Consider the following 144,179-nt stretch of genomic DNA (forward strand, 5'->3'; position numbering starts at 1 on the left):
GTATCATTGTGAGCAGATTGACTTGTCTCGGTAACGGGATACTTTAAACCCAACCTTTTAAATTGGGGTTGGCTGAAGCTCGGGTATAACTCTACTGGTTGCACAGGTATAACTTTACTGACTGCTCGAGTATAACTCTACTGGTTGCACAGGTATAACTCTACTGACTGCTCGAGTATAACTCTACTGGTTGCACAGGTATAACTCTACTCGTTGCTCAGGTATAACTCTCCTGATTGTTCAGGTTTGACTCTACTGATTGCTCAGGTATAACTCTACTGACTGCTCGGGTATAACTCTACTGATTGCTCAGGTATAACTCTACTGACTGCTCGGGTACAACTCTACTGATTGCACAGGTATAACTTTACTGGTTGCTCAGGTATAACTCTACTGATTGCACAGGTATAACCCTACTGGTTGCTCAGGTATAACTCTACTGGTTGCTCAGGTATAATTCTACTGGTTGCTCAGGTATAACTCTACTGATTGCTCAGGTATAACTCTACTGATTGCTTAGGTATAACTCTACTGATTGCTCAGGTATAACTCTACTGATTGCTCAGGTATAACTCTACTGGTTGCTCAGGTATAACTCTACCCATTGCTCAGGTATAACTCTACTCATTGCTCAGGTATAACTCTACTGGTTGCTCAGGTATAACTCTACTGATTGCTCAGGTATAACTTTACTGACTGCTCAGGTATAACTCTACTGATTGCTCAGGTATAACTTTACTGACTGCATGAATAAGACAGCGATTATCCAAGATCGACATAGTTACTTTTTTATTATTTTCCTGAGTATTAGGGTACAGAGATTTTGAAAAATATGATTTGGGAATGATGCTTTAGTTTTGGCAGTCAAATGCATCAAAGCAGTTTTGGTGCTGCCATAATTATCTCCTGATGCACAACTCTATTCAGTGTTTATTTTGTGTAAAGTTAAGTTGCAGATAAAAGACCTGCGATGCTGGAACTTTTAGTGGAAGCTTTTTGGCTCAAAAGTGTTTGAAATGAGCTCTAAATATAGGCCTAGTTACAGTCTCTGTATTACATATGATATATCTATGGTTGTATTAAACAAGTTAACTCTATCTTTCTTACAGCCATCTGACTACACCTATGAAGTTGTGGAAAAGAATCTGACTTGTGTAGGCAGGTAGGAGCACTATGCGCCTGACAATCGCATTATGGAAAGCCTAATAGCACTTTTTGGTTGAATTTTCTCTAGTTGTCAGTTATGAGTCTCACACCTTACATTTTAATTACAGCATTATGTCTTACGCAAGGTTCATTCAGGCAATCCCGAGCGTATGTCCTTGTTAGTTTTCGGATCTGGATGAAGATAAGCAGAGATAAGGCATACACATGGTCACTAGAGACATTGTCACGTTATCCGCATGCTTCCAGTCATAGTATAGGGAATAGAAAGATATCCCCAGTGCCCTCCGCTGAAAGCTTATGCCTGACTGCTGGTAAATATAGCCCATAACACAATTCATTATGTAATTCTCGACTAGAGACTTCTGATTAGAGAACTATCTAAATTATACTTCTACACTTTTATGAGATTGCAAAAGGAGTGAAACCTTTTTGAGTAAGGCGATGATTTGATTTGTTGTTTGATTTTTGTCAAAGCTAATGCAGAGATAGCCAGTAGCCAGGCTGCTGTTGTACAACTAATTTAATGATGCAACACCAAAATGTTGGATACTGTCCAGAGCCGCGCTGCCAAAAACAGACTGATGTAATTCTTGCTTGATACCAAGATACTATCTAAGAGAAAAATTCGCTACTTTATATACCAGAATTGGTTTAAATCCCTTACACGCGAGTAAAATATAAAATAGCCCTAGTTTATAGTAAAATATTGTTTGGTACGCAACAAACTGCTGCTATTCCTTGTTCGTTTAACTTTTTAATACTGCCTCTCTTTTTGAATATAATTTTCAGTTCCTGACTTAATTATCCACTGTGATATCAATCCCCGACTGAGTCTCAATCTAGACTCTAGAGGCAATAAAAGAAGGCAATTAGATACTAGTGCTATTATAGGGCGATTGTAATACTGCTACAGGTGCTTTATGTGTCCAGTCTCACTGATAGGGCCTAGCTTACTGTGTCTCAACTAAGATACATTGATTCCTACAACTAGCTTCTGTTCACATAATGCTCCTCATCTATATAGGGAATAGAAAGCTATTTATTATTAGCTGGCTGTCTCTCTCGTACTAGCTCCCATAATGCTTCTGCTGGCTGCCTCTCTCTTACCAGCTCCCATAATGTTCTTGCTGTACTCCGCCTGGCTTACGCATATCCGATAACCACAAGAAGATAGCTAAATAACTTTAAATGTGCATATTCACATTGTATTGAGATTATTTCCTCTCTATAGAATATTAATAAATAATTCAACAATTTATAAATAAATATTATTTACCAAAAGAACAAAAAGTAGAAATCTATACGTAGCCAGTCCGACTCTCATCAAGGGCTGCTCTGTAAATGTCAGATGTTTTAAACCTCGGATATGAGTCCCTCAGCATCAGGTTGTATATATGATCATTTGCATTGTTGAACATATCCTTGTCAGGGTTTATCATGCGCTCTTGTATTTCGTCTCTCAAGACTGAATCTAAGCTCACTTCCCGCGGTGACCACGTGGATATATAGTCATCATAAATATTTCTCGCTTTGTCAAATATTTCCTGATCATCTGTCAATTGCTTCAGCTCCTCGCAGGCTTCATAAAATAATATATTTTCCTGACTGTATTCTTTTTTGAGAAAGCTTCTGAATACGGCCCTGCCATCTACAAAAAGCACTTCTGATATTACAACTCAGTATTTTTTTCACAGACTTACAACAAAGTAAGATGCTCAGATAATACTAAATGATATCATTTCATATACTCTGCTTATTTTGGATAACCAAAGGAAAGAATAAAAACTTTAGGCTCAAATTTGAAGATTAATGAATAAATAGTAGTCCATCTGGGCCACTTGATATTAACATTTATAGCACAAGTAGAAGAGGTTTAACAACCACAATAACTAATCACAGATTAACAAAAAAAAACATAAGGCACTAGATGCTGTCTAAATCAAGCTTCAACCGGATTTTGCTACATGTTTTAATAAATAAAATATTTTTGTGTACTTTCGATAACTCAACTATTTGACCCTGCGCAAGGAGGTCAAGTTGATAACAAGAAGCGTGTTCTGCGCATATAGATCCTTCTCTATTATGGAACTTGTTTTACTACTGAAGAGACCTTCACCTTATAACTAGACTTCAGCAGTTTGATGCCTGAGCACTTTATAACTAGACTTCAGCAGTTTGATGCCTGAGCACTTTATAACTAGACTTCAGCAGTTTGATGCCTGAGCACTTTATAACTAGACTTCAGCAGTTTGATGCCTGAGCACTTTATAACTAGACTTCAGCAGTTTGATGCCTGAGCACTTTATAACTAGACTTCAGCAGTTTGATGCCTGAGCACTTTATAACTAGACTTCAGCAGTTTGATGCCTGAGCACTTTATAACTAGACTTCAGCAGTTTGATGCCTGAGCACTTTATAACTAGACTTCAGCAGTTTGATGCCTGAGCACTTTATAACTAGACTTCAGCAGTTTGATGCCTGAGCACTTTATAACTAGACTTCAGCAGTTTGATGCCTGAGCACTTTATAACTAGACTTCAGCAGTTTGATGCCTGAGCACTTTATAACTAGACTTCAGCAGTTTGATGCCTGAGCCCTTTACAACTAGACTTCAGCAGCTTGATGCCTGAGCATGATTAAACTTTAGCCCAGATGACAAGTGAGTAACTTTAGAACTATGGGAGTTGCAACAGATGGTGCCCCGCAGAAATGAGAGGCATGTGAAAGCGGCTACATGTCATGTCTGCATACACGATTATTCATCACACATGAAGAAATGCTGACCTAGGTTTGTTGACAGCCTGCTTTTCGTTGCAACTAGCTAAGAGCAAGATGAAATGCAAGGGTACACTTGGGGCGATTGCCAGGGCACTATAAATATCACTAAGGCTGCATTTTAAACGCTGCTGTGCTGACTAACTACAGCCTCACGCCTTATTCTCTGTTTGCTGTCGATCGGAAAGCAGCTAATCTGTTAACCCCTCAACTACCAGTAGAAAAGTTTTCAGATTTGATTATAGCTGCAGGCAGCACTAGTGATAATACTATTAGCATTTTACTATATGACCTAAGCTGCTGCCAGTAGAAGTCAGACCCAGCCAACCCTTTGCATTGCCAGCCCTAACCGCACATATTCATCACTGCTAACCAAAGGGTCCTAAAGCACTGAAATATTAATCAGCTAGCACAGCCATTTTAACATAAAAAAATTATTTGTTAATGTAATTTTTTTAAATAAATATTTTATAATAACAATTAAAAAAATTTATTTTTATTATAATTTTTTTGATAATTTTCTTATGGTGTTCTGCCACGTTCTTTACAAATTCATTTAAGATCTTGCTTACCTTTACTCTCTATGAGGGCTTTAAATGACTTTCCCCAGCTTAGTACCTCCTCTCGGTCAAGTCTGCAAAGAAAGATTTGTAAAATTACTCAACGAAAAGAAGAACGAAATTTCTACCTAGCTTGAAAAGCAAAGGTTTAACAAGCTGGCGATGTTAAACACAAATAACAACTGCATTACATAATCTTATGATATTTGAGGTAATGTGTTTATAAGAAAACATTCTTTAATTAATACTGACTTGGCAATGCGCCTCACATTCCTTGCCCATAAGTAAACAATGCTTATAGATATATGAACGCAATTTTTTACGTTTTTGGCATGCCTTCATTATTTCAGGGCAATTCTTCACAACCGCGCCTCTATCCTTGAAAAGCCATTCTGCTGCTCTAACTAGTCAATTCCCATCCTAACATCAGCCGCATTAAGAATCGATATTTATTTGAATTGTGCCTTTTAAAGGAGAGAATTCATAATCATTACCTATAGAGCATGCGGTGTCAAACAAGGGACTCGATATGTAGCAGCTGCACTCAGGAATTCTATGCTTATACTTTTCACAGCTATCTGCCCGTGCAAATACCGCAGGCCAATTCTCAACTGCCCGTTCAAGGCTCTCCCAAAACGAGAGAGCAAATATTTATTGACTATCAGTAATACAAGCTGATAGACTAGCAAAAGAATTAGAAAACACCCCTAATGCAGACCTTAAATACATATGTTCTGATTCTTGTTCAACTTCTGCAGCTCCACACAACCAGCTTTATTTGCAATAGCAGGTAGAAGCCCTAATGTCTGGTCTGCAGGTAGCTGCCTTGGAGCCTTGCAAGAATCAATGCTATAGTTATATGAATATATATGTATACAATATGTACATACAATATATATTGAATATATACATACAATTTATATATACCTGTATATATGTTTTTGCTAGAGTTATATGAATTTAGAAGTTTTTAACAGCCATATTTTCTTTTGGCTGTCTACCAAGGTGGTACTTAGATAAGGAAAGTGAAGAAAGAGACCGAGAGACGAGGCCTACCTTGTTCTGTGCATTAGGCTATCAGGTTTGCTGTTTCCTTTAGCCGATCTGCGCTTCTCTTCGTCTCCCCCCTTACTGACGGGTGGTGCAAAGCACAGCAGAAACTCAGCTCTTATTGTCATCTTTTTACATATGCTGCCGCTCCACATGTGGTAATCAATACGGTAATTTGCTTGTTCAAATAGTTTGCAGCAATTTCCTTTTCTCCACGCTGATTATAGAAGCTACTTTGATCTGGTACTGAGTTCTTGATGTATAGAAGACTCCTCTGAAGTGAAACTTGAGGTGACGTCGTTGATACTGATGCGATGGATTGAATTACAAGAAAAATCGTACTTCGCTCAACTCTGGAACTTTGTGACTAACCTATAGACTGGCTTACAAGAGCTTTATACGTTCGCTGGCAGGCGATAGCGGATTGACATCAAATCAACCAATAGCCTTGCAGATAGGAGAAGTTAGCGCATAATGAGCTTGAACCTGTAAGACCGTTCCCTAATCAATAATACGTGGTGCTGATAGCGGCGCTGTTTTGGGTACAGAAAAAATGCGGATAGTGGTTGCATTTTCATAAAATTTTAAAGTAGAAAAGTTGAGAGAGACTTCCGAAAAGAGGTCTAGCTCCCAAAAATGATGACGATGAGAGCAAAGGGTATGGCTGAACATTTAGTTAAATAAACCAGGGAAAAACGAAGCTGTCTGCGAAATTGCAACCAATCAAAGTTTTTGCGCTAGCAACTTGATAAACTGCCAAAAAGCAAAAGCATTTAAAGTTTTTTGCATTGGAAGAAAAAAATTAAGCTCCAGGGCTGGATGGATAAACTAATCTGGGCTGGATGGATAAACTAAAAGCATGTACTAGATCTGGTGTTACCAAATTGGGTGAGAGGTTAAAAAATCAGCCCACAGTGCTCGCTCTTCTGCCATACTACAGCAGAGATGAACGCAATCAAAAACCTCCAAGTATAGTTGCTTAGCTTTTCTACCACCGCATGCCAGTCTAGTTAGCCATCTCAAAGTGAAGACAATTCCAAGAATACCGGTGAGAATCCTTTACCGGTGAGCTGCAAATTACTAAATAAACTAAACTGAATTTATCTACAATTTAACAGTTTGATGTAGCGTTTTTTAAAGCTGACTGTTTAATGAAAAGTTTGTAAATATGAAATGAGGGAAACAAAACATCAAATAAAGTTCAAGAGAATCACGAAGTATATCTGTCATTGTTGATTGGGCTGTCCAATATTTCTGTACTAACTTATACGGTATTTACGATTTGGGAGGTCAAATAGGCGATATGAAATCTTATAAATATCAAAAATGACTTTATAACGGTAGCAAACAAAATCTCATTGAGATAGAAGCTATGAATTTTTAGTTGTTGTTCAGACAGAACTGAATGACAACTCAACCCATGCTAGATAGCTACTATCACCTGCTGTCAAATACTCAAATCAAGTTAATTACAGCTGGCTTGTTAATACTAATCAATTTGAACACAGTACATTTTGCTCCTTTGTTTTTCTCTTCATTCAAGTAAACATGTGCTGACCTTTAATGTCTGATATTTTTTATTTTTGTTTTCAAAATTGCGTAACAGTCCTATCAAGTTCGGCAGCAACCTGCCAGGTTAAGAACAGCCTGATTATCATTATTCCTTGTGTCTGCCTACAAAACAGGGTAGGCCTGGGGTTTAAGGTGTATCTAAAGTACTTCCATGAGAGGCATAACTACCAGAGTGGAGTAGCAACTACTAAAGTTGAGTAGCAACTACTAAAGTTGAGTAGTAACTACTAGAGTTGAGTAGTAACTACTACAATTGAGTATTAATAACTAGAGTTGAGTAGTAACTACTAAAGTTGAGTAGTAACTATTAGAGTTGAGTAGTAACTACTAGAGTTGAGTAGTAACTACTAAAGTTGAGTAGTAACTATTAGAGTTGAGTAGTAACTACTAGAGTTGAGTAGTAACTACTAGAGTTGAGTAGTAACTATTATAGTTGAGTAGTAACTACTAGAGTTGAGTAGTAATTACTAGAGTTGAGTAGTAACTATTAGAGTTGAGTAGTAACTACTAGAGTTGAGTAGTAAGTATTACACATGAGTAGTAACTACTAGAGTTGAGTAGTAACTATTAGAGTTGAGTAGTAACTACTAGAGTTGAGTAGTAACTATTAGAGTTGAGTAGTAACTACTAGAGTTGGGTAGTGATTAGTTAGCAGTATTGAAGCGCGAAACACTCATTCTCTATTAATAGTTGTTCTTCCACATCTTCTCTATATACGAATTTAATTGTTATTCCTTTTTAAATACTTCAACTACAAGCTACTTAGACTTGAATTACGCAAAACTTTGTGAAATTTGCAAAAGACTGCCTTTTACAAAATTCATTAAATTTAAACATTTTGCTGATAATAATCTTCAGACAATCAGCATTGCAGCTTTCAAATGACTATACTTTTCATTTTAATGTGTTATCCTATGACCTTTTACTAGTATGAATTCTTTGGATGAGTATTATATAGATTATATTTTTATTTTATTTGTAGTGCTTGCTACTATTAAATATTCTGTATCGATGGGCACTAGTTAATGACAAAAAAGACTAATGACTCATGAAAAAAGACGACAATTGAAAGTAGGCAGATATCGACTTTATTTACACCGGTTGATGCTGTTTAAAGTAAATTACACCACGAGGCAAAAACAAAAGCAAAACATAGCAAAGTAAATTACGTGAATTGCTATAATTTAAATTGGCAAGATGTTGGCGTCTGGTATAAGGTGTAGGGTTTTTTATGAGGAAGTAGGAATCTAATGAATGGTCAGGCAGATTGGAGATACCTTGGTGGAACATTTTGCGATTTCTCAAAACAAACTGAATAAGTACAAAAGAGCTGCTTGTAAATGAATAAATGTGAGCCTCATGCTCTGTAGAACTGAGGAAATGTGTGTTATAATCCGAATTTCAGAGGTAAACGTTTATTATATGTGCATATCAATGAATGTTTGTTTAGAGGTACTGTTCATATCATTTCATTAATGGACAAACCAGGAGATGATATAACATTAGGAATCTTATTGGACAGTATCCTACATAAAGATTCTACGACTAATATTTATAGGTTGAGTTTAAAAAGGTTTCTAGGTTGAGTTTAAAAAGTGTACATCAACTTCGCATCATGACTACGTTATGCTAAAAATAGCGTTAGCCTTAGATCAGACTTTCCTTAAACTAGACCTTAGGCCGCTAGCATACCCCTGTAAGCTGCTTATGATTATGGAATGGCATTTATACATAATTCATTGTTGACCGCCTCCAGTGGGAATCACTGTGGCTAACAGTTCATACCTACAACTACAATGTAAGTGTGCTGCCAGTCAACCAATCAGATTTGATTACTTCCTTATTGCGTACTCCTCGTGCCCTATCCTTTACAGGTAATAACTTGTTGTTTGGTTTGGGTATTTGATGTTGTATGATGCCTCTTCGTAGAAAGTGTTTATGATTTCATCACAGGCATGTGTACAAAAGATATTTTTAATCTTTACACTCAGAATATAGCCTAGATTCTGTTCTCTGGGTGCAGGTAGTGGGTTCACATTGTACAGGCTATAATATATTCAGGATTTTCAAACATATTAGACAGATTGGTGTATTTGTGATAGAGCTTCAGTTAACTTGTCTCATAATTGTGTTAGCAACTCATTATCCCTCGTTAGTAAGTGAATAAAAATTAAAATAACCATTTTAAGGGCCGTCGGTTATGTTACTGGCCTCCAAAAACAAGCCTAAACTATACTATTTTAATCATATCTTCTGCAAGAGCAGCTCAAATCAATATTTTGGTGTTTATTTCTCAGTATTTTTCCTTCTTTTGTTTGTTTTTCATGCTGCCAATAAATTGCAGAGTTGTGTTTTTACACAGACGAATATTTCTATACTGAAGCAACTGCTGCTTATATATGAACATGTTTCAATATGAACACACTGGATGTTACTCTCAACTGTTTCTAACAATGTTTTAGGAAAAGGAATGTTAATGTTAAATTTCTCTAAAAATTAGATGAAAATAACGATAGACAATATTCTTGTCTAAAAGACAATGTAAAATGTGCAACTTTGAACAGCAAAAAGCGTGTCAGCTGCCTTTAAATATGAAAACAGCAACAGCAAGTTGCTTCTGCAAATCAATACTTTTTGTCTATCATGTTGGCCTTTTTCTCTGTAGATAATATTCTATTACATTCTACTAGATAACTTGTTAGAAATGGATTTGAGCTTTTTACCATTGATATTTTGACAGGGAGCAATTTGTTGACAAGCCAGTACTCTGTAGGTAATTGGATATTTGATCTTGTTTTTGTTCATGATGAGAACCCAAATCCTGTTTGCAGCAAATTGCTGTTTGCTCTATCGATTATTTACCTGCGCAAGCTGTGTAATTAGCTATACGTATTTCCTCAGACACGCAAAACAACTTTTTATACATTATAAACATATTGAGGATTTGTCTGCGCGTTACTTTTAGTTCTGACCATCGAGTTCAGTTTCTCTGTGTGTCTACAGGCTATAATCTTGATCCCTATGGAAGCTATTTGAACTTTCAAAAGATATGAAAGTGGCGGAGACATTTAAGGCTTTCTAGCATTGAGAGCATTAGGGAAATATGCGAAAAGCCTCTTTCAGTCGTGAACAGATAAGACATTTCTGTCCTATAAATTGCCACCAAAAGGAAAAAGTGAAAAAAGGGATAAATAAGAATAGCTATATTTTAGGGTAATCAGTTAGCTCACGATCTATGATTCAGGTTGTCAAGCGTTAAAAAAATATTGCATGTATTTGCTTGCTGCGGATCAATACGATACACACGTATGTACTGTAACAGCGTCATTAGATGCAGGAAGCTATTGGTACTAGACATTACAAAATGTAAGCAAATGAATAATTGGCTGATTATGTGGAGTTGTAAGATGGAGGAGATGGACCATTACTATAAACAACTAATTTTGCCTTTAGGTTTGTATCGATACATAGCAACTGACTGCCTGCCAACAAGCGAGGTGGGTGTACGAGGCTGCTCTTGTTGACTCATCCTATCCGAGAACCTCTCTTCATCGTGTCACGAAGTGTTTCACGCGCACGAGACTCCTAGACCGACAGCTGAGCATCACCGGTTGTCTTTATCTCTGCTAATTGCTATGCACGCTGGCTGTTTGTAAATAGAATGTTTTTAGTCTTATGTTGTTTGAGTTGCTGGGCAACGGACTGCTCGGTGGGCACCTCTATTGCTGTCTTGTGCTGATTCTTACAACATTTACTTATCCATATGCAGATACAAACTAAAAAGGTCTAATAAAACAGGCTGTCATAGAAATACACCACGGAGAGTTGATTGGAATCTTCCCAACTGATTTCATAATGCTGAAGAGAAGATAGGCATACAACTACATAACCCTTGTCCTTCTCCCCCTAGCCATCTCACTCACCTTCTCTGTCATACCTCCTCTCCTAGCCTCTTGACCCTCTTAAAAACTTACAGACTCCTACAGTTACAGTTACTATTACGTAACCAGGGATCTTACTCCATCGCGTTCACATTCCATATTTCCACCCTTTTCAGTGAAAAGTTATTATTATCATTAACAGTATTTATTTAAATGTTTTTGAAAATTATTGTCAAGGGTATTTTTCTCTATAGTATTATTTTTGAAGCGCTGAAATCAGAGTGAAAACTTTTGGAGATCCGTTTTCTTAATAATTATAATATAATATATAACTGCTGGTCTACTGAACTACTCTATTAGTTCTCAGCAAGTAGTTACTAAGCTGGACTTTCAAATTCCTTTGAATTTGATACCTATTTGCTGACATCTAGGTGCAAGTTTGATATTTTACAATTCAGGTTTGCTACCTTGTTTGGCTATTGGATGTCTGACACACAGCTGTCTTCAATCAACTTTTGACAGTTTCTACCGTTTGTGGAATGGTACAAACTTTTTATACAAACATGAAGTATTTTTACATTGCTAACTAATATATGAAATACCAGTTCATAACTTTACATTTGATAATCTAGCAACTAGCAAGGTGTTGTTCAATAATCAACATAGAGAAATTTCCAGAACTTTCTATCTAATTGTTTTATCTTGAACTCAAGTAATCCAGACTTCCTGTTTTTGACAGCTCCACGCACATTCTCTTAAACAGTAAAGAGATTGAGAGGGTGCAATACTGTGAGATCATATTTTATTGTTAGATGAGTGTAAAAACCACACTACAATCGCCTCACCCTTCGTTTATGTTTGAGCCTGTTCTGCTCAAGTTTCTTACCACTTGTATTTGATTTACTAGGAGCTTGATATTAAAACCTAAATTTAATCTTTTTAACAAATATCTTGGATCAACTTAATTGTTAATCACTAAAGTTTTTATAAAAAATCCTATAATTGTGACACTAAAAACTTTCAAGAAGTCAGCAAGTTTTACAAATTTGCAAAATACAAATTTTACTCACACCTAGAAAATTTCAATCACAACTAGTACAACTGCCTTTTAAGACTACTTCAATGTCTTGCTTCTTCTTGACTCACGCTACAGGTCTTGTGAACTTTAATGAAATAATATATACTGTTGTCACATGAGCTGCAGTGTAAAACATGACCAATCCTGGCTGAATGAGTAGATAACTCAAGGTAGATAACTCCAAAATATGAGTGAGCCCCTTTTCTCTCATGTCTCACCTGAGCAATCTATAGTCAGCAAATACAAATGTTGTAAATGTCTAACTAAAAAAAAACAGTTTGTACACATCAACCTCTGCTGAGGCATCATACGCTCAACTGAGAATGTGTATGCCTGGTTGCAACAAAGTTATGACAAGCACTGCCGCTGAATTAGGCTATTGCTTCATTCTTGCTTTCATTTGCCTCTAATCCTCGTACACAGAATAAATTATAATTTGCCTACACTCAATGTCTGACATCAATGCAGTCATTCACCCTCCCTAGACTAGCTAGCCAGGTCATGTTAGTGGATGTGTTAAGGGGGGAGGAGCACCAAGGCCCCCCCTATAGTGCATGTCACAGGGCTGCCTAGAACTTAGCTTAAAGATAAACATGATGAAATGTGCGAGTATTCAAGTGAATCAGTTGGCAGATAGCGTCTAGGGTGCTCAACAAGACGCTGCTGTGTGGACTGTGCTCTAGGTAAAACCACCTCTTCAGTGCTTCATCAAGGAATTAGTTTACACCTTGCAGCGTCTATAAACAAGCGTGCTGAGAGCAAAAGGTCAAGTTTGATTTTGTACTAGTCAGAGAGGTGTTTAAGTGTTTCATAGAATATCGCTCTTTAGAGAAAGTCTCCATATATCCAAACAATAAACTGCATCAACATCTGTAAGGGTGCAAGATGGGTGAGCTTGCAGCAGACGACTACGATAACAACAATGCTTGTTGATATTCCACATGTAGTGTTTTGATGCCAATGAGCGATTGGCCTGTTTTGAATAGGTTTTTCTTAGGAAACCTTCCTGATCTTGAGTAGGCGTGTTGAACTTTGACAAGAGTGAACTGTATTATAATCAGTTTCCAGTTGAGCAACCCGTAGTACTAATCCTGATGTTGTATGAAGTTCTTGACTGACAAGTTGTTAGAGTTGTGAACTAGTTGAATGTTTACTTTATTAATGCAAAAAAATTCCGTAATTCTGCATTCATCTAAAACAAAAAACTGTCTTTTCTAAGGCGGATGACTTAACTGATGTTAGCCACTAGCAATCTCTAAATGTTTTCAATATTTTTATATATTTATGTTTCCAATGTTTCCAATACCCACAGCGAGGCAAGAATTAATGTGTTCAAATATAACATTAAAATTAAACTGTAGTAGTGACCTTTCGGTGGCCAGGATAGCCAGAACTAAATACTTGTAAGGTTGGTGAGGATTGGCTGGGAAATGGGGAGTCGAAGGTTGGTGGTGGGGGCAACAACTCCAAATCAATAGAATACCCGTTGTCAATTTCTATAGACTCTGTTTTAGAAGAGTCTGGAGTGTTAGCTAGGGTGAAGGGAAGGGGCCTAGCTTCAGTGTGAACTTCACAAGTCTCGTGTGTGTATACACTGCCATCCAAATTGGGAGTTATCTGTTTGTGCTGGTCTTTGGGATGCCTAGCACTGCGCTCAAGGCTCAGACCTCCGTTACGATACCCATTGCAGTCGCTGAGTACACTATTTGCTGATTGGCTGTTTATCATCCTCGTATAATTGGCTGAACAGCTTGTGGTGAGATCTTTATCATCTGTTGCATGATGACTACACTGAGGGAGGTTTTTGCACTGCCCTCCTCCGTTACTCTGTTTATTTTCTGGGTCAGAACTATTTTTTCTGCTTCCTAGATCTTTCAATATTGATGCATGTGGTTTTACGCGTTGGCGGCTAGCATGTCTTTTCTTGTAGGCTCTTTTATAACTGTAAAAAGAGCAATCCACAAAAACCTTCTTGATGGTTGCATAAAAATTAGCTAAATATATTGTAGTATCTTTCCTTGACCTTTACAAATGTTTATTAATGCAGTAGGATAGTTATCTGGGATCTACATGTAGTACGTACATTTTTAAATTTATCTTTTTCTTTCAACATATTCGGTACAAATCAATACTTGTCACAAAACTTTACAAAATGTTTTAAAACTCATGATAGGTGTAGCAAGCATGTTTCCGGTTCACTAGTCAGACCAATAACCAAGCTGCTTTCCATCAATTATGTAGCTCATGATGGCACAACTCCACCTCAACTTTATGAGTATTACACAATTTTTTTAACGCTCGTATAAATGTAACAGCACAATCATAAATACAAATTTTGCTTATTTTTATGCCAACTAACTTGTAATGTACATGATCATCTTGACCAATAAGAACAGCTTTACTTGACCTACTAGAAGAACAGCTTTACTTGACCTACTATAAGAACAACTTTACTAAACCAATAAGACCAGCTTTGCTTGGCCACTAAGAACAACTTTACTAAACTAATGAGAACAGCTTTACTTGACCAATAAGAACAGCTTTACTTGACCAATAAGAACAGATTTACTTGACCAATAAGAACAGCTTCAATTGACCAATAAGAACAGCTTTACTTGACCAATAAGAACAGCTTTACTTGACCAATAAGAACAGCTTTACTAAACCAATGAGAACAGCTCTACTTGACCAATAAGAACAGCTTTACTTGACCTACTATAAAAACAACTTTACTAAACCAATGAGAACAGCTCTACTTGACCAATAAGAACAACTTTACTTGACCAATAAGAACAGATTTACTTGACCAACAAGAACAGATTTACTTGACCAATAAGAACAGTTTTGCTAATATTCAGTTATGAGAAGAGCAGTAATTGCAAAATAGATACAGTAAATGCTCACCTAGAAATGAAGAGATAAACAGCTAGAACCCCGGTGATGTTTATGAGAGCAAAAGAAGCCATTAGCACGTAGAAAGAGGAGCTATAGCTATACCGGAATATTGGTACCTCTCCTTCACTCATCGGGTTCTGGTGGAGGGATTCCCCGGTAACTAGCCCCATAAATATGATGGTGCCAGCGAGTAGACTCAGGCCTAGAATAAAATCGTTATTGTTGGAGAGGTTGAAATCAGCCCCCATAAAATTACATCTTGAACTAGAAGATGAAAGAAACTACTGAAACGGCAAACACCTGAAACTTAACGGGTTAGTGCAAAAAGTTGAGAAACTTGAAAATTTGTAACCATTTGTGACAAAACTTCTCTTTTAGTAGATCTAGTTTTAAGCCATAAATAAATTTGGTTTAGTTTACAGAGATAACACGACTCCTAGTACGTTTTTTTTATCTACATCTAACATCAGAAGCAGTGCTAGAAGCAAAAACTAGACCAGTAATTGCCCTTTCACTTTCACCGCCGTTCCTCACAAACTAAAGCTATAATACCCTTCATCTTCTACAGATTAGCCTTTGCTCTCACTGTCCAACAGAATTGCTTGAATACCAGCTTTTGATATTCACGGCCTCTTTGACTACTAACTAGGCAAATCAAACTAAAGATTTTAGTTCCAAATATTCATTGCTAGCATCATGGCATACATACGTAGATAATGTTGTTTACAGATGGACTGTTGCTAACACGGCATGACCTGAAGAAAAGCATTGCCAGATCCTTTATCTTACTCAATTTACCCTGCTATGTGATGATAGGCAAACTTTATGGCCTTCATGCGAAGCCTCACACGGACAATAAATAAAGGTTTTTATTGGCACTTTTGTGATATTGCATCATAATTTTCTTAGACGTTGCAAGTCAATTGAGCAAACATAGTGCAGTGGCTATGATAAGTACTTGCGTCATGCATCCAACCCCTCCTTCATGACCTAACCTCCCCTGTCACGCTGCTCAAACCTATCATCATGCTTCTCAACTCCTCCGTCTTGCCCTCAAAACCCTCACAATAACTAATTAAACTGGCTCTATAATTTACATGTCTGTTCTACATGGCATATTTAAAGTGTAGAATTTTCCACTCTTCATTTCCATATTAGACAAATCCCATCACAAATGTTAAACTAAATGTTGCAAAACAAAATAAAATGAATTATATTTGTTATATATTCACAGCCATGCTTTAAAATTCAGTTTTTTTGGCAAGTCTCAATTCTTGCTATCCTACCACCACGCAGTTTTAATCCATAACATAAGGCACCATAAAGACCAAAGGGACATGTAACTAAACACCCGACCTTTAATACTTCATGACATGAAGCAAGAGTATAACGCTTTTTTGTGGATCATGACTGAATGAAAGTTCATCTTTGTATTTGACATTAAAATTAGTCTTACATGCGGTAACTCCTATCTTCCTCGCTAGCAAATTATTAGCACACAACATTTTGCCTATGTGCTACAAGGGTGCTGTATTTACAAAAGGGCTGCCATAAGACATCTATTTAGTGACAATATTAACTTGACAACCACTTCTAATACCCCGCAAAAAATGTTAAGCTTGCCCAGTCTAATATATTTTAAAGTGATAACCAGAACTTCAAATTACTAAAAAGCACACAACTCCCACAAAACCACCCAACTTGTCAGATTATGTACTAAGATAAAATTATTGAAAGCGCTTCATTGTACAATATTGACCCGTGTCAGAGAGTTCATAGTCCAGCAAGCAAGGAAACTGAGCTGTAGACTGAGCTCAGCGTTGACATTTGCAAAAATAGTAATCTAAGCTGCTATTGGACCTCACCAGAGATGACGTAGAACGTTCCGGTGAAGAACATCAAGCAAGATTTGTTCGGATATCGCCTATCAGCCATGAGGGTTGAGTGGCCAATCACCTGCGAGCAGAGGCCGAAGATAAGGATCATGAAGGCATATTCGATCATTGGATGTTCTGCAAAGTATGGCACCACATTTACACTAGCAACAAGGATAAAAAAGCAAGTCATTACTTTGGTATATTAAATGGTGGATTTGGTAGGAATTGCTGGAAGCTAAATGACTATCCAGCTACTTATCAAAAAAAACTAGCAGGCTCTGTGAAGGATACGTCTATAGCACTCTTGGTTTGATGACAAGCTATTATGTTGTTTTTAGTTGAATATTTATGAAGGCTTGTTGGACAAATACAGACGAAAAGCGAATGTTAACCAAGTTAGGAAGAAGAGAGCGAATTACTAAAATATGAAACTTTGGTGAACCATGCCCTTACAATTCGAACAACAATACAAAATATTGGTCCGAGAAAGTAGAGCCTTGGATAAACACTATAAAAAGGTGCCTGTTTTTATATTTTAGTAATATCATCTATTGATAAAAGGAGAGAAACCGAGTGAGCTATTTCAGAAACAACTGGACTCAGTCAAAAGAAAACCCCATCCAGCGACCTAGAGAAGAAGCAAAGGTTTGCCTGATTATTAGACCTAAAATATTAAAAGTAATCGCCTCCTCAGTGGCATCAGGAGGCAGGTACTCCACAGTTTTTCTCCAAAAGAGCTTATCACATTTGATGTCCAGCCTTGTGGGCTCAGCTGTGCCATTCTCATCTGAAATACAACAGGCACTCTAAAGGAGGCATCACTAGGTCTCTGGCTTTGCTCCCTGGGCCCGTGCAGCTTGGAAACATAACATTGTGTTTTGTGTCTTGTATAGTACAATAACCAAGGCTATTTTAAAACTATGAAATATTGCAAAGTAGTGGCCTGCATTGTTTTAAAATACATGTATGTAGGAGAAGTCTTGGAAAATGCAACAAATGCAAAATTCTTTATAGCAACTGAAAAAATATGTCTTTCCTTTCTGATACTAATAACCTCTACCTAAAAAGATTTGTCATGGTCAGATGATTCAGTATATTTCACATGATCATGAGAAGGAGTAAATGTCCAGAGATCGCCGACTAAATATACCACGGTTATGTAAATGAATATGCTAACTTTGGTTAGTTAGCTGAGGATATTGACCCTGATCATGTGACTGAGGATGTTTATCATGACCATGTGACGGAGGATATTTACCCTGACCATGTGACTGAGGATATTTACCCTGATCATGTGACTAAGGATATTTACCCTGATCATGTGACTAAGGATATTTACCCTGATCATGTGACTGAGGATATTTACCCTGATCATGTGACTGAGGATATTTACCCTGATCATGGGACTGAAGATATTTACCCTGATCATGTGACTAAGGATATTTACCCTGATCATGTGACTGAGGATGTTTATCCTGATCATTTGACTGAGGATATTTACCCTGATCATGTGACTGAGGATATTTACCCTGATCATGTGACTGAGGATATTTACCCTGATCATGTGACTAAGGATATTTACCCTGATCATGTGACTGAGGATGTTTATCCTGATCATGTGACTGAGAATACTTACCCTGATCATGTGACTGAAAATATTTACCCTGATCATGCGACTGAGGATATTTACCCTGATCATGTGACTAAGGATATTTACCCTGATCATGTGACTGAGGATATTTACCCTGATCATGTGACTAAGGATATTTACCCTGATCATGTGACTAAGAATATTTACCTTGATCATGGGACTGAAGATATTTACCCTGATCATGGGACTGAAGTTTTTAAGCTAGCTGCATGCTCTTTTAATAATTAAACCTGGAGTAGGCCATGCTTGTCACAGTAAGAGGTCAAGGGTAAAACAATACAGTAATTATTCCTCTTCTCTTATTTTAACAGCTCTACGGGTTTCCTTAGCAGCATCTTACTCTACATCTCCTACAGCTCCTGCATCTCCTACATCTCCTGCATCTCCTACATCTCTTACATCTCCTACATCTCCTGCATCTCCTACATCTCCTGCATCTCCTACATCTCCTGCATCTCCTGCATCTCCTACATCTCCTACATCTCCTACATCTCCTGCATCTCCTACATCTCCTGCATCTCCTACATCTCCTGCATCTCCTACATCTCCTGCATCTCCTACATCTCCTGCATCTCCTGCATCTCCTACAGCTTCTACATCTCCTGCATCTCCTACATCTTCTACAGCTCCCACATCTCCTACAGCTCTTACATCTCCTACATCTCCTGCATCTCCTACAGCTCCTACAGCTCCTACAGCTCCTACATCTCCTGCATCTCCTACATCTCCTGCATCTTCTACACCTCCTGCATCTCTTACATCTCCTACATCTCCTGCATCTCCTACATCTCCTACAGCTCCTACATCTCCTACATCTCCTACATCTCCTGCATCTCCTACATCTCCTGCACCTCCTACAGCTCCTACATTTCCTGCATCTCCTAGATCTTCTACAGCTCCTACATCTCCTACATCTCTTACATCTCCAACAGCTCCAGCATCTCCTACATCTCCTGCATCTCCTACATCTCCTACAGATCCTGCATCTCCTACAGCTAACATAATTTATATTAGATTGTTCAACTCTTTGGGGTGTAGTTACTGGCTACCGAAGAAAAGTCATCAAGATTCAGCCACAACTATGCATTATTGCGTGGAACTTGAAACCAAAGACCTCAAGAGACCCTATTAGAGCGATGCTGATGCTGGGTCGAAGAAACTCATTGGTCTAATTAGCTGACAGAAGAAATAACAAGAGGATCTGTAATCACATTACCCTGTATAAAAGTTAGAGTAAAAAACTATTTTTGAAGGTAATCGAGATTTTATATTAGATAATATCCCACTTAATGCACGGCTTATAAGAGCAATGCAATGGTAATTGTAATATGTTCCTCAGTTATAACACTTTTGATTTATTATTCTTTATAAACAAACAACGGCTGACCAACATTTTATCATAAGATAATCTGGGGGCCATTTACATTTCATAGTATTTATTTTGCTCTAAGCGAGTTTATAATTCATAGATATTCACCAAGCAATATCATTATAACATAAAGTAAACACAAGGTGATTACATTACATGTTTCTATCTGAGATGAATCAAAAGTACCATTAGAGTAAACAGCAGAAGGAAGCTGTGATTATGAAAGCCACCGGAGGTTTCTTATTCATTTACTCTTGGATACTACTCTTGGATAGAGTGATAAACTCTAGTAATTGTAAGGGACTTAAAGAGATTCCGAAGGTTTTACTACAAATCAAAAACAACTGACCTGTCCATTGCCGACAAGACCTCCATAAACCAAAATTTGTAGACATATAAACCTCGTCACTTTGGGAAGCTTCCTTGGTGCGCTTCTCAATACAAGAAACAAGGTGATCGCTGGACAGGGCGATTACAAGGAAAATTGTAGAGAGTGCTGCTCCAACCACAATGAACATAGACAGCAAAGCCTTTTTTCTTTCCAAGCAGTAATTCATTTTACTAGAGCTCCGCTGTAAGTAAACACCAGTATTACTATATAGAGAAACAATAACCTTATCAATCATCTCAAATTGCACGGACAAGTTCACGCTTATCCATCTGCAGCCATTAAACAGTTTTCAAACTCTGTTCTCAGCAAGATCAAGTTGTAAAGGGGGTACAACTCCTGTTGTCCTCTTGGCTTTTAGTAAGACACAACACTGCCATAAAATAAGCAAACAATGAGAGCCAAGTGAATGTGTACCCACTAAGTACTCACTTCTGTGGAAATCCTTGCCAAACCTCAGCCAAGCCTATGCCATAAGCTCACGACAACAGCACTCAGTGCATAATTGTCGTAGAATAATCCCTGACAGCAGCATGAGTGATGGCAGCATAGTATGCCATCCTTTAATTTGATTAGAGCAAGGATTTGCATAATGTCCAACAGCATGCTCGACTGCAATTATGAATAGTTGCTGTCTGTTCTATTCTTGATCACAGCAAATTAGTGGTGACGGACCAACCACTAGCTGACAGAACAATGCTGCTTTTAGAATGATGTTCATTCAGCATGAGAGATAGCAACCAGATTAGCTAAAGTCAGGCTGTTGTGCCTATACTATTGTATGAATGACCAATATTAGTAGTTTATCTACCATGGTTGCTTACCACTAAGGGACAGACAACTCTTCCAAAGCAGCTTTAACTTCATTTAAAAAGACTTGTGTTGCGCAACCCTACATGTCGGTGTTATGAATCACAACCTTACTGTTGGCTACTTTGCAAATTAGGAAGAATTTTATAAGAAGCAGAATACAGAGTAACAAGTTATTGTCACTAGTACATTTACTTGAGAATAAAATAGCTGGCTTATAAAGCTTCAGGTTACAGAGACAAGCAAGTGTCAGTCTTATGTGCTGCCGATGGAGGAGTTTGATCTATTGTATTGTACATAAAAGGCAACATTGTCAAATAACATAGCACCCTGCACAGAAGATGCTGTGTACACAGGACATACTATTGTACACCCGATATACATGTAGCCTTGTAGACTGCAGAGCACTGTACACAGAACAAGCATGGTACACATGACATAACATTGTATATAGGACATAGCATTGTACACAGGATATTTAGGGACCAGGTTAACAAATTGTTAAAAGATTTATTAAGCGTACTGGCCATAGAATGACATACATGAGGTATAATATATAATCAATAGACTACAATATCGACCGTATAATGCACAAACTGAGAGATGGAGTTATATCAACAGGCAGAACCTGCGAAAGAAAGGAGACTGCTGATGGTAGGTTTGAAAAAGACTTAGAGTTGAGCAAGTCTTGTATATATATACACATTTGTGAGCAGCTATAGCCTAATTCTTATAACGGTTTCGGGTGGCTTCAACAGTCAGCTGGAGGTCATCTGGATAGAGTCTGGCAGCAGCAGAGTTCATCAAGTAATGAGTTTTTTCATAAGACACAAAGTATTTTCCGATGGAAGGGTGAGTAATAGCCTCAGGTGAATCACGTACCTTGAGGTTCTCTGTAACAAGGCAGCAAGTGATGGAAAGAAACACAGCTATTGCATGGATAGCTCTCTTTTAGATTTCTGATAGGAAGCTTGTAGCAATAGAGAAGCCCTTTGCGTTGCTTATAAGCACCTCACTCTACTTCTATTCATATACAGTAGACGCTTCTACAGCATATATAATCTGTTCCTAGAAGGTTTACATTAGAGGGATTTTACGTTATACAATCTAAGTAAGTTGCCTAATCCATTCCAAGATCATTCCAAACACACCATTTTGGCCATACAGGAAAAACTGTTGAACGGTTACTCGTATCAGCTCATCATAAAATAAAACTATAAGCATTACGAGTTAAATTCCTTTCTGATTGTTCAATGTAAAGGAAGAACCCTCAGATTATTGAAGGGCTCCAAATAAAATTTCATGAAAACTTTACTTGAATGATTGGCAAATCAAACTTTGAGCGAAATCTAGTTGAGAATTGGCTGGTGTACCTATCAGACGGGCCAATGAAAATACATCTGGTAACAACTAACTCACTACATGGCACTCACAGCGCATACACTATGTTTCCACGATGCGCATCATGCGAATTTGGATTTGAGTGCAAGTTGCGTTACCATGTGAATTAAGTGTTTCTATGGGCATTTGTAGGATGCGGATTGATTCCGGCGCCTTATTGAAAAATGGCAAGGAATCATATGCTAAAAGTTAATAATTAGCGACTCACGTGGTAGCCATACTTGCCAAGTAGTTGAGAAAAAAAAGGGGGAGATTGACGGTAAATGTAGTAGTTGAATCTGAAGCCTAGATTTCTTTGTGGAGTTTTTTTTTCTTCGTTATTACCTACATAGGAGGGCCTTCTACGATTTTATTCAATGTTCAGGTACTCTACTATCAATGTGAGGTCATGGTCGTTTGCCAATGATATGTCACAGCTCCATGTATAATCTTTGTTTATTGATGAAAAACCGTAGAGCAAATCGTTAGACATCAATGTTGCTAAATCTAAATAGCCCTGGTTTTATGGCAAGCATACAGTTTAATAACGATCTGTTTCATTGTTGCTAACTTTGTATGATGATGCAAGCTCGCAACTAGTAAACAAAGAGGAAACGACAAGTAAAAAAATTAAACCACTACTTTTATTGAAAAAGCTGGAGGAAAACGGGAAATTTTTGAAAAAGGGAAACTGACTTAAAAAACTGGAGGGTCCCGGCCAAACCGGGAGACTTGGCAAGTATGTGAAGCGACGCAACTATGTGAAACTCGATCGAGGAGGGTCAAATGGAAGTATTGAAAATGTTTAAAATTGAATAGCTGGGTCGGTATTTTAATGCGCATCATTTGAAGGTGCTGTTTCCATTATTCACAAGCATGACATTATGCTGTTTCCATGATGCGGTCAACTTATGGATTGGCTCAAATTTGCGCATCATGCGCGCCATAGAAACATAGTGGTAGAGACCCTTTTATCACTAAAACTAAGCCATTAGACCAACAGTTGAGCCATCAGCTCTATGCCTCTATGCCTGAGCCTCATGCTATGTAATGAATGAATAAACAAAGACCATGAGTTGTGCAGGAATTCTGATGTGAACCTTGAGCATACCTTGAGCTGCATATCTGCTGGTTCCATCAGATACAAGCACATTATAAAATGGCTGGTGTGGACCATATGCTAACTGGTCTACACCCATCATAGTGATCCAGCTCTGACTAGCCTCGCACTTCTCTGTCCAACCATAAATCACGCAATGGTAGCCATACCTAAAGCAGCGTATGTACAGTGGCACGCATTAGCATGTGCATTGGTACTAGGATTAACATGGAATATAATAGGTAATATATGAGGAACAATGCAGCCAATACGATGGCACAATATAACATATCATAGGGTAGAAGAGAATAATAACTTCTACCATATAGTATTAGCCTATGAGTGGCGGCTAGCAATGCTTGTCATGGGTAGACACATGACCAACACAGGAGGTAGCCACACCTGCCATGAGGTGTCCTGTGACCAACATAGGAGGTAGCCACATCTGTCATGAAGAGTCACGTGACAAACACAGGAGATAGCCACACCTGTCATGAGGAGTCACATGACCAACATTGGAGGTAGCCACACTTGTTGTGAGGAGTCACATGACAAACACAGGAGATAGCCACACCTGTCATGAGGAGTCACATGACCAACACAGGAGGTAGTTCCACCTGTCATGAGGAGTCATGACCAACATAGGAGGTAGCCACACTTGTTGTGAGGAGTCCCATGACCAACATTGGAGGTAGCCACACTTGTTGTGAGGAGTCACATGACTAACACAGGAGGTAGCAACACTGGTTGTGCGGAGTCACATGACCAACATAAGAGGTAGCCACACTTGTTGTGCGGAGTCACATGACCAACATAGGATGTAGCCCACACTTGTCGTGAGGAGCTACATGACCAACATAGTAGGTAGCCACACTGGTTTTGATAAGTCACATGACTAACACAGGAGATAGCCAAGCAGGTAAGTTTACAATGAACATTCAGTACTATTTATCAGCACAGCACTGATTCCACAGCTAGTTTATCGATAAATGTGGTAAACTTATGGAGTCTAATAAACGACTGAATTATAATTCAGAATAGTTTATTGGTAAAATAATAATTCACGTAGATAATCAGCATATGCCCTTACATTATAGCTTCATAGAAATCTATCTAGGGGCCAGCTAAAGTAATGACAGGTGCTCAAGGACTGACCAGTTTTGTTACCAGTACAACTACTCAAACACAGCTCTCCTGAGCCTTAGAAACACAGCTCTCCTGAGCCTTAGAAACACAGCTCTCCTGAGCCTTAGAAACACAGCTCTCCTGAGCCTTAGAAACACAGCTCTCCTGAGCCTTAGAAACACAGCTCTCCTGAGCCTTAGAAACACAGCTCTCCTGAGCCTTAGAAACACAGCTCTCCTGAGCCTTAGAAACACAGCTCTCCTGAGCCTTAGAAACACAGCTCTCCTGAGCCTTAGAAACACAGCTCTCCTGAGCCTTAGAAACACAGCTCTCCTGAGCCTTAGAAACACAGCTCTCCTGAGCCTTAGAAACACAGCTCTCCTGAGCCTTAGAAACACAGTCCTCCTGAGCCTTAGAAACACAGTCCTCCTGAGTCCTAGCCTTAGAAAAACAGGACTTATGAGTATGATGGCAAGTCTAAACAAATCTTGGCATGGTAATTCTTGCAGTAAGTTTCAAATCAATAAACTTATTCAATGAGAACTTCGAGCATACCGGAACTTTTTCATCTCTACCAATAGTTGAATACAGTTACACATCTGATTCAGGATTGCCTTGAAAACACATCAAGCATGACAAACAATGCGCTAGAATCGGCAAAATAAGTTACAGGAGTTGTATTTTGAGACAAAGAACTCACAGCAAGAACACGATCACGGGGAATAGTTATGCATTAACATAGTACAAGTGTGATGCGCCGGTGAAGAAGACGAGAACGTAGTAGATGTATAAGAACCATGCTTTAATATCTAGTGTTGCTGTCACTATGGTTACGAGCTATCACAATATTTCAATCACAAAGCTCTATTATTAGTGGTTTCTTATTTAATAGTTAATGACATATATTAGGTAAATAAATGACAAAGTGGTGACAGTGCCCTGTCAGATCTGAAACGTTCAAGTGATGACAGTGCCCTGTCAGACCTAAAACGTTCAAGTGGTGACAGTGCCCTGTCAGACCAAAAACCTTCAGGTGGTGACAGTGCCCAGCCAAACCTAAAACCTTCAAGTGGTGACAGTGCCCAGTCAAACCTAAAACCTTCAAGTGGTGACAGCGCCTTGTCAGACCTGAAACCTTCAAGTGGTGACAATGCATTGTCAGACCTAAAACTTTCAAGTGGTGACAGTGCCCAGCCAAACCTAAAACCTTCAAGTGGTGACAGTGCCCAGTCAAACCTAAAACCTTCAAGTGGTGACAGCGCCTTGTCAGACCTGAAACCTTCAAGTGGTGACAGTGCATTGTCAGACCTAAAACTTTCAAGTGGTGACAGTGCCCTGTCAAACTTAAAACCTGCAGGTGGTGACGGTGCCTTGTCAGATGTGAAAGCGAAAAGTATTAGCTACAAGGAAGAACTGACTGATTCAGATACGTACAGACGATGAGTCATGATCAATCCTATGGAATAGCAAACTCTTGCATTTAGTTCAGGCGTCCGCTGTTTTATCTACAAAATTAGTAAACTCATACTAGCCCTCTAAGATGCTAAGCATACAAGCAAGTATTCTAAGGTACAGTATTTCTGTCAAGTTAATTTTAGACCTCAAAAAAGGTGGCAGGAGGTGCATTGATGCAAAATCTAGAGCGGAATATTCTTTTATAGAGAACATGAATCGAATCGTAAGATGAAACATTTACATAGCACATTGCGTTGAGTAACAAGCAGCTTTATTGACTAGCGTGTCAAGCAAACAGACAAGGATTTTGGAAAAGTTGCTTAATCAATGACTAATTCTCTGTCTCTTGATAACGTACAGTATATGTTGGTGATGGTGCGTAAGCAACTTGATATGCAGGTGACTTGACATGAGTAAGCAACTCTCAAATAATTTTCACTTAGTTTAAACAAGAATTGTCAAATAGTCCCGAGTACAACTGTCTGATGGGTTTGTTTGCTGAAGAGATATGACTGTGAAGAAATCAGATATCAATTAAATTTCCCAAAAAATCAAGAATGCCTAATATGACTGAATTCAGCTGAATGATGCTACCTACCTGGAGGTCAGCAGGAGGTTTAAGTTCATCTTCTTTTGTGATTTCTGAGAACCGATGCAACAACAAAGTGTACCCTGCTCCCTTCCTCACTACCTCCATCATGATTGCCTTAGCCTAAAACAGTTTCACACTATTACAAGCTTCAGTCTATGTGTTGACAAATTAATGGTGTTAATTCTATCAAATCTGTGTATTCCTTAAAACATAACTGTCACGAACAACTTTTATCGTATTTACTAGGTAAATCAGACACGCTGATTCCGATTTTGTACTCAAAATAAAGATTAGTCCACTAACCTTCAAAGTCATTTAGGCTTTTTTAAAGTGTTTCAATATCCGTTTCGAAAACAACACAATCGGCATTACAAGCTCCGCCCATAAATATGTGACGAAACTTAGCTTTTTCAGAAACGGAAGTTAGGAATGTTTAGTCCGATTTAGAATAATAGAGATGAGTGTCTTAAAACCCATTATTATCTAAATCCAGCCTGTAAAATAATTTCAGTTTTTTATGAAAGGGATATAAACTATTTAAAATTGCTCGCAGCTTGTTACATGACGTTTAAATGGGCTGGACGCCGAGAAAAATGAGTTCAAAAAGCGCGGTTTTATCACAAGCTAGCGTTGATATCGCGCTTTTTAAATATGCAATGCTAAATAGCTTATCTACCTTTCAGAAAAGACTGAAATTATTTTTAAGGCTGAATTTAGTTATTAATGGATTTTAAAACACCCATCTTTATTATTCTAAATCGGTCTAAACATACCTACGTAACTTCTGTTCCTAAAAAGCTAGGTTACGTCACGTATTTATGGGCGGAGCTTGTTATGCCGATCGTGTTGTTTTCGAGACCGATATTAAAACGCTATAAAAAATCCTTCATTACACTGAAAGTTAGTGGCCTAATCTTTATTTTGATTAAGAAATCGGAATCAGCGTGTCTGATTTACCTAGTAAATACAATAAAAGTTGTTCGTGGCAGTTATGGTTTAAGTATATTATATCTAATCTGAACATAATCAAGTTCGACTATATTTAACCTGAATATAATTAGATTCTATTATATCAAATCTGATAATGTATAATTATGTAAATCTGAAGATGCATTCTATATATTAATAAATCCCACTTTGTCAATGTGTGTCTGTCTGTTAGTCCACGTAAATGCTCGACCAAACTTCACATGCAAGTGCTCCGCACCGTCCGCCAAGCTGCCAAAATATTGTTTCAAAACTCCACCTGGTTCCAAAAAAAAACTTCTTCAACACCCACCTACAGGCTGTGTGATTCCTTCAACACCCACCTACAGGCTATGTGATTCCTTCAACACCCACCTACAGGCTATGTGATTCACTCAACACCCACCTACAGGCTATGTGATCCACTCAACACCCACCTACAGGCTATGTGATCCACTCAACACCCACCTACAGGCTATGTGATTCACTCAACACCCACCTACAGGCTATGTGATCCACAATGAAAGACATCCACGACAACGCAAGGCTTACTGCCAGGTCTAACCAATCTGAATACGCATGGATTACTCAGATGAAGTTTTACACATAGAAGTGTTTTACTAAAGTAGCTCAAATCTATTTATGTGAAAAATATTTAGTATTCATGTTAAAAAATGTTTAATTAGAGCATTACTAATTAAAGACAGAACATGCGTCGGTTATAACGCAACTCAAAAAACACATAAAAATGTGCGAATTTGATTGCTATAAGATTAGTAGGGTTGCACGATAGCTCGATAGTCGACTACGATAGTCGGTAGTTGTCTTTGCGATATGAATATGTTGCCTATTTTTCGCCTATCAAAACATCCGAAACTTATATATCGTCATCAAATAATAAAAAGAATATAACCCGATAGTTTTGCAGATAGTTTTTGTTGTTTCTTCCGCAGATTTTTTTTCTGCAGCTTTTCCTTTTCCCATCGCTTCCCACAACCCTCGATCTTTTCATAATAATAATACAATAGTTTTTCCAGGTGCCAAGTCACGCGATAACTATCGGTGAACTCTGTTTGCTCATTGACCATTCAATAGCTATCGATATCGGTGGGACAACTCCAACGATAGTCGATCACACCTTTCCCAACTACAAATGCTATCCCTAAAGATTAGCTGTTATGGTTTGAGCCGTGCAATCCCTAGATTAGAGCATGCATTTAGTTTGAACAATATAATAGGGAGGACCTCAGCTCATACAGACCATCAGTTAGCCTATCTCACCTCCTCTATGTTAATAAGATTCTCCAGGTAAACATGCATCAGTCGCAGCGCAAGTGACCGTTGGTGGGGATCCAAATAGAATTTTGTCTCAATGATGGTGAGGGACGTGTGATGGCCCACCGCCAGTGACACATACAGGCTCATCACCTATTGGTTATGGACAGACAAGTGAAGAAAGTGGTAATATTGTAACTTGAAAAGAAGAATGTGTTATTAAACTACAGGAGTGAATGGTTAGACTTACCTCCATAAGGTCTAAAGAGCCTCGTACATCAGATTCAAGTATTCTGTAGCGAATAGTCAATTCAGAATCTATGAAACCCTGAGCCTTCTTACCTTTGGCACTGCAAAATCATGACCTCAGCACCATATCTCATAAGGGGCTAACCTATGATGACACTAAACCCAGCCATACCAAAAAACTTAGTCCGCTTTATATCATGGTAATAAAATGTTTCTATTTTCAATATTTCTTTTACCTATCGAAGACTAAGTCTTCTGGTCTTGACTACTAACAAGAATGATAAACTAAGTAAAGGAGGCGCACAACTTCCTTTCCACAAGTATTCATGAGGATTTGATATTTTAATACGCGGGTTAGTTGCTATTGACTCAATGATTGTCAGAGATTATCTTACGCTTCATACATGTAATTTAAAAATAATACTATCTAAAATAAACACCAAGTTCTTCTATAATAAAACAAAATAGTTTTAAATAAAAACTGTTTTAAAGATGCTATTAACCTATTTTGATGTGAAATCTGTAAACATTGTCTCATTCAGCAGTTTTTTACATGCAATCACAGAAGTTGAGCCTAATTGAAATACTGTGTAACTCTCCTTGTATTGTAACATGATAAACTGTACTTGAATGTTTCGTCAACGAACAATCAGTCTCAACAAGTTAGCTAGCCGATCATGTATGCTACTCCAACGTGACATTGCTAATAAAAATACTAGTGTGTGTTCCTAAATTGTTCAAGCAATCGCAATATACTTTCGGAATAACTATTACTTATTATCGCTTGTAAAAACAAGCGGTAATAACTAGCAATAACAACAGCATGTAATGATGTAGTGGAACAAATGAGAGATTTAGTCACAAATGACAAACTCCTTTCATATGTTGCAACCAAATCCTTTCTTACAAAATTTAGAAGCGTATCGATAGTAATATTTTTTAGAAATTATCAAATGAGATGGAAATGGGAGGTCTAAATCTGCCTTGACAAAAAATTATGATACATCCCAAGCGTGTCATACTTTTTAAAACTTTACAAGGTCGTTAGAAGGTAATTAATAGAAACTATTTAGCTTTATTTTACAGCATAGCTGAGAAACCCTGCTATCACTTGTAAGCAATTGTTCTAAGGTTGGCATGGTGCCAGTTCGTCGATCGGCTGCCATGAATATTGCATGACAAGATTAATGTATGTTCAAAGTTGGCTCATTGATACTGTAGATGTTTCCAGGTTGTTGTCAAATTGTTGTTAATCACATTTTATCAAGTTACACAACGACTAATAATCAACACGGTTTAATAAGACCTCTATAAAAGGTCCATAACATGGTGTAACATATTTCACATCAACATGGTTCAATAAGACCTCTATAAAGGTCCATAGCACGGTGTAACATATTTCACATCAACATGGTTCAATAAGACCTCTATAAAGGTCCATAACACGGTGTAACATATTTCACATCAACATGGTTCAATAAGACCTCTATAAAGGTCCATAACACGGTGTAACATATTTCACATCAACACGGTTCAATAAGACCTCTATAAAGGTCCATAACACGGTGTAACATATTTCACATCAACATGGTTCAATAAGACCTCTATAAAGGTCCATAACATAGTGTAACATATTTCACATCAACACGGTTCAATAAGACCTCTACAAAGGTCCATAACACGGTGTAACATATTTCACATCAACATGGTTCAATAAGACCTCTATAAAGGTCCATAACACGGTAACATATTTCACATTAACACGGTTCAATAAGACCTCTATAAAGGTCCATAACACAGTGTAACACATTTCACATCAACATGGTTCAATAAGACCTCTATAAAGGTCCATAACACGGTGTAACATATTTCACATCAACATGGTTCAATAAGACCTCTATAAAGGTCTATAACATGGTGTAACATATTTCACATTAACACGGGTCTAAAAGACCTCTATAAAGGTCCATAACACGGTGTAACATATTTCACATCAACACGGTTCAATAAGACCTCTATAAAGGTCCATAACACGGTGTAACATATTTCACATCAACATGGTTCAATATGACCTCTATAAAGGTCTATAACATGGTGTAACATATTTCACATTAACACGGTTCAATAAGACCTCTATAAAGGTCCATAACACGGTGTAACATATTTCACATCAACATGGTTCAATAAGACCTCTATAAAAGTCTATAACATGGTGTAACATATTTCACATTAACACGGTTCAATAAGACCTCTATAAAGGTCCATAACACGGTGTAACATATTTCATATTAACACTGATCGGAAACGCCTCTAACTGAACGGCATTGGTAGACTTTCAGCGATACATCTCCCCAACCTCCCTTTGCTACATTGTATTGCTGATAGTGTGACAAACAAGGTGTTAATGCTTTTATAGCACATCATTATTATTATTTCCTTCGAGATAGCAGCAACTCAAGTGAAAGCTGGTCAAGTGTTGTTGACATCAGTATAGGCAGACCAGACATGGGATGTTTGAAATTAGTTAGTTTTAGGCCGTAAGCTATAACAACCAGTCATATGTAACTAGTCACTACAGAAGCAGTAACTATATAACTAGTAACTACATGTATATAACTAGTAACTATATAACTAGTAACTATATAACTAGTAACTATATAGCTAGTAACTAAAATTGAGTAAAAATGAAAGTAAAAGTTAAGTTTAAAACAACTTTATTACTAATAGTTTCATATTGCCATGCAATAATCATCAGATAAAATTGTTAGCACTGAAAACGACTTATATATAGATGGAAATAAAAGCGTAGGTCTTAAAATACCTAAATACACCACTGATACGTAGGATTAAAATTAGCAAGCAACACGATTTAAAGCCTCAACAATGCAGAAGTTTAAAAGTTAAGTCTTAAAATTGCTTAAAAGGAATTTGCCAGCATGTCTACATGTTGAAACTAGTTCGCAGCGTTTGTTTAAGGTAGCAATGTTAGGATTGTATATAATATAAAATTTCTCATACAGACATAGGTTGCATCTGCCTGTGGTCTTGTTGTATGATGTAGCTCTTTTGACTATGCTCCACTTGATGTTATATTCTATGCCTTGGTCTTTTAAGGTCCATATGTGCTTACTGAGCTCGGTGCTTGATCTTTTCTCTACATTTCTAAAGGTTGTCATATGATTGTAATAGCGTTGTTTGAATGTGGTGTCAGTCAATCCTATGTAATGTTCGTCCGCAGATTGATCATTGGTGGTGACTGTCGCCTTATATATAATTGACTTGCTCAGGCACTTTCCTTGTAGTGGGCAGCCACTCTTATGTCGGCAGTTGCATTCTCTTGGTTCTGTAGTTATAGGGGTCTCATTGTGATGCTGCAGCAATCTGGTATTATGAGCGCTAATGATACTGCTCACATTGTTCATACAGCTGTAGCTTAATTTCACAAAGTTTCTATTGAAGATCTTACGAAGAGCGTGTGATTTAGGGAACTCTGTGTCCAGGATATTAAAGAAAATCTTACCGATGTTATTGGCTACATTTTTGCTGAATGGCGGGTTGTACCATAGTATCGGTCTTCGTCTGGTATTCTTGTCTCTGTTTTGCACATTGTTTATCGGGGCAGGCTGAAACACAAGCTTGTGTTTGTGTCCGCTTAGATTGAGTGCCTGCTGGTATATGTCAGTTTCGGTGGTAAATGTGGAGTTGTCTGATGACAGGCTGCTCAGTCTCCTATTTATACCTAGTGGTATGTTGTTTATTACTCCAAGTGGATGATTGGACTTGGCGTGTACATACTGTGGATGTGTATTTGGCTTGTGGTAAATTCTGTGTATACCGGTCGTCAGGTTTAGGTTTACATCTAAGAAGTTGGCCACCTTTTTGTTCGCCGATACAGTTATGCGTAGTCCGTTCTTGTGGAAGATAGAGCAGAGTTTTTTCTTGATTTTCTCAGCTTCTCTTGGGGTCTTGTTGGTTATTCCTAGGCCGTCATCTCGATATAAACCGAAAGTGTTGCCTATCTCATCTTGGATCTGCTTGAGTATATAGGCTCCAACCAGCTCACAGCATTCCGCCCCATCATAGCTTCCCATAGTAATGTCAAATAACTCATTGCAGGTTTTCTTTTGCCATGGTGTATTTTGGCTGAACAGCAATGACTTTTTGGCGTGCATAATAGTGTTTATCTCATCTTCTGATATTTGCGTAACGGAGGATGCAACTGCCGACATAAGAGTGGCTGCCCACTACAAGGAAAGTGCCTGAGCAAGTCAATTATATATAAGGCGACAGTCACCACCAATGATCAATCTGCGGACGAACATTACATAGGATTGACTGACACCACATTCAAACAACGCTATTACAATCATATGACAACCTTTAGAAATGTAGAGAAAAGATCAAGCACCGAGCTCAGTAAGCACATATGGACCTTAAAAGACCAAGGCATAGAATATAACATCAAGTGGAGCATAGTCAAAAGAGCTACATCATACAACAAGACCACAGGCAGATGCAACCTATGTCTGTATGAGAAATTTTATATTATATACAATCCTAACATTGCTACCTTAAACAAACGCTGCGAACTAGTTTCAACATGTAGACATGCTGGCAAATTCCTTTTAAGCAATTTTAAGACTTAACTTTTAAACTTCTGCATTGTTGAGGCTTTAAATCGTGTTGCTTGCTAATTTTAATCCTACGTATCAGTGGTGTATTTAGGTATTTTAAGACCTACGCTTTTATTTCCATCTATATATAAGTCGTTTTCAGTGCTAACAATTTTATCTGATGATTATTGCATGGCAATATGAAACTATTAGTAATAAAGTTGTTTTAAACTTAACTTTTACTTTCATTTTTACTCAATTTTACATCGCTCTATTTTAATATTGAGCACTTTCATGCAAGAGACTGTTCATACTGCATCTACTGTATAGCTAGTAACTATATAACTAGTAACTATATAACTATATGAGTAGTCTTGTTTGCATTTCCCTGAAATATTTAGCACGTTGACTGAAAGTAAATACCAGTCACTAACCTATCGAAGCCAAAGAAGCTGAGTGATGGAGTTATGATCTCATTGTGTACATACGAGCATCCCGCATGAAATGTAAAAGGGACTCCAAGCCTTTCCGCTGCACATGCAAGAGCAAAGCAGGCGACTGCACTAGATAGCAGCCCTGTCTCAGACAGTAGGCAGCTTTCTAAGGTACCTGACATAGCTGTGTTAGAAAGGTACTTCTCCTTTACATAGGACGTAAGCTCCTCAACTATAAAAGAGCTCTCTCGAGGGGTCCAACTTTCTGAAGTGAATCCTATTATAAATTAAAAACCATAGGTGTAAGTTCATAGAAAGGAGTAAAGAATAAGCTCAGTATGTATGATAATGCTCTGGAGTCATGGGTCAAACAACCATAAGGTAGGTATGTCGACTACAGGGTAAACCTGCCAACCATAAGATAGGCATGTCCACTGCAGGGTAAGCATATCAACAAGGGGATTTATAGGTCAATCACCAGGTAAACTCTAAAAGCCTTAGTTGGGCCATCAAGGCCTTAGTTAGCCTCAACCTTAGTTATACAAAGGGAGATGTAGAAGGCTAGCACCCCTTACCGCCTACTAAAGAATTCAGTCTATCAGCAAGCGACCTGTCGGTAGTCCCAACTCTGCTAATGATCTTCCTCACCAAGCGAGTGAGAAATGTGCCAACTATATCGGATCGGTAGTCCTGATCAGCCTCGAGGAATTGCGCCACAAAGCGAAGACCTGCGCGTCACAGAAGTATAAGTGAGTCTAGTTCCTCTAATTGTCAAAAATAAGTTTGAATAACGAAACCAGGTGAACACAGTGAACAATTTTAGTTATAGGACAAGCTGAACAAAAAGAAAAATGAGATAGAGGAAGAGTACCATCTTCAAGATGAATGGAGCCTTTGGCCTTACGGATAGCTGTCAGTGTCTCCCACCTTCTTCGTAACCACTCTGAGTGTAGTCTCTGGAGGAGTCGAAGTGCATAATACTGGTAACTCATGAGTGGTTTTCTATCAACAGACACTAATATTAAAGCACAAACCCACTTACAAAAGACTAAAAGATTTTCATATTCTAACCAAATGTTCATTTTCAATTGTCCAACGGAGTTGAGAGGTGCTAAACTACAATACAATGATCCATGGTACTTACTGCCTCGGTGAGGAGAAATGAAAGAGTGAGTCGATGATACACTCAGTTGTGTAATCACTTCCATAGAGGGGCAGCTGCTGGAAGGCTGCCTCAACTATACACTTTGGAGTCTCTTCCTTATGTATGAGAATATGCATGATGTCCTCGACAACACCTTTAATCTTCTCTTCCCAGGATTCCCTCAGTACGTACAAGGCCCTCCAGTTCTTTACGCGCCTATGTTCTTCTGCTACTATACAGTAGGGCCATCTAATCAAAAACAAAAACAAATGCATACAGCGATACTATTTCAAAAAAGTAAGCATTAGCCATCTTTTCGCCGAAAGCAATAGCATAAATAATGTTTCCGTAGGACTACATTAGTAATGGGGCGTGTTAGCAGATTTAACAGGCACCCACGAGTCACCACTAGCTAAAGAGTGTCACGCTAAAAGCCAGGCTAGCTCAAGATAAAGGTCCTAATGCTCAACAAATATTAATAATGCTCAACTATAATAGCTAACTAAACATAATAATAATCTAAAAACAACAGTCGTGGCCAAATGTATTAGCACGCCTCATCATTTTGTGATCTATTAGGTTTTTGCTCTTTTACCGCCACTCTTTACCACCCAGAGCAGACAATATACATATCAAATGATCCTTTAAAACAAAAACTATCCCAGCAGTCTCTGGGGGTATTTAAAATCGGAGTTTTGTTACAGCAAAATTTGGACTCAATATCCGAGGCAAATTCTTCCAAAAAAAATGGTTTTATTGTTATAAGTTTTAATCTCATTAGAAATATTTGATTCTCAGCTTTCTAATGATGTGCAATATGCATGACTTAAATAGATTATGCGGTCAGTAAATTTAATCCAAAGTCCTATTTTTGCTAAATAGACTAAGCGACAAAGGCAGAGGTGTTAATACCTCTACCCCTTGTAAGGCAGGGGTGTTAATACTTTTGGTCACAAATGGAAATAATAGCAAAAGTACAGCTGCGATACGAGAGGCTTTACCTCAGCAGGAATTTGCTTCTCCATATCTTGTCAGTACCATGCAGTGTAGAATAGAGGGCCTCGCTGCAGCTCTGCAGATTTAACACATCTGAATACGATAGAGTCTGCTTGTATGCTATCAGTTCTACGAGCTCAGCCGGTAAGTCATGTAGCGACATACAAAAGGTCATCTGTAATGAATATAAACTGAACTTGTAAGGTGAAACTAGCAAACAAGAGGAGATACTACAACCTCGGCACATGAAAAGTGGTCAAATTAAATAAATAATGTAGCAAGCGTCTGCAGCCCCCTCAAAATAATGACAAAAGTTGAAGCTATTTATAAACCAAAATGACCATGTAATGGAGGTGCCCCATGACTTGGAATCATGAAATCAAATAATGCAAGTCATATGATTTAGATTATATGTATATCTCCCCGTAAGGAGTTGTCAGAAGTAATCAATAACATCAAACTTATGAGGCATAATAAAAAAAATATGCATTAACACAGAAACTCATAATATATTCGTGTATATCAATGTTGCGCATACACGTCAAGTAGAATTCTACTTCGTTTTTAAACGCACTGAATGTCATCTATATTCTGTATATAAATATCCTTATTCGTCTGCCATCTGTCCAGTTACATCAATTAAAATCTAGGAATGAAAAATTTACTTCGTACTGGATTTGAACTCGGAACCTCCAGGACTGCAAACAGGCATGCTAAACCACTACGCTATGCTGTTCTTGTCATGCTATGGAATAATTGTGTACATGCTTATGCGGCTCTTGAAAAAATACTATTGGCCAGCTTGACGTTACACATAACGTCATTACGCCTAACGTCGAGTTGGCTTCACGGCTCTTACTATAGTAAAGATTTAGACTAGCTTATGTTACTAGCTTAAGTTACTCAAATTAATTGGGTAATTATTTTATTACCCGGGCAACGTAGAGCATTCAGACAGTCAAGTCATATAGAGGAAACAATCAAAATGGAGTATAATAAAAAGACAAAACGTCGAAGAGACAGGTAGTTTGGACCAGTGGTATCATTCATTTTGTAACCATACTTACAAATGTAGTGTCTCAGTTAATAGGTTATATATGAACTGGTACTTTAGTGTAGAAACAAAAACCTTAATATGTATTGAGAATGCAATGAGATCTAGTAATACTTAGCATGTTATTTTATTTAGCATGCACTTATACCTTAGGCATAAGATTTTGGAAATGTTTTAATCACAAGAGAAAGTTCTGAAGTGTTGATATTCACCTTGTACAATACCTTTCTCAGTTAATAAGAGAACTTCAAAGCACCAGATCGACCATGTGCAACAGCACAGTGAGAGATCATTGCAATCCTAAAACATTGAAGCGAATAAACAGCAAATGGAAACTAATTCGGCAAATTTTCAATTTCCAAATCGAAAACTATGAGCTAAGCTAGTAACTGCAGCCTTTATGAATGATTATATAAATCTGTCCGATGAGAAAAAGGCATACAAATCGCACCACAGAAATAGAGAAGATCATCAGACGTATGCTGCCTTTAAATCTTGTGTGCAAAAAAGGTTTGAAATTCACGCTAAAGTAAACTGCATAAGAACAAAATGTGATTATGTGATTGTTGCTAAAACTGCATTATGTGTTGAGAGAATACTGTCATGCTAATGAAATTATCTTTAACAAGCGGACATACTCAGCATTGACCGGGTGGAAGATACAACTTGAATTTTTTTGTATTAGTAACTTTCAAACAAATACAACAAACAAATGAAAAAAACAAACCATATATATAAGACAAACATATCGAACAAATTTTTTTACTGATCAACATTTGTTAATAAATTGAAAATTTGAAAGTAACATTAAAATGATCAGATCTTTGATATTTCTTTTTTTTTGGTATTTTCTTTGACACTTTGTTCGACTGAATAGTTAAAAATCTCATATTTTGTGGCTTTTAATTTTTCAACCATGAGTTTTTGAAAGAGTTATTACATACATGTCGTATAGGTGAACACAATATCATCAATGACCATTGATTGTTTAACCCTGTTTTACAGGCAGAAAGCCAGTTTTTCGATACATTTTATTTGGAACTTCGCCAGAAATGTAAATTTGGTTCCGGTGAACAAGATCTTATTTGTGGTTATATTGTTCTTGGAATACATCAAGATAGTGCAAGGAAAAAGCTGATATCATTTGGTAATGACCCAACACTTGAGGAGGTTGTTAAAATATGTGGGTCATAAGAGCTGGAGTGTAAAGCTATGAAAGACCAACTGCATCATCCTCTGCAAGCGGCCCTAAACCAGTGGAAGTCGTCCCTAAGACCAACTAAACCTCAGGATGCGCAGCAGGCAATGGCTAATCTTCCTAAATCAAAGGACCCTGAGAGTATTGTGGCAGATCATGGCACCCAAGAACTCAGCGCCCAGCCAAAAGTGACCAATGCAAAAATTGTAACAAAATCAGCCATTGGGTGAAGGTATTCCATTCACCAAAGCAGAGATTATACAATAACAACATTTATTCCACTGATTAATGTGAGGAAGATCTCAACTTGTACAATAGCCTATTCTGTGATGATCTGAAGACTGACAGTGTTCCTAGCCTGCCTGAGTAGACTACTACTGTTAAGCTGAATGCATAGCCAATCAAGTTTAAACTGGATTCAGATGCTGATGTCACAATAATGAACTGAATAGAGCTCATAGTGCAGATGGTCGCCTTACTTCCAACCGAACATCAACCCAAGGGCCTTTCAAACCACTTGGTCGAATGCGCAGGAACATTCACAGCAGTTCTTAAACATAGCAATCTCTCACATCAGGAGACAATATATGTCATCCATAATGCAGATGCCAACCTTCTCGTTGAGAAGCATGTAAGGGCCTGCAAGGCTGTAATGTGACTCCAGTGGATGCCATGGGTTCTGAAATTGAAAAAGTATCCTGCACTGTTCATTGATCATGGATTTGCAAATCATCCCATGTATGACATCAGACACAGAGAAAACACCTAGTCCTTATGCATCTACACCGCTTGCTTGGTCCCTTAACCTCTACTGCCAAAAGTTAAGGAAAGCCAAGGAAATGATAGATATAAGAGTCAACTTCTCTGTAAAAAGGGTACGTAGTGGTGTAGCTATAAGGTACCAGTTTCATACCAATGGGCTTGTATGCATCTGCGTGGACCTACCTAATACACCTGAATAAAGCTGTAGACATGAGATATATTCAGCATGTGTTGATGACAGCTTGGCGAAGCTTGGTCAGTGCAAAATATTTTCTTGACCTGATGCCAATTCAAGGTACTATCAGATAAGCATGACTAAACACTAATTTTACCTCACCACATTTTTCACCCGATCAGGAAGATCTCACTTCAATTGTCTGCCATTTGGCATTTATGCAGCCCTGGAAGTATTTCAGTAGCACAAGAGTAGTCTGATATCAAGGGCATCATTGTGCATATGAATGACCTTTCGGTCCATGCCCCCAATCAAGAGCAGCATGACCTTTGACTCAAGAAAATGTTAGGCCACATCCTAAAATCCGGCATGGTTCTTCACAAGAAAAAATTTCTTTTCAGTTAAACATCAGTAAAGTTCTTGGGGCATGCAGTCGATGGATTCACCGCTGACAAGGCTAGAGCACTCATTGACTTCCCAGAGCCTCAAAACCGATTTGACATTTGGTGTCCAAATGTTATGCTCAACCAACTCATCAAGTTCATCTGAAGTTCTGCAGCAATGACAGCTCAAACATGCCATCTTTTCTGTGAAAAACAAGAATGGTTGAAGGGTGAACGAAAATGCCAAGCTTTTGCAGAACTCAAGGATATACATCAGATACGGTACTTGCCTCATATGACTCATTAAAAACTAACCTTGCAACAGATGCCTACAACACAGGACCTGGTGCAGCACTGTTTTAGCTGAAAACTGACAGAACGCATTGCCCCGTAAGCTTAACTTCACATAAAAACAGCAATGTCCATTCATTCATCAGTGAACATAGTCAGAGTCGGTATGCTGATCCAATACTCACGAAATTATGAGATTATGGAATTTTGTAACAATAGTTGGCCTGCTTACAGATCGGACCACCTATCGATGATCGCATATTATAATTTTCAGGCTCACCTTACTGTAAATTTTAATATACTACTCTACCACAACATGCTTGTTATACCTATATCCATGCAATTAGAGATGCTCAATGTATGGTAATAAATCAGGCAACAGCACGATGATAAGTATAGCGGCCAGGCATGAGCTCAGACAGAGACCATTGTATGACAGCGTTATGTGTGTCAATAGCTACTGATTATGCCAAAGGAAACACCAGCTCCGAGCTTATTACCAGAGCAACATTGGAAGAGAGTAATGAAGTAAACCCTGCCATGAAGTTTTTTGAGCTGACCAACAAAGCAAACCTTCTTATTGTGAACTAATTCAGTTGATAAATTTAAGCGCATGAGATAATCAAAAATCAGTCATCTGCCCGCACCACACCCATCCTCAACAGTTTGTCATGAAGTTCTTTGAGATGACCAACAAAACAAACCTTATTGTGAACATCCATCCTCGACAGTTTTTGCAATATATGGGAATCTAGATTACATTGAATATGATAACGGTCCACAAACTGCAACCTAAGTGTTCCAACAGTATGCCCAGCAGAACAGCTTTACTCATACAAGATCTTCCCAGCACTATGCTACATCAAATGGCGAGGCAGAGCAAGCAGTTGGCAAAATAAAATGGTCATTAGTCAAAACCAATAGCTTAAATATAACTTTATAAAACTACGATTTTACAGTGAGAAAAATATATACTTCAACAATATATGTGAATATATGTAATTCTGAGTGTGCGCATACAAAAAATAACATGCAAGAGACTGTTGGTAATCTTTGCTCTCTTGTGTCATTTGGCCTCGTATATCATTTCGTCTCTGGCTGGCTCCGCCTCATCAGTTCCTCAGTCCTGTGTGGGCCTCAGCAACCGTCTCTTGGCTGACAGGGTCCTCAGCGGCAATTGTGCCTCCTGCCAAGCCTCGATCGTGTTGTCGGCTGTGGGATTGGTTAGGCAGCCAGTCCTAGTCTCGGTGGTTTTTTGCCACACTCTCCCTCAGTGGAGGCCCTGAGGGCTGTTCACTCAGCGCCAGAAGGAAAGAGCAGTTGAGACCAGAGCCGGTGCTGTCGCACTTCAAACTCCAGGCTCTGGACTTCCATTTCTGCAAATGCCCGATGCTCTCCAGAGAGCTTCCAGGCCTGTATCAGGTTAGCAGTTTGGAGAGCTAACTCCTGCCAATGGCAGCCATCCTCAAGCAGCTGGTGTGCCTGCTAGTGCTGTCAGCGATAGAGAGGCTCAATAGCTGTCAATCCTCCCAGTATATGAACCAATTGTGCAACAAGGAACTCGGTCCATATCGAGGCCTCCTCGGCTCGGTTCTTGGGCCGAGTAGGTGGGTTGTCAGGCTGCTCCTTAGTCGTCCTTTTCTTTGGAGGTAAGCTAGCAGCATGTGACTCGAGTGCCCCATGTTGGCTCGGCTGTATAGAGGCAACCTGTGATCGCCGAGTCGATTGTGGCAACTTGGCTTAGGTTTGTCTCCTTTAGGCACATGCCTGTCCACACTGACCGACTTGACTACCAGCTCTCGAAGGGGGATAGTCAGTGTTGGGGCACACAGCTTCATAGAGAGGTTGCTTGGCATTACTGTGGCCTGCAAAAATGGAAGTCACTTGGCTTTGTCTGCTAGATAATCAACATTCTCACATTCAACATCCCAGTGTGCTCTCCAGTGTAAAATCACCTAGCCACGGGAAACATGTGGCCAACGGGAGAGACACACGTAGATGGCAAAATGATTGTAGGACATGCTGTCTATTTCTCTGGGCGCTAGTGGTGATGCCCCACAAGTGCCGGGCTCCCGCATCACTTCAGCCACCGTCATCCAGATGGTGTTTCTGACATACTGCTCTGCCTAAACTGTTCTTTTTTTAGTCGACTCGACAGACAGCTTCAATATCGTTACTTGTAGCTCCGGGCTGGTGCTTCTGTTGAGACCGATTTCCCAACAAGCTCGATCTCAGATAAACAAGAGACCCAGTCCGGCTAGGGCAACTTGGCTCTTTCGACCTCTTCTATCCAATCAAGTCGTTTAAGTATCTCGAGGGGTGCTTCACTTGGCTCACTCAGTGGATTGTTCAGAATTTTCTTGAAGTAATGATTCGAGCAGGCTTCGACTGGTCGCTTGAAGGCAGAGTGCCAACCAGGTACGACTCGACACAAGAGAGTAAAGCAGATTCGCCCTGAGGCAGCCTGGCCAAAACACCCTCATAGTTTGCTGGGGGCTCCACTCCTTCGTCTAATTCTGAGTGCTCATGTTCTTACACACGAAATGCTTATCAAAATGTAGCAGGCCCGCCAAGCGCTCTTTCTCCTCTGTCTCCAATGGCTCTAACGAGCTCAGCGTATCCGCAAGAGTGTTTGCTGTCTCACTTGGTTGAGCCATGTCGACAAGTTTGTTAGAAGGCAGATCAGTGTCTGTAGAGTGGATATCGGTATATCTCCGAAAAAGTATTTGCTCACTGTAGGGTGCAGAAGCAAATGGCTCTGGCTTTCTAATCTTCCAAGATTGCTGCCTTTCCTCGGCCTCTGTATTCCTACGCGAGGGTCATTCGGAATGGGTTGTCACTGTCGACAGCGATCTGGTTGCTGAGTGATCCGAGTAGATTGAGATTTGGGGCAAAGAGCACCAGGTGCCTTTTACCCCGAGCTCGAGGGCCGGACCGGTTTTGGACTCAATGGTCGGACTGATTCTCCTAGAATATTGCATATAGCTCTTCTAACTACCTACAGAGTTCCTTTAGCTGAGCCTCGAGTTCTTGGCAAAACTCCGGGTCCTTGGTATCTTAAGCGCTGTGTTTTGCCAGCTCCAATTCTACTCTCAACTCAGCTTGAGCTTCTTGGCCACTTGCATATTAGGGCCTCTACAAGGTTTAATGGTAGCTGGCACTTGTTCTAGCTCTTTCGAGCAGACATGAAAGGATTTAAGCTGACTTTCACTTGGCACAAAATATTTCCCCTGGCCTACCCTATCAGGTAAGTATGGCTGGGCTTGGCTTTAATGAACTGTACGGCCACACAAAGTTTGCCTGAAGCTTCCAGTTATTTCCTCACTTCCACCTTTTATTTAGGAGTCAAACCCAGTCTTCTGGGAGTATAGTGAGGGCTACTCTCAGTCTTCTTGCCAAATGGCCAACTATTCTTCTCTGAGGGCTGCATGCACCTCATCCAGCTTCATCAGCGCCTCCACCACATATTTGTGTGAGGGCTGGGCCTTCATGGATGGTGAGCTGAACTCTAGCTGGTCAGGCCGGCAACAGATTGGCTGTCTTTCTGGTAACCGAATGAGGTGTACCCCAGTACACTCTCTGAGGAAGCAACCTGTCTCACTCTTCCTGACATCAGATCAGCAGCAGTGCTTGCAGGGAGTGGCCCAGTTGACTGTTGTTGCATTTTACTATACCTCTGCCTCAAGGGTAGTAGAAAGCCATGTGAGTTTTTTTCGCTCGCCAGAGCTGGCACAGCTAGAACATTAGCTGATTTTCAAAATGTGCCCCCCTGGTTGATGTGGATTTGCTCCAGCAGGCCCATACAACTGAATAATCACTCATCCATGGCATTATCCACAACTGGGCATGGCCTCCGGAAGAGCCAGGACAACCTGCCATCTTGTGAAGAGGTCTGGTAATACCAAGATCTACTTGGTTTCTTCTTGTTGTTTCCCACATCGGTCTCACAAGGCCTACAACCGCCTTCTGCCAGGAGCATCCTCCATAGAGCTTCTGCTTGCTGCTAGCTGTCTTCGTACCTTCATGCTTTGCCTATTGACAGACTTCAAAGCTCCTGATCAGTCTCCTCACTGTGACTGTCATTCCTGGCCCATATCAGGTCAGTCGCAGTTAGCTGATCATTTTACTGGAGCAAGGGTATGAGTCTGACAAAATGTTGCCTTTTTTATGGGTGGTAGACAAATCACGCATCCCCAAGGTTGGCCATAAAGGGGCGTCCGAGCCTCCAGTATCCCAAGTCGCAGCCTGAGGAATGGCCAAATCCTGTGTAGTAGCCGGAGTTCCTGACCTCCCAACTCTAGCTGGTCCTAAGTCAATTCCTCTGCTCAAGTGATGGGGTGGTACATGGTGGCCACCAGTCCCTAGTCAGCATCCAGGCCAGCTCCTCGTCGGCATCCCTTTGAGTCATCACCCAAATCGTGTCGCAGAATCCCAGGGTGGCTTCGGCCAATTCTGAGCCAGCTCTGCCGGCTGACATGGTGGCAGCAAATGGGCCCATATGAACAACCACCTCAAATGCGGTCTTAGCGAACCCTGACACGACTGTTGGGTTTCTCTCGAGTCTGCCAGGCAAGGGCATGGTTGGTCATCATGGGAAGGAGTTGGTCATCCATCTCTCAGCTCGATGAGCTCCCATTGCAGACAGTCTTCGCAGGTCTGCCTGCTGAGCCCATCGGTATTTCCATGATAGAGTATGGCTCAGCGTTTCAGAGTACACTAAAACTCGGCTAAGAATTTTAGCCACCTGGATGCCTGGTTTCAGGGTTTCTCCCTCCTGCATAATCATTGAAGAGAGCCGTGGTCTGTGCAGAGAAAGAACTGTCATTTCATTAATAAAGATAGGGCCAGAAATGCTGCACGGCCTTTACCATAGCCAACAGCTCTCTCCAGATAACACAAAAGCTCCTCTCTGCTGGTGCCAGGGAATTGCTGAAGAAACCGATAACCCTCTCAGTCCCATCATGCACTTGTGAGAGCACGGACCCTACTCCAAAGCCGCTGACATTCGTATCTAGGATATAGTGTACGACTGGCTTGGATCAGAGTAACCTAGGAGAGGTGCCGAGGATAGGTGCTCCTTCAGTTTCTTAAAGGCTGTCTGCTCCTCCTCGCCTCATGTCCATTTCTAACCTTTCTATTTCAACTGATGCAGAGGCTGTGCTATGATAGCGAAGCTCAGGATATACTGACGGTAGTAGTCTAACGTACCCATTAGGCCTTGTAGCTCCCTGAGCCCGCTGAGGGTCAGCCATTTTTGGACTGCCCCCATTTTCTCTGGGTCAATAGATACGCCTTCAGGGCTAACCCTATAGCCTAAGTAACGCACCAGTGACTGGAGTAGCTCACACTTGGAGGGTTTTAGCTTCAGCCCGGCTCCCTTCATTTGCTAGAACACTTCCTCCAACCGGTGCAGGTGCGTGTTGAAGTCAGCCGCAATGACGAGTATTTCTTTGAAGTACAGCAACACCGTCTTCTAATGCAAGCCGTGTAGCATTTGTTCCATTACTCTCTGGAAGGTGGCCGGTGAGACCAAAAGACAGGACTTTTCACTTCCATAAACCGGAGCGGGTAGCAAACGTCGACTTCTCCTGTGCATTGTTGTTGAAGGATACTTGCCAGTAGCCACTGACCAGGACTAGTGTGCTGCGTCCTTGCTGCCAGACAGTCCATCAAAGCTGTCGTCAATTTGAAGAAAAGAGTAGGCGTCCTGCTCGGTGATGGCATTTAACCATCAGCATTCGACGCAGAAACTCCATTAGCCATCCTGTTTCTTGACCAATACCAGTAGGGAACTCCAAGCACCTCCAGGCAGCTTGATGAGCCTCTTGCTCAGCTGGTCCTAGACTTGATGCTTGGCCCCACCTCGTTCTCCGATCCCAGCCAATGTGGACGCTGCCACATGGGCCAGTCTCCTTTTTCAGTAGAATAGAATGCTCCACCTCGGAGGTCCTTCCAACATCCTCGTCGCCGATGCCCTAGCTTTGTGCAGTTCCTTCGAGCTGCCACAAACAGCTCCTTTAGGTGGGCTGGGACCCCTGCCTTCGACGTTTTGCACTCTGAGATGCGACACCCCAGCTGAAGATGGGTGGTTCGTCATTCACTTGGTGGTCCTCTACTCCTCTGTGCATGTTGATTGTGATGCCAGCTCAGAGGTGTAGAGCTTGGTCTATGAGGTTTAAGCATCGTGTGACTACACTTCCCTTTGGCCTAAGCCGGTTTAAGCTCGCAGCTAATGAGCCTGCTGGAGCAGCCTCTTGAATTGTCCTCTGAGTCTGAAAGAGGGTGTGAGGTAAGCCAGCCGTGCCGCTTTTGAGGTAAGCATCTGACTACGTGCTGGCCGGGATCCTTCAAACTCAGTTTCAAAGGATAACCTCGAAGAACAACACTCTTGGAGCAGGTTCCTTGGAGCATGCCGAGTCGACCGTTAAGATGGGCTTCCGACAATGCACCGGCCGAGGTCCTTCTGGCTGATCCCGAACACACTCCTGGCAAAATAGCCTGGTGTGGTTCAATTCAGTTCAGAGCATGCTTCCATGTCTGTTCTGTCGTCCAGGTATTCGGGTTCCAGCTCCTCCAGAGCCATATAGTAATTTTGGAGAAGTACGGCCAGAGTTTCCTTCACCGCCATCTCGGCAGTGTGGTAGTGGCAGACCTCCCCCGTTTCAGCTCTCCATTACCCTTTGAGCTCTTTCGGGCTGTAGCCCCTCCTGGCAGAATGTCTTCGACCATGGGTCAGAGCGCCTTTTGCCAAGGTGGGACCGTCTCAGAGCTTTTGTGCAACCAGTAGTTGGCCCTGCTGTTGCCACCCTTCACCATTTCCCTGGTTTTATGGCTTTCCACTGAAACAATCCTTGCAAACGTGTCTCCAGCCTCCACCCCCAGCATTGCAAGAGTTTCTTCTCTGTGGCCTCCCTAAGCTATTCCTCCTGCTGTGGTTGCTAAACCTCAGTTCAGCCATTTCTCTCTGCCACCTCTTCCTACTTGACATCTCCCGATCCAGAGTTTTGAGGGGCTTCAAAGCGATAAGCCAGGGCCCGGTCTCCCAACACCATCTTCTCAAGTACCTCGGCAAGATGGTTGATACCTCTATCCGCGCTTCGAGGATGTCTGCCGTTTATCTAATGCCCACCCCTTACTAGAGTACCTCGCAGATCGGTGAAGGCGGACTGCCCTCAAGGCAGTTGCAGCTCTCTATGAACAAGAGGTGGTCTCGCCTCGAAGCACTCGTTTCTCTGGTGCTCTCCCCTATTATCACTAGGATAGCCTCGACTCAAGCATGAGGTTTGCCACTTTTTGTGGAGTCAGGCGTTAAGATCCTGACTGATCCGCGATCCCACTGCTGTGTAAAGGAAACTGCCGTGTTCCCTTTACTGCTCCATAAAAATAAAAGCCACTGAGTGCAAGGGAATAAGCTAAATATATGTTCTAAAAATAGATATGAATACATATTATTCAGGGTGTGTACATGCAAATAATAGCATGCACGAGTCAGCCAGCGATCTCTGCTCTCTCATCTCATCTGGCCTCCTTATATATCATCTTGTCTTTTACTGGCTCTGCCCCACCGGCCTCTCGGTCTTGTGTCTGCCTTCGCAACTTTCTATCAACCAACCGCATCTTCTGTGACGACCGTGTGTCCTGCCGAGTTGGGCTCAGCCTGGCCGTGTCGTCGACCCTGAGGTCCGCTAGGCAGCCGGTCCTGGGGTCAGCTAGGCAGCTGGCCTTGGACAAGGTGATTTTCAGCCACACCAGTTCATACAGTTTTCGTTCGTTCTAGTTATCCTTTTTCTCATTTAAGACGGGGAACTGGGAGTAATATGAATTTTCTGTTATTGTGATTTGTCAGACTTATGTTTAGACACGTTTATAATCTGTGTGAAGTGTTTGGTAAAAAGTTGTGTTATTTTACTTGTTACTCGTGTGAGAATATCAGACGATACTTCTGCCTTATACATCATGACCAATAATTAATTACAACGAACTGTCTCAAGATATCGCAAAAGCAATCGAGCACTTCGTCTTTTTGCACCTTCACACGAAAATCTCTGAGGCTAGCTACCCTTGTCCGAGTCGAGACATGGCGATGCGTTTTAGCTTCACCGGTTTGCCTTCTTGTTCGCTGTTTTCACTTCACTGAAACTCCTTTCGTACATTTAACATCTCACCGTTCTTTAGGTATTTTCAGAGTCCTTAACTTTAATAAGGGTAAATGCAAATTGTCCATACAAAATAACATGAAAGAAAATAGTTGTAATGAAATATCAAGAAAATTTTAGGAATACGAATAACTACAGCTTGGCAGTGTAGAGATAGTTTTGCGGTTCAAAAATCTGCAATTGCGGTGCTAAACGATTTATAGCTTACAAGGTACTTCAAAACACTGCAAGCCATGCAACACTGCAAGCAACTAAGTCTATGTAGACTTAGTTTCGCAAGTTTGTAGTTAATATCTGGGAAGTTATGCCGCAGCTCAGCTGCGAAGCGCTGCGCGTTCCAAACCACAACATCAACATTTTGATGCGCAATCCCATTTCGATCTATTCTCACTTTTACCTATTTGGCTGGGTAAAATGCAGTTCCTATTCGAAACAGTTCCTATTCCTATTACTTGACTTTTATTGAAAACATTTGAACTAGATCTAGATACGTACATGATGGCCCTTTTTTTCCTCGGGGATCGAGGTCTTAGGGTTCGATTGACCAAGACAAGAAAAGTCCGTATCCCCAAACCACCCTTACACAATTTGTTACGCTCATAGATAACAATACGAAAGCTACGAACCAGTTCACTGCACTTTTCAAGTGATTTTATGTAGCCACTTTGTACTAGCCATGTTGGCACACTGTAAATTTGCATAGGTTAACTAAAGGAATTGACTTATTGCTAAAAAGTCTTAACGACATATGTTTGTGCGTATACTTACGGGGTTACCACAGCTTATTAGTCGTTACTTCATGGTGTAATCTGGTGTATAAAGATAGCAATAATGTGTTCAAACAATTCCTCGTGTATAGGTTTTGCGCGTTGCTATTAGGGACGTATTTTTGCGGTAACTAATATCGTTGAAATGATGACTCATTCATTTCTGGGTTGTCTGGCTACAGCGCTGCACAAATTTTATTCTATCGACTCCTTTTTTAGATACTCTGCTCAAGATTTTTATTATAGATTTGTTCTATTGAGTTTGAAAACAACAACTAGTGGCTAGTCAACGGTGTGGCAAATATACCTGTAAATTTGGAGAGAGTGTTGGTAACTATGTTTTGATTATTTTAGCAGACGTTGAACTTGATGTAAATAAATCATGTCTCGAAACATGACACAAAACAGTAAAGCCATTTTGTAAATTATCCTGTTATAACTGGTAACATGCAATACCAATTTGTAAAATTCACATGGTTGCAAGCTTTTGCTCAGGTCTCTAGCTCTCTCAGTTTATTTACTCAAACGATATCATAGACTGTCATATTGAATTTTACCATCATTCTTTTAGGCTAGGACTGTAATTCGTGTTATTAACCTTGACTCGCCATTTTATGAAAAGCACTTGTAGTTACGATTTCTAGCAAGTGAGCAACATGACTGAGCATTTGTATTAGAATCCCTCTTCTGAACTCATACAGTATAAATATATAGGAGAAAGAAAAAAAAGTTATGAAATCGCACAAAGAGAACTCAGAGGGAAGGTATTACATCACAGTTACTCAAAAAAAAGAAGCATTTAAAAAGACTTACATAACATATTTAACATTCTATAACACATGCACAAACGAGAATAACCTAATAAGTTCATACAAGAGTAAGACAACAATAATAAGACAAAAGACACAATTACAATTTGACTCATACACTCAATGAGACACTTACAACGATAAGACAAAAGACACAATTATAACATGACACGTGCACTCAATTATAAATACACATAACTACAGAACTGACGTATTTGTATCTAGTTGACTTGCCGTTTTTTATTCAGTTAGTAAATCTGTTTTGCTGCATACAGCTTTTATGAGTAGACAGATACTAACAATATGAGCTGACTCAGTGATCAATCTATGGACTTGTACGTAGTGAGGAGAGTCTTAGGCTGATAACCTCAGCATATCCTTTTATTACAATCTAATGATATGGTATAATTGGCATTTATAGGTCTTTTGCATGACGCACAAGGATACTCTCTAAAAAGCAATGTCGAATGTTGGGGATGTTGAGCAGTACAATCCGTCTAACAGAATTAAGGGCTTGAGTGAGCAGGCCAGCTCCGTACGTGTGGACAGCAGAATTCCAGCTAAGCGATATTTCCGAACAAGTCTTGAGATGACTAGAATGGCCAAAGTTTACTATGCGGAAGATAACTTGGAGTCTGCTTTTGTTCTGTACCAAAAGTATTTGAGCCTTCTGTTAGAACATCTTCCTCGCCACCCTGAGTATAACTCAACAGAATTGCATGATTTAAGAAAGACTGCTAAGAAGGTACACTCAGGAGTAGCTATATAGCAGTAGGCATATGTTTATACTTCAGTGTAGCTGCTCAACCGATAACTATGCATTGCTTTGTTGTAGTTTTGCAAGGAGGCTATAAGTTCTGCAGAAGAGATCAAGACGAAGCTTAAAGCTAACTATGAAGTCGAGTATCGAGATAAACAGCTTGCCGAGGTAAGCTAAACTTTAGAGTTGTGCATCTGAGCTATCAAACTTGATGTAAATCATGTGGCAGTCGTAAAGGTCATAGTGCTACTTTTTGTGGCTAAATTATATGACAAATTTTGATGTAATATTTAGTCACTCAGACTGCAAAAACTGCGAGAGGAAGAGGAGCGACGGGCAGAAGAAGAGCGTGTGCGGGGGGCGGAAGCAGCTGCTCGTCAAGCAGAGGAAATCGAAGCAAGAAAGAAGCAGGTGAGTTGGAATCGCTTGTTCACCGGTACACTAGTTTAGTTGTTGAGATGAAATTCGTAACAGTCTAGAATGTTCTGCATCATAACAGAATAGTGATTGTACAAAATTGGCCTAGTGTGGTTTATTAAGTACAGTCGAATAAAGCACGGAAAGGTATTCTGTTCTGATATTTGTTTTGTATTTCAGACTGTCGTATTCTGGATCAAATACTCTTATAGATATTCATTGTATTTCATTTAATTCTATATTTTATAAATTTGACAATACATAGTACTTGTAATTACATGTGGCTACATATCAGGCATTAACATACCAAATAAATTAATACTAAAGTTTGATTTGTGTGTCAAAACCTTTGCATGTTTTAGCAAATATTCCTGTAAGAATGCAATGTAATATATTTTGTTAGATTTACTCCAGAGCCCAAAATCAAATGAACATATATAGCATAGAAACAAATACAATATGGAAAACTGTATAAAAACTGAATTTGAAAACTTAACCCACTCAAACCGTTATTCTTTATAATTAGTAAAGTCATTATTCTCATGGACGGGACTCAAACTCATGAATTCTGTTGAGCATACAGACATTCTACAAACACTATACAGACACTCTACAGACACTATACAGACACTATACAGACATTCTACAGACACTCTACAGACACTATACAGACACTCTACAGACACTCTACAGACACTCTACAAACACTCTACAGGCACTCTACAGACACTATACAGATACTATACAGACACTATACATACACTATACAGACTCTATACAGACTCTATACAGACACTATATAGACACTATACAGACACTATACAGACACTATACAGAAATTCTGAGATTGATACATGATGAGATTGATACAATAAACTCTGGACTAAACAAAATAAAAAGCTGGTGTAATCAAAATAAACTTACATTAAATATTGATAAAACAAATTATATTGCAATAAAAAACCCACAAAACAAATTTTCGCTAGCTGGAAATTTAAAAATGAATCATTTATCTATTTCTGGGACAAACAACATAACATTCCTCGGTATAACTATAGATCAAACACTAAATTGGTCCGCTCATATAACTAATTTAAGACAACAACTTCACAAACGCTTAGGTTTAATTTACCTAGCTTCTAGCTAACTTCCTACTACTACCCTCATATTACTATACAACAGTTTGATAAACAGTAAAATAATATACTGTATTGAGGCATGGGGGAATGCACCTGTTACATACATAAATAAAATACTTACCATACAGAAAAGATTACTTAGAATCATTTATCATAAACCTCCCACATATTCTTCTGCTTCACTGTTTAAACTTAGTAACATTTTACCTATTCATCAACTTTATACTTTACGCATTTGTATTCTAGCACATAATAAATTCTACAACTGTCCTTCATCACATTCAGCTTACCCTACTAGACATTCATTACTATCTCTTTCACTCCCGTCTTCTTCTACTACGTATGGACATAGACAAGTCTTATATCAGATGGCCCGGGCTTGGAACCTATTGCCTGGCAGTCTACGCTTGATTGCCAATGCTCACAAATTTAAAGTGGCTTTGAAACAACATCTGCTTGGATTACTGGAATAGCTTAGGTCTATTGACTATTAGCTGCTTTGTCTGCTGACTTGGGTTAGGCGCCATGATTAGCTCTGTTATTGCGCATGTGGACCCTCATTTTCTACAAATCTCTTATCTTTTATATGTTGTATGTTAAAATAATGAAAATAAATACATACATACATTCTACAGACACTCTACAGACACTCTACAGGCACTCTACAGACACTATACAGACACTCTACAGGCACTCTACAGGCACTCTACAGACACTATACAGACACTCTACAGGCACTTTACAGACACTATACAGACTACAGACATTATACAGACACTAGATAGACACTCTGCAGACACTATACAGACACTATACAGACACTCTACAGACACTATACAGATACTTTACATACACTATACAGACATTCTACAGACACTCTACAAAAACTCTACAGACAGTATACAGACACTCTGAAAACTGAGCTAATCACATCATTTTATGAATTTGCAGACAAATCTTCACTATAATGAGAGCTATAATAAATGTTACTATAATATTACTAGAATGTTCCGTAACGTTAAAATTTTTTCGCTTTAAGAAGATTGATGAGAGCAGGCTGTCAGAGCTCCATGCATTACCAATGGCTTATTTAATGTTGAAAAGAAGGCCCTTTTCAAGCAATGCCATACTCATATAGAAATCTTAAAACTTTTGTTGACCGTATAGATGCTCCACAATTTATCCCAGTAAAAATCTAAGAATGCGCATGCATTAAAGACAATTGTTTTCTTCTTTAATGTGTTCATGGATTGTGGTCACGAATGTAGTATAGCAATTTACGCTTAAAATGACGCTTAAAAACATTACACCAATTGTTGAAAAATTTGTATATTAAAGCGAATGTAATTTGATGTTTGGCTGTCTGCGCGGCCCTATTGTAGCAACAGAAACGCAAGAGTAGACAACTTAAAGCTATCTTAATTATTGCTTATTTTCATGAACTATTTTGTAGAATGTTTGTGTTATTCAATGAGTAAAAAGGCAAGGGAGGCAACTTTGTAGAAAAAGAATGATGAAATCACTGAGAGTTCATGAGATTTTTTAAACTGGCTGCCTCCTTTTAAGAATATTAAAAAACCTAAAGACAGTGCCAGCGAGAACTAGTTTTGTGTCAACTGGATCAAGATTGGACTGCTGCGCCTATTTTTGATGGCTCTTATAATACTATTAATATAAAAATTTCTCTGCCAAATTCAAGGCCAGTTTTGCTGTTTCTTGATCGCATGTATTCAACAGTTGTCATGTCACTGCAGATGTGTGTAAAATGACATAGGGTGTGGTTCACATTCTACAGATGATGGAAGCTGAGGACAGGAAATATGCCATGTATGTTGAACAAGAAATGAGAAAAGAATCAAATCGAGTAGAACCCACTGCACCACCTGTAGCACCTGCTGCAGGTGGTACGGCACCTGCGGCAGTTGTGCCATTACCCACACATACAGAGTTGTCTCAGCCTGCAGTTCCCAGAAACGCGGTGAAGGTCTTACCTCAGCCCGCTTCTCTTCCTATTAATCCTCCTTCGTATGGAGACGTTCTCAATGAGCTCTCTCCTAGCAAACCGTAAGGATCTTTGGCTGTGTATTTATCTTTGCTAGGGTCTGTATGGAGCTGATCTACATTTGTTTACACATACAGTAGATTTATTGTATGTTTTGTATGCTTGTAAATGGGGACATGTATGCTGCTCAATGTCCTACAGGGTTCCATCAATTGATCGTTCAACGAAGCCAGCAACTCATTTTACTCAAACAGACAGCGATGCGTCATTCAGCACTAACAAATACGGGTTGAAGACCGTGACAGTACCTGTATCCATCCCACAGCGGTTCACTCAGCTCGCTCAACCTAACACTACAAAGAACATGGAAACATGCGGGCTGCTTTTCGGCAAGCTGGTATGCATCATCTCCGCATGTCACCGTAATGGAGAGTAAAAGCTGTTTTGATTGGCTCAGCATATTCATTAACTTCCTTGGGTGCTACATACATATGTACATTTCTTGGGTGCTACATACACATGTACATTCCTTGGGTACTACATACACATGTGCATTCCTGAGGTGCGACATACACATGCACATTCCTTGAGTGCTACATATACATGTACATTCCTTGGGTGCTACATACACATGCACATTCCTTGAGTGCTACATACACATGTACATTCCTTAGGTGCTACATACACATGCACATTCCTTGAGTGCTACATACACATGTACATTTTTTCGGTGCTACATACACATGTACATTCCTTGGGTGCTACATACACATGCACATTCCTGGAGTGCTACATACACATGCACATTCCTTGAGTGCTACATACACATGTACATTCCTTGAGTGCTACATACACATGTACATTCCTTTGGTGCTACATACACATGTACATTCCTTGAGTGCTACATACACTTGTACATTCCTTGGGTGCTACATACAGATGTACATTCCTGGAGTGCTACATACACATGTACATTTTTTCGGTGCTACGTACACATGTACATTCCTTAGGTGCTACATACACATGTACATTCTTTAGGTGCTACATACACATGTACATTCCGTAGGTGCTACATACAGATGTACATTCCTGGAGTGCTACATACACATGTACATTCCTTAGGTGCTACATACAGATGTACATTCCTGGAGTGCTACATACACATGTACATTCCTTAGATGCTACATACACATGTACATTCCTGCTGTTCATTTTGATAGAGAACAGAGGATTTTTAAAACTCTAGATACTCGAGGGTACATCTACCTTCAACTAACACCCACATAGATATTTTCAAAATATTTTTATGTTACCTCGTGCCATATAGCTCTGTATTGTGATATGCTCTATTCTCATAAGATAAGCAGAGCTTGGCAAGAGGTTGGAGTTGTTCTTTCATTAAGTAATACTTTCACAGGATAGTAATAAGCATTATAAAGCATCCTATCCTCATCATTTTTAGTCTTACCAAACAGTTACTAGCGATGCATGCTGAAGGTCACAAGGCATGACTTGTTGTCGCGGCCCTGACAGGGGGCGCCTAGTAGCATTGTATGTCTAGCCCGGGCACATTCTATTGCTAGAAGATTTTGTCAGGGCCTTCACAGGGGGCCTACTAACATTGTATGTTTAGCCTAGGCACATTCTATTGCTAGAAGATGTTGTCAGGGCCCTTACAGGGGGCCTACTAACATTGTATGTCTAGCCTGGGCACATTCTATTGCTAGGAGAGGAGTGAGTTCCATATTACGCATGTTGTCATCCCGAAACAAAAAGGCGCCCCTGACTCATGCACCATGCTAAATGAGGAAGAGATTTTTCAGTTCCATGATGAGCATGAGCTCATTCAGCTAGGCTGGATCCATGTAAGCCCCGCCTTTTTCTTTTCTTATAATTATCTTCTCCTGTTCCTTTTGTTCTTACTCACACTTGATGTAAACATTTATTTATAATTTATTGGAATTTGTGTCTCAAAACCTGCATCTTTGCAGACACATCCTACCCAGACAGCCTTTCTTTCTAGCGTTGACCTGCACACCCACGTCGGTTATCAGATAATGATGCCAGAAGCCATAGCAATTGTGGTTGCGCCAAAGTTTAATGAGTAAGTATAGGTTTATATATCGCTCACGGCTCAGTTATTTTGGAATAGTTGTGAGTTTCATTTGACAAAACATTTCGACTGTGTCAGGAGAAGAAATTGCCATGAATGCAAACATGTAAACATGTTGTTGTCTCATTTCTAAAGCTCTTGTCTCATCTTTAGAGCTCTTGCAGGCTCGGTATTTTTCAACTTACTCCAGAACACGGGCTAGACTATATCAGCAAGTGTGCAATTCCTGGTTTTCATCCTCATCCTAAAGAGCCACCACTCTTCCAGGTAAGTCCTCATCCTACAATCGATTGTCGACTCATGATCACCCTCACATACAATTTTTTACGCACGTCGTAAAAATTTAGTAAATATTTGACTCGATGGGTATGTCCGGGGTATGTAATTTCTGACATCTGACATTTCCTAAAACATTTAACTTTTGTGAATCATGTAATATGATCATATAATGTAATCACATACAATATGTATGAATCATGTAATATGATCATATAATGTAATCACATACAATATGTATGAATCATGTAATATGATCATATAATGTAATCACATACAATATGTATGAATCATGTAATATGATCATATAATGTAATCACATACAATATGTATGAAGCTCTCCTTCTCCTAATTAAGTTCTACAGTATTCAAATAATATTACCTAATGTAATAATTATTATGTATTATAATGTTTATTATTATAATTATTATAAGATTATATAATAATATTATATGTTCAAATAGTATAAAATTATATTATAAAAGTCATGGATGTCGGGACTAGTGTCAGTAGTGTAAGAAAAGGAAAGCAGTGTTTTTCTTAGAATTAATATATTCGTAGTAATATAAAATATGAACAGACATATTTTGTTTGTTTAATTCTCTTGCATCATTTGGTTGATATCATTGAGAAGGAGAAGTAATCATATCAGATATCATGGAGAAGTAATGTGAGAAAATGTGTAGATTCTAATTATGATAACTAAAAATAACATGTAAAAATATCAACGATAAAAATCTACCCATATATACCCTAGCTATTAATCCAGGTTAATTGAAAGTTCACAAAGCCTGAAAGTTATAATAACTCCATATCTCTCTACCACCAGCTCTACATAAACCCTGTCCATATCTCTCTACCACCAGCTCTACATAAACCCCGTCCATATCTCTCTACCACTTGCTCTACATAAATCATGTCCATATCTCTCTACCACCTGCTGTACATAAACCCTATCCATATCTCTCAACCACCTGCTCTACATAAACCCTGTCCATATCTCTCTACCACCTGCTCTACATAAACCCTGTCCATATCTCTCTACCACCTGCTCTACATAAACCCTGTCCATATCTCTCTACCACCTGTTCTACATAAACCCTGTCCATATCTCTCTACCACCTGCTCCACATAAACCCTGTCCATATCTCTCTACCACCTGCTCTACATAAACCCTGTCCATATCTCTCTACCACCTGTTCTACATAAACCCTGTCCATATCTCTCTACCACCTGCTCCACATAAACCCTGTCCATATCTCTCTACCACCAGCTCTACATAAACCCTGTCCATATCTCTCTACCACCTGCTCTACATAAACCCTATCCATATCTCTCTACCACCAGCTCTACATAAACCCCGTCCATATCTCTCTACCACCAGCTTTACATAAACCCTATCCATATCTCTCTACCACCTGCTCTACATAAACCCTGTCCATATCTCTCTACCACCAGCTCTACATAAACCCTGTCCATATCTCTCTACCACCTGCTCTACATAAACCCTGTCCATATCTCTCTACCACCTGCTCTACATAAACCATGTCCATATCTCTCTACCACCAGCTCTACATAAACCCTGTCCATATCTCTCTACCACCTGCTGTACATAAACCCTGTCCATATCTCTCTACCACCTGCTGTACATAAACCCTGTCCATATCTCTCTACCACCTGCTCTACATAAACCCTGTCCATATCTCTCTACCACCTGCTCTACATAAACCCTGTCCATATCTCTCTACCACCTGCTCTACATAAACCATGTCCATATCTCTCTACCACCAGCTCTACATAAACCCTGTCCATATCTCTCTACCACCAGCTCTACATAAACCCTGTCCATATCTCTCTACCACCTGCTCTACATAAACCATGTCCATATCTCTCTACCACCAGCTCTACATAAACCCTGTCCATATCTCTCTACCACCTGCTGTACATAAACCCTGTCCATATCTCTCTACCACCTGCTGTACATAAACCCTGTCCATATCTCTCTACCACCTGCTCTACATAAACCCTATCCATATCTCTCTACCACCTGTTCTACATAAACCCTGTCCATATCTCTCTACCACCAGCTCTACATAAACCCTATCCATATCTCTCTACCACCAGCTCTACATAAACCCCGTCCATATCTCTCTACCACCAGCTCTACATAAACCCCGTCCATATCTCTCTACCACCTGCTCTACATAAACCCTGTCCATATCTCTCTACCACCTGCTCTACATAAACCCTGTCCATATCTCTCTACCACCAGCTCTACATAAACCCTATCCATATCTCTCTACCACCAGCTCTACATAAACCCTGTCCATATCTCTCTACCACCAGCTCTACATAAACCCTGTCCATATCTCTCTACCACCAGCTCTACATAAACCCCGTCCATATCTCTCTACCACCAGCTCTACATAAACCCCGTCCATATCTCTCTACCACCTGCTCTACATAAACCCTGTCCATATCTCTCTACCACCTGCTCTACATAAACCCTGTCCATATCTCTCTACCACCTGCTCTACATAAACCCTGTCCATATCTCTCTACCACCTGCTCTACATAAACCCTGTCCATATCTCTCTACCACCTGTTCTACATAAACCCTGTCCATATCTCTCTACCACCAGCTCTACATAAACCCTGTCCATATCTCTCTACCACCAGCTCTACATAAACCCTGTCCATATCTCTCTACCACCTGCTCTACATAAACCCTATCCATATCTCTCTACCACCAGCTCTACATAAACCCCGTCCATATCTCTCTACCACCAGCTTTACATAAACCCTATCCATATCTCTCTACCACCTGCTCTACATAAACCCTGTCCATATCTCTCTACCACCTGCTCTACATAAACCCCGTCCATATCTCTCTACCACCTGCTGTACATAAACCCTGTCCATATCTCTCTACCACCTGCTCTACATAAACCCCGTCCATATCTCTCTACCACCTGCTGTACATAAACCCTGTCCATATCTCTCTACCACCTGCTCTACATAAACCATGTTCATATCTCTCTACCACCTGTTCTACATAAACCCTGTCCATATCTCTCTACCACCTGCTCTACATAAATCATGTCCATATCTCTCTACCACCTGCTCTACATAAACCATGTCCATATCTCTCTACCACCAGCTTTACATAAACCCTATCCATATCTCTCTACCACCTGCTCTACATAAACCCTATCCATATCTCTCTACCACCTGCTCTACATAAACCCTGTTCATATCTCTCTACCACCTGCTCTACATAAACCCTGTCCATATCTCTCTACCACCTGCTCTACATAAACCCTGTCCATATCTCTCTACCACCTGCTCTACATAAACCCTGTCCATATCTCTCTACCACCTGCTCTACATAAACCCTATCCATATCTCTCTACCACCTGCTCTACATAAACCCTGTCCATATCTCTCTACCACCTGCTCTACATAAACCCTGTCCATATCTCTCTACCACCTGCTCTACATAAACCCTATCCATATCTCTCTACCACCTGCTCTACATAAACCCTGTCCATATCTCTCTACCACCTGCTCTACATAAACCCTGTCCATATCTCTCTACCACCAGCTCCACATAAACCCTATCCATATCTCTCTACCACCTGCTCTACATAAACCCTATCCATATCTCTCTACCACCTGCTCTACATAAACCCTGTTCATATCTCTCTACCACCTGCTCTACATAAACCCTGTCCATATCTCTCTACCACCTGCTCTACATAAACCCTGTCCATATCTCTCTACCACCTGCTCTACATAAACCCTATCCATATCTCTCTACCACCTGCTCTACATAAACCCTGTCCATATCTCTCTACCACCTGCTCTACATAAACCCTGTCCATATCTCTCTACCACCAGCTCCACATAAACCCTATCCATATCTCTCTACCACCTGCTCTACATAAACCCTGTCCATATCTCTCTACCACCTGCTCTACATAAACCCTGTCCATATCTCTCTACCACCTGCTCTACATAAACCCTGTCCATATCTCTCTACCACCAGCTCCACATAAACCCTATCCATATCTCTCTACCACCTGCTCTACATAAACCCTGTCCATATCTCTCTACCACCTGCTCTACATAAACCCTGTCCATATCTCTCTACCACCTGCTCTACATAAACCCTGTCCATATCTCTCTACCACCAGCTCTACATAAACCCTGTCCATATCTCTCTACCACCTGCTCTACATAAACCCTGTCCATATCTCTCTACCACCTGCTCTACATAAACCATGTCCATATCTCTCTACCACCAGCTTTACATAAACCCTATCCATATCTCTCTACCACCAGCTCTACATAAACCCTGTCCATATCTCTCTACCACCAGCTCTACATAAACCCCGTCCATATCTCTCTACCACTTGCTCTACATAAATCATGTCCATATCTCTCTACCACCTGCTGTACATAAACCCTATCCATATCTCTCAACCACCTGCTCTACATAAACCCTGTCCATATCTCTCTACCACCTGCTCTACATAAACCCTGTCCATATCTCTCTACCACCTGCTCTACATAAACCCCGTCCATATCTCTCTACCACCAGCTTTACATAAACCCTATCCATATCTCTCTACCACCAGCTCTACATAAACCCTGTCCATATCTCTCTACCACCAGCTCTACATAAACCCTGTCCATATCTCTCTACCACCAGCTCTACATAAACCCTGTCCATATCTCTCTACCACCAGCTCTACATAAACCCTGTCCATATCTCTCTACCACCAGCTCTACATAAACCCTGTCCATATCTCTCTACCACCTGCTCTACATAAACCCTGTCCATATCTCTCTACCACCTGCTCTACATAAACCCTGTCCATATCTCTCTACCACCAGCTTTACATAAACCCTGTCCATATCTCTCTACCACCTGCTCTACATAAACCCTGTCCATATCTCTCTACCACCAGCTCTACATAAACCCTGTCCATATCTCTCTACCACCTGCTCTACATAAACCCTGTCCATATCTCTCTACCACCTGCTCTACATAAACCCTATCCATATCTCTCTACCACCTGCTCTACATAAACCCTGTCCATATCTCTCTACCACCTGCTGTACATAAACCATGTCCATATCTCTCTACCACCTGCTCTACATAAACCCTGTCCATATCTCTCTACCACCTGCTCTACATAAACCCTGTCCATATCTCTCTACCACCAGCTCTACATAAACCCTGTCCATATCTCTCTACCACCTGCTCTACATAAACCCTGTCCATATCTCTCTACCACCTGCTCTACATAAACCCTGTCCATATCTCTCTACCACCTGCTCTACATAAACCCTGTCCATATCTCTCTACCACCAGCTCTACATAAACCCTGTCCATATCTCTCTACCACCTGCTCTACATAAACCCCGTCCATATCTCTCTACCACCAGCTCTACATAAACCCTGTCCATATCTCTCTACCACCTGTTCTACATAAACCCCATCCATATCTCTCTACCACCAGCTCTACATAAACCCTGTCCATATCTCTCTACCACCAGCTCTACATAAACCCTGTCCATATCTCTCTACCACCAGCTCTACATAAACCCTGTCCATATCTCTCTACCACCTGCTCTACATAAACCCCGTCCATATCTCTCTACCACCAGCTCTACATACACCCTGTCCATATCTCTCTACCACCAGCTCTACATAAACCCTGTCCATATCTCTCTACCACCTGTTCTACATAAACCCCGTCCATATCTCTCTACCACCTGCTCTACATAAACCCTGTCCATATCTCTCTACCACCTGCTCTACATAAACCCTGTCCATATCTCTCTACCACCTGCTCTACATACACCCTGTCCATATCTCTCTACCACCAGCTCTACATAAACCCTGTCCATATCTCTCTACCACCTGCTCTACATAAACCCTGTCCATATCTCTCTACCACCAGCTTTACATAAACCCTATCCATATCTCTCTACCACCTGCTCTACATAAACCCTGTCCATATCTCTCTACCACCAGCTCTACATAAACCCTGTCCATATCTCTCTACCACCTGCTCTACATAAACCCTGTCCATATCTCTCTACCACCAGCTCTACATAAACCCTGTCCATATCTCTCTACCACCAGCTCTACATAAACCCTGTCCATATCTCTCTACCACCTGCTCTACATAAACCCTGTCCATATCTCTCTACCACCAGCTTTACATAAACCCTATCCATATCTCTCTACCACCTGCTCTACATAAACCCTGTCCATATCTCTCTACCACCTGCTCTACATAAACCCTGTCCATATCTCTCTACCACCTGCTCTACATAAACCCTGTCCATATCTCTCTACCACCAGCTCTACATAAACCCTGTCCATATCTCTCTACCACCTGCTCTACATAAACCCTGTCCATATCTCTCTACCACCTGCTCTACATAAACCCTGTCCATATCTCTCTACCACCAGCTCTACATAAACCCTGTCCATATCTCTCTACCACCAGCTCTACATAAACCCTGTCCATATCTCTCTACCACCTGCTCTACATAAACCATGTCCATATCTCTCAACCACCTGCTCTACATAAACCCTATCCATATCTCTCTACCACCTGCTCTACATAAACCCTGTCCATATCTCTCTACCACCTGTTCTACATAAACCCTGTCCATATCTCTCTACCACCTGCTGTACATAAACCCTGTCCATATCTCTCTACCACCTGCTCTACATAAACCCTGTCCATATCTCTCTACCACCTGCTGTACATAAACCATGTCCATATCTCTCTACCACCTGCTCTACATAAACCCTATCCATATCTCTCTACCACCTGCTCTACATAAACCCTGTCCATATCTCTCTACCACCTGCTCTACATACACCCTGTCCATATCTCTCTACCACCAGCTTTACATAAACCCTGTCCATATCTCTCTACCACCTGTTCTACATAAACCCTGTCCATATCTCTCTACCACCAGCTTTACATAAACCATGTCCATATCTCTCTACCACCAGCTCTACATAAACCCTGTCCATATCTCTCTACCACCTGCTCTACATAAACCATGTCCATATCTCTCTACCACCTGCTCTACATAAACCCCGTCCATATCTCTCTACCACCTGCTGTACATAAACCCTGTCCATATCTCTCTACCACCTGCTCTACATAAACCCTGTCCATATCTCTCTACCACCTGTTCTACATAAACCCTGTCCATATCTCTCTACCACCTGCTCTACATAAACCCTGTCCATATCTCTCTACCACCAGCTCTACATAAACCCTGTCCATATCTCTCTACCACCTGCTCTACATAAACCCCGTCCATATCTCTCTACCACCTGCTGTACATAAACCATGTCCATATCTCTCTACCACCAGCTCTACATAAACCCTGTCCATATCTCTCTACCACCTGTTCTACATAAACCATGTCCATATCTCTCTACCACCTGCTCTACATAAACCCCGTCCATATCTCTCTACCACCTGCTGTACATAAACCCTGTCCATATCTCTCTACCACCTGCTCTACATAAACCCCGTCCATATCTCTCTACCACCTGCTCTACATAAACCCCGTCCATATCTCTCTACCACCTGCTGTACATAAACCCTGTCCATATCTCTCTACCACCTGCTCTACATAAACCCCGTCCATATCTCTCTACCACCTGCTGTACATAAACCATGTCCATATCTCTCTACCACCAGCTCTACATAAACCCTGTCCATATCTCTCTACCACCTGTTCTACATAAACCCTGTCCATATCTCTCTACCACCTGCTCTACATAAACCCTGTCCATATCTCTCTACCACCAGCTCTACATAAACCCTGTCCATATCTCTCTACCACCTGCTCTACATAAACCCCGTCCATATCTCTCTACCACCTGCTGTACATAAACCATGTCCATATCTCTCTACCACCAGCTCTACATAAACCCTGTCCATATCTCTCTACCACCTGCTCTACATAAACCCTGTTCATATCTCTCTACCACCAGCTCTACATAAACCCTGTCCATATCTCTCTACCACCTGTTCTACATAAACCATGTCCATATCTCTCTACCACCTGCTCTACATAAACCCCGTCCATATCTCTCTACCACCTGCTGTACATAAACCCTGTCCATATCTCTCTACCACCTGCTCTACATAAACCCCGTCCATATCTCTCTACCACCTGCTGTACATAAACCATGTCCATATCTCTCTACCACCAGCTCTACATAAACCCTGTCCATATCTCTCTACCACCTGTTCTACATAAACCATGTCCATATCTCTCTACCACCTGCTCTACATAAACCCTGTCCATATCTCTCTACCACCAGCTCTACATAAACCCTGTCCATATCTCTCTACCACCTGCTCTACATAAACCATGTCCATATCTCTCTACCACCTGCTCTACATAAACCCTGTCCATATCTCTCTACCACCAGCTCTACATAAACCCTGTCCATATCTCTCTACCACCTGCTCTACATAAACCCTGTCCATATCTCTCTACCACCTGCTCTACATAAACCCTGTCCATATCTCTCTACCACCTGCTCTACATAAACCCTGTCCATATCTCTCTACCACCAGCTCTACATAAACCCTGTCCATATCTCTCTACCACCTGCTCTACATAAACCCTGTCCATATCTCTCTACCACCTGTTCTACATAAACCCTGTCCATATCTCTCTACCACCTGCTCTACATAAACCCTGTCCATATCTCTCTACCACCAGCTCTACATAAACCCTGTCCATATCTCTCTACCACCTGCTCTACATAAACCCCGTCCATATCTCTCTACCACCTGCTGTACATAAACCATGTCCATATCTCTCTACCACCAGCTCTACATAAACCCTGTCCATATCTCTCTACCACCTGCTCTACATAAACCCTGTTCATATCTCTCTACCACCTGCTCTACATAAACCCCGTCCATATCTCTCTACCACCTGCTGTACATAAACCATGTCCATATCTCTCTACCACCAGCTCTACATAAACCCTGTCCATATCTCTCTACCACCTGTTCTACATAAACCCTGTCCATATCTCTCTACCACCTGCTGTACATAAACCCTGTCAATATCTCTCTACCACCTGCTCTACATAAACCCTGTCCATATCTCTCTACCACCAGCTCTACATAAACCCTGTCCATATCTCTCTACCACCTGCTCTACATAAACCCTGTCCATATCTCTCTACCACCTGTTCTACATAAACCCTGTCCATATCTCTCTACCACCTGCTCTACATAAACCCTGTCCATATCTCTCTACCACCTGTTCTACATAAACCCTGTCCATATCTCTCTACCACCTGCTCTACATAAACCCTGTCCATATCTCTCTACCACCTGCTCTACATAAACCCTGTCCATATCTCTCTACCACCTGCTCCACATAAACCCTGTCCATATCTCTCTACCACCAGCTCTACATAAACCCTGTCCATATCTCTCTACCACCTGCTCTACATAAACCCCGTCCATATCTCTCTACCACCTGCTCTACATAAACCCTGTCCATATCTCTCTACCACCTGCTCTACATAAACCCCGTCCATATCTCTCTACCACCTGCTGTACATAAACCCTGTCCATATCTCTCTACCACCTGCTCTACATAAACCCTGTCCATATCTCTCTACCACCTGTTCTACATAAACCCTGTCCATATCTCTCTACCACCTGCTCTACATAAACCCTGTCCATATCTCTCTACCACCAGCTCTACATAAACCCTGTCCATATCTCTCTACCACCTGCTCTACATAAACCCCGTCCATATCTCTCTACCACCTGCTGTACATAAACCATGTCCATATCTCTCTACCACCAGCTCTACATAAACCCTGTCCATATCTCTCTACCACCTGCTCTACATAAACCATGTCCATATCTCTCTACCACCTGCTCTACATAAACCCCGTCCATATCTCTCTACCACCTGCTCTACATAAACCCTGTCCATATCTCTCTACCACCTGCTCTACATAAACCCTATCCATATCTCTCTACCACCTGCTGTACATAAACCCTGTCCATATCTCTCTGCCACCAGCTCTGCATAAACCCTGTCCATATCTCTCTACCACCTGCTCTACATAAACCCTGTCCATATCTCTCTACCACTTGCTCTACATAAACCCTGTCCATATCTCTCTACCACCTGCTCTACATAAACCCTGTCCATATCTCTCTACCACCTGCTCTACATAAACCCTGTCCATATCTCTCTACCACCTGTTCTACATAAACCCTGTCCATATCTCTCTACCACCAGCTCTACATAAACCCTGTCCATATCTCTCTACCACCTGCTCTACATAAACCCCGTCCATATCTCTCTACCACCAGCTCTACATAAACCCTGTCCATATCTCTCTACCACCTGCTCTACATAAACCCTGTCCATATCTCTCTACCACCTGCTCTACATAGACCCTGTCTATATCTCTCTACCACCTGCTCTACATAAATCATGTCCATATCTCTCTACCACCTGCTCTACATACACCCTGTCCATATCTCTCTACCACCAGCTTTACATAAACCCTGTCCATATCTCTCTACCACCTGCTCTACATAAACCCTGTCCATATCTCTCTACCACCTGCTCTACATAAATCATGTCCATATCTCTCTACCACCTGCTCTACATACACCCTGTCCATATCTCTCTACCACCAGCTTTACATAAACCCTGTCCATATCTCTCTACCACCTGTTCTACATAAACCCTGTTCATATCTCTCTACCACCAGCTCTACATAAACCCTGTCCATATCTCTTTACCACCTGCTCTACATAAACCCTGTCCATATCTCTCTACCACCAGCTCTACATAAACCCTGTCCATATCTCTCTACCACCTGCTGTACATAAACCCTGTCCATATCTCTCTACCACCAGCTCTACATAAACCCTGTCCATATCTCTCTACCACCTGCTCTACATAAACCCTATCCATATCTCTCTACCACTTGCTCTACATAAACCCTGTTCATATCTCTCTACCACCAGCTCTACATAAACCCTGTCCATATCTCTCTACCCCCTGCTCTACATAAACCCTGTCCATATCTCTCTACCACCTGCTGTACATAAACCCTGTCCATATCTCTCTACCACCAGCTCTACATAAACCCTGTCCATATCTCTCTACCACCAGCTCTACATAAACCCTGTCCATATCTCTCTACCACCTGCTGTACATAAACCCTGTCCATATCTCTCTACCACCAGCTCTACATAAACCCTGTCCATATCTCTCTACCACCAGCTCTACATAAACTCTGTCCATATCTCTCTACCACCAGCTCTACATAAACCCTGTCCATATCTCTCTACCACCTGCTCTACATAAACCCTGTCCATATCTCTCTACCACTTGCTCTACATAAACTCTGTCCATATCTCTCTACCACCTGCTCTACATAAACCCTGTCCATATCTCTCTACCACCTGCTCTACATAAATCATGTCCATATCTCTCTACCACCTGCTCTACATAAACCCTGTCCATATCTCTCTACCACCAGCTCTACATAAACTCTGTCCATATCTCTCTACCACCAGCTCTACATAAACCCTGTCCATATCTCTCTACCACCTGCTCTACATAAACCCTGTCCATATCTCTCTACCACTTGCTCTACATAAACTCTGTCCATATCTCTCTACCACCTGCTCTACATAAACCCTGTCCATATCTCTCTACCACCTGCTCTACATAAATCATGTCCATATCTCTCTACCACCTGCTCTACATAAACCCTGTCCATATCTCTCTACCACCTGCTCTACATAAATCATGTCCATATCTCTCTACCACCTGCTCTACATAAACCCTGTCCATATCTCTCTACCACCTGCTCTACATAAATCATGTCCATATCTCTCTACCACCTGCTCTACATAAACCATGTCCATATCTCTCTACCACCTGCTCTACATAAACCCCGTCCATATCTCTCTACCACCTGCTGTACATAAACCCTGTCCATATCTCTCTACCACCTGCTGTACATAAACCCTGTCCATATCTCTCTACCACCTGCTCTACATAAACCCTGTCCATATCTCTCTACCACCTGCTGTACATAAACCCTGTCCATATCTCTCTACCACCTGCTCTACATAAACCCTGTCCATATCTCTCTACCACCTGCTCTACATAAACCCCGTCCATATCTCTCTACCACCTGCTCTACATAAACCCTGTCCATATCTCTCTACCACCTGCTCTACATAAACCCTGTCCATATCTCTCTACCACCTGCTCTACATAAACCCCGTCCATATCTCTCTACCACCTGCTCTACATAAACCCCGTCCATATCTCTCTACCACCTGCTGTACATAAACCCTGTCCATATCTCTCTACCACCTGCTCTACATAAACCCTGTCCATATCTCTCTACCACCTGCTCCACATAAACCCTGTCCATATCTCTCTACCACCTGCTCTACATAAACCCTGTCCATATCTCTCTACCACCAGCTCTACATAAACCCTGTCCATATCTCTCTGCCACCAGCTCTACATAAACCATGTTCATATCTCTCTACCACCTGTTCTACATAAACCCTGTCCATATCTCTCTACCACCTGCTCTACATAAACCCCGTCCATATCTCTCTACCACCTGCTGTACATAAACCCTGTCCATATCTCTCTACCACCTGCTGTACATAAACCATGTCCATATCTCTCTACCACCTGCTCTACATAAACCCCGTCCATATCTCTCTACCACCTGCTGTACATAAACCCTGTCCATATCTCTCTACCACCTGCTGTACATAAACCCTGTCCATATCTCTCTACCACCTGCTCTACATAAACCATGTCCATATCTCTCTACCACCTGCTCTACATAAACCCCGTCCATATCTCTCTACCACCTGCTGTACATAAACCCTATCCATATCTCTCTACCACCTGCTCTACATAAACCATGTCCATATCTCTCTACCACCTGCTCTACATAAACCCCGTCCATATCTCTCTACCACCTGCTGTACATAAACCCTGTCCATATCTCTCTACCACCTGCTGTACATAAACCCTGTCCATATCTCTCTACCACCTGCTCTACATAAACCCTGTCCATATCTCTCTACCACCTGCTGTACATAAACCCTGTCCATATCTCTCTACCACCTGCTCTACATAAACCCTGTCCATATCTCTCTACCACCTGCTCTACATACACCCTGTCCATATCTCTCTACCACCAGCTTTACATAAACCCTATCCATATCTCTCTACCACCAGCTCTACATAAACCCTGTCCATATCTCTCTACCACCTGCTCTACATAAACCCTGTCCATATCTCTCTACCACCTGCTCTACATAAACCCTGTCCATATCTCTCTACCACCTGCTCTACATAAACCCTGTCCATATCTCTCTACCACCTGTTCTACATAAACCCTGTCCATATCTCTCTACCACCTGCTCTACATAAACCCTATCCATATCTCTCTACCACCAGCTCTACATAAACCCTGTCCATATCTCTCTACCACCTGCTCTACATAAACCCCGTCCATATCTCTCTACCACCAGCTCTACATAAACCCTGTCCATATCTCTCTACCACCTGCTCTACATAAACCATGTCCATATCTCTCTGCCACCAGCTCTACATAAACCATGTCCATATCTCTCTACCACCTGCTCTACATAAACCCTGTCCATATCTCTCTACCACCTGCTCTACATAAACCCTGTCCATATCTCTCTACCACCTGCTCTACATAAACCATGTTCATATCTCTCAACCACCTGCTCTACATAAACCCTGTCTATCTTCATTCTCACCAAGACTACATTTCAGGCCTCTCTTTAACTTATGTTGAAGCGCCAATAAAAACCTCTTATCTATTACTATATTAGTTGTCTTTCTTACATGTAATTTATTTAATCATATATACAAATAGCTGAAGTATTTAAAATTACATATTTTATCTGTGAGACAAGTTAAACTAGAGACAGTTAATTCTCATGGGATTATTATTATTATTGACTCCAACGTGACAGTTTGGACAAACTAAGAAAATCTTGGAATCCATTAGCGTTGTACGTCGCAGTTTGACTATATTTATAAATGACACTCCTTCTATAAGCATCACTCCATGTATACATGAAGTTTAATGAAGTTTTTAATAAAGTTTCTCTCTTAATAAAACCTCTAATTGAATGCCGTGGCACTCTATTTTTCAACCCTTCTTCTATATATTGGTGGTCAATTGGAGGTGGTGTTCAAATAGAGGCTGACGCTGTATTTTTCAAATGGCTCGTCAGAATTTTGGGAAGATAATTTTAGCCCTTTTATGCGCGAAGCGAATGTCCCTCATATTCCGCCTTCTTTTTTCGGCGGAACGATATTAAATCTTTTGGATGCAATACATCTGCTAACTTACCTCAAACTTGGCAAAGATCTCCTAATAAATATGGATTGAGAAATCGAGAAATGTCTCTACCAGTTGATATCTGGTAGAGTTAATATCATTGTAGGTTAATTGCTTGCAATTAGCCTACAATGATATTATAGCCTGTGTCCTACATTGCAATTTGTTGGAACTTGCAAATTTTATTTCATTCTAAATTTGAAGATATATTTTTATTTTATATCTTTGTTTAACAATGGTGAATAAAAGCTCATAGCACTCATTGATATATTTGCTACAGTTTGCAGCCAAAACTGGCTTTTTATGTGCAATAGAATAAGAGTTACGAGAGTCGATTCATTGTAAAATCAGATTACTGCAATGATGCTATCAAATAATATGCTATAAATCTGCAAATTTACAACTTATTTAATGATAATCCCACGACCAAACGAGCGGGAGCGAAGTTTGAGAGTTTTTATGATAAATGCATGTGCACACCTTACGAAAATTATTCATCAACAATGAGACTAACCCTTGTTTTGAAATCTCATCAACAAATTTAACCATCGTTTTGTAGAGTTGTTAAAGTATAATAACGATACAAAACACATATAAGCCTATTTAAATATGTTACCAAGTCTTTGTAAACCGTCGGCGTTATCTTAAAACTTACCCATCTGAACGGATTATACACAAGTAGACAAATTAATTTGGCTGAAATTCTTCACAAAACGTTTGACAAGCTTAGTTTAATAAAAGTTAAGACCGGAAATTGAAACGCCGAGCGACAGAGAATAGAACGATTAAGTCGTGCGCATTTCACCAGTCTATAGCTTTGTCGAATTGCCGAAGGTTTCTGTAATTAACGTAGGAGTACTGAAATCATTTCATTACGTAGTATAGATTTTCTAAAAATCTATATAAATATCACAACTTCTTGATATTGCTAGCTATGACGTTTTGAAATGTAAACAAAATTGTGCATTGGTTTTATATTACTATATTGATAATATTGGTTATTCTAATAATATCAGTGCATTTTACTTCTAATACTGGCCAGTATTGCATTTCTCCTATTGCAGGGGGAGAGATATAAACATAATCTTTTCTTTTCATTATTGCTATTTGTTGTATATAATAACACCCAGTACATTACAGTTACCATTGCAGTTATCCTATTGCACTGCAGTGCCATTTGACTGCTAATATTGCATTTCTCAACCATCAGTACCCTTTCTTTTTTTCCAATATCTCTTTGGTCGTGAGCTGTATGACAGTGGAATTTCTAGTCTATTAAATGATACAAATATATATTCATGAACAAGTGACATAAACGAATCATACTTATATTACATGCAGAAACAAAAATTAACGCTTCTGAAACAAGACTATTTGCATTGTTTGCTCGATTAGTTGCTTTTTCTGATTGTTGCTTTCAATTAAACAAACATCTTCTGGTTGTTCAATACCTTCCACGATGTCTTTTGACCTCAACTCTTTTTCTGCACTGTTGAACTAATTGGTATTAGCGTTCAAATAATTTTTGGCAGAGCAAAACTTTACGCGTTGCATTTAGCACAAATGCAATGCATGAAAGTTTTGCTCGATAAACGTAGCCTTTGGCCCAAAACTAATCATTCATCTACTATCGTAAATGTAAACCGTTTGTTATATGTTTGTACTTTGAAGTATCAAAACCACGGTGAACAAATAACTACTATTAGCTTGAGACAGTTATTGATTATTTCTATGGTGCTGCGTTCAAAGTTTTAACTGAAAAAAAAACCAAAAAGCTTTAGAGTTGGACAGCGAGAGAATTGATCGTTGTTGATGTAAACAAATCATTATTAATACGATTTTGTGGACACTTTTCTACTGATCAGATATTATGGGCTCATAAAGATCAAAGATTGTCAAATTCGCAGTTAAATGGAGGTGATGTTCAAATAGAGGTGGCGTTCAATTAAAGGTTTTATGGTATAGTTTATTTCTTACAAACTTTTCATCGGAGTTGGTGGAGAGACAAAAGTTTTCAGCAAAGTTCTTTCGTAACGTACTATGACTGAGACTATGTTGAACATAGTCTCAGTTGGCATTGCTTGAACAACTAATGGCTGCAATAAATTTTACCAAGCGTCACTAACTCCTAACATGATTGTCTATATCTACTTCCTAGGCAACGCTGTTATAATGTCTAATGCCTATCATTTGTCATTGTTGTGTCCATTTTAGCTTTATCTACTCCTGATATAGCCCTATAAAACATCAGCTTTGTTTCTAATTCTAGTATTACGATAATTTTTTCTGCAGATTTATTTTGACTGATTAGCTTCTCTTAGTAATTGAAGTATATAAGCGCAATTTTCTGGTTATTCTATAAATCTTTTTGATACGTATTATGTGATTGGCTGGTGTGATAGCTTTGTCCTATTGGTCGAACACAGGCAGATGAACACAACGACACGCGACCGTCATGTTATTGTTTGGACAACCCGCAGTCTTATTCCTCTTATTCCGCAGCTCTTTCTATACCCGAGTAACTTACTTCTAATCAGAGCCTCTCAGTGTTTTGTACTTTGTATGACTCATATATTTTCTAAGGAAACATCCAAACCACTTAGAGCCTGTGTTTGTTGTCTAAGCGGAGCCTAGTTAAAGTGCATTTATATACAGAACTAGCTGTCTTTGCTTTATACGTTTATCGTACCTCATTGATAGTAACTGTCGACAAGTAGGCGTCCTTTGCTCAATGACATTTGTACACGGAAGAAATGGTGGAATTATTACCACTCTGACTTAGAATTCTTTTCTGCAAATTGCCTGACCACATACTACTGAAAAATTAATTTTAACTTTACATGCAGCTGGTCTGAATGTAACTGACTGGTTTTATGATATTATTATTATTTCCATCAGAAATAACTTTTTTTGGTGATCCATTACTTGTTATAAAAAACAAAACAATTTTCAGACGCTTTTATTGTATAATTACATGTACCTTGTGTAGGTATTCTTGTCGCTTTCAATAGTTGGAAGCGACAATTTCTGCTCCCAAGTGGTCGTATTCTATAAGAGTATTGATTTTACAAGAGTAGATATGGCATTGATCTTTGCACCGATGCATTATTAACCACAAGTTTCACTAAGTGTATCAGTGTGCTGCAGTATTACATAGTTAGGTGTATCAGTGTGCTATAGTATTACATAGCTAGGTGTATCGGTGTGCTGTGGTATTACATAGCTAAGTGTATCGGTGTTGCAGTATTACATAGCTAAGTGGATCAGTGTGCTGTGGTATTACATAGCCAAGTGTATCGGTGTGCTGTCGTATTACATAGCTAAGTGTATCAGTGTGCTGTCGTATTACATAGCTAAGTGTATCGGTGTGCTGTGGTATTACATAGCCAAGTGTATCGGTGTGCTGTAGTATTACATAGCTAAGTGTATCAGTGTGCTGTAGTATTACATAGCCAAGTGTATCGGTGTGCTGTCGTATTACATAGCTAAGTGTATCAGTGTGCTGTCGTATTACATAGCTAAGTGTATCGGTGTGCTGCAGTATTACATAGTTAGGTGTATCAGTGTGCTGTAGTATTACATAGCCAAGTGTATCGGTGTGCTGTGGTATTACATAGCTAAGTGTATCAGTGTGCTGTCGTGTTACATAGCTAAGTGTATCAGTGTGCTGTGGTATTACATAGCCAAGTGTATCGGTGTGCTGTCGTATTACATAGCTAAGTGTATCAGTGTGCTGTCGTATTACATAGCTAAGTGTATCGGTGTGCTGTGGTATTACATAGCCAAGTGTATCGGTGTGCTGTAGTATTACATAGCTAAGTGTATCAGTGTGCTGTAGTATTACATAGCTAAGTGTATCGGTGTGCTGTAATATTACATAGCTAAGTGTATCAGTGTGCTGTGGTATTACATAGCCAAGTGTATCAGTGTGATGTAGTATTACATAGCTAGGTGTATCAGTGTGCTGCAGTATTACATAGCTAAGTGTATCGGTGTGCTGTAGTATTACATAGCTAAGTGTATCAGTGCGCTGTAGTATTACATAGCTAAGTGGATTGGTGTGCTGTAGTATTACATAGCCCAAGTGTATCAGTGTGCTGTAGTATTACATGGCTAAGTGTATCAGTGTGCCGTAGTATTACATAGCTAAGTGTATCGGTGTGCTGTAGTATTACATAGCCAAGTGTATCGGTGTGCTGTGGTATTACATAGCCAAGTGTATCAGTGCGCTGTGGTATTACATAGCCAAGTGTATCAGTGTGCTGTAGTATTACATAGCTAAGTGTATCAGTGCGCTGTGGTATTACATAGCCAAGTGTATCAGTGTGCTGTAGTATTACATAGCTAAGTGTATCAGTGCGCTGTGGTATTACATAGCTAAGTGTATCAGTGCACTGTGGTATTACATAGCCAAGTGTATCAGTGTGCTGTAGTATTACATAGCTAAGTGTATCAGTGCGCTGTAGTATTACATAGCTAAGTGTATCAGTGTGCTGTAGTATTACATAGCTAAGTGTATCAGTGTGCTGTAGTATTACATAGCTAAGTGTATCAGTGCGCTGTGGTATTACATAGCCAAGTGTATCAGTGTGCTGTAGTATTACATAGCTAAGTGTATCAGTGCGCTGTGGTATTACATAGCTAAGTGTATCGGTGTGCTGTAGTATTACATAGCTAAGTGTATCAGTGCGCTGTGGTATTACATAGCCAAGTGTATCAGTGTGCTGTAGTATTACATAGCCAAGTGTATCAGTGTGCTGTAGTATTACATAGCTAAGTGTATCAGTGCGCTGTAGTATTACATAGCTAAGTGTATCAGTGTGCTGTAGTATTACATAGCTAAGTGTATCAGTGTGCTGTAGTATTACATAGCTAAGTGTATCAGTGCGCTGTGGTATTACATAGCCAAGTGTATCAGTGTGCTGTAGTATTACATAGCTAAGTGTATCAGTGTGCTGTGGTATTACATAGCTAAGTGTATCAGTGCACTGTGGTATTACATAGCCAAGTGTATCAGTGTGCTGTAGTATTACATAGCTAAGTGTATCAGTGCGCTGTAGTATTACATAGCTAAGTGTATCAGTGTGCTGTAGTATTACATAGCTAAGTGTATCAGTGTGCTGTAGTATTACATAGCTATGTAATACCACAGCACACTGATACACTTAGCTATGTAATACTACAGCACACTGATACACTTAGCTATGTAATACCACAGCACACTGATACACTTAGCTATGTAATACTACAGCACACTGATACACTTAGCTATGTAATACTACAGCACACTGATACACTTAGCTATGTAATACCACAGCGCACTGATACACTTAGCTATGTAATACTACAGCGCACTGATACACTTAGCTATGTAATACTACAGCACACTGATACACTTGGCTATGTAATACCACAGTGCACTGATACACTTAGCTATGTAATACCACAGCGCACTGATACACTTAGCTAAGTGTATCGGTGTGCTGTAGTATTACATGGCTAAGAAGGTATTTGTTAGTAAGTTTGGCATTTCATGATGTAAATGCCCTTTTTGCTAACACTACTATGAGACGTGTTTTGGTGTAATTAGTCATAGCTTACCATAATAATTTTTTAATAAGCAAATTTTCTATCTATGCTTAGTCCCAGAATATTACCATGTCTGCGATAGCCATGGTGCACAGTATACTAAACCTTGTAGAAATGTGACCATGTCACGATGGAGCCATCACGTTTACCCGTCTTTGTTGACCTCCGGTGACAGCCTAACCTCAAGATAGTACTACTATACTTGGCGTTATAACAAGTAATTAAGAATGGAAGGTTTGGAACAATTCCTGACTCGCTGTAGGCCAATAGTGGTGCTTCTCTATTCTTATTCGTTTGGCCGTTTTTTAACTTTGCTAGTAACACTATAGTTTTGTAAGTTATTTTTGGTTGAAGTCACTAACATAGCTGCTCTACAACTATATTTTATATTAAACCAAAGCTGTAGTAAGCTTGACTGAACATTGTCTAGCTCCATATTGATTCTCTCTACCCATAACAGCTGTAGTTTGTATCAATCCGACAGTAAGGTCTCAGTGGAAGGTTTAGGGACATGTAATGAGTGTAGAGCGGGTCATATATCATCTGTATTCCTCTGGATACAAAAATAGTGCATCACGCAGTAAGTGTACAGAGAAAAGAGAGACACTTGTGAGCTGGAGAGATATGCTGTAGATAGCATCAGATTATCTATAGTCACACTAGAAATTAAAGATGCACAAGGAAAGGCTATTTTAAAACTCGTCATATAAAATAGGGTTCAAATTGCTAATGCTTAGAATTTTTGAGATGGAGTTATTTTAGGCTACCTCTATAGAACAGTAGCGAAGATAAAAAAAAGCTAAGACAAGGGTTAGAACTTGTTAGTTGACGACAGAAGATGTGCACATGTTGTTCAGGCCACAGACGCCATCACCTCTGTAGGCTCTGTAGTATCCCTTCTCTCCCCAGCTTGGTCCCCAGCTGTTCTTGATTATCCAATAGGGGGTGTTATTTTCTGTAATATCAAACAGATAAAGCTGGTAAAGAGGGACTAGCGGAAAAAGCTAGCATAATTTAGTAGACATATAACAGAAACAATGTTAGCCTGTGAGTAGGGAATAAATTGGAGGCAACTCATCCATGAAAGGCAAGGATCTCATGTGATTAGCTGACTCATTCATGAACGTTAGTGTTATGGTAAATAACAGCTGCTGAAAGGACTGCGGTTTGGCAATGTGCCAGAAGTTAGTTACAAAACACTTCAAACACTCTTTCAACTCTTTAGACTAGCTTATAGAGGATATGTATGGGAATGCAATGCTATCCCTAGTTGACTGACTCTGTTACATTAAATAGGGAGGCATTTTCTGGAGCAATACAGTGTTTTAAATTAGGGCTTTAGGCCGAATATGGCTAGTTAGGTAGAAGAGTAGTGTGATGTGGGCACATACCAGTTCCATAGCCAACAATGAGCACACCATGGTCAAGCTTGTCGGGGTTGCAGAAGATCTTCCAAGGATGAGAGATCCCACCAGTGTATAACTACAACCATGTGAATATTTGAAGCGATTTCTGGTGGCACCAGGTTATCAGTTTTTATAAACGTGTATGAGCCATGTCTAGGAAAGGTTAGACAAAAGATATCATGTGCCATGATTGGCGAGATTATGTAGGAAAAATCCTTGTTTTTTAACCAATATAGCTGGTGATTAAATTCACATTTTTACAAATAATTTTCAGTGGATATAGAATTTTGCAAGCCATGATAAAAAAATTCAGTGTAATATCTATATCTGGAATTGTTTCTTGGCAGACACAGCGCAAGTTTACAGATTGTCACATGATGTCAAGGACAAGGGTCAACAAAATATAAAATAGAGATAATCCAATTTTCATTTCAATGAGTAACTCACTTGCATGACATTGGCATTAATTCCAATCGAAATAGGACCATTCTTTGCGAGCCACTGGGCCATTTCTCCCTCATCCTTGCTGATAGCCACTGAGCTATTGATATAAACAGCAGGTGAGCTTTTCAGCTTGCATTTCTCATCCACTCCATCATATGGATAGTCTTTCTCTGTCTCCAGTCCTGCAGGTGAATGTGTCATAGTTGGATGTCGTGTAGCTAGGTGTGTGACTCATATGATGGTTAATATATATTACTAAATGAGCATATCACTTGCGGGACAAGGAGTGAACATAATCAGCTGCCAGTACCGCATGTCACTAGTAACACATATAACTCCTACAAGGGCGAGTAGGTATACTGTACTCTACTCATATTATGCAAACAGGGCCATTCTTTGCAAGCCTCCATCCTTGCTGATGAAACAGAAGAGTGAATATTACTGGTTCGTGTTTGTTGCTCATACGATAGCGAATACATGTTATTGGATTAAATAATACAAGTGTTGGAGTGAATAATGACATGCAGAGGAATAAAATATAGTGAAAAGCCGAGGATATTCTATCCATTTATAACTACCCACCTCCCAGCTTCATAATCTGTTTGTATGCATCAGATGGTAGACCACCTTCACAGCCCTGGTCTACCTTGTCACATGACACCAACTCTGCAATAGATTCGATATACATGCAAGTAGGTGGAAAGCAATACAACCTCATAAGAGCAGAGTGCTACAGGTGGTGATACCCAGGCACGCTGCCATCAAGAGCCTCCATGACATCTATAAACATAAGATTGTGTGAACCAATCTCTGCTTTTAGGGCGTATCCAGAGCATGGGAGTGAGAGCAAGCACGAGCGCTGATAAGTAAAGTGTGTTTGACTGGAGTGTTTGACTGCACGCCTGCCTTCCCTAGACATACATGTCATAATGAATAACCAAACATCATTTCAGCGATATGGTATCTGAGCGACTAAAAGATAACGAAAAGGATGGGGCGGAGTAGTGACCTTTGGCGTTGGTATCATTTTCTATTAGCTGAGGTCAGGGTACATGTTACATGTGCATTCCAGCACATTACTACAAGCCAGCATATTACTACAAGCCACTCCTGTGCAATGTAGAAGTGATTTCCAGCATTCACCCCATGTTTGAGACAGTAACCTGCTGCAAGACATTCCTGAATAAGTGACTTGTAGTAAGTAGTTAATATTGCAGACCAAACTCATTTCACCTTTTACACAAAAGAGCCAAGTCAACATAGTTGAATTTGTGATGTACCTTGTTCTGACAGAGAGACCAGTTGATTCTTCTTGAGGAACCACTGACCCTCGATATTGCCTGTTGTAGAGAATGCCCAGCACGAGCCGCACTGTCCCTAAAAAATATGTCTTATTTTTTTAACCATTTTTTACATGGCCTGCTGATACGGCCAGAGTACAACACCATCTGTATGGCAATGTGTGAGATCGGCTAAATGATTAACAGAATTGTCGGAGTTGTTTGCACTTGAAGGAGGACTAGAAATTAAGAATAGTTAGACTTAGCTTACACCTGTCCTTTGAACAGCCAGCCAACATACGAGTTCATCAAGCTCTCTAACAATAAATATCAGTTTAAATTGGATGTGATGCATAAGTTATACAAAACTTTGACAGTAATAACCTTTTATCTATGTCAAAGATAAATTAAGATTAGCCTCCTCCTGTCAGCCCTTTATGTGATGTTTGACCACATGCTGCTGACTATACTGAAATACAAGTGTGAATAGCAAAAATTATAAAAATTGTGGCTAGAATGGGTGATTCTGCTTGACCTGTTTATCAAAGGTTCATGAAAAGGTTCATAAGTACAGAATTGAAAATTTAATAGCAATAAACTTTGCAGATTTTAAAAATAACACAATAGTTATATAATATTGGTTCCAATGATAGGCAGTTGCAAATAATATGCTTAAATTACCAACAATGCCGGCTTATAAATTTAGGACTATAATTATATTAACAGTAGGATCCTACACAATTTTGCTGAAGCCGCAGCTAAAAGAAAACTATGCTGTAATATGATGTTCATATTGTAAATGTTTTAAATTAGCCAAGTGTATGTTTGACTACATAACTATAATTATAAAACTGCTGTTAGTAATTGACCTGGACTACTGCTTGTGTGCAAACTCATCAAACCCTTATCAATTATTCCATAAGGAAATAACTCTTCATAAAATAAAGCAATCTTTCATACTAATCTATAACAATACATAGATCATTGCGATGTCACACCTTTATAAAAACTTACTTGATTCTTGACTTCTGTGACCGCTCCGTGGTCTCTCCAGTCGTAACTGTCAGGAGCAGGATCTTCTGGGATGGCAGCATAGGGAAGGTTGTGACCCTTCGCAAAGAACTTGGGATCCATAACGTAGCTGGAAAACTCTTCCTCTGAGAAGTATTGGAACAATGGTATAATTATATCCTAATGCAAAAAAAAAACATTGAATGTTGGTAATCCATTGAACAACAAAAACCTGTCAAGTTCGGTGGCATCTAGCCTAAAATAGAACTATTACATTGTAACAAGCTAAGCAGTTGCTTGAAAAAAAAACTACCAAAACCTTGACTGAATGATCCCGGTGGACGACATAAGTTAGTTCAGAGTTATAATGAAAAAAGGAAATAAGGAGAAACTAGGAAAACATTGTACCATATGCTTTATAATAAATTATGTAACAAACATGTATTGCAAAAGCATAGAGTTTACCAAAAGCAGATATCAAATGTGGGCTTGCAAAAAGATAGAGACTCAAATGAGATAAAAAGCGATGCAGAAGAAAATATAGATGATAAAAGTCCATGCCCTATGATGACCTCTAATGCCTGCAGTTTAATGATAAAATGTGCCTTAGACTCTGTAGTTGAGAGAAAGGCAGGACATATCCTAGGTAAACAACACTTACCAGTCAGATCAGAAAATTGAGTGACACCATAGGTAGCAGTCGACTGTTCTTGCTCTTGCAGAATTTGGGCTTTAGCCATATTTGTCTTGAATATCTCAAACCTAGCTACTTCATCTAAAATTTTCACAAAATTGAGTACAATAATTGCAAGCAGCGCTTTGCATACACCAATGATATACAGCCCCCTGGCTGTATATCATTGCATACACTCATACAAATTAGTCAGGTAGTCATATTCAGTAGTAACCTAGCTTTAAAGAATTCTCACCTTCCATTCCTAGATATACTTTGTTATGCTTAGCCTTGAACTCTGCCCAGTCAGCAGCGTAGTAGTCATGATCATCTCCTCCAAGCAACTACAAATTCAAAGTACATGTATTTGCATTTTTCGTGCAATTGAAAACGTCCCTAGACAAGAAGACAAATTGTACGTTAGGCGATCTTCAAATAATTTCTTCAGCAGCCTTGCAGTATTGCATTACAAGTAAACAATGAACAAGCGACGAAGGATATGTTCTTTTAAAATATTTTCAGTACACAAAATATTTATTATTGGTTCAACACAGATAAATAAAGAAGTTGTTGATAAATATATACTTTTCAAAGCTATTTCCTACTTTTGTTGTACATGCCTGTGCTTCTTACCTGAGGAGCCGCATCAATCAGAAATATTTGCGCAGTACATGCGCACAACAACAAAACAATCGACTTCATACTGCAAACGAAAGCTATCAACCCTTCTTTAACGAGCTCTAAGATCTATGTGACTGAAACAATGATATGATCGCCAAAGCCTATTCTAAACGCGTGGACTAGTAGTAAACAAAGAGTAAATGTTGATCACGTGATTACACAGCTGATTACACAACGGGTAGGGCTCTAGTCACGTGGCAGAAGAGTAGTCGATAAAATGTGGAGACAACTCCATCGCCAGTAGTTGTGGAGGCTTATTTGTGCATTGCTGATTCTCAATTAAATATACAGCAGCTATGTTTCTATAGAACTAGTTTGTTTTTTAATGGTAATCAATGTTTCAAAATTATTAGTAACTGCCATTTTGGTATGTATAAGCCCATAATCTGTAGATTGTCATACCGTCCAGCCATATAAAGCCTATGCGTATTCTCATTTGCGAACTCAAAAAATACCTATTTGAACTTTGCAGACTTTTGAAATATTTCAGCAAAGAATATTGTACTTGAATATAAAATGGAATATGATACCAAGTAAATTAGGCTAAAATAGCACTCGTGGCACTACAAACAAGGATGATCATCCAACAAGAAAGGATTACATGAAAGCATGTGAAATGGTCATACACCAAACTGCTTAGAGTTTAAAACAGCAAAATTCAATGTAGTACAAAGCTGACCTCTAGCTGTTGATTCTGAACTTTTCTAACTCAAAACATTGATTAGAAGTGGTGAATCATTTTAGACCTTACACAATGACTGTCTTGTGACATTGTTTATGATAAGTTTAAGTGAACTCTCTGGGTATCCTTAGGCGTGACAAATGCAAAAACCAGGCTGTGATGTTAGAAGAAACCCAAAACAATACAGAAGATATATAAAAATGTTAAGAGATGATAAGTGAATGCGGATGCTGTAGAAACGCTGACAAAACATTCTATAATAAGCTGATGGTTTGAAGTCTGTAACTAGTGTTAACAAGTCTGTAAACAAACTAGTTGCACTCATGGGTCACATGGCAAACCACAAGCTTCACAACTGCCAGAGGAGTCCCAACACTTGAATATATCAAGCCAGAACTGGTAATAGAATAGACTGGGTTTATAAATAAACGCTGCCAAACACAGTCAGGATAGCTGCTTGCTGTTGCAGAATTCAAATTACACCTTTCCATGAAGCATTATCGGTGCATTTGCTATGTATACCTTCTCTGTCTCAAGCAACTTAAAAAAACAGCATAGCATTTTTTTTCTTTGAATGAGTAAAATGTAAGAGGTCACATAGGGCAGCTATGATGTAACTTTGTATAGCACCATTGTGTTGAGGTAATTGAGCCGCCACTGTACATAGAAAGCTACAGTTTATGTAGTGTCCCTATTATAGCGAGTTCTTTGTGTTTGTACCAAAGAGCCATTCATTCTACAGGATACTTCTTTGTATTATGTGAAACCCTCTAGTCAGCCTCCTTGTATTGTAACCGCCAACCATCTCAACATTGGGTTCAGGTAAGCCATAGACCATGCATGTGGATTTCTAAATACAAGTTTCCTGTCTGCATACAAACAGGTGAGTCATAATTCTTAGTGTCTTGTAGGAATACGATAATATTTAGGGTCGCTATCTGTTCTAGACAAGCTGCTGGTGCATGTACCTGTACGTCATTATATATAAGAAATATTGCCAGTCTGTATAAACAGACAGTCTAGTTTCTTGCTATGTAGACATGCTCTCAGCTTGGTATTCACATGTGCTCACTGAGCCAGATTATAGAGCATTGAAGTCAGCCCATGAAAGCTGAAAATAATTTAATTATTTTTCAAAAAAATTGGGTACTCTTTGAAGCAAATTTTGATATAAAAATATAAACAATTTCAGAATAAGATAAAAGAAACTAATATTATAGTCCATTAGAATATCTTTTCAAGTTTATGTCGGATGATGAAAGCTTTGTGGCCAATTCCTGGAGCGTGGTTTGACTCAGGATCACGGAATAGTTACTCTAGTATTTGCTAATAATAGAGAGTGAGCAATGATTCCATTATCACGGGCTGTTTTCTACTCAACTACTTATCCTTGCTGTGATTTCAAAGCCTTTGAAATCTCGGAAGCCAGTGCTTGATTTGAAATGTGCAGCTATTATAAATGTGCAGTGGTAAGAGGCAATAGCTGGAGAGCAAGTGATAAATAGGATATAATAGATGCACATGTATTAAGTTCAATACATGACCAATATTGATCTTTATTGATAGAGAAACAGCACTGTCTGTCTTCCATAATCGGCTCATAACACCTCAAGAAGAACTACAACGAACACCCTCTAGCCACAATTATGGCTGATGATAACGACAACGAGAAAGAAGTACCGGAGTTTGACTCTGGACTCTGTTTTCCAATTCAAGATGGAGGATTTGCTTACAAAAAGTCTTACACTAAAATGAACAATAAAAAGTTAAGCGGAACAATTGATTTTCGTCTCAAGACAAGTGTAACCAAAGCGCTGCTGAAAGAGAACAAGTGTGGTAAGTTAGGTCTATTTTTTATTTTAGTAAAAGCTGACAACTATAAATAGTTGAGATATATATTTAGCACACTCAAATCTTTATCTTGCAGTGCTTATTTGCTTAGATGCCCGTTTTACACTGATTTAATTCATTTTGAGACGTAACCGGAATGTTTGAACACTCAAACTTCTTCGCATTAGTAAGTCTGTTATAACCAGCAACTCTTTTACACCATACAGTCTGTTAAACTCTGGTGAGGTATATTCAGTATCAGATCAGTATTATGAATAAAATAACAATTTATGGTTGTACAAAGTTCTTAAAGAGTAATAGCTAAACTGCTTGTAGGGCAACTCTAACAAGATGTGAGTAAATATAGATTATATTTATAAGGAGGTCATTCGCCAAACAGGCTCTCAGTCTATATAGCCAGTCATGTTTTTCAATGGCTCAATGTTTTTTACTCCTTATTTTGAATGGGTGCACAGGGCAAGCAAACATAGCTGCAAAGGTCAAGACTTGAGCAAACAATTGACTGTAATCATATTATCTGAAACAGTTCATGCTAAATATGGCGAGTGACGTTCTTCATGCCAACTTTAGTACATGCGCTTGTCAGACAGCAGGTCCGAAGACATAACTGGTTTTCCCGTGGGTCAACGCCTCATCCGTTAACAGTATTGGCCATGTATTGGCTGTATTGACCTTCAATACAGCCATGCGAATGAATCTAAGTATCTATCTAAATAAATCTACTCTGTAGTAATAACTGCTGCAGATGAGAGGAAGCTGCAGAGATCATTGGCTGCCCTCACTCATGACCAGAATAAGCAAGTTCATGCCCAGAATTACCAGAAAATGAACTTCACATTTCGCCTAAGATGTAGGCGCGAGTCTTGGCAGAAGGAAGACATGTTTAAAGTGGATCGGCTGAACCTTCCGCAGTTAACACCAAAAGATAGGAAGCTACAATCCGCTTCCATACAACAGGTTAGGGGATGTGTTTGTACCACAGGCAGCGGGTTAGACCTAGTGTTTGTACTGTAGGTAACAAGTTAGACCTAGTGTTTGCACTGTAGGTAACAAGTTAGACCAAGTGTTAATAGCGCCTGTAGTTAATGTGGCTTTTAAAAGGTCTATAGACAGAACTTTCTTTCAAATATGTTACCACAAATTATACTAGCAATCGATAATAAAAAAATTGATGGCACAAAAGTTACTCATTGCTCTTTCACAAAAACTCATCAAGGAGCAATTGACACTTAATTGTGAGCTTCTGTAAAAGATGTTAGCTTATTATTGACCAATACCCTTGCTTGCTGCAATGATAATTCTAGCTGCAGACCAACTGAATGAAATTTGAAGGACAACGAAAATTTGTAGCATTAGCCTATTTATATTGGGTGTAAGAGTTTAATCTTAAGTCGAATAATTGAAAACAACTTTTTGGAAAGCATAAAAATCACAACTAAAAGGTTGGCGGTATCAAGGTCTCACTGAGAAGATGACTCTTAATTTGTTAATTCTATACACTATTGAGCACATTTTTTTTGGCCATGCCTTATTTACATTTAATATTTGTTTCAATAACTTCTTCATAATAAACATTCTATTTCTGCGACTGGTAGCCTCAGTTGTACCCATATTGTGTGTACGTACGTCTGTGTCGGCACGTGCCCCCTACTAGTAGCATAGATTATCAGCTTTTGATTAGCCATGACATAAGAGTCATTCAAGTATAAGTTGGTAGAATAGCAACATGCTCAATCAGATCAAATATTGGTTATTGGTTTATGAGTCACTAGAATCTAAATGAATGCATACAGGTCTACAAAATGGCCGACCATGTAGAAAAGCGCAAAGTTTCTGTACCACTCCTGCCTGTCATGTATGGAGATTTGGAACCAAAGATTGTTGAATACAAGAGTCATACTTACTTAACCAAGCAGCCCGCGGTTGTACAACTGCATCCTGCCCAGCAGCAGCGGTATGACAAATACAGGTAAACACAACTCCTATATCCACTCAAGAAATCCATAAAGTGGCAATGGTTAATTATTTAATTTATATTATATTATTGCATTGCCAAAATGTTTGTTAACATCTTTTGCATGTTCAAGACATCACAATACACACCATTATTTTAGAGGAATGAACTTGCTTGGTACAAGGTCTGTGCTAGACAAACGCTTTCAAGGACTTTCGACAGCGCTCTCAGATGCCAAACTTACTGTTGGTGATGGAAGACTAGACAAATCAGGGCTGGAGAGTCTTTCAAAGCACCAGAACTTTCGATATTGCAACAATCTGAATAGCGGCAGCACTCAGCTGGGTAGTCATGGTTTTAAGAGAGCTGCCACAACATTTCAATAGCCTTCACATTTTCATTTTCATTATGTCTATTCCCTAGTCTATTAGTAACCTGAAAGTCAAACTCAAGTTACTAAAACACAACTCGGTTTCAAGGTGTTTGAGAGCTAACTTCATATTCATTGACTAAGTTTGGGAAAATGAAAGCTTTTCTTCCATCAGTGCTGTAATGCTGCTAAACAGTTTGTCAAGCCGCAAAAAGCACCATTTTTGATACTTTGGTTTTTAAAATTATCTTGGTGTTGTCACACCTCAATCTACAATCCCTTTATACCTTTACTCTTTGCACCCTCGCTCTATGATACACAAATCACTCTCATGCAAACAGTCATCTTGAAACTGAAGCTCATATAGTTGCAAAAGATAAACAACCTTTAGTTTCCAAGCTTTACAAACACCATAAGTGGAGCTGTCTCTTCTTTTAATTCTGCTAATTCACATAGCTCATTTTAGAGAAAACAGTTAAAATAGATCTACTCTGTTTCTTCATATCTTTAGACGCAGGTCAGCTATAAACATTTACATAAAGTACACAACCATTCTTATATGGCTTTTATATTTCAAGGATTGTAATAGTCTTTCATGGATTGACATAAAAGACTAGTTAATTATAGCAGAGCTTGATACTTTTCAACAACCTATAGCTTTTTATGGTATGCTATATCATGCATAGCTTCTTGTGCTATCTAACGTAATACAATTTATATCTGTTCAAGCCGTAGATATAGTAAACCAGGGTTTACTATATCTATGGTTCAAGCTATACAAGCGTGTCATTTTTAATTGTCTCACCTTGTAAGTGCATGATGAGTCATTGTAGCTAAGATTGATATCGCAACACGCTACTATGAACTACTATGTAGCAGTCATAGTGTATGATGAATCCATCTATGCAGCTTGGCTTATCACTGGCCATCACTGTTTTTAAACTATAATAATATTCTGCTGAATTTAAAATAAGACAGTATCTCTTGCAAAATAAGAAAATCTATTTTGTACAAAAATAGATAAATCACTTATATCTGAAAATAATGCAAAATACTGTTTGATAAATGTGAATGTTATGTCATAACTGATCTCAAACCACCCAGCAGAAGCGTGTGTATATATGTGGCTACACATATACATACATATTGCATAAGTACATGTACACAGTTTGAAACACTCCGGCAAGCTTGACAGCATTCCGCTAGCTTCAGCTGACTGCTGATCAATGAACAAGGCTGTTTGAGACAACCTCTCTCTGGTAGACCGATAACACAGTCTGTCCTAGGTGGGTCATGTTTGATGTTAATGGGCGTGTTCTTCTGCACCAATCACCAGCTCTCTACCAGCAATCATAATAGCCATTACTCCTTCAGAATGAAGCCAGCAATCTAATAGGTTCTCATTTTGAAGCTCTTTAAATGATCTACAGGACTAGGAACTAGTCACAGGACTAGGACTACAGGTATATATTATTCTAGAGAAAAGGTTTTTTGACCAAAACATCAACCTTTGCTCAAAAGAAAGCTTTCTCTAATTCATTGAGCAGTTCGGCTGTGTAGTACTTTGTGAAAAACAGTTTGTGAAAATTTCGACTTATAGTTTGTTGTTTGGTTAGTCGTAAACAGGTTCTATTCAGAAACTTAGAGGTAATAAAGGTTGCGCATAGTCCCTGTAACTCTAAAATGCTACGCTGATAACAAACAGAGCTAATTCTAAAATCCAGTCATTTAAATTTTTATCTGAATAAATAAATTTGTGTGAGATTATTAATAGTGCATCATATTTAAACAATGCCACAACTTGAATAGCTGAAAAGCTGGAAGAGAGAGGTAAATGGCTGATACTCATATGTACAATTGGCTATGGGACAGCTGGTTACAAACTGAACTGCAAATGCAAGTAACTAGGAGTACAAACAATACAGACAACAAGGCATGATATAAATTGGTAAATGGATAAGTGAGTAGAGAGGTAAATTGGTGAACTAGTAGGTAGATATGTGAGTAAACGAACATAAGAGAGTGAAGTAAGTAGGTGAATAAGTAGGCCTGGATGGTTAGAAGATAACTTGGTAAGATCTTTGGTGGAGCACTAGGTAGAGGACTTAGACAGAGAAAAATAAATCTGAAAAGTAAATGAGTTTCACAAACACTCCAGAGTAGGAGGAAACAATTCTAAAATAAATGGTTCAATATTTTGTTCTCAGGTGTCATGCAGTGTCATGTCAGGTGTCATGCAGTGTCATGTCAGGTGTCATGCAGTGTCATGTCAGGTGTCATGCAGTGTCATGTCAGGTGTCATGCAGTGTCATGTCAGGTGTCATGCAGTGTCATGTCAGGTGTCATGCAGTGTCATGTCAGGTGTCATGCAGTGTCATGTCAGGTGTCAAGCAGTGTCATGTCAGGTGTTATGCAGTGTCATGTCAGGTGTCAAGCAGTGTCATGTCAGGTGTCATGCAGTGTCATGTCAGGTGTCATGCGGTGTCATGTCAGGTGTCATGCAGTGTCATGTCAGGTGTCATGCAGTGTCATGTCAGGTGTCATGCAGGGGTCAGGTGTCATGCAAGGATTTCTTAAATCAAACAAAGATTTGCGTTGAGTAAGGTTTTTGTTAATTCTAATTTTACATTTTCAATAAGGACTTTGGTTCAGATTTTAAGTCTAACGTTTTGTGGGAATAAACCATTGTGACAACAAAGTTAATCACATCATGTAGATTTCTTTAGCCATTGAACATCAGACAAACTTAGTGAATTTCAGCCTTACCCAAAGTCGATGTCACCGTCCCCATCCATATCAAGGGCAGCTATTAACTGATCAACTTGCAGTGGGCTGAGGGGAATCTTCATCACCTGCTCACGTAAACCAAAGGGAATTATATGTCCATTATGCATAATACTGCTCAGCTTATGAACGGATAGCTTTAAAAATGTCACAATCATCATTTCTTGGTATTTAAGATAACATAACAACTGCACAGCTTTGGCAATATCTCTATAAATATTTAATAAATCAATATATTTTCAGATTTACTATCATATTATAATAGATATTGAGAAGCAAAAAGCAATAGTAGTTATACTCTTGTACCCATCACCTTCAGAGTGTGCCATAGTAGTTATACTTTTGTACCCATCACCTTCAGCGTGTACCATAGTAGTTATACTTTTGTACCAGTCACCTTCAGTGTGTACCATAGTAGTTATACTCTTGTACCAATCACTTTCACTGTGTACCATAGTAGTTATACTCTTGTACCGATCACTTTCAGTGTGTACCATAGTAGTTATACTCTTCTACCAATCACTTTCAGTGTGTACCATAGTAGTTATACTCTTGTACCCATCACCTTCAGTGTGTACTATAGTAGTTATACTCTTGTACCAATCACTTTCAGCGTGTACCATAGTAGTTATACTCTTGTATCCATCACTTTCAGTGTGTACCATAGTAGTTATACTCTTGTACCAATCACCTTTAGTGTGTACCATAGTAGTTATACCCTTGTACCGATCATCTCAACACATTGTTACCCCTCATAATAAGACAACATTTATTTGAGCTAATAACAGAAAACAAGCTGTGAATTTGAGCAGATGCTTATTCTGAACAATGAAGAGACGCTGTACACTCACCCGCAACCCTTCTCGGAACTCATCATATGACACTGCCATGCTGCCATCATCATCCATTTCTTGGAAGAACGTGACAAGGTCAATGTTATTCTCTGCCATGTACTGCTTGAAAAAGGTCAATGCCTCGTCTACCACATCATAGCTCTTCAACTTCCTCTTGCCTATTTAACAATATGTAGCCATATCTACTCATATCCTGGCCCTGCGTAACTACTGTACACGTAATATGCAGCCATATCTACTCATGTCCTGGCCCTGTGTAACTACTGCACACGTAATATGCAGCCATATCTACTCATGTCCTGGCCTTGTGTAACTACTGCACACGTACTATGCAGCCATATCTACTCATGTCCTGGCCCTGCGTAACTACGACACTTTGTAATATGCAGCCATATCTAGTCATGTCCTGGCCCTGTGTAACTACTGCACACGTAATATGCAGCCATATCTACTCATATCCTGGCCCTGTGTAACTATTGCACACCTAGGCTGGGTAGAACGGGGTGACACAGCCTGAGACAGGTAAGGGCAGGGTGAGATATGTGGCTAACACTCACAAACTTGTAGAGCTTAATGGTCTCATCAGCTGTATTATTTGACATAGAGACTTCCTAACCTCCTGACTTTTACAGCTAATTTTTGTATAAACTAAAAGTTTCATTAAAGTAAACTTGTATATCTAACAGAAAGAGCTAGCGTATCACGAGAATTGATAGTTGTGCTACAAAGATATAAAATATGTCTCTTTTGACAACATGTTACAGGTTTCTAGCTGCATGGTGTAACAACAGCAGTTATATTCTGAGTAGAAACAATAGGAAATAGTACATGCAACCAACATTTATCTTTATTAGTGTAGACTGCAGACACAGGCTTACCGTATGAGTCTGTATAACCGTACACAAAGTTGACACAGGCTTACCGTATGAGTCTGTATAACCGTACACAAAGTTGACACAGGCTTACCGTATGAGTCTGTATAACCGTACACAAAGTTGACACAGGCTTACCGTATGAGTCTGTATAACCGTACACAAAGTGGACACAGGCTTACCGTATGAGTCTGTATAACCGTACACAAAGTTGACACAGGCTTACCGTATGAGTCTGTATAACCGTACACAAAGTTGACACAGGCTTACCGTATGAGTCTGTATAACCGTACACAAAGTTGACACAGGCTTACCGTATGAGTCTGTATAACCGTACACAAAGTGGACACAGGCTTACCGTATGAGTCTGTATAACCGTACACAAAGTGGACACAGGCTTACCGTATGAGTCTGTATAACCGTACACAAAGTGGACACAGGCTTACCGTATGAGTCTGTATAACCGTACACAAAGTGGACACAGGCTTACCGTATGAGTCTGTATAACCGTACACAAAGTGGACACAGGCTTACCGTATGAGTCTGTATAACCGTACACAAAGTTGAAGTTTTCATGTACCTCTTTAACTTCCTTCACTTTCTCTCCTAAAGAAGCTGAGTAGATCAGCTCCTAGAGTAACAAAGATAAATGCTGAAGGAGGCTAGTGATACAGCAGAGATAAGCTGGTTCAAGTTTTACAACTTAATGTAGAATTGTCTTCTCGTGTCAAGCAAAAATCGAGCATCCTATTAAACTCAAACAGTTGTGGCTACATAACAGTTCTTAAAACCCTATTTTTTGATCAAATACATCTATAGACAATATGGGCTTTTCGCCAAGTTTTTGATTTGTGGTTGACACTCAGACTAGTGTTGTACTCGCTAGGAATACGAGGTGGAGTATAGTTAACAGTCTGTATTCAGTAATAACAGACGATACATACAGTATGTTATGCTCTGACAGCAAAATCATTAGACACACTGATTGTCTTGAGTTACAACTGCTTCCTCTAAGCCTTGCTAGCCTGATTTCAAGTGCAGCCAGAGATGGCTAGGGGCTTGTAGCTGGCATAGACAGTTATTCAAATCACTCGATTAACAAAAGATCTACTACTTTTAAAAATAAAGGCTAAGATAATCTTTTCCATACCAGACAGCCAGGATATAAAGGAAATCTACCAAGACTATTTTATGTAAAAGACTTGTTCTGAATTGTTCAATTTGTATGCGAATTTTAGGCCTGTGTCTCCAAAAAGATTGTTTGTTTTCATACAAAAATGCGATGCTAAATAATACTTGACATCTCCTGGTTGATTAACAGCAAACATGAAATCACAGCCAGGCTTACCGACAAATCGATAGTTTCTATTTTCAGTTCTGGGTATGACTTGAGCAACTCGAGAGCAGCAGCAGCAGCTTCTTCTGTTATGAAGTTGCTTCCAATCTGTGAGGATAATTGTAGTAATATTAGAACTTGAAAGTAGCTCATAATCAGAGATGCTTTTTAACACGCTGTGTTTACAGCTCACTGCCTTACGCTCTCATTTGATTTTTATTCTAAGCTCAGAGTAATGTGAGATTTCCCATGGCATCTTAGGTTTAGTTGGAGCTCTTTGAGTTAAGCGCAAAACTGACCCTGCCGGCTATTGCCGTGTTCTGCCGTAAGTGCAATGAATAGCATAGTTCCTTATCAAACTATTATAATAGCTAAAACGAATGCTGCTGGAATTAAGCTGGAGCAGCATTTAACACTTTCCTACTTTCCTACTTCATCTAGAATGAGGTCTCCGCATTTTGCTGCAACCTATTAGCAGGGGAGCTACAAGGCAGCCCTCTTTAGGTAGCTTCATGAAATACAGATATTTATGAAAGTATTTTTCCTAGCAGCTAACCTTTAAACACTGTGATAGACTTGGTTCTTGACAATTGCAAAAAACTGAAAATCAGGAGAAACTCTACCTTGAGGGTTACAAGGTTGTCATTATCCTTGAGAGCTTGACAGATGGCAAGAAAGGCTTGGGAGTCAATTCTATTTGACGAAACATTTAGTTCCGTCAGCGTTCGATTCTGGGCGACAGCTTCAGCTAATTTGGCACCCGCTTGTCTGTCAAAGCTAGAGACAAATATGGCTGATTAATTTTTGACAACATCTATCAGCCACACAATCACCTCAACTTCAACTGAGAGAGGGACTGGCAAGTAATTATGTATGTAAACATCTGTATGAATATATCGCTGTTCTTGAATATTCTGTGTTTATGAATATGTTTATAATTAGGCCTCTGAACATGTCTATAATTATGTCTATGTCTAAAAATGTGTGCATAGATCAAAGTTTTTGCTTACCCATTCCATTCAAGGTTGATTGTCTTCATTCCTACATTGTCTCTGATAGCCTCGGCCACTGCAACTGCCCCTTTCTCTCTAATCTTGTTCCAACCTAAATTCAAATCTGTGAGGCTGGTGTTTTCAGCTGTAAATTATACAGATGGTTATAATATATTACTATCTATAACTATACTATCAACAGCAATTTTATAAATGCAATTTACTGACTTTTGAATAAGAACTGGATGGTCAATAGTGAGTCAATTATCTAATTGACTATTTGTCTACCAATTAACTTGTTTATCATTTATATTTAAATATTTATTTAGTTATTCTGCACCATTGTACAGATGTCGAAGCGAAATAGCAAATCATTTCTATTGATATATATATATATTGGCGTAGATAGTACATGTAGATTGGTGTGTTAAGAAAACACAAAGTTATATTAGCAAACTCTGTGTACAGACAAACTAGGCCTACTTCCACTATAAATGTGCAGCATCTGATGCAAAGCAAACAGGAAGCTTTATTAAGAACTTTCTTTTAGGACACCGTTGCAACTCATAGACAATAGAACTCACCAATCATTCTGCTGAGATACAAGCCTCCGGTTGAACCAAAGTCATTGTGGCTCAGGTCTACATCTACGAGGCTTGTATGGCCCTGCAGCAGACACACAGAACATGCAGATGTACCCGAGTGCACCTTTAGTAGTTTTAACAATTACTACACAGGATTTTAATAGATAAATTGCGAGTATCTTTTATCAGCGGTCTCTAATATTTCTGTTTTGTGTTCTTTTGCCAATGTTACTTCATAGCATATGTTTAAACACATTAGAAATACAGCGAACATCTACACAAATCAAAAGTGTACTTTACCTCTATTACTTGTGCAAGCGTCGCCGCGTCTTTGTCAGAAAAGTTGTTTTCTGACAGCACCAGATTGGTAATTGTGGTATTATGACGTAACATCTCACAGATATCACCTGAATTCTGTATATTGTTATCCCCCAAATCCTGCAAATTGCAAATATATATATGTGTAAATGTTAAAGGTTTATAATAGACCCTCGCCTCATGGGATGTACTTGGATTGCTTTTAGACTTCCTATGGTTATTCTAGAAAAGTCCGCACGATGAAATAATGAAAAAGTGTGTATCATAAAATGATTACGTGATAAACATTCATTTAGCGCTACGTGTATTGATAAACTTGGAGTTTTCTTCTACTTGAGCCTCCAGCAGTGTGAATGGCAAGATAACTACCTTATCAAAGACCCGCTAACGGAGCGAATAATGTTTTTAGATACACCAAACATGTTTGCTATGCAAGGCAAGTGGTTGCTTATCATAACTAGAAAATCTTAGAATGTTTATAAAAATCTTTGATACGGCTTTTGCTGATGCTTTGCTACGCATCCGCTCATCCACTGTCAACTGACACTGCTAAACTCAGTTATCGTATACCATTGTGTAGGGGCCTACTCCAATTAAGGATGAGAGTACAGTAGTTCTTTTAGCTTGTGAAGGGTGTTCGATTGGAATTTAAGCGCCTAATGCGTACCCAGTGGCAAGCCTCCTACACAGAGGAAATCAGAAACACTCCTAGTTTATGAAAGCTTTTAGGTTGTAAAAATATTTATTTTAGCCTGAGAGAAGAGAGAAGAGCGCATTGTAAACACATATAACATACTCTAGTCTGAAGGAATATTGTACAGCAGGCCACTTCAATATAAAATATTGTCTTAGAGCCCAGCATAGTCAGAGTGAATCATAGCCCCAAACTTTGAAGAACTGCGAGATGCATAACCTCATTGAGGGGCTATTTTTATACCTTCCTTTCTATACTGCTAAACTTGACCATAGGATTGCTATTTCATCTCACGCCATGGTCACCTTTAACTGCGCTTTGTCTGTGAAGCATTTGCATTCCATATAAATGCTATATATAGTTTACACCATATATAATACATCCATGTATTGTATGTGGTATATAATACATCCATGTATTGTATGTGGTATATAATACATCCATGTATTGTATGTGGTATATAATACATACATGTATTGTATGTGGTATATAATACATCCATGTATTGTATGTGGTATATAATACATCCATGTATTATATACCACGTATAATATACTGCGTATATTATACGTGGTATAAACTATATACCGTGCATAATATACATGGTATACATATATGTATATACATATAATACGCCCGTTACTAGAACATGCTAAAATCATTATTTTCGTTTTTTAGACCAACTATTTTGTTGGTTTTCCCTACATCTGAAATGTCAAATACACTCATCAGATAAAATGATAAAATCATTAAAGTGTAGCATGTACTGTAGCACTTCCCAAGCTAAAGGATAAAAGTACAAGAACATAATTGCCAAAGTAATTGCAGAGGACAGTATACCTTTTCTATTCTGTCTGCAGATATTAGCAAACTTTTACTATGATGACTGGCCACTTTTTCGCTATATATGATGTAGATTTCTTTGACTGAGGCTGCATTGGGTGGTAAATTGACTGTAGGCTTTTACCTTCTTGACAATTTTCTATTTTATAGTATGTTTTTTATTAGCCTTTCAGCTGTATTCATAAATAGCAAAGCTCGGTAAGCAATCCTTTCTCTTCGTGTTCAATGGAATGCTTACAGTTGTTGAATCTGTTTTCAAAGGTATTGCCTGCGTACCCTATATACAGGTGAGTCCTATATGTACCTCATGTGTTCTGTCGTTGTTACTTTCAACTGTGGGCAGTTATACTACCTCTTCGGTGAGACAACTTCCATCCGGTGTACAGTGCAGTTTTTCTGTAGTTGCGACTTCTCTTCTTGGTTTTTGTCAGTGTGTTGGATAGCATTGCGTCGCTGTGGTTAGCTATAATTTGTTGATGATTATGTGCAGATATAGCATATTTTATTGTTGTTTCTGTTGAAAACATTGTGGAGTACACAACCAGTAGAAAAATGTCAGTCTATTAGATTTAAGGAAATTCTGTCAATGTTCTTGTAATGCATAGGCTTAATATATCATATCACTCTAATTTGGTTTTATATCGGGTCTCTATACTATATCTTATTGCTACACAACTTTTTACATACTTTATTCATACCACATCTACAAGCCATCTACATTACATCTACAATATATATATATATATATATATATATATATATATATATACATATATATATAATGATGTAAATATATACGCTTTTCTCTGTTCTATCTGTACTGCGTCAAAGCTCCTTCAACCAATCTATGCCCATCTACCCAATCTTCATTCACTCTATGCCCCATTTATGTACTATCATTGCCCTGTTTATGTCCCATCTATGGACCATCTATGCCCATCTATGGACCATCTGCATCCCATGTGAGTCTACAGCAGAGAAGGTCTAAACATAAGAACTAAAGGCTATCCTAACAGTCTCTGTTGCCCCTCAGCTTACAGCTCTGCCATATTTCAGCTTACTAGTTCACACATCCTGAACATAAGTGTGCTCAGCTGACAGCACTGTGAGTCTCACATGACCACCCTGAACTACATGTAGATCAATATAATTTCATAAGCACTATTATCAGCACTATTATAGGAAATGGACATGAGTGTAGCAGTGCACTTCTTTCTGCTATTAAGCTTCTCTTCAACAGATCATCTCATTAATTTAGACATAGCAACTATGGTAACTTTAAAACCGCATATTTGGTCACTTTGTGGGTTGTTCTTTGTAATTAAGAAGGTAGAGTCAGCAACTCCAAATAATAAATATTACCAGGTGAATACTGTGGTGTTCCTGCCTAGATCCAGAGTTTATTTTAAACTTCACTTACAATGATTATGAATTGAGCCAAGCTATTGTATAATGCTTGCTTATAATCAGTGTCTAAACCAGCAGCCACGATAAAAGGTATTTTTAAGGCTTAAAATATGCAAAATTAGAGTTTTGAAAAGTGTATCAAGGGCAGAGGATGTGATTTTAAAGTTAAATGTGACATATCTGGATACTGAACTGCAGCGCGAGCTACAAGACGGCATGAGTTACAACAAGGCAGCGAGAGTTACAACAAGACAGTGCAAGCAATGAACACTCTCAGAAACTACTCACAAGATGTGTAATGCAGTCATTCTCAATGAGCATTTCACAGATATAAGAAGCACCCTCGGCCTGGAGCTGGTTGCCACACATTCGCAATGATGTGATCCTTCTGTTCACCTGAAAAAAGAAGCATTCTTCAATGTTCGGCAAGTTACCTCTGATTTCCCTTATCATCACTAGATGTTATGCCCTGTTATGTTATGTTAGACCAAGGCCTTTGGTGCAACTGGTGCAGGTGCCGCAGGTGCTAGGAGTGTCGACAGTTGCATCATAGTTGCAATTTTTTAAGAATTTCATGGCTAGTAGTTGCTGAGGAATAAGCAGTTCACAGCAACAGGATCCCCACAACTTAGCAGTACCATGAGCAGGTATTGGCAGGTACTTGCATCCGTGAGTAACTGTCGAAGTCAGCTGCCGGAGTCGGCAACTGGAGTCACAAGCCTGTGATAACATGATGCAATAAGAAAAAGCACTGGCCTCAACCACTCAGCATGCTCCGCAGTTCGAGAGAAATTTGACCTCGCCGCATTATACAGCCATTAATCATGCAACCCGCGGTGAAATTCAAGTAATGATAAAGGAGACAGCAATATTTATACAGCTACGCTTGAATAGACAGGTTCTTACTCAAAATGCAGAAGACAGATATTTAGCAGCAGTTTAAAACTTAAAGAGAGCCGGGCTCTGCACTGAAGCCCCCATATGTCTGTTATTTACCACATTCAAGCTATGCATCATGATGTGAAAGGTCAAACAAACGCGTGAACTCTATGAGCTGTAGTCGGAAAAATTAATCTAAAACATGCGTGGAAAGTCACATCGCTGCCGCCTGGTCTAAACGCTTACGTTATCATAACTATTACATGGAATTGAATTCTGCTTAAAGATCTTTAGTAGGTCTTTAGTAAACCAGAAGAGCTTCAAGTCAAGCTAGTGAGATCAGAGGTTGGAGAGAAACGAGATGAGTGATGGAGATGTAGCAGGAACCAAGGGTTGTATATGGAGTGCAGGAACTACTGATCTCTTCAGTAGTCGGGAGATATCGTTACTCATAGAGCTTGTTGAAGCCCTTCCAGTTCTCTACGCTGCTGATAAGAAACAATATAAAGGAATAATTCCAAGAGAAAAGGCTTGGAAGATTATATCGGAGAAGTTAAATCGAACTGGTAAGTTTACTCCTTTACGTAAAATGAACCTTGATTTATGTATGTACATGTATGTACTTGTTCATGTATTTATGATGCAGAGATATGTATGTCTATATGTTTAAGACCTTCACTTATTTATGTATATGTACGTCTATGTGTCGCTGTAGGGATATGTTATGCATGTTCATGTCTCAACAATTCTGGCTTATATAGGTACATGTGTGTTGGTGTCAAAGACTAGTTGTCATATGTATATATTTGTGTGTCCAAGGCTATAGTTTAAACAAGAATATGTATATCGAGCCAATAATGGCAACTTGCTAAAGGTGAAAGACTTGGAACAAGCTGACTGTTCTACAACTGGCAAATTTTGGTCAGGTCTTTTGAATCACTCATGAGGCATAATAGGCTAAATATTTTATATTACTAGGACACAAAATGTACAGACAGCAGTGATTTATTCAGCAGTGCAGTTGCACGGCCAAGATGGTTTGTGCTGGTTACGCTCTGTTATAGCACTTTGCAATTTTAACACTGAAGAATACTAAATGGTTGAAAGAATACAGCTACTCTCACCAATTAAAACCACAGTTAGATTTGCTATGTAGACCTAAAAGGTACGCATGACAGAATATCGAAAAAATGTCTACCGTGAGTGGAGTACGCAAAAAGCATTTCCTTAGTCCAAAGCGTATCCATAAATTTGGAATTATACTCCATATGCCCCGTTCAATGACATGCAATTGGCACTGTAATTAGGTGAACTTTAACAAGAAAGCGTTTGTCTGGTTATGATAGCCTAAGAATATTGCACTATTCATAGAGATATCTGGTCATGGCTTAAATTTATACACCATCATGCATGCTATTATCCGCTGTCAATTGATGGGACGCTACTCATGTTGGTTATTATGTATTATGTATTAGGTTTGCTATTGGAATCCAGAATGCCTCACCGACCTCACGTGTACCTCACCGCTTATCATCTTCTCCTCCCTATGCACAGGGAACCTAAAAGCAACCTTCATACTTCCTTGCAAATTTGAGGGATTAATTAGCCTATTCTTTATGAAAGCTGATCTGATATCAACTAACTTTGCTTTTTTACGTTAAAAATGCTTTGCTCGTATTATTAGTAATTCTAACGCATTACTCCAAAGGCAAATAGCTACATTTGAATGTTTCTAAGAACCATTAAGTAGATAAGTCACACTTATAGGGCACTGTAAGTGTAACTCACAGGGCGCTGTAAGTGTAGCTCACAGGGCGCTGTAAGTGTAACTCACAAGGAGCTGTAAGTGTAACTCACAGGGAACTGTAAGCGTAACTCACAGAGCACTGTAAGTGTAACTCACAGGGCACTGTAAGTGTAACTCACAGAGTACTGTAAGTGTAACTCACAAGGAGCTGTAAGTGTAACTCACAGAGCACTGTAAGTGTATTTCACAGGGCACTGTAAGTGTAACTCACAGGGCATTGTAAGTGTAACTCACTGGGAACTGTAAGTGTAACTCACAAGGAACTGTATGTGTAACTCACAAGGAGCTGTAAGTGTAACTCACAAGTAACTGTAAGTGTAGCTCACAGGGCATTGTAAGTGTAACTCACAGGGAACTGTAAGTGTAACTCACAGGGCGCTGTAAGTGTAACTCACAGAGTACTGTAAGTGTAACTCACAAGGAGCTGTAAGTGTAACTCACAGAGCACTGTAAGTGTATTTCACAGGGCACTGTAAGTGTAACTCACAGGGCATTGTAAGTGTAACTCACAGGGAACTGTAAGTGTAACTCACAAGGAACTGTATGTGTAACTCACAAGGAGCTGTAAGTGTAACTCACAAGTAACTGTAAGTGTAGCTCACAGGGCATTGAAAGTGTAGCTCACAGGGCACTGTAAGTGTAGCTCACAGAGCGCTGTAAGTGTAACTCACAGGGTGCTGTAAGTGTAACTCACAGAGCGCTGTAAGTGTAACTAACAGGGAACTGTAAGCGTAACTCACAGAGCCCTGTAAGTGTAACTCACAAGGCACTGTAAGTGTAACTCACAGGGCGCTGTAAGTGTAACTCACAGAGAACTGTAAGTGTAACTCACAGGGAACTGTAAGTGTAACTCACAGGGCGCTGTAAGTGTAACTCACAGAGCGCTGTAAGTGTAACTCACAAGGAGCTGTAAGTGTAACTCACAGAGCACTGTAAGTGTAACTCACAGGGCACTGTAAGTGTAACTCACAGGGCATTGTAAGTGTAACTCACAGGGAACTGTAAGTGTAACTCACAGGGCGCTGTAAGTGTAACTCACAGGACACTGAAAGTGTAACTCACAGGGCACTGTAAATGTAACTCGCAGAGGACTGTAAGTGTAACTGACAGGGCGCTGTAAGTGTAACTCACAGGGCACTGTAAGTGTAACTCACAAGGAACTGTATGTGTAACTCACAGGGAACTGTAAGCGTAACTCACAGGGAACTGTAAGTTTAACTCACAAGGAACTGTAAGTGTAACTCACAAGGAACTGTAAGTGTAACTCACAGGGAACTGTATGTGTAACTCACAAAGAACTGTAAGTGTAACTCACAGGGAACTGTAAGTGTAACTCACAAAGAACTGTAAGTGTAACTCACAAGGAACTGTAAGTGTAACTCACAAGGAACTGTAACTCACCAGAAACTGTAAGTGTAACTCACCAGGAACTGTAACTCACAAGGAACTGTATGTGTAACTCACCAGGAACTGTAACTCACAAGTAACTGTAAGTGTAACTCACACGGAATTGTAAGTGCTAAAGTGCTTGACTAGAGATATTCTCCTGCTAGTCAATTCTGCGCAGGATATTTAAAATTTAGATGTAAGACTCACCAAATGCAGTTAAATATTTACAATGTGACCAGAAGCTTCAACAAGAATACAGAAACCCACCGTACAACTTTTCCTTAGCTTCTAACTTACATAGAGTGAAGGCCTGCTACACACATCGATGAATTGTGTTGCTTGTGTAGCCAGTGTGTTGGCGGCGTGTTGGCTACGGATTATCAATGCATGTGTTAAGATGAACATGTTGATCTAGTTTGGATTATCAATGCATGCGTTAAGATGAACATGTTGATCTATTTTGGATTATCAATGCAAGTGTTAAGATGAACATGTTGATCTATTTTGGATTATCAATGCAAGTGTTAAGATAAACATGTTGATCTATTTTGGATTATCAATGCAAGTGTTAAGATGAACATGTTGATCTATTTTGGATTATCAATGCATGCGTTAAGATGAACATGTTGATCTATTTTGGATTATCAATGCAAGTGTTAAGATGAACATATTGATCTATTTTGGATTATCAATGCATGTGTTAAGATGAACATGTTGATCTATTTTGACAGAGATAAAGTTCATCAGTAATTAGCTGAAATAGTTTATTGTAAAAATCTCAATTCTACTTATTTCCTAGGCAACCAAGTTTTATCTAAGATTCTCTTTCAAAATATGATGACAACAGAGCTTGTCGAAAATTCCTACCTAGACATGGGCAAAGATATTCTCACTTGTACCAAATATATGAAGTCTAGTAAGTTAGAACTGTTCATGAAACATTGAAATTATTTTTTTAGGTAGCAAAATCTGTTGAAAGCCAGTTTTTTCTATAGTTTTTATTACGGTATGTTGTGAACTTGAATTGTTGATGATCAATATTTGATAATAATATACTAAAGGTACATCAATAACAATAATGGAAATTTGATAAAAGGACATCAGAACTGCGGCCAATCTCACTGGTCAATCTGTTTTGACCCAATACATTGCTTAGCGGTATTCGTATGTACGTATAACCATGGCAATCATCTACACTCGTCGTTTTCTACACATTTTGTCGAAGCCTATAACTAGGTCTTATGTGCTGAGGAAATCGTCCAGATTTTATACTCGCCACAGACAAGATGTTGATTTTGAAAAACTGCCCATGCTGAAATATTTTTGATATAGCATGCATAAAGATTTAAATGACAACCGGAAGATTTCATGATACTGATGGCTTATGCGATTTATGTGATGGCAACATTATCATAAGCGCAGATAGTATATAGTAGTGGTAGATAGTGTCTAGAGTATATAGGGTGCAGTGTATACCGGGTAGTGTATTATGCGTTGTGAAATGTGTATACTATGTAATTATTGTGTAGTGACTAGTGTGTAGTCTATTGCATATAATGTATTGTATGTAGTGCATAGAGTGTAGTGTGCAGTACATGGTATAAAATGTGTGGTTATAGTGTTAAATGACGTGTGTATACATATAGTACGCTGTATGCAGTTTCAGTTCGATGTGTGTAGCTCAGTTTTAGTACATATATTGTCTAATGCTTAGTTTGTATTACATAACAGAACTAAGCTGTCAGAAGCAAGCTGTCTTTGAGGTGCTAGTAGTTGTATACAATGTTGGTTTACCTCTAAGGAGCCAACACATGTCTCTGAAAAAAACTAACTGCTGCTTTAGATGATTTTGCTGCTTTTACAGTGACAGAATGTGAGAAGAAGTGGAGGTACCTTAGAGACAAATATGTAAAAGAGCGCAGACGACTCATAGACGAATCTAAAAGCATCGGTCGAGAGGCCAAATCAAACTGGCAACACTATGAGTCTATGGAGTTTTTGTCGACACATCTAAGGTTACCTATAAATGGTTCGGGACGCTCAAGCAGTCTCCCCTTAGACGATGACGAGCTGCAACACTACTCTGAGGATTCTCCACCGAGCAATATCTTATCACCACAGAATACTGCTGATGTATCAATGACGACTCCTAAAGTCGAACTGGATAACAGACAAAATTCTCTTAACAGCTGGTCCATGCCATCCGACATTGACAAACCGCGCGCTGACCAGAGTGAACAGTTTAAACCTTTGGCTCCTCCTCCACACTATCCAGGACTTCTTAGCAGAGCGCCAGCACCACCAGCATTTGCTCACCACCCTCTCTGGGCCATGTGGTCGAATAGTTTAGCCCAGGCCCAAGCGCAACAACACCAACACATCCAGAACCTCAGTAATGGAGAAAGGCAGCCTACGGCAAGTGCTTCCATTCCAAGCCCGGCTGTCTCCGAGTTGGCTGGCTGCAATGACACTGAATCAGAGCCCTCTGCAAAGAGACAAAAGAGAGGAGCGCAAGACGTGAATATTAATGTATCGCTAAAAGACCTCGTTGTTCCAGCAGAGAAATACTCTGAATACCACTTCTGCATATCTCTTGCTCAAATGATGGAGAGCGTTCCAATGAACCATAGAGCCGACCTAAAGATTAAACTTATTCAGATGGTAACTTCTAGCTATCCGAGAAAAGAACGCTTGAGCGAAGGCCCTCCTTCCATTTGATCTATTTTAGTCTCCTCAGTTTCTCCAATCATGTCGGACTGATCTCCAACTACTTTTTCCTTTTTGATTGTACTCCATGCTAGTATTTTTAGCCAGTATAAGACACTTGTAGCTGCCTCCTGGTTCCATAAATAACACTAAGACTAAGAATTTTGTATTCTCTTGTGCAATATCAATATTTTTCTAGAAGTTTGCGATTCTCCTAGACAAAATATTACAAGATGTTTTGTAAATATGATGGAGGTTTACTCAGAGAAAGAATAGTGTGTTAGCGCATGGGCAGCCTTCTTGTACATGTTGTTCTTAGCTTTCCACACTCTGTTTATTATCAGTTTGGCCACAAAAGCCTATGATTTTTAGCAAAGGTTGCTCAGTAGAGTTGGAAGGCTGGAAGAATGCCCCGGCTGCGCTTTGCGTAACACTCTGTCTATGTAGCTGTATCGCTTTGAACTGCGTGGAATGTTGATGTAGCTTTCATGGATGCGTCAAGCACAGCTCCTTGTGGTTAGTCTAAAGAGGTTTTCAGCCCGCCATTAAATTGTCAAAACCAGATGCAGCGGAGTCCAGGTCTCATCTGTCAACGCGAATGGCTCTCTAAAGACCACAAGATTTCCATTGTCTGATGCTTCGGCATGCGTGTGTTGACTCTTATCTTCACTGAATGCTTCACCTGTGCCCAGTCATAAAAGATGCTGCCGGTGATAACAACCCTTAGCTCACTAGTGCATCCTGCGTGCTGCGCAACCCCTCTGATCAGAGCTGATAGCAGTTCATTGAAGAATCAGTGTAGGAAACCAGGTGAAGAACTCTGAGTACATTCAGAGTGACAGCAGATGGAGGACCAAAAGAATGAAGAGCAATTAATTACCTTTTAAAAAATAGAACTAAGAGATCTGTTTGCTCCCATCATTGTACTTGGATGGAAAAGTGTAGTAGCATTTTGCTCAGACTTTGAAGATGGCATGGTAGAGCTTAACACTTTGTAGCCCATAATCTTTGAGCAACTCATTGTACTCAAATGAATAGTGAAAGTAGAAAAGATGCGAGAAAGAGCCTTCATATTTTGTAATTTTCACCTTAGAATATAGTTATGAAATCGTAGCCGTGAAACAAAATAAAAACAAGGATGAGTCAGGTAGAATCGGCGGTCCTCTAGATAGAGTAGTTAAAAAAAGAGGATAACTGAGAAGTACAAAATAAATTGAGTATTGTCAACACTTGAAAACAGCACAAATGCCTCGCCTCTCTAAATATGTATTCAGCAAGAAGTTTTTATCCGTCTTAATATTTAGATAAGAATGAAAAAAACATGTTCTAATAATGTCACTAAGTCCATTGTCAGTACATATTGGTACCTATTTGAGCTTGAAAAGATAAAGGAAGTTGTTTGCACAATAAAACTAAACTTGAAAAAGAATTCCAAAAAACAAGCGTTTTTAGGAGTCGTCTGTAGGAGAGAACAACTGCAACATTTAGTTAGACTAGTTGCTACATTTACTAACTGGTTTGCTATAGTTAGTAAACAGGAGAGGACTTGTTGGAGCATTTGATCCATTATACAGCTTACACTTCAGCGCTTTTTAGAGCATTAAACAATAAATGAAATCAGGTGGACTTTACTGGTAGTGGTTCTCATAAAACATGCTAGTATCGCACCTTCAGAAAATCTGATCAGATGAAACATTGCAATTTTTTGTTCTAGACCTCAAGCCACATCAGTTTCTCTACTTACACAAAATGCTACAGCTATAGCTTTAGCTCCAGCAATCCCAACTCCATAGTAGCCCAGATCTATCGTATTAGCAAATCTGAGCTTGTTGTGAAAGGAAGAAGAGACGATAACTCCATACTTTTTGCATGCTTTCTCATAGGCAATCTGACCGCTTGAGTCCCACTCATCTCTTTTCTCTGCAAAATTTTGGCACTGTAAAAGCCCTCTATAATGCAATGTTCAAATATGAGAGTAACTACTGCATAGCCTGAAACATTGTTAAACAGGTTGGTCGATTCAGAGGAAGCCTTAAGAAAAAAGGAACATCCAGCATATAAAAATAATTAAGCTGATTTAAACCTTTTTCTGGCCAACAATATTTTATTTCTTGTTAAAACTTGAGTAGTCATTAATATCTACAAAGGTAGATCATAGAAGTGCTGACACATTCAGAAAGACGGAAGAAGTAACAAAATGTCACCAAGCTCGCAAAACATCAGCCCCTTTATCAATACTTTTGATAAAGGAGTTACAATCATCTGTAAAGACTTTTTCATGAAAGCTTGCTATTCTGCTGTGCAAGCCTGGGGCGGGCACCTTAAAAGCATTCCTAATACAATCAATACTTATTGATATATTACATCTTCAGTGACAACCTTGTCAGTCCATTAAGGAGAGATTTTGTAAATAAACAAAAAACAGCATGCTGCCATCCTTTATATACATCTATGTACATAACCTACAACGAGGTCATATCAATAATAGCATAGAAGGTTTCTGCCTTGAGTGCTGGAGCATTACAGCAACAGCCAGAGTGTTATTCACTTCTGACAGCTGTTAGACCCAAATCCTAGCTTGGACCCAAATCCTTCAAAATTACTTATAAGGCGACTGCTGCTAACGATTGTTTTCTGTTGGATTAAAACTTATTGCTGAATATTACAATGGAATAGCTCCTGTTAGGGAGATTTTAAATGAGATAGTGCAAAAATGCATGCTTAGTGCCCTTAGTCATCATTCAACATTACAAAGCTAAAAAGCCCTTTTGGAAACAGAGCGGCAGGCCAAACTTGAAACCCGTGTAAGAACAGCAAGCATCAACCTGTTGAATTCGCTTCCATCAAGGTAAGAAACAATGGTAAAAACTATTTTACTCACCAGATAATAGCAGAGACTTTCAAACATGAATTTGTTAGGAGGCAGTTAATAATTAAGCTTGTAGCTGAGACATTACAAATGAATAATCCTTGGTTTGGATAGAACAAGGCCTATAACATTCGCAATATAATTTTAGAGATAACGAAGTGATCTTTAAAATGGGTCTGTTGACAGGTAAATTCTTCAGATGCTCAAGTAATATATGAACATTTATCATAGAATATTGTAACTCTCTCATTACCTTGAACCACTGACCTAACTTCTGCATCACTAAATGTGTATAGAAAGCAAATAATATTAAGAGTTGACCTTCATCCTTATTATAACATACTTAAGATAAACTATAGGTTAGCAAACAGAATCGTTGTCTGAACCTGAGCATTCCCAAGCAGTTCCAAAAATAATGTTATGTACCAGGAACTAAACTCGACTTTATTTTCTATCCTTTTTAAAACCAGTGAACTTAAATTTATTCAGTATTTAAATAAGCTAAAATAACTGAAATGCTGATGAGATTAACTCAAATAATGGGAATGCTGCCAAGATCAACTATGGGAACTGAAATGCTCCAAATTTTGTAAAATATTTATAAGGATTTTACATAAACTTATTGTAAGATTGAAAAGAATTTTAAAGATACAAAGGAAAGCATGAGAGTGCACAAGGCTGCTGTTAACATACATGTAGCTCGTATGTTAACTAACTTGCTTGTATGTTAGCTAGCTTGCTTGTATGTTAGTTAATTTGCTTGTATGTTAGCTAACTAGCTTGTAGGATTCTAACCAAAATGGCACTAAACCATGTCAAAGGTTCTTCTGCCTTTTTAATGCTTTCAATTTTTTTAGGTATGCTATTTTACCCTGGGTTCTGTCCTGAAATGTTAATAAAGTTACACATAGTAATCACCTTGTATGACATGAGAGTGCTATAAGAAATCATATAGTAATTTTCAGTGTGGGTTTTCTACAGGTTGTCAACTAAATAAAACGTAATATTGGTACAAAAAATTAAAATAGATGCAAACACATCTGCAAAGTATAATCTTGAGACTAGGCTGATAAGATCCATAAAAAAAGGACAATATTTGAAAGCAGGTTTTTTACATTTTTTAGAACAGAATATTTTTACCGTTATCCATTAATACACATTTAATAAAATAACCTATGAGTCGATGTAAATGCTGTCAGGTTCTTGTTTAATTTTCAGAATGCATTTCTGACTTTTTTATTAGTATCTGCAGGTACTGACCATCAAACAGCAATAATTATTTGTGTAAACTGCAAACTTCTTCCCTCACAAACGTGTGTCGCAAACATTAAAATTTGTTGGAGGCATTTATGTTTTGTACCTTTGAAAAGCTTTGTAAAAAGTCCAGGCGTTACTCTGGTGACATGTTAATCGCTTGACAAGTGATTTGTGTATTGAAGAACTAGGAGGCAGACTGGTTTGCGAAGCAAAGCACCAACAGCTTGCGAATGGTCACATGATGGTCACATGATCATTAGATGAAACTAATGAGATGATTAGCTCATATGTCAGTCAAATGCTCAAAAATATCTGCCAGCTTCTGATTAATTAATCACATAAATTCTTGATTCATAGCTAGGCACTATATATTGGTTGTCTAACAACTATTCATTGTATTTAATATAATATTGTAATATTTAATATTAGTAATAGACTATTATTCGTTTAAATTTAAGTCACTTTTGTTACTTCTGATAAGTTCATTTACAAATGTTTGTGTAAACCATCAGAAGAAACTGAAATTCAATGTCATACAGTTAGATAAGTAACTAATGGGCTCTATGCCTTCCCTAGCCATTTCAACAATTAGTAAGCTGTAAGGGAGCTGAATTGTTGCCTTAAAACATTAAGCCTTTCTCTAACAATTTGGTTAGCAGAAAAAGGCTTATCCTTGCTTGTTAATAATGCGTTACTTATTTTAACTTCAATAAGGAAATTGCTAAATAGTATTAAGCCACTTTTGTAAAAATGCAGACCCTCTCGAAAACTTCAAAATTTAATTTATTTCCTCATAGAGTGCAGATATATAGATTCTATTCATGTCTAATCTAAACAGTTAATCATATTAGGAGTCTTTCAGAAACAAACTTATAATATAAACATTTCATATGTAGGCAAATAACTGCTCTCAAGGAAGTTAGCAACCACGAACATGATTGGTGAACCATTTTTTATGTCAGCCAGTGTTTGACAGCCAATAAAACTGATGACTGATTATTGATATATTGACACCATTGATAAGATGACAATGCAGAAATATAAAGTAAAACAACAGTGCTGTCTTTCAGTTTATGAAATATCTGCATTGCCTCAAAAGAAACATTTTGATGAAAGCTTGCTGCCAACATGATCACTATGTTTGTACTATGTGAGATCATCTCTTATGGTGAAGCCGAGTAGTATAGGTGATCATCTCCGTGAAACAATGTTATCCCCACATGTGAATTGAAGAATACAGTATCCATATTGAAATGATTCATTAACAAGAGGTGTAATTTGTGTGCATTGATCTTCATAGATTGGTGGTACTTCACTGAAGTATTTTATTGATATGAGAATTACACTCTCTTTTCAGCAAGGGGATGTCCTTGTTGCCGAAAACAATGTCAGCAGCATATTATGTATACGCGGTACTTAACAAGGGAATTGTAAGCGAGTCATTTGTGTGTATTAGAAAGGGTTTAGGAGCTATCATGGATCCTTGTGGCACTCCAACTGAGATTAGCAATCTACTGGATTGAATGTTTTTAACCCTTACAAGGTGTTCACGGTCTGATTGGAAAGAAGCAAGTAATTTGACTGGATAGTCTGTGATTCTAATTTGACTGGGTAGCCTGTGATTCTAATTTGACTGGGTAGCCTGTGATTCTAATCACCTTTAGTTTCAGCATTAGAATATGATTGGTGATACAATTAAATACTTACATCAATAAAAAAATATCAATGCAGTGAAATCACTTCGATTTTGACTTTGAGCGCGGTGAGATATTATTGACCAGGTTATATTACTGCATGTATGACAGCACCTGAAACCGGATTGGAGATGATGAAGCTACTTGAAGTCTAGCAGATAATTCCAGAAGCATTTATTAAAATGTCGCTCCAATATTTGGATAAAGTCGGCCATATAGATATAGGACGATAGCTGTTAGGATTTTTACGGTTCCTTGATTTAAATATAATCAGAACCCTCGCTGGTTTTTTTGCAGTCTGAAAATATCCTAATTATTAAGATTCAGTTGAACATGTCTGTAATAATATGGTAAGTGTAAGGGAGAGCAGCTTTCAACATTCTTACAGATATGCCATCTGGGCCGGTGACTTCTAATGGAAAGGGAGTAAAGATATCTGAGACATATCTCAGGTATGAACATAGGAAACATTTCTAGCATGAAGTTTGTGTTAGTTGAGCTGTTACGGCAGAGTCCGGTGATCAGAGCCGCAGAAACCGACCCCACAGCCAGCGGCATCACCGGACCGAGCCTTTCTACTATCGGAGAAGACTCGGTCACTGATGAGCCGGCACGGTCAACCGAGCGATAAAAAAAGAAAAGGGGCAGAGCCTAACTTAAGAACGATCATTATAAAAAAAGAAGTGCGTTATCGCTCAACAAAGCTAGCGCAGGCTCTCTGCATGATTGTTCATTGTATGCACACACTTTGGTTCATGTATTTATATATATTTATCATAATATATATATACAGTATATATTCTGGTGACTAGACACTCGGCATGTTTACTTGCATTGCTTGACAGTCTTGTGGAGAAGTAGAAGGACCCGACAGTTTCCTCTATAGTAAGGCAGTCATAACTCCTGTCGGGACAGTTTTGATGTATCTGATGTAGAGCGACAGATCAAATTTTCTGCTGATATTCCTTGAATGTTATGATCGTTTTCCAGCTTTACACCTAGAGAATTTCATGTCCGTCTTGTGTCACTTGGTTTGGATTGTCGGATGATGTCATTCATGTAGTGCTTCTTTTTTGAACGTATCAAAGTTGAAGCAAGATTTCTTTTCAATTTATATTATACCTGGCCTCCATCACACTTTAAGCAATTCCTTTCCTTGATATAGTATATGATTGTATTTCCTTATCCATCCTTAGAAGTAGTATTTCACTTTTACATGTTGCATCCGTTTCCAAACCATCTTTAGAATTAGGCTATGAAATTAGGAATTAATCTATGGTATGTCAAATTAAAGTCCTCAAACATGGTGTTGATATGTTTTTGTAAAAAAGCCTCTACCAAAACATACTTGCAAACACATTGCTAATGTTTTCAGCGGTGAAGGATGAACAGTCCATAAATGATACTTGTGTGCTTGAGCTTCTGCTTTGAGGTGCGGCTCCCAATTTTCTTATTACCGAGATTAAATAGCGAGGACTCATGGCCATAAGGTGAATTTTCTGATCATGGTAATGATGGGGATTGTTTGTGTAGGCATCATCTATAAGGGTAGAGGAAGTACTGGTGACACGAGTAACACCAGAAATCATCTGAGCTAACAAGAGTGGATCTATAAGATCTTTTTTTACCCTTTCAAGTTGCTAGAGGAGTGTCAACATTGATATTTCCTACTACTAATAATTCTATGCATATGGAATAGCAGGTCTATGCATGCTTTTTGAACTTGTCGTTTCATGAGGAAACAGAGTTTGGGGATGGTATACACATGAGACGACGGAACTACTTTGATGACTGTGTTTGATCTTAACAGCAACTGCATCACCTAGATGAGGAATGTTTATAAGCTCAAAATTGATAGATTTGTGCATGTAGCAGACTGCGCCTCCACCTTTCTTTTCTATCCTATCCTTTTGTATCAAGTTATATCCGAGAATGTCAATTTGACTGCTGACGGATTCCTTCCTAAAAGATGTTTCAGACAGACTATTTTATATTTGTGTCAAGACAGCAAACTAATTGATCAATTCTATTGGTTAATCCACAAGCATTGAGATAGCAATCTTAAATGAGTTGGTACATAAATTCTATCCAACATATGCGAAGTCACCTGCCATCTTATGTGAGCCCAGTTACTTTTGCATCTGGATAAGATTTAAGAATATCCTTATATACTAGTGAATCATCAAAGCCCAGTGGTGCGCCTCTCATTATGAAGTTGAGTCATGACGGTGTCTTTATTAACTGTTGCAGGATCGGTTGGTGAGTCGAGTTAATGAACCACTAAATAGACTTTCTGCCCAGTTTTTCACCATTTCCTCTGCACCGGGTTTGTTTTTTAGCGGGAAGGAAATATGTGGATTTTGTGATTTTAGTTTGTATGATGTTATTTGTTCTATCAATGTTCGTTCACAATGACTGTTGCTAGTTCTTCCAATGGTATCTGGAACGAAGTCATTAATTAGTGTTGCATATTGGTCAGCAGGGTTGGTGAAGAAAGTGATGATGCATTGTTCTGTTTTGAAATTTATTTCATGCTCTTTTATTATACCGCTTCTTTCTGTGTTCGGTTGAATAGGCTTTATCCGAGGGCCTGATGATGTGGTACAGCTGTTATTGGGATTTTTCACTTATCTCAGTATGTGCTGCTTGGTGTTTGAGTTGGGGTTGTTTGATTTTATGGAATCACGTTGTTGAATTCTTTGCCATTATTTTAGTCAGGTTGTTGTGGGACTCCAATAAATTTGTGACAGCATTCTAAAGGCGAGATATGGCATTTGATTGATTTTTGATCACATCTTCCAACAGTTCTATCTTTTCAGGTTGCTGTATCAATGTGAGATGCATACATGCAGTCTTTGCATTCTGCCGATTAAGTTTCTCGCATTCTAAGGTTGCTACTCATTGGAAGTCAGGTTTAAAAAGATGGACTCACCGAAATTGTATCTGTATCAATACAAATGTTATCTGTATCGATACAAATGTTATCTGTATCTATACAAAGGTTTCTGTTTCTAAAAACTCCTCAGGTTTGTAATCTTTGTATGTAGCCGGGGTTCCTGCAGTGACTAAGCATTTCAGTGCATCTTCTATGGTGTTAAAATCCTCTATATTGCTCCATTGACCTTGTTCATTGACAGTTTTCATTCGTTTTCATATCTAGCATAAAGCTGAAATCTGATCTTCTGACATTTTTTGCTTTTCGGCATTTAAGGAAGGTCAAGATGAGAAAGCAAGAAGAGATTTAAAAAATCTAGCTGTGTTACTTATTGTCAACCGGAACAATCCTTTAGAATTACGATATGGTATGGTTGAAGCGCACTACAGCTCCTAGCCAATATTATCGAATTTGTTAAAACAGGTAAATCAGCGTGTTCTCTAAAGTTGCTTGTAAAATATTTCACAAAACTATCGCAGCTAGTAACTGATTGGTAAATGTCAAATAAATTAGTGTAACTAGTTGGATGATTCTATCTACAATATTTACACTTTTGTCAAGTTTTAAAGGTACAGTTTAGAAAAAAATATGTGAGCCTGAATTGCAGAAAAGATTTAATTGTAAAAATGTACCAGATTCAACACTGAAACAGTAAGAAGACATTGTTTGGTGTTAAAAGCACCTCACAAAAGGAGTGAAGGGAAGAAAGTTCACTTAATGTACAATATACAAAGTTACAAGGTTAGAGAGTCGTCTAAGACACACACACGTACGCACGCACGCACACACGCACACACGCACACACGCACACACGCACGTAAACACGCACATGGCTACTTAATGGCAAACATGCAGGTAGCCTCAATTAATCATGAGGTTCTCCCTTTAACACAATATATTTATCTCACTAATCCAAAAGGACAAAAAGAGAAGAGATAACAAACCAGTCTGGTGTTCTTTAATTCAAGTTGTAGATACTCATAGACTCGTGTCGCATGTTTACGATTCTATCCTCACTATCGCTCTTACACTGAAGTACAGTGAAACTCTGCTATACTCCAGTCGGAGGCAACCAAAAAGCAACAATTCACTATATGGACCTATTCACTATATGAACACTATGGACCTATAGAATTACTACAATCTCATATATATTTTACCAACCCTAATCAGAGAGTTATGAAGCGATAACTGCAGCATGTAGAGCTGCATTAAATAGCTACCATAAAACCTGTACCTGTTAATCAATTGAATGCTACCTTCACTTAAACGCAACCTCTATTCGATTGCCACTATGGGAGAAAGGTTGATAAATAGAGCGCCACCCTTTAATTGACCACCACCTCTATTTGAGCGCCGCTATGTGAGAAAGGTTGAATAATTGAACACCACTTCTATTTGAATGCCACTTTTATTTGACCGCCACTGTTTGACATTCTCAATCTTTACGAACCCTTGATAACAAGTGATTAGTAGAAAAGTGTCCACACAACCATGCTAATAATAACTTAATTACTGTACGTCATAAACAGATAATTCATTCGTTGTTTCTGTTCATATCGAGACCGTTTTCCAACTCCAAATCAAAAACCCTAGCCAGAGGGCTATGAAGCAATAACTGTAGCATAAAGGGCTGCATTAAACTGTTATATTAAAATAAATTAATATTATATAGCCTATTGGTGTTTGTATAAATAAGAATTCTAATTACTGTTACCATATTCTGATTTATATCGCTATGTATAAACATATTATTACATACTGTTGTTTTTATAAATAAAAACTTTAATTATTGTTACCGTGTTCTGTCATAAATATATTATTATACACTGTACCATCTAATAATAGGAATCAAGTGTTTTAGAAACTATAAACATACAAATAATCATTAGCCTACTTGTGTATGATCCTGATACCAATTGGTTTCCAACTGAAATAACTTTCTTAAGAAAGAAAATTTGTGTATAAAACAGACTTTAGCTTAAAACTACCCTTTCTCTGTCAGTTCAGTTGAAATACACATAAAACATTTACCTGCGAGCAATCAGGTCAGATCTATTCTGGTCATTTTAGATGTTGAAAGTTGGTAAAACTAAATCAAATTCAAGAGAAAACTATTCTAAAACTTAGCAATCGTCTATCTTCATATTCCTGAATTGTAGTCTGCATTAAAAACTTTGTTTGAGAAGTAATGCGGGGAGACAAAAAAGGTCTCGTAAAACTTGTGGGTCAAGTGGGGGTCAGGTAAATGCATGTCAGACAATCATATGTCAGATAGTTGTGCACCCAATTAAAATTAATTATCCACTTGAAATAATTATCAGAAACATTGGCATATAACAAATTATTATTACTGAACGCATAAAATAAAAATGTTTTCATAGAGGTGTTATAAGACTTCATTACAGCCTGTAAAACAATTATAAAGGAATGATAACTCTCAAAGACAAAATAATTGCTGTTCAATACACAAAAATTGTATAGTTATTCTATTCTGATAATATATCATAACAATTAATTATTAGCGATTGGACTAAATCTAATCTATGTTCACTTAATAGGACACCTTAATTAAATGTTTTCTGTCCTCACTACGTTGGCAGCATGCTGACAGATGCTGACAAATGCAGACCAATTTCAGGTTGCTGAATAACTAAAATGAGTATGCTAAAATATAAAAGGTAAATGCTTTCACAAAGTTGTTTGAGATGGGCTCATTGACCAATCAAATCATTTGCCATGTAAGCTACGTATTGGCAATACCTTTTTCAAGATCCTTCAATCAGCAGTTTCCATACGATGTTGGCTAGCACATGGTTTCTAATTGGCTTATCCCTGACTGGGTAACAACAGTCTATCAGCTGTATGAAGGAAATGTGACACGCATGTGCAGGTATATTAACATGCATAGATATATATCATCCACTGAGAGCATGGTGGCACATTCTAACATTAGGTTCCGACGCAAGAAGCTCAGCACACCATCGGACCACTCACCGCGATGGCCTTTTTGCAGCATCAACATTTGAATATAAAAAAATTTGGATCCAGTGCCCAAGTACCTAACGACTACAGAGCCGAGCTAATGTACTACATCGACTGTATGTTTGTTGATACCATAGTAATTCTATGATATTCTTGCTTTGCATATTTTTTAAAAAGTAGCTACTTTTATTTTTTATCTTCATTTAAATATTACAAATGGTCTATTAATTGACTTGTATATGTATTATTTTAATTTAATAAATTATAATGTGTAAAATATATCACATATATTATATCAAAATTCTGAAGAATGACTTATACATGTAGATAAAAAATGTAGTTCTATTTATAAATAAATCTTGAGCTCTGACTTAGGAAAATCTGAATGCCATAACAATTGCTTGTCTGTTTTAAGGTATCGGGACTGTGCTCGACCTAACTTCAATAGAAGGCTTCAGTCGACTCACTCAGTACACATCCTATAACCTGACCATGACAGAAGAGCTGCAACTATTAAGTCTCATCGAGGCACTACACCCAACAAAACTCACAGGTCACCTTTTAAAAATACCAAGTGCTCAATAGTCTCAAACCACAAGTTATCTTCTCATTGTAATGTCTGAATTCTCTCTAATAAACTAGTCTCTCTTTTAGGAAAGTGCATATTCCTTGTTGATGATGATGATATGGACAGTGGCAATGAATTCTATAAGTTGGAGGCAAATAACCTGAACATAGCAGTGGTCAGCCAAGTAGCCATAGCGGGACATGAGCGACGAGTAACAAAGATTATGTTGTATAAGAACAGCTGGATGCGACGGAATTATTATAATCCTCGAGCAAGACTACGAGGTGAGGCATCACATTCAATAAGCGAAGTGCTACTCTCAATTTAGTTAGCCATGAAAACAAAACCAGTATGATGCATCAAAGTGAGTGTAAAAATTTTTTATTTGGTTCACAGGCTAACGCTGTCAAAAGTGGTCTAGTTGATGCAATAAGCAGTAGAAGCATGTTTAGATACAAAAGCTTGTGTTTCAGGCTGATCAGCTGCATTCTCATCAAAAGCAGACTTGCTAAATACCTCTGTATGAAAATCACCTACTTTCTTGGGTTATGACTAAGTAATATCACAAGGGGAACTGAAATATAAAATATTGAGGGTTACTGAAGGAAATTCAGGATAGAAATAATGTATACACCAGCCATGTCTGAAGACTAGAGATGTTTTTAGATTATATAGAGACAGGATGTTAGAGCTAGTTTTAATATTGATGTTAGCCTGTGTCCCACTGAGTCAGCAAAATCTATGCTTATTCTTCTTAAGTTATTTGGAGCAATACGCAAGCTCATGCATTATGTTTCTGATGCCACCATGTGATAATTAGTCTGTGAATGTTACTCTCATTGTTGTAGAAAGAGTTGAATCTAGTATTTGTTCCATTCAATAAATTCTTCAAACACAAGCTCTGCTCACAGAACGTGTTACTTACAGAACGTGTTATTTACAGTACGTGTTACTTACACTACATGTTTTTACTACAGGCTACTTACAGAATGTGTTCCTAATAATGGGTATTACTTACAGTACGTGTTATTGTATGACACGTGTTACTTACGATATAAATTACCTACTGTAAGTGTGTAGTTTGACTTCAGCCAAGATGTTGGACAATGAATGTTTGGGAGCGACCGGTTTTAAAATTTCAGCTGTTCTGCTTTTCTCTTCTTTTTTACTATACTTTTCGAAATATTTGATCTGTATATCAATTATATTATATATTTGATATATACGTTGTTGAATGCATTCATTGGTTTACTGATTTGGCATTTTGTTTGTTTAAGCAATTTTCATAGCCTTTGATTTCTCAAATTCTTTTATCTACACCGCTTCAGAGTTTTAAATTTTAATTTTATTCCCACAAACTTGTACACTTTGTTAACAATCAAAAAATACAGAGAGTTCAAATAGCCTAACGAACATTGATACAATAAAAATAGCCGTAGAGAGTGACAAGAAGCAATGCAAGCAGCAACCTTCCTATGTACTGGCATCAACAAGAAATGATTTATAGAGACAATTGGCCAACTAAAGAAGCAAGCATAAATACTTATTAAACACATCTAGCCTGCCTTGCAACTAAGTGTTAAAGAAGAAAGACTTTTATCTGCCTATGAGTTTGAAAACTTGAAAAAAACATGCAGCTATAGAAGTGGACATGGACACAAATTTAAACATAGATGTATTGCAACATAAGAGAGATGCTCATACAGCTGATTGTCTCAGCGTATCAACTTGGACAGGCAAATAAACGGTTATAGGGAAACAATGACCTGTATTATGCTATACAACAGAGCTAAGACTAGACAATAAGTTACATGCAAACTAATTCAGAGTTTCCCCATAATTTTTTTTATTTCTTGGCATCACCTTCCTTCCAACTAGTGTTAAAGAAGAAAAACTCTTATTTGCTTACGGGTTGGTTATATCTATTGTTCATGACCAGTGTTGTACATGTATTTTTTATTACTGACTTCCATGATAACAACACAAGAACAGTTCAAATATGTTATAGACTCTATACACTGTTTACCATATAAATAAGGCGTGAATTGAGAGAGAGCATAGCTCCAAAATAAAATAAGAGTTTTAGTAAAATCTGTTATTGTTTATTCCATAAGTGTACATCTGCCTAATATTTACATATAAAAATGATTTAGCTACAAATGTAAGTAAATTTATCTTTCTAAAATATTATAAAACTACTATTACATATCATAAACCCTTGTGTATAAGCTGCCACCATGTGTAAGCACCAATCCAAACTTTGAAGGTTGTTGTTTGAGATACAAGTATACAGCATGTATAAGTTGCATCACTGTTATTCTATTTGTCTAATACACTTAATTTAACCTAGCCACTTGTGTGTCATTCACCAAGTCTGCGTCACATTCAAGCATTGGCTGACCAGGTGGCAATCGATTAATGACTGTTCTCACATTTGCGAAAGGGATGCGTTGTACCTGCAGCAAATCACTTTACAGTAATCTTAGCCAGATTCAGACACAGCTCTTATTATTGTGACAGTATATTATTTAAATTATTTGACTTATTATTCAAACAGCTTTGGACACGACTACCTTAAGTTACTAGCTTATGTTACTCAAATTCACTCAGTAAAGAAACTTAGCCAATGGCAACTAAATTTAGCAAGTAATGCCAAAGTTTTGGTGCAAAAACCTTTTCATTACCCGTGCAATGCTGGACATCTAGCTAGTATTTTTATAATTGACAATGAATACTTGGAAAGCATTAATGTTTTGTAAATTTAATACTTGGAGTTGTTTTCTCAGAACCACATGAGAAATCAATTACATGCCAATATCCTTTATCAGACTTTGCTTCCTGCTACCTTTTTGTAGTGCACTGTAGTCTAGTTTCATCAAACTAAACAACAATTTTATAAAACCTTGTATAATGCTAAGATTATAGCAGTAAATTAATCAGGCCAATACACTGACACCCTTACAAAGCTAAAATTATCAATTGTGATGCGATAGGGGCTCTTATGTAGGACTATGATCAAATGGATTTTGTTATTTTCTATACTTTGATTTAATTTGGAGGCACATATAATGCTTTGCTAAAATATGATTACTGGGTGTTTTGAATATAATAACGGTATTAGAAAGTGGCGGTGTGAAGAGCAACAGTAATGTTAGCGAGTGACAAACCAGGACCTTTTAGTCAAATTTTCGCAAATGAACAGCAGGTGAGCTATTGAAATGAATGAAGCTAAAGGAATTTTGAAAGTGGTATTTATTAAAGTTTGGTTAAATTTATTTTATTCTGTTTTATTATCTCTTGTAATAAGAAATAAATTGCATTAAAAAAATATTTATCAAAATCTTTGGCAGATATTTACACAAAGCAGTGCAGAGTGACTTGTGACAGAACTATTGAAATATACTGCCTAATAATGGTCCTAAAATGAAGTGATATTTTAAATAATGTTTTTGTCATGGCTGCATCTCGCTTTAAGAGCTTCCATTTTTACTGTTAGAACACGACAAAGCTACAATGCAAAGCAACTCACTTGATCTCGTAACTAACAAAATACCTCATGGTCCCAAATATCCATTTGCTCTGCAAAATTCTGGCACTGTAAAAGCTTTCTATTATAAGATGTTCAAATATGAAAATAATCACTGCATAGCCTGAAACATTGTTAAGCAGGTTGGTCGATTCAGAGGAAGCCTAAAGAAAAAAGGAACAGTCAGCATATAAAATAATCAAGTCGATTTAAATTTTTTCTGACCAACAATATTTTATTATTTTTTGTTAAAACTTGAGTAATCATTAATATTTACAAAGGTAGATCATAGAAGTGCTAACACACTCAGAAAGAGAGAAGCAGTACCAAAATGTCACCAAGATTGTCAAACATCAGCAATAGGGTATTGCATTAACTTTCAATAAAAGAGCTAGAAAACATGGGTTAAGACTTCCTTGTGAAAGTTTGTTATTCTGTTGTGCAAGCCTGGGGCGGGCACCTTAAAAGCATTTCTAATACAATCAATACTTATTGATATATTAAATCTCCAGCGACAATCTTGTCAGTCCATTAAGGGGTGATTTTATAAATAAACAAAAACAAACAGCATACTGCCATTCTTTGTATACATCTATGTAGATAACTTACTATGAGGTCATATCAATAGTAGCATAAAAGGTTTCTGCCTTGAGGGCTGGAGCATTACAGCGACAACCAGAGTGTTATTCATTTCTGACAGCTGTTGGACCCAAGTCCTAGCTTAGACTCAATTCAGATTAAAAATTACTTATAAGGCGACTGCTGCTAACCATTGTTTTCTGTTGGATTAAAACTTATTGCTGAATATTACAATGGAATAGCTCCTGTTAGGGAGATTTTAAATGAGATACTGCAAAAATGCATGCTTAGTGCCCATAGTCATCATTCAACATTACAAAGTTAACAAGCCCTTTTAAAAACAGTGGGAGGCAAAACCTAAAATACATGTAAGAACATTAAGCATCAACTCGTTGAATCAGCTTCCACCAAGGTAAGAAACATTGGTAAAAACTATTTTACTGACCAGATAACAGTAGAGACTTTCAAACATGAATTTGTTAGGAGACAGTTAATAATTAAGCTTGTAGCTGAGACATTACAAATAAACTGGTAAGAGAAGGTTTGGGAAGCTTTAAGACTCAAGCTGAACCAACTCCTCAACTAACATTTATCCATTTGATATTGGGAGAAAAATGATCTTTGGTTTGGATAGAACAAGGCTTTTAACATTCACAAGTTTGAAGCAATATAACTTTTGGGATACGGAAATGATCTCACAAAGGTGTCTATTACCAGGTAACTTCTCTAGATGATCAAGTAATATGAAAATATTTATCAAAAAATATTGTAACTCCCTCATCACCTTGTACCACTGACCTAACTTCTGCATCACTAAAAGAGTATAGAAAGCAAATAAACTTGAAAGTTGACCTTCACCCCTATTATAACATATACTTAAGATAAACTATAGGTTAGCAAACAGAATTGTTGTCTGAACCTCAGAGTTTCAGATCAGTTTCAAAAATATCGATTTGTACCAGGAACTAAACTCTCCTTTCATTTTCTAGCCTTATTGAAATCTGTGACCTTAAACTTGGTCAACATTTAAATAAGCTAAAATAATGGGAATGCTGCCAAGATCAACCTTAAGAACCGAAATGCTGCCAAGTTTTTTGTAAAATCTCAGCAAAGGAATTGTAATAATATAAAAAAAGCATGATTGCTTTCAAGACTGCTGTCATTAGGCTCACACCATAGACATCCTTGTTAATGCCAAAACACCACCATAACTTGGCTTCTCTCTTAGTTTCATCTTTGCTCCTTCTAGAGACTGCTGACCAGCTAGTGATGACAATAGAGTAAGCATGTTAATGCTTAATACTAAACCTAAATGTATCTTTCTCTCGTATTTCTTCAATTTTTAAAAACAGCACCAAGTCATGCCAAAGGTTCCGCAGCCTTTTAAAATGCTTTCCATTTTTCTATGTATGTTATATAACTGATGACTCTGTTCAACAAGTCATTGCTGTATTGGAGAACTCAGGAACAGACTGGTTTGTGAAGCAAAGCACCAGTGGCTTAGAATGGTCACATGATGGTCACATGATCATTAGATGAAACTCATGAAATGATCAGCTAAGATGTCAGTCAAATGCTCAACAGTAAAAATCATCTGCCAGGTCCTGATTTGTTAATTACATAAATTTTTGACTCATAGCTAGACAATATTTATTGGTTGTCTAACAACTATTTATTGTATTTAATATTAGTAATAAATTATTATTAATTTCAACTTATGTCACTTTTTTTATTTCTATTGAGTCCATCTACAAATGTTTATATGAGCCATCAGGTAACCCAAAATTTCAATATCAAACGGTTAGGTAGCTAGCTAATGGGTTCTCTGCCCTCATCAGCTATGTTAACAGTTACCAAGCTGTCAGTGAGCTGATTTGTTGATTTAAAGAATTAAACCTTTTTGTAACTTGTTGGTCAGCATAAAACGGCTTTTACTCTGTTGTTAATGTTGCTAATTAACTTTACTTGAATAAGGCAGTTGCTGGATAATATTAAGCCAATGTAGTAAAAATGCATACTCATTCCAGAACTTCTAAATATAACTTATTTCCTTATAGAGTGCAAATATATAAATTCTATTGATGTCTAATGCAATTGATTAATGGTATTTTGAGCCTTTCAAAATCAAAATGGTTAAGCAAACATTTCATACATAAGCAAATAAATGTTGTCAAGGAAGTTAGCAACCACAAACCTGATCAGTGAACCATTTTTAATGTCAGACAGTGTTTGGCAGCCATTGAAACTGATGACTGATTATTGATATATTGACACCTTCCGATTAATGTATGAACAAGGTTGATCATTCAGTTATTACCTTACAGTAGTTCAAGAATATAAATAATACTATCATTGTTGCAAAACTAAACATGAATATGTGTAACAAAATTGAAGGGAAATACGTTATAAAACATTTATGCTTATGGTATGACTGGAGTACAATACAGCTCCTCGGCAATACAAACTAATTTGTTAAAACAGCCAGACCTGCAGGTCTGGCTGTTTTAACAAATTAGTTGTCTGTCTCCCTCTGTCTCTCTCATGTCTGTTCTTTCTGGTAACTTGTCAGATGTTTCACAAAACAAACACATCTAATAATTGACGTGTAAGTGTTTTGTCGAAAACATTAGTATTATTAATTGGGCAATTCCAAGTAGACTTTGTCTTCCAAGTAGACTTGTCAAGTTTTAAAGGTGTGGTTTGAAAAAAGATGCAAGCTTTCAAAGCATCACAGTGATATCATGTGAAAGATTTCCTACATCCTGTACTGAAACAGTAAGAAAAAATTGTTTTGTCTTACAGGCAGGTCAAAGATGGAGTGAAATGAAAAAAGCTGACTCGACGTACAGTATACAAAGACTACAGAGTCATCTAAGCCACTTAATGATCGACACGTGGATAACTTCAACTACTGATGATGTTCTCCTCTCAACATTGTTTTTACTAATCTAAAAGAAGGAAATGAGGGCAGATAGCATACCATTCTGGTAACCTATAAAGACCATAAATTCAGCAGTAACCAATACAATAAGGACCGTAGATCAATCCTAAAGAGAACCAAAACTCAAAAATTGTTCAAATCGTTCCGGAAAAGAACCCATTTGGCACATATGAAAAGGTTGAAAGTGTTTCATATGTCGATCAATGAAAAACTGGTTCATGAATTTAAAAAATTTAGAGCATCACAAAGTCACCAGCTAGCCCTGTTAGCGAAAAGGACTTAGCATTTGTGTAATACAGGTTTTAGCTTCTTATTGATAGTCTCCCTGGTCATCAAGCTTGTTCATCCATGGAGATAAAATGTTGTAACAAATACCGTGATATCTCTATTTGCCATGGCACTTTATTTTCTAACCCTTCCCTTACAGTGGCACTTTATTAAAAGTGCGTTTTATGAGAGGTGCGCTTTATTAGAGGTGTGCTTTAGTAAAGGTACGCTTTATTAGAGGTGCGCTTTATTAGAGGTGTCGTTGAAATAGAGGGTGGCGTTGTACTTTTCATATAGCTCATCAGAATTTTGGGAAACAGAAAACCTGCTGTAACTTACCTCCAACTTGTTGTAGATCTCTAAATAAATATGCATTGAGAAGCCAAGAAATATTTTTTTCTGTTGATATCTATTGCTTGCAATTAGCCTGCGATGACATTATAGCATGGGCCCTGCATTGCAATTTGTTGAAGCTTTCAATTTTTTATTTTTTATAAATTTGAAGGCATATAATTTATTTTATTTTATAACTACATTTGACGATGTTACATGAAAGCTTATTGCACTCATTGATACATTTGCTATAGTTTGCAGCCAAAAATGGCTTTTCATGTGCAATAAAAAAGGAAGTATGAGCGTCGATCCATTGTAAGCCAAGTTTAGATAACAGCAATGATGTTATCAAATAATATGCTAGCATTTCAGCTCAGCAACCAAAAATGTTCTGCACTTGTCAGCATGCTGTCAATGTTAAGATATCATCTTATCAGGTGGACATAGATCATATTTAGTCTAATCAATCAAATATAATTAATTGTCGTGATAAATTATCAGAAAAAGATAACTACACAAGTTTACATGTACTGAAGGCCGGTTATTTTGTCTTTGAGAGTTGTCAAACAATGTTTTTAATGTTATGACTACAATTCAGGAATATGAAGATAGACGGTTGCTAGATTTTAGACAAAGATAACTACACAAGTTTACATGTACTGAAGACCAGTTATTTTGTCTTTGAGAGTTGTCAAACAACGTTTTTAATGTTATGACTACAATTCAGGAATATGAAGATAGACGGTTGCTAGATTTTAGACAAAGATAACTACACAAGTTTACATGTACTGAAGACCAGTTATTTTGTCTTTGAGAGTTGTCAAACAACGTTTTTAATGTTATGACTACAATTCAGGAATATGAAGATGGACGGTTGCTAGGTTTTAAAATAGTTTTCTTTTGAATTTCATATTGTTTTGCTAACTTTAAACAGCTAAAATGACCAGAATAGATCTTGCCTGACTACTCGCAGGTAAATATTTTATGCGTATTTCAACTAAATCTACAGTGAAAAGATAGTTTTAACCTAAAGTAAGATTAATACATGGCTGCTATTTTTATTTAATTGTATTATAGAAAGTTATTTCAGCTGAAACAAAGTTGGTACCAAAATCATACACAAGTAATAGTTTTTTGTATCAGTTTATACTTTCTATAACAATTGATTCCTGTGTAGTTTTGCAGCAGATCAAATATTCTAGCCAATATGCTAACAGTAATTAAAGTTTGTATTGAGACAAACCAGTATATGATATTAATATATTTATATGTAACTACCCTATTTATGACAGAATATAGTAGCTGTTATTGGAATGCTTATTAAAATTAGCTTTTATTTAAAAGCTTAATTAAGATTAACTGAGATCATTTATAATAATTTATCAAATGCTACAAATATGTATTCAAGAACAAGTGACATAAGCAAACCATATTTATAATACACCCAGAAACAAAAATTAACCTTTTTGAAACAAAAATATTATCATCGCTTGCTCAGTCAGTTGCGTACTGATTGTTGCTTTCCTTTGAAACCATTTCATAATCTTCTGGCTGTTCACTACCTTCCACAGTGTCTACTGACCTAAACCCCTCTTCTGCACAACTGAGACACTCGATATTAAAGTCTAAACAATTTATTAGCACAGCAAAACTTTTACGCGTTGCTATTTAGAATTGCTACCCATTGAATGCTTGAATTTAGAGTTGCTACCCATCAAGCGCAAATAAAGAGAAACCGCGTGTAATCAAAATAGCTTAAAAATTTTTAGCTTCAATTACGTAGTAATACAGATTCCATCAAAAACGCTTAAACTTTTTCACATACATTGAAGTATCAAGGCCGTGTTAACCAAAAAACTGCTTACTGTACTATTAAGGTCCAAACGCATTACGCGATTTTATCGCGTGCGTCATGAGGAGCGCGGAAATACTGCTGGCGTTTGCCTAAACACACTTGAGCAATTCTCGAGCAAACCATAATGTGGGAGCGCTCACAAACTGCCGATTATGGCGCCTTACAGTGCCTCGCGTTGCGTGTTCACAATTTGAGTTGTACTCGAGTTGTGTTACGCAAAACTAACACGGGTTTGTAAAAAAAGCAAAGTGAGTAATTGGGGTGTCTCATTTACAGAACATTCACAGAAATTTAATAATAACTTAAATATATATACACATTTAAATTATATATATTGGCGATATTTGCACATATTTATTTCTATAAATATAACGAGACAAAAACAATTGTAGAATGTAAGAAGCAAACTAAAAAACCATCTATGTGTGAGCTGGGACACTTCTTTTTCAAACGAAAAAAGAGTTATCTCTCTAGAACCCGACAAGAAACTGAATGAACACCGAAAATGTACATAGAAATTATTTCAACGGCGTTTAATGATGCACCAAAATAAATTCCATATAGAAAATATAGCTAGAGAAATTGAAATGATGAGATGTTCTCAAGCCGAGATGTTGAACTCGAGTTGCTGTTAAAAGAACTCGGTCTGGATTCTCGATGAACTCGAGTCGTGTAACTCGAGTTGTACTTTAGTCTACTTTAATTTACTTTAGTCTTTAATGTACTTTAGTCTTTTATTTTTAGTATAGATATTGACTATTCTCAAGATTGTCAACCTGCACAACGATTGACTCCCAAATGTTGATTTTCAATCATTTTTCTTTGTAATTTTTGTCTGTTATGCCGTACAGGACTGGGAGTGCTTTTGCTAAATTTATGAACAATTCAGTGTTTGTTCTGATGATGTTTCAATTGTAACAAAATAGCAAAATGTTGCTGCTGTACAGCGATACAAAATAATTACTCGTAATAAAATTGCATTCTGGGACAAATCAACCAATCGAAATGTATCTCACTCACGATAAAGTTGTGATAAAGAATGTTTAGCGTTATTGTTCTGCAGGAGCTCGCTGAGCGAGTTCTAGCGCAGATTAGTGCCATGCAGCATGATATCACACTAAATATTGCCAAGGGTGTCTGCACCTTTAGCCTAATGTAGTTATTAATTATTTTTATGGTGTTGCATTCAAAGTTTAAAGAAAAAACTGTAAAGCTTTGGAGTTAAAAAACGAACTTCGACACAAACGAAAACAATGAATGAATTAATTGTTGTTGATGTCATCAAGTCATTATTAGCTCAGCAAAAAGGTTGCTGAGTCTTTAAAATAAGTATGCTAAAATACAAAAGCCAAAAGCCCTAAGAAGGCTGACAGACACAAGCTCATTGGCCAATCAAATCATTTGCCATGTAATCTAAGTATCTGCAAAATCTCTTTCATGATATTTCAATCAGCAGTCTCCATTATAATTCCCATAATTATAATGCTAGCTAACACGTGGCTTCTAATAAGCTTATCACTGATTGGGTAACAACAGTCTGTCAGCTCTATGAAGCAAATGTGACATGCATGTGCAGGTAGCTTAATACCATAGGTTTACATTGCTTAGTGAAAGCAAGGTAACACATTAGGGTGAAGGATACAACACAAGAAGCTCAGTACACCATCATACCACTCGCAGTGATGGCCTTTTTACAGCATCGAAATTTGAAAATATCGAGCACTGGATCTTTTGTCAATGTACCAGATGACTACAGAGCAAGGCTAATGTACTACCTTGACTGTATGTCTGTACCATATTTTGTTTAAAAGTATTTACTTGTATTTTCCATAATCTAAAAATATTACAACAGTTTGATTAATTCACTTATATGTATTATTTTAACTTGAGAACCTATAATATAATGTATTAAATATATCAAATATATTATATTAAATTTCTGAAGAATGACTTATAAATAGCACTACTGCTTTATGTATCATGAATTGTCATGCTTTGAATTTAGAAAAAGCTGAATGCTATAAAAGTTGCTTGTCTGTTTTAAGGTATTGGGACTGTACTTGACCTAAGTACAATAGAAGGCTTCAGTCGACTCATCAAATTCAAATCCTATAACCTGACCAGAACAGAGACGCAGAGACTACTAGAACTCATCAAGGCATTACACCCAACAACACTTAAAGGTTGCCTTTTGAAAATGCTAGAGTGCTCAATGGTCTCAAACCATTAGCTATCTGCTCATTGTTATATCCACATTCGCTACAATAAGCTGTTCTCTTTTTAGGAAAGTGCATATTTCTTGTTAATGATGATGATATGGACAGTGGCAATGAATTCTGTAAGTTGGAGGCAAATAACCTGAACATAGCAGTGGACAGCCAGGTAGCCATAGCAGGATATCAGCGAAGAGTAACAAAGATTATGTTGTATAAGAGTAGCTGGATGCGACGGTATTATTATAATCCTCTAACAGAACTGCGAGGTGAGGCACCACTTAAGGTACTACTCTCCGTTTAAGTTAGCTATACGAAGCTGTATAATGCATCATCGTGATTAGAACATGTTTTATTTGGTTCACAGGCTAATTCTGGCAAAATGGCCAAGTTAATGCAATAAGAAGTAGAAGCATATTTAGATCCACAAAGTTGTCTTTCAGGCTGATCTGCTGTATTCTCATCAAAATGATGTTTTTTATCAGCATTATGTGTCTAGTGAATAGCAATCGAGTAAAATATGTTAACAGCAAAAATACTAGTGGTTACTAGCACGCTAGCAGCCCTGTGCGGCATGAGAGGTCATGATGTGTAATGATTCTGTGCACAACTATTCCAAAGTGTGAGGTAATGCTTGCATCCCATACATTTGGATGCACACATGTTCAACCCTATGAGGGAGAATTTTTTTTCTCCTAATACTCTTAGCTGGCTTCGGACAGATACGGCTCGTATAATAGTAAATGTCAAAATATTAGCTTAAGTAAAAGCTTAGTTACTAGCTTAAGTTACTCAAATTCACTGGGTAAAGAAACTTAGCTGATGACAACTACATTACCTGCTGCTGTTTATAAGCTGTTTTAAATCTTGAGCGAATGTGTAGCATAAGAAGTAAGAAATGCTTCTTAACAATCTGTTTTAGCTGCGCCTCGAGCTTTCAAATATTTGAATTATGTATTGGCCGGACCCACAGAAATAAACAAATACCTTCAGTTAAAAATTGGAATGGTAAATGTTGTATAATTCTGTTAAATAAAAATGAATTTTTTTGTGCAAAAATTTTTTTATTATTTGCGCAATGCCAGGCGTTCATCTAGTTGTGACATATTTTTTTAAAGAAAATTGCCTACTTCCTTAATTTATGGTTAAGGAATATCACAAAATAATCTGAAATATACTAAAAATTTCCCTGTCATACAGCCCACGACCAAAGTGATAATGGAAAAAGAAAGGGTACTGCTGGTTGAGAAATGCAATATTAGCAGTCAAATGGCACTGCTGCAGCAGTGCAATAGGAGAACTGCAATGGTAGCTGCAATGGTAGCTGTAATGTGATCATAAGAAAAATAATAACCGTAGCATATTGCACACCATCCGTCACTATATACTTCGATTTTGTAAATTCGAAAGATTATTCTTATAACTAAATCTCATAATAATCTTATAAAATCGAATAATTATTCTTACAATTAAATATTTTAATAATCTTACAAGAATTGTTAAAAAAATATCATCGTCATTTCCTTTACTTTCACTGCTTTGGACATCAGTTGGAATACCAAAGTACTCATTATAAGTGTCCAAAATTTCAGAGTCCGGTAGAATCAGCAAAAAAAATGATTACTTTTTAGTGCTTCTACATTAATTACAGAAACCTTCGGCAATTGGACAGTGTCATAGACTGGTGAAATGTGCACATTTTTCTCGTGAAAAGCGCACGACTTAATGGTTCTACTCTCTGTCGCATGGCCTTACTGGCATTTCGTTGGCTGGTCTTAATTTTGATTAAAAAAGACGTGTCAAGTTTTAATGGCGATTTTAGGCCAAATTAATCTGTCTATTTATGTATAATCTGATGAAATGGGTAAGTTTTAGGATATTGTCTACAAATTTCAAAGACTTGGTAACATATTTAAATAGGTTTATATGTGTTTTTGTATCACTATTATACTTAAACGACTCTACACAAAAATGGTTGAATCTTTTCATGGGATTTCGGTACAAGGGTTTGGTAACGGCCGTTGACGGATAACTTTTTGGAGTTGTGTGCGCATATGCATTTATTATAAAGCTCCCAAACGATCGCTTCGTTTGTGTTTGGTCGTGGGAAAATACGTATTGAGAATTTCCTAATGTAATTCCAGATAGAAATAATGCACCCTTCAGTCATGCCTGGAGACTAGAGATGCCATTGAAAATTATATAAAGTCGAGATGTTAAAGCTAATTTAAAAATTGATGTTAGCCTGTGTCCCAGTAGGTCACCAAACTCTGCTTGTTCTTTTCAAGTGATTTGGAGTAACAGTGAAGCTCATGCAATGTTTCTGATACCACCATGTGATAATTAGTATGTGAAAGTTACTCTCCTTGTTTTAGAAAGAATCGAATCTGGTATCTGTGTTATTCTTTAAGTTCTCCAAACACAAGCAGCGCCTACAGTGCACTGCCTAACACAAGCACAAGTACTGCCTATAAGTACTGCCTACAAGCACTGCCTACAGTGCGTGCTACTTACAGTGTATGTGTGTGCGTGCGTTACTTACCGTGCGTGTTACTTACAGTGCGTGTTACTTACAGTACATGCTACTTGAAGTATGTGCGTAGTTTCGTTTTAACAAGGATATTGGACAATTGATGTTTGGAAGTAAACTGTTTCAAATTTTTAACAGTTCAACTTTTCTCATCACTTTACTTTAATCTTTAACATATTTGTCCTGCGCATCCATTTTATATATATTGAATATATGTTTTTGAATGCGTTCATTGGTTTGTTGATTTTACATTTTGTTCGTGTAAGCGATTCTTGTAGCCTGTTTTATCTCTCATAATGTTTTTATTTATACTGCCTCAAGGTTTTAACTTTTATTCTCACAAATTTGAATGCTCTATTACCAATTACAAAATGAAAAGAGTCCAAATACGCTAAGGAACATTGATACAATGATAAAAACAACTGTAGAGAGCAACAAGAAGCACTGCAGGCAGCAACCTTCCTATTTATAGGCATCAACAAGGAATGGTTTATAGAAACATTGGGCAAACTACGGAAGCAAGCATAAATAATTATTTGACACATCTTAAGCTTGAACGAAAACATTTTGCAGCTATATAAGTGGACATAGACATTGCACTGTAACATGAGATTGCAGATGCGTTGTAACATAAGAGAGATGCTCATACAACTAACGGTCTTAGCGTATCAACAAGGATAATCAAATAGATGAACTCTGACTTACTATACAATAGACAACAGAGCAAAGAATAGACCATAAATTACATAACAAACTAATTTATTATTTCTTGGCCTTGCCTGCCTTACAACTAGTGTTAAAGGAGAAAGACTCTTATCTGTCTATGAGTTGGTTATATCTAATGCTCTTGAATGATATTGTGCCTATATTTTTTTATTTTTGACTTTCATCATAATAACAAGAGAACAGTTCAGATATGTTATAGACTGTATACACTGCTTACCATAAAAATAAGGAATGAATCAGAATAAGAAAGAAAGTTTTTATCAATAGAAAACATAACTCCAAAATAGAATTAGCACATTTCGGTAAAATCAGTTATTATTTATTCCGTAAGTGCACATCTGCCTAATATTTACATGAAACTAATGTAGCTACAAGGGTACCTATATCTATCTTTCTCAACTACTGTAAAACTACTATTGCATATGTATATGTACGTGTACACATACACGTACATATACACGTACACATATATGTATGCATAGCGTATATATACACTCGTACGTGAAGTTTCAACAAGTTTCATCTATGGTAATATACAATGCTGCCTATAATCTGTCAGTAATAGACTCATAATTTGAAAGTATAGAACAGCCTGGATTAGTCGTACAGCCTCAATGTTTCAGCCGTACTAAGCAGATGTCTGTCAACTACTTGAAAATAGAATGATGTACAAATAAGTATTAGATGGGTGGTTTAAATTCTACTTGAATTGAAATGTTATGTAAGCTACAGGTTTTTAAAAAAAATACGTTTAGGTTGTTAATAAACATCTTAAAAAACTGATGTTTTGTAATTTCTATACTTTGAGTTGTTTTCTCATGACCACAAAAGAAGTCAACTCTATGTCAAAATCCTTCATCAGAGTTTGCTTCCTGCTACTTTTTTGTTGTGTACAATTGATTAGTTTTGTGAAACTACCTTTCCACACATGATGCTAAAACTGTGACAGCAAATTCACCAAAGCAATACTGACGCCCTGAAAAAGCTAAAATATAAATTGTGATGCAATGGGTGCTTTTATGTAGGACTATGATCAAATTATGTGAAACTATGTGAAAATGTAAAACTTATGTGAAACTATGATCAGATGGATTTTGCTATCTTCTATACAATAATTCATCTTGAAGACATATACAATGTGCTGAAAAAACCTGATTACTTAGTGTTTTAGTTATAATAGCAGTATAAAGAAGTAGCAGTATTAAGAGTGACAGTAAAAGGATGTTAATTAAGGAGTGACAAGCTATATACTTGCAGTCAAACTTTCCAAAATACACAGAGTCGACTATTTGATTTATATAATGAAAGAAGTTTGAAAATAATATTTGGCAAAATGTTGCAAGTTCTACTTTCTTCTAATCTACTATCTCTTGTAAAAAGAAACAATTCGAATTAGAAAAATATTTGTTAAAATCTTTGGCAGATATTTACACAAAGCAGTGAAGTGACTTGTGACAGAACTATTGAAATATACTGCCTAATAATGGTCCTAAATTGATGTGATATTTTAAATAATGTTTTTGTCATGGCTGCATCTTGCTTTAAGATTTTCCATTTTTACTGCTATAACATGACAAAGATAGAATGTAAAGCCTCACACATGGCCTTTTAACTAACCAAGCACCTGCACCCCAAGGCTGCACCCCAAGCTTTGAAGACTGTTCTTTGAGTTACGGGTATGCAGCAGCCAGCGTGTATAAACCACACCTGTCATTTTCCATTCACTTATCACACTCAATTTAGCCTAGTCACTTGACTGACTTGAGTCATTCACCAAGTCTCCTAAGGTTATCTGTTGTCACAAGCGTTTGCTGACGAGGTGGCAAATGATCAATGAGTGTTCTCACTTTTACGGAGAAAGGGTTACTCCTTCAGCAAAGCACAGAAAACAAGTACCAAATCAGCCAGCACATTTTGTAACCCACGTAATCAAGAAGGGCAAAATTCGACTGCGTTTAAATTGAAAGTAGTGAATGTATGAGGTCTAATCCAAAAGTTCCAATAATGAAGCTGTAACTCAAAATGGGTTGCTTCAATTTGCTTATCTAGTTAGTCCTCTTCAATGTACGTAGTACCATTGGCTATCGGCTATTGGCTATCGGTACGCTTATCCTATTGCTTCTGCCATGCGTTATGCAGTACTGAAAGCTATCCATGTTGATGCTGCTTAGCTCTCTTGTTGCTGCATGTTAAATCGATTCTACACTGTCAAATCTGGCCTCTTTTATAGAAAGTTTGAACGTAGGAGATAGCCAGAAGTCACAGAGAGCCAGATCTGGTGATTATGGAATATGGAGGATGCAGTAGCATGGCCATGCTGTTTTAGAAAATGCAGTGTCATGATACATCACCCATAAATTTGTGCTCCACAATTCAGGTCTTATGAGCCTCACTCCTCCTTCCCTATGTCGTCTCAAAATCTCAATATAGACATACTATTTCACAAAAGTACTCTGTGGTAGGTACTCATGGTGTACTAATCCATGAATGTTGAAGAACGTGGCCAGCTTGGTTTTTACTTTTGGCCAAAAGATTCTTGCCTTTTGTAGTCTTAGAGATTCTGAAGACTTCTAGGATTGTTGCTTTTAATTTATTTTGTTGGTACTATATCTGGACTAACTGAATGCCAGAAGGTTTTTGCACAGAAAATTGACTTTTAATCATCATGTAGGCTACACGGTTTATGATTAGGGAATATCACAAGTGGAACTGAAATACAAAGTATTAAAGTTTATTTAAAGTAATTCAAGATATAAATAATGTATACACCAGTCATGCATGAAGACTAGTAAGAGATGCCTTTAGATTATATAGAGTCAGGATTTTAGAGCTAGTTTTTAATATTGATGTTAGCCTGTGTCCCATTGGGTCAGCAAACTTCATGTTTGTTCTTCTCAAGTTATTTGGAGAAACATGCAAGCTCATGCAACATGTTTCTGATACCACCATGTGATAATTAGTGTGTGAAAGTTTCTCTCATCGTTGTAGAAAGAGTTGAATCTGGTATCTGTGCCATTCTTTAAATTCTTCAAACACAAGCTCTGCCCACAGAACGTGTTATTTACAGTACATGTTTTTTACTTCAGGTTACTTACAGAATGTGTTACTAATATTGGGTATTACTTACAGTACATGTTACTGTATGACCTTCGTGTTACTTACAGTACAAATTGCCTACTGTATGTGTGTAGTTTGACTTCAGCAAGGATGTTGGACAATGAATGTTTGAGCGACCGGTTTTAAAATTTCAGCTGTTCTGCTTTTCTCTTCTTTTTTACTATACTTTTCAAAATATTTGATCTGTATATCAATTATATTATATATTTGATATATATATCAATTATATTATATATTTGATATATATATATCAATTATATTACATATTTGATATATATATATCAATTATATTATATATTTGATATATATATCAATTATATTATATATTTGATATATATATCAATTATATTATATATTTGATATATATATCAATTATATTATATGTTTGAAATATATATATCAATTATATTATATATTTGGTATGTTGTTGAATGCATTCATTGGTTTACTGATTTAACATTTTGTTTGTTTAAGCCAGTTTCATAGCCTTAGATTTCTCAAATTCTTTTATCTACACGGCTTCAGGGTTTTAAATTTTGTTCCTACAAACTTGTACACTTTGTTAACATTCGTAAAACACACAGAGTTCTAATAGCCTAACGAACATTGATACAATAATCCCACAACCAAACACGAGCGAAGCGATTGTATGGGAGCTTTATGATAAATGCATATGTGCACACAACTCACGAAAATTATTCATGAACGGCCGTTCCAAACCCTTGTGCCCAAATCTCATCAACAAGTTTAACTATGTTTCTATGGAGTCGTTTAAGTATAATAACGATACAAAACACATATAAACCTATTTAAATATGTTACCAAGTCTTTGAAATTTGGAGACAATATGCTAAAACTAACCCATCAGATCGGATTATACATAAATAGACAGATTAACTTGGCCTAAAATCGTCCTTAAAACTTGACACGTCTTTTTTAATCAAAATTAAGACCGGCCAACGAAACGCCGATAAGGGCGTGCGACAGAGAGTAGAACCATTAAGTCGTGCGCGTTTCACGAGAAAAATGTGCACATTTCACCAGTCTATGTATGGTATTGTCCAATTGCCAAAGGTTTCTGTAATAAACGTAGAAGTACTGAAAAGTAATCGTTTCTTTTTTGCCGATTTCAAAGTAACTGACATTTTGGACACTTATAATGAGTACTTTGGTATTTCAACTGATGTCCAAAGCAGTGAAAGTGAAGGAAATGACGATGATTTTTCTAACGATTCTTATAAGATTATTACAATATTTAATTATGAGAATAATTATTCGATTTTATAAAATTGTTATAAGATTTAATTATAAGAATAATCATTCGAATTTACAAGATCAAAGTATATAGTTATAAGAATAATCACTCAAATTTACAAGATCGAAGTATATAGGGACCGATGTTGGGCAATATGTTACTGTTATTATTTTTCTAAAGATTTTGTTGATGTTACCACGGCTGTGCCCAATGTCGCCGTACTGTCAAGCCATTTTTAATATCTGCAAAATAAAGCTATAGGCCTACACTTTCTTATAGATATACATCTATTGCTATGACAACCAACTAAAATCTGTTTAGATTTTTAAATTCAGCATAATTCTTTGCATATAAATACAAAAATCTAGATAAATATCACAACTTTTTGATATTGGTTGCTATGACGTTTTGAAATGTAAACAAAATTGTGCATTGGTTTTCGTTTCTTAAACTTTAACACCAGTTTTCTCAAAACTATGTTTTCGCACTAATGGTAAACATGCATTCAGGTTATTGACCATAAAATCTGCTGTAATTAAGCTGGAATCAAATTATTTTTGCAAATTAACTGAGAATTTTCTTCTTCTGCTAGTGTAGATAACTCTAAATCTCACCCACTGACTTAACCACGGTTTCTGTGATCATGACCATTTTCTTCACTTTGGTTACAGATCGCTGTCAAAACCACTCTGCATTCAACACAACGAACTTTCAAACTGTGTATATTACACAGCAGCTTGTCATTTTACTTCTAATGTTGCATTTCTCCTATTGCAGGGAAGAGATATAAACATAATATTTTCCTTTCATTATTGCTGTTTGTTGTACATAATAACACCCAGTATATTACAGCTACCATTGCAGCTACTATTGCAGTTCTCCTATTGCACTGCATTGCCATTTGACTGCTAATATTGCATTTCTCTACCAGCAGTACCCTTTCTTTTTTCCAACATCACTTTGGTCGTGGGCTGTATGACAGTGGAATTTCTAGTAAAAATAGCCATAGAGAGCAACAAGAAGCAATGCAGGCAGCAACCTTCCTATGTACAAGCATCAACAAGAAATGATTTATAGAGACAATTGGCCAACTAAAGAAGCAAGCATAAATAATTATTAGACACATCTAGCCTGCCTTGCAACTAAGTGTTAAAGAAGAAAGACTTTTATCTGCCTATGAGTTTGAAAACTTAAAAAAAAAACATGCAACTTTATAAGTGGACTTAGACACAAACGTAGACATAGATGCATTGCAACATGAGAGGGATGCCCATACAGCTGATTGCCTCAGCATATCAACTAGGACAGGCGAATAAATGGTTATAGAGAAACAATGACCTGTATTATGCTATACAACAGAGCTAAGACTAGACAATAAGTTACATAGCAAACTAATTCAAAGTTTCCCCATAATTTTTTTTATTTCTTGGCATCACCTTCCTTCCAACTAGTGTTAAAGAAGAAAAACTCTTATTTGCTTACGTGTTGGTGATATCTATTGCCCATGACTGATATTGTTCCTGTATTTTTTATTACTGACGTCCATGATAACAACACAAGAACAGTTCAAATATGTTATAGACTCTATACACTGTTTACCATATAAATAAGGCGTGAATTGAGAGAAAACATAACTCCAAAATAAAATAAGAGTTTTAGTAAAATCTGTTATTGTTTATTCCATAAGTGTACATCTATCTGCCTAATATTTACATATGAAACTGATTTAGCTACAAATGTAAGTAAATTTATTTTTCTAAAATATTATAAAACTACTATTACATATCATAAACTCTTGTGTATAAGCTGCCACCATGTGTAAGCACCAATCCAAACTTTGAAGGTTGTTGTTTGAGATACAGGTATACAGCATGTATAAGTTGCATCACTATTATTCTATTTGTTTAATACACTTAATTTAACCTATAGCCACTTGTGTGTCATTCACCAAGTCTACGTCAAACTCAAGCATTGGCTGACCAGGTGGCAATCGATTAATGACTGTTCTCACATTTGCGAATGGGATGCATTGTACCTGCAGCAAATCACTTTACAGTAATCTTTGCCAGCTTTAGACGCCGCTTTTATTATTGTGACAGTCTATAATCCCACGACCAAACAAGAGTGAAACGATTGATTGGGAGAATTATGATAAATGCACATGTGCACACAACTCACGAAAAATTATCCGTTAACGGCCGTCACCAAACCCTTGCAACGAAATCCTATCAACAAATTTAACTATTTTTCAGTAAAGTCGTTTAAGTATAATAATGATACAAAACGCATATAAACCTATTTCAATATGTTACCAAGCCTTTGAAAGGTTGACGCAAATTCCTAAAACTAACCCATTTGATCGGATTATACATAAATAGACAGATTTATTAGGACGAAAATCGTCACAAAACGCTTGAAAAGCTTCGTTTAATAAAAGTTAAAACCGGAAATTGAAACGCCGAGCGACAGAGAATAGAACGATAAAGTCTTGCCACAAATCGCCACAAAACGCTTGAACACCTTGGTTTATTAATAGTTTCGACCGACCTACGAAACGCCAATAAAGCCGTGCGACAGATAGTAGAACTGTTTACTGTGTACTGTTTGTCTACTGTTTGAGGCGTAGACCGATTTACAGGTACGAAAATGTGGAACACAGTTTATCAGCCTACGTCTTTGTCCAATTACCGAAGGTTTTTCAAATTATCTAGAACATCAGCCAGATTTCTTTACATCTTATCTACAAGGAAGGGCGTTACTACAACGCCCTTTTATGACAAGAATATTTCTTTATTTCACTCCAGTTTGCCTAAAACTTCCAGACGCGTAAATGCCAACGCTTGCTCTCTGTTACATATCGCTGTCAAAACCATTCTACATTCATCACAACACAACCAACTTTCAAACTGTATATTACACATCAGTTTACCGTTTAACGTTTAATATTGCATTTCAGAGATATAATAAACATATTTCTTTATTGTTGGCATTGTTGTTGTTAGTTAAATTACGTACAGTAGGTTAGGTCTACAGCTTGAATTAATATTTATTTTATTATTGTAAACATAAGTTTGAGATAGTTAAATATTTATTTTATTAATATTTATTTCTGTTACATATCGTTGTCAAAACCGTTCTACATTCAACACAACCAACTTTCAAACTGTATATTACAATATATTTTACTTGTAATATTGCATTTCAGAGCTATAATAAACATATTTGATTATTGCTGTTGTTAGTTAAATTACGTACAGTAGTTTAGGTCTACAGCTTGAATTAATATTTATTTTAACCAACAACCAACTCTCAAATTGTGTATTACACGGCAGCTTGCCATTTTACTTTTAATATTGCATTTCAATATAATAAGAGATTTAATAAACATATTTCATTATTGCTGTTGTTAGTTAAATTACGTACAGTAGGTTAGGTGTACGGCTTGAATTAATGTTTGTTTTATTATTGTAAAACATAAGTTTGAGATAGTTAAATATTTATTTTATTAATATTTATTTCTGTTACATATCGCTGTCAAAACCGTTCTACATTCAACACAACCAACTTTCAAACTGTATATTACAATATATTTTACTTGTAATATTGCATTTCAGAGCTATAATAAACATATTTGATTATTGCTGTTGTTAGTTAAATTACGTACAGTAGTTTAGGTCTACAGCTTGAATTAATATTTATTTTAACCAACAACCAACTTTCAAATTGTGTATTACACGGCAGCTTGCCATTTTACTTTTAATATTGCATTTCAATATAATAAGAGATTTAATAAACATATTTCATTATTGCTGTTGTTAGTTAAATTACGTACAGTAGGTTAGGTCTACGGCTTGAATTAATGTTTGTTTTATTATTGTAAAACATAAGTTTGAGATAGTTAAATATTTATTTTATTAATATTTATTTCTGTTACATATCGCTGTCAAAACCGTTCTACATTCAACACAACCAACTTTCAAACCGTATATTACAATATATTTTACTTTTAACATTGCATTTCAGATATATAATAAACATATTTGATTATTGCTGTTGTTAGTTTAATTACTTACAGTAATTTAGGTCTACAGCTTGAATTAATATTTATTTTAACCAACAAACAACTTTCAAATTGTATATTACACGGCAGCTTGCCATTTACTTTTAATATTGCATTTCAATATAATAGGAGATATAATAAACATATCATTATTGCTGTTGTTATTTAAATTACGTACAGTAGTTTAGGTCTACAGTTTGAATTAATATTTATATTATTATTGTAAAACATAAGTTTGAGATAGTTAATTATTTATTTTATTAATATTTATTTCTGTTACGTTTCTGTTGCGCCTTTTTAGAGTCGTGCTCCCTCAAATTTATTTTATATCATCTCAAACAAGTCTCATTTACATTATACTCTGTCAATTCCTGCTGAGAACTACTTTTTCGACAACCAACAGTACCTTTTCTTTTTTCCATTACTACTTTGGTCGTGGGCTGTATGACAGTGGAATTTCTAGTTTAAATTATTTGACTTATTATTTAAACAGCTTTGGACACGACTACCTTAAGTTACTAGCTTATGTTACTCAAATTCATTCGGTAAAGAAACTTAGCCAATGGCAACTAAATTTAGCAACTAATGCCAAAGTTTTGGTGCAAAAATATTTTTATTACCCGTGCAATGCTGGGCATTTAGCTAGTATTTTTAAAATTGTCAATGAATACTTGGAAAGCATTAATGTTTTGTAAATTTAATACTTGGAGTTATTTTCTCAGAACCACATGAGAAATCAATTACATGCCAATATCCTTTATCAGACTTGGCTTCCTGCTACCTTTTTTTTGTGCACAATTGGTGAGTTTTATAAAACTAAAAGACAGCTTTATAAAGCCACGTATAATTCTAAGGCTATAATAGTAAATTAATCCGGCCAATATACTGACACACTTGCAAAGCTAAAATTATCAAATGTGATGCGATGGGTGCTCTTATGGAGGACTACGATCAAATGGACTTTGTTATCTTTTATACTTTGATTTAATTTGGAGGCACATATAATGCTTTGCTAAAATATGATTACTTGGTGTTTTGAATAATTGTAATAACAGTATAAGGAAGTGGCGGTGTTGAGAGCAACAGTAATGTTAGCGAATGACAAACGAGGTCCTTTTAGTCAAATTTTTGCAAATGAACAGCAGGTGAGCTATTGAAATGAATGAAGCTAAAGGAATTTTGAAAGTGATATTTATTAAAATTTTGTGAAATTTACTTTATTCTGTTTTATTATAGCTTGTGATAATAAATAAATTGCATTAGAAAAACATTTATTAAAATCTTTGGCAGATATTTACACAAAGCAGTGAAGTGACTTGTGACAGAACTATTGAAATATACTGCCTAATAATGGTCCTAAATTGATGTGATATTTTAAATAATGTTTTTGTCATGGCTGCATCTCGCTTTAAGAATTTCCATTATTACTGTTAGAACACGACAAAGCTACAATGTAAAGCAACTCACTTGATCTCGTAACTAACAAAATACCTCATGATCCCAAATACCCATTTGCTCTGCAAAATTCTGGTACTGTAAAAACTTTCTATTATAAAATGTTCAAATACAAGAGTAACTACTGCAGCCTGAAACATTGTTAAGCTGGTTGGTCGATTCAGAGGAAGCCTAAAGAAAAAAGGAATAGTCAGCATATAAAATCATCATGCTGACTTGAACTTTTTTCTGACCAACAATATTTTATTATTTCTTGTTAAAACTTGAGTAGTCATTAATATCTACAAAGGTAGATCATAGAAGTGCTGACCAACTCAGAAAGAGAGAAGCAGTACCAAAATGTCACCAAGCTTGTCAAACATCCGCAATAGGGTATTGCATTAACTTTCAGTAAAAGAGCTAGAAAACTTGGGTAAAGACTTCCTTGTGAAAGTTTGTTATTCTGTTGTGCAAGCCTGAGGCGGGCACCTTAAAAGCATTTCTAATACAATCAATACTTATTGATATATTACATCTACGGTGACAACCTTGTCAGTCCATTAAGGAGAGATTTTATAAATAAACAAAAACAAACAGCATGCTGCCATCCTTTATATACATCTATGTAGATAACTTACTATGAGGTCATATCAATAATAGCATAAAAGGTTTCTGCCTTGAGGGCTGGAGCATTACAGCGACAGCCAGAGTGTTATTCACTTCTGACAGCTGTTGGACCCAAATCCTACCTTAGACTCAAATCATTAAGGTAACTCAGACTCAACTCAGATTAAAAATTACTTATAAGGCGACTGCTGCTAACCATTTTTCCTAATAGATTAAAACTTACTGCAGAATATTACAATGGAATAGCTTCTGTTGAGTAGATTTTAAATGAGACGCAACCAAAATGCATGCTTAGTGCCTTTTCTGATCATTCAGCATTACAAAGCTAAAAATACATTTAAAAAACCTAAATTACTTGTAAGAACAACAAGCATCAACTTGTTGAATCAGCTTCCACCAAGGCAAGAAACATTGATAAAAACTATTTTACTGACCAGATAACAGCAGAGACTTTCAAACATGAATTTGTTAGGAGGCAGTTAATAATTAAGCTTGTAGCTGAGACATTACAAATGACCTGGTAAAAGGAACTTTGGGAAGCTTTAAGACTCAAGCTGAACCAACTCCTCAACTAACATTTACCAGTTTGATATTATGGGGGGAGAAATAATCCTTGGTTTGGATGGAACAAAGCTTATAACATTCGCAAGCTTAAAGCAATATAACTTTAAAGATAACAAAGTGATCTTTAAAATGGGTAAATTCTTCAGATGATCAAGTTATATGCACACATTTATCAAAAAATATTGAAACTCTCTCAACATCTTGTACCACTGACCTAACTTCTGCATCACTAAACATGTATAGAGAGCAAATAATCTTGAAAGTTGACCTTCAACCCTATTATAACATACTTAAGATAAACTATACATGTAGGTTAGCAAACAGAATTGTTGTCTGAACCTCGGAATTTCAAATCAGTTTCAAAAATATCAATTTGTACCAGAAACTAAACTCTCCTTTCATTTTCTAGCCTTATTGAAATCTGTGACCTTAAACTTAGTCAACATTTAAATAAACTAAAATAACTAGAATGCTGCCAAGATAAACTCTGAGAACTGAAATGCTGACAAGTTTTTTGTAAAATGTCAGCTAAAAGTTGTAATGATATATAGAAACGCATGATTGCTTACAACGCTGCAGTCGTAGGACTTTCACTGCGACATTCCTTATAAATGCCAAAACCCACATTACTTGGCTTTTCTCCTGGTTTCATTTTCGTTCCTTTTAGAGACTGCTGACCAGCTAGTGATCACAACAGAGTAAGCAGGGTAAGGCTGAATACCAAACCAAAATACTGTATGTCTCTCTCTCATATTTCTTCATTTTTAAAACAGCACCAAGTCATTCCAAAGGTTCCGCGGCCTTTTAAAATGCTTTTAAAAGTCACATGATCAGTAGATGGAACTCATGAGATGATTAGCTAAAATGTCAGTCAAATGCTCAACAGTAAAAACCATCTGCCAGCTTCTGATTTGTTAAATTACCTAAATTCTCTATTCATAGCTAGGCAATATTTATTGGTTGTCTAACAACTATTCATTGTATTTAATATTAGTATTAAATTATTATTCATTTCAACTTATGTCACTTTTGTTATTTCTATTGAGTCCATCTACAAATGCTTGTATGAGCCATCAGGTAACCCTGAAATTCAATATTAAACAGTTAGGTAGTTAGCTAATGGGTTCTCTGCCCTCATCAGCTATGTTAACAGTTACCAAGCTGTAAGTGATCTGATTTGTTGATTTAAAGAGTTGAGCCTTTCTTTAACTTGTTGTTCAGCGTAAAACGGCTCTTACTTTGTTGTTACTGTTGCTAG

At 38.0% G+C, this 144,179-nt stretch overlaps 9 protein-coding genes and 1 long non-coding RNA gene across 10 annotated transcripts; 4 read left to right on the forward strand and 6 right to left on the reverse strand.

Annotated features, from left to right (window-relative positions):
• Positions 1 to 2,366: 2,366 nt before the first annotated feature.
• On the reverse strand, positions 2,367 to 5,888 carry LOC137394628 (regulator of G-protein signaling rgs-2-like). The gene is made up of 3 exons (XM_068081377.1): positions 5,559 to 5,888; positions 4,515 to 4,576; positions 2,367 to 2,815 (listed from the first exon to the last, which is right to left on the reverse strand). The coding sequence occupies exons 1-3, from the start codon at positions 5,705 to 5,707 to the stop codon at positions 2,466 to 2,468; spliced, it is 561 nt and encodes a 186-aa protein (XP_067937478.1). The 5' UTR covers positions 5,708 to 5,888; the 3' UTR covers positions 2,367 to 2,465.
• A 6,099-nt stretch (positions 5,889 to 11,987) lies between these two features.
• LOC137394664 (uncharacterized) lies at positions 11,988 to 17,638 on the reverse strand. Its single transcript, XM_068081423.1, has 4 exons — positions 17,520 to 17,638; positions 16,844 to 16,990; positions 14,988 to 15,180; positions 11,988 to 14,025 (listed from the first exon to the last, which is right to left on the reverse strand). Exons 2-4 carry the CDS (start codon positions 16,980 to 16,982, stop codon positions 13,434 to 13,436), a joined length of 924 nt encoding a protein of 307 aa, XP_067937524.1. The 5' UTR covers positions 16,983 to 16,990; positions 17,520 to 17,638; the 3' UTR covers positions 11,988 to 13,433.
• A 244-nt stretch (positions 17,639 to 17,882) lies between these two features.
• On the forward strand, positions 17,883 to 18,734 carry LOC137393225 (uncharacterized). Its single transcript, XM_068079681.1, has 2 exons — positions 17,883 to 17,933; positions 18,042 to 18,734. Exons 1-2 carry the CDS (start codon positions 17,883 to 17,885, stop codon positions 18,732 to 18,734), a joined length of 744 nt encoding a protein of 247 aa, XP_067935782.1.
• A 108-nt stretch (positions 18,735 to 18,842) lies between these two features.
• On the reverse strand, positions 18,843 to 19,508 carry LOC137393226 (paraneoplastic antigen Ma6E-like). The gene has a single exon (XM_068079682.1). It carries the CDS (start codon positions 19,506 to 19,508, stop codon positions 18,843 to 18,845), a length of 666 nt encoding a protein of 221 aa, XP_067935783.1.
• Positions 19,509 to 21,358: 1,850 nt separating this feature from the next.
• On the reverse strand, positions 21,359 to 37,757 carry LOC137394623 (F-box only protein 21-like). Its single transcript, XM_068081367.1, has 12 exons — positions 37,668 to 37,757; positions 36,407 to 36,576; positions 35,406 to 35,654; positions 35,133 to 35,263; positions 34,837 to 34,989; positions 34,262 to 34,538; positions 29,216 to 29,315; positions 28,972 to 29,118; positions 26,731 to 26,844; positions 26,112 to 26,182; positions 23,565 to 23,722; positions 21,359 to 21,966 (listed from the first exon to the last, which is right to left on the reverse strand). Exons 2-12 carry the CDS (start codon positions 36,574 to 36,576, stop codon positions 21,797 to 21,799), a joined length of 1,740 nt encoding a protein of 579 aa, XP_067937468.1. The 5' UTR covers positions 37,668 to 37,757; the 3' UTR covers positions 21,359 to 21,796.
• Positions 37,758 to 50,422: 12,665 nt separating this feature from the next.
• Positions 50,423 to 77,189, forward strand: LOC137395286 (STAM-binding protein-like). Its single transcript, XM_068082163.1, has 9 exons — positions 50,423 to 50,741; positions 50,832 to 50,924; positions 51,051 to 51,167; positions 54,108 to 54,376; positions 54,516 to 54,711; positions 56,042 to 56,179; positions 56,306 to 56,418; positions 56,592 to 56,694; positions 76,882 to 77,189. The coding sequence occupies exons 1-9, from the start codon at positions 50,457 to 50,459 to the stop codon at positions 76,939 to 76,941; spliced, it is 1,374 nt and encodes a 457-aa protein (XP_067938264.1). The 5' UTR covers positions 50,423 to 50,456; the 3' UTR covers positions 76,942 to 77,189.
• A 103-nt stretch (positions 77,190 to 77,292) lies between these two features.
• Positions 77,293 to 82,377, reverse strand: LOC137395287 (cathepsin L-like). The gene is made up of 9 exons (XM_068082165.1): positions 82,217 to 82,377; positions 81,840 to 81,927; positions 81,572 to 81,685; positions 80,914 to 81,056; positions 79,900 to 79,996; positions 79,202 to 79,285; positions 78,623 to 78,801; positions 78,161 to 78,251; positions 77,293 to 77,724 (listed from the first exon to the last, which is right to left on the reverse strand). The coding sequence occupies exons 1-9, from the start codon at positions 82,283 to 82,285 to the stop codon at positions 77,591 to 77,593; spliced, it is 999 nt and encodes a 332-aa protein (XP_067938266.1). The 5' UTR covers positions 82,286 to 82,377; the 3' UTR covers positions 77,293 to 77,590.
• A 3,252-nt stretch (positions 82,378 to 85,629) lies between these two features.
• On the forward strand, positions 85,630 to 87,001 carry LOC137392760 (uncharacterized). The gene is made up of 3 exons (XR_010978242.1): positions 85,630 to 85,754; positions 86,591 to 86,766; positions 86,912 to 87,001. It is a non-coding gene; the product is annotated as an uncharacterized lncRNA (long non-coding RNA).
• A 1,300-nt stretch (positions 87,002 to 88,301) lies between these two features.
• LOC137394739 (leucine-rich repeat-containing protein 74A-like) lies at positions 88,302 to 106,439 on the reverse strand. The gene is made up of 11 exons (XM_068081502.1): positions 106,331 to 106,439; positions 98,094 to 98,201; positions 94,844 to 94,981; positions 94,544 to 94,625; positions 93,978 to 94,104; positions 93,591 to 93,744; positions 92,980 to 93,075; positions 92,166 to 92,262; positions 90,757 to 90,917; positions 89,888 to 89,973; positions 88,302 to 88,461 (listed from the first exon to the last, which is right to left on the reverse strand). The coding sequence occupies exons 2-11, from the start codon at positions 98,172 to 98,174 to the stop codon at positions 88,425 to 88,427; spliced, it is 1,059 nt and encodes a 352-aa protein (XP_067937603.1). The 5' UTR covers positions 98,175 to 98,201; positions 106,331 to 106,439; the 3' UTR covers positions 88,302 to 88,424.
• Positions 98,876 to 105,583, forward strand: LOC137393718 (uncharacterized). Its single transcript, XM_068080390.1, has 2 exons — positions 98,876 to 99,250; positions 103,745 to 105,583. Exons 1-2 carry the CDS (start codon positions 99,046 to 99,048, stop codon positions 104,596 to 104,598), a joined length of 1,059 nt encoding a protein of 352 aa, XP_067936491.1. The 5' UTR covers positions 98,876 to 99,045; the 3' UTR covers positions 104,599 to 105,583.
• Positions 106,440 to 144,179: the final 37,740 nt, after the last annotated feature.

Source organism: Watersipora subatra, chromosome 4 (genome assembly GCF_963576615.1).
Source record: "Watersipora subatra chromosome 4, tzWatSuba1.1, whole genome shotgun sequence".
Lineage (NCBI taxonomy): Eukaryota > Metazoa > Bryozoa > Gymnolaemata > Cheilostomatida > Watersiporidae > Watersipora > Watersipora subatra.

Excerpts from the sequence above, each read along its gene's own strand:
- LOC137394628 (XM_068081377.1), bottom strand. The coding sequence starts at position 5,707 with ATGTGGAGCGGCAGCATATGTAAAAAGATGACAATAAGAGCTGAGTTT. Across the intron at positions 4,577-5,558 it reads AGCCTAATGCACAGAACAAG|ACTTGACCGAGAGGAGGTAC; the intron begins GTAGGCCTCGTC and ends CTTTCTTTGCAG. Across the intron at positions 2,816-4,514 it reads AGCCCTCATAGAGAGTAAAG|ATGGCAGGGCCGTATTCAGA; the intron begins GTAAGCAAGATC and ends TGCTTTTTGTAG.
- LOC137394664 (XM_068081423.1), bottom strand. The coding sequence starts at position 16,982 with ATGATCGAATATGCCTTCATGATCCTTATCTTCGGCCTCTGCTCGCAG. Across the intron at positions 15,181-16,843 it reads AACGTTCTACGTCATCTCTG|GCCTGAGTCTACTCGCTGGC; the intron begins GTGAGGTCCAAT and ends ATTTTATTCTAG. Across the intron at positions 14,026-14,987 it reads GTTTATCTCTTCATTTCTAG|TTATAAAAGAGCCTACAAGA; the intron begins GTGAGCATTTAC and ends CTCTTTTTACAG.
- LOC137393225 (XM_068079681.1), top strand. The coding sequence starts at position 17,883 with ATGTCTTTCCTTTCTGATACTAATAACCTCTACCTAAAAAGATTTGTC. Across the intron at positions 17,934-18,041 it reads ACCTAAAAAGATTTGTCATG|TTAGCTGAGGATATTGACCC; the intron begins GTCAGATGATTC and ends AACTTTGGTTAG.
- LOC137393226 (XM_068079682.1), bottom strand. The coding sequence starts at position 19,508 with ATGTTAGCTGTAGGAGATGCAGGATCTGTAGGAGATGTAGGAGATGCA.
- LOC137394623 (XM_068081367.1), bottom strand. The coding sequence starts at position 36,576 with ATGACCTTTTGTATGTCGCTACATGACTTACCGGCTGAGCTCGTAGAA. Across the intron at positions 35,264-35,405 it reads CATTTCTCCTCACCGAGGCA|AAAACCACTCATGAGTTACC; the intron begins GTAAGTACCATG and ends GTCTGTTGATAG. Across the intron at positions 21,967-23,564 it reads CAGCAGATATGCAGCTCAAG|AGAACCTCAAGGTACGTGAT; the intron begins GTATGCTCAAGG and ends GCCTTGTTACAG.
- LOC137395286 (XM_068082163.1), top strand. The coding sequence starts at position 50,457 with ATGTCGAATGTTGGGGATGTTGAGCAGTACAATCCGTCTAACAGAATT. Across the intron at positions 54,377-54,515 it reads GAGCTCTCTCCTAGCAAACC|GGTTCCATCAATTGATCGTT; the intron begins GTAAGGATCTTT and ends AATGTCCTACAG. Across the intron at positions 54,712-56,041 it reads GGCTGCTTTTCGGCAAGCTG|GAGAGGAGTGAGTTCCATAT; the intron begins GTATGCATCATC and ends TTCTATTGCTAG.
- LOC137395287 (XM_068082165.1), bottom strand. The coding sequence starts at position 82,285 with ATGAAGTCGATTGTTTTGTTGTTGTGCGCATGTACTGCGCAAATATTT. Across the intron at positions 78,802-79,201 it reads ACAGATTATGAAGCTGGGAG|GACTGGAGACAGAGAAAGAC; the intron begins GTGGGTAGTTAT and ends ATTCACCTGCAG. Across the intron at positions 77,725-78,160 it reads CATTGTTGGCTATGGAACTG|AAAATAACACCCCCTATTGG; the intron begins GTATGTGCCCAC and ends TTGATATTACAG.
- LOC137394739 (XM_068081502.1), bottom strand. The coding sequence starts at position 98,174 with ATGTGTGGCAACCAGCTCCAGGCCGAGGGTGCTTCTTATATCTGTGAA. Across the intron at positions 94,105-94,543 it reads GTATCTCAGCAGAATGATTG|CTGAAAACACCAGCCTCACA; the intron begins GTGAGTTCTATT and ends TATAATTTACAG. Across the intron at positions 93,745-93,977 it reads ATCAACCTTGAATGGAATGG|CTTTGACAGACAAGCGGGTG; the intron begins GTAAGCAAAAAC and ends ATTTGTCTCTAG.
- LOC137393718 (XM_068080390.1), top strand. The coding sequence starts at position 99,046 with ATGAGTGATGGAGATGTAGCAGGAACCAAGGGTTGTATATGGAGTGCA. Across the intron at positions 99,251-103,744 it reads GGAGAAGTTAAATCGAACTG|TGACAGAATGTGAGAAGAAG; the intron begins GTAAGTTTACTC and ends CTGCTTTTACAG.